This window comes from Taudactylus pleione, unplaced genomic scaffold (genome assembly GCF_031769625.1).
Source record: "Taudactylus pleione unplaced genomic scaffold, aTauple2 ptg001314l, whole genome shotgun sequence".
NCBI classification, from domain to species: Eukaryota; Metazoa; Chordata; class Amphibia; order Anura; family Myobatrachidae; genus Taudactylus; species Taudactylus pleione.
This window is the reverse complement of record NW_028285714.1, coordinates 8,914,104-9,058,282: the sequence shown is the minus strand read 5'-3', so window position 1 is coordinate 9,058,282 and position 144,179 is coordinate 8,914,104.

Here is a 144,179-nt window from a genome sequence, read left to right as displayed (position 1 = left end):
ATAGATATTATCTCTTTATATTTCAATACGTTACACCATATAGGTCTTAAGTAATACTAGTACGTTGAATTTACCAGCAGCAGGTGGCTTTTTAAATCACTTTATATTATTCTACATATGTACACACTCTTTACTTATCTTTCTTTATTTTAATTATATTTCGCCTATACTTTGGACTTAGCTACTAAATTTTAAGTATATTGAAATAAAAGTTATATTTTATTATTGCTCCAGAGAATTAAATACAATATATCCTGACCCTTGAAGTGCACCAGATAAAAATCTTGTATTTTTTCTTCTGTCAGTTCTCATAATACTTACAAGATTATAAGGTAGCACCTTCACATACAATCGTAATGATAAATCAAAAATAAAAAAGTGAAGTTGGAGGGTTCTTATAATTAATTAGAAAAATTCTCAGGAATGGAGATGTATCCATAAACTATTGGTGCGAGACCATCTTTCTTGTTAATTTCATCATCTTCTCCACATTTTGTTGAAGCAACCTCCTACGTCTTTCGCTGACAAGGTTCCCGGCTGCACTAAACACTCTTTCGGAGTACACACTGGAAGTGGTGCAACTCAGGTAAAATAGAGCCAGTTTGTACAGGGACATCCAAATTGCTTCTTTTTCCTGCCAGTACAGGTACGGACTGTCTGACATGCCTACTTGGATGCTGTCACCGATGTAATCCTTTAACAGACAGACGCACGCTTGTCGCTGCTGCTTTAAGGATGCAGGTGCGGCTACAGCCCACACATTTCACAAAGACAGAAAAAAAGAAGAATTTTTTTATTGTTTGTGGAGCGCACTTTGAGGGTTACACCACCCTTTAACAGACAGACGCACGCTTGTCGCTGCTGTTTTGAGGATGCAAGTGCGCTACAGCCGACACAATTCACAAAGACAGAAAAAATATATATTTTCTTTATTGTTTGTGGAGCGTACTTTGAGGGTTACACCACCCTTTAACAGACAGATGCACGCGTGTCACTGCTGCTTTAAGGATGCAGGTGCGGCTACAGCCAAACATTTCACAAAGACAGAAAAAAAAAGAAGAATATTTTTATAGTTTGTGGAGCACACTTTGAGGTTGTCACCACCCTTTAACAGACAGACGCACGCTTGTCGCTGCTGCTTTAAGGATGCAGGTGCGGCTACAGCCCACACAGTTCACAAAGACAGAAAAAAAAAAAAAAATATTTTTATTGTTTGTGGAGCGCACTTTGAGGGTTACACCACCCTTTAACAGACAGACGCACGCTTGTCACTGCTGCTTTGAGGACAGTATCATATGCAGTGACAGTAGACTTGTCAGAAATTGTTGGCATGTCCTTCAGTCCGGACGAGATGTCCAAACCGGCCCTTGACTTATGACACAGGCGCACGCTTGGCGCTGCTAGTGTGTTGATGCACGTGCGGCTACATCGCACACAAGTCACAAACACATAAAAAAAATATTTTTTTAATTTTTTGTAGCACTTTGAGGGTGACACCACCCTTTAACAGACAGACACATGCTTTTCGCTGCTGCTTTGAGGATGCAAGTGTGGCTACAGCCCACACAATTCACAAAGACAGAAAAAAAAGAAGAATATTTTTATTGTTTGTGGAGCACACTTTGAGGGTGTCACAACCCTTTAACAGACAGATGCACGCTTGTTGCTGCTGCTTTAAGGATGCAGGTGCGGCTACAGCCCACACATTTCACAAAGACAGAAAAAAAAAGAAGAATATTTTTATTGTTTGTGGAGCGCACTTTGAGGGTTACACTACCCTTTAACAGACAGACGCATGCTTGTCGCTGCTGCTTTGAGGATGCAGGTGGAATCTAGACGGGATTTTTAACCGGGGACACACTACCTCCATCAATTGTCTAAATCCCACTGCACTAATGGCGGATACCGGACGCACGTCTCACACCAACATAGCAGTCAAGGCCTCAGTTATACATTTTGCTTCAGGATGACTGCTGTCGTCCTTCATCCTCATCGCTAGGGACTGTTGGAGGGTCAATTGTTTAGTAAAAGTAGTGGTGTTCCTACTTCCTCTCTGGGATGATGAACAACTCCCAGCAGCAGCAACAGCACTAGGAGGAAGTGGTTCTTGATCTTTCCCTATTTTATTTTTATCAGAGAAAGTTTAGTCCTCCATTTATGATATTGATATATATGTGCGGCTAAGGCGCACACAAAAACAGAAAATATTTTTTTATTTTTGCTGGAGAGTAGTGCACTTTGTGGGTTACACCACCCTTTAAGAAATGAGCCAGCCGGCTCTTTACTTATGGGACACAGGCGCACGCTTGGAGCTGCTCCTTTGTTGATGCACGTGCAGCCACAGTGCACACAATTCACAAACACAGAAAATATTTTTTTATTTTGTTTGGAGTGTACTTTGGGGGTTACAGCACCCTTTAACGGTCAAGCCAGCCAGCCCTTTACTTATGACACAGGCGTACGCTTGGCACTACATTGTTGATGCACGTGCGGCTACTGCGCACACAATTCACAAACACAGAAAATATTTTTTATTTGGTTTGGAGTGTACTTTGGGGGTTACAGCACACTTTAACGGTCAAGCCAGCTGGCCCTTTACTTATGACACAGGCACACGCTTGGCACTACTTTGTTGATGCACGTGCGGCTACTGCGCACACAATTCACAAACACAGAAAATATTTTTTTATTTGGTTTGGAGAGTACTTTGGGGGTTACAGCACCCTTTAACGGTCAAGCCAGCCTGCCCTTTACTTATGACACAGGCGCACGCTTGGCACTACTTTGTTGATGCACGTGCGGCTACTGCGCACACAATTCACAAACACAGAAAATAATTTTTTTATTTGGTTTGGAGTGTACTTTGGGGGTTACAGCACCCTTTAACGGTCAAGCCACCTGGCCCTTTACTTATGAAACAGGCGCACGCTTGGCACTACTTTGTTGGCGCACATACGGCTACTGCGCACACAATTCACAAACATATAAAATATTTTTTTATTTGGTTTGGAGTGTAGTTTGGGGGTTACAGCACCCTTTAACGGTCAAGCCAGCTGGCCCTTTACTTATGACACAGGCGCACGCTTGGCACTACTTTGTTGATGCACGTGCGGCTACTGCGCAGACAATTCACAAACACAGAAAAACAATATTTTTTTTTGCACTTGGGGGGAGCACCCCTGATGGACAGAGCACCCCCTTGAACAACACTACAGCACCCCTTTAGGACTGGGACACTGCACAGGACTTTGAAGTGGACACAGCCCCTCTGGACAACTGACTGCACAACACAGTCCATCCAGCCCCTATGGACTTTGAAGTAGTGGACACAGCACCTATGGACAACAGCTGCACAGCGCAGCACAACACTACTCTGCACTACACTACACTACACTACACAGCCCAGCCAGCCCTAACTCCCACCCTCCCTCTTCACTGTCCACACCCGAGTAAGAAAATGGCAACGACGCGGGTACCTTATATAGGATCCAAAACCCGCGAGATCCAGAAGGCGGGATGATGACATTTTGCCTCGATTTCAAATCTGAGTCAGGCGGGAAAAGTCGAGCCTGACTCGGATCGGCCTCGGATTGGGGGGGCTCGGGGGGGTTAGGATTTCAGAAATCTGATCCCGCTCACCCCTAGTTTTAGCATACTACATAGTTAATGCATGTCACATTAATACCCTTTTTAACTATCAAATGTATATGGGTGCTAACCTATAGAGAGTAACAACAGATCAATTTATGTAATTATATTTCTATGCAATTGACAGCAGCCTTTATATAGGTGGGAAGATTGCTGGATTCCCATCAACTGAAGAGCACACAACCACAGAATATATATAACATGTGCTAGTCAATATGAAAAAGTATTAAAGTACATCAAAATAAACATGAAAAACAGAAAAAAAAAATAATGTGTGTGTGTATATATATATATATATATATATATATATATAAATATACAGTCAGGTCCATAAATATTGGGACATTGACAGAATTTTCAGATTTTGGCCTCTATTCACCACCACAATGGTTTTGAAATGAAACAAACAAGATGATCTTTAACTGCAGACTTTCAGATTTAATTTGAGGGTAATTACATCCAAATTGGGTGAACGGTGTTGGAATTACAACAGTTTCAATATGTGCCTCCCACTTTTTAAGGGGCCAAAAGTAATGGGACTATCAACTCGAAAGCTATTTCATTGACAGGTGTGGGCTATTCCCTTGTTATTTAGTTATCAATTAAGCAGGTAAAAGGTCTGGAGTTGATTCTAGGTGTGACATTTGCATTTGGAATCAATTGCTGTCAACTCTCAATATGAGATCCAAAGAGCTGTCACTATCAGTGAAGCAAGCCATCATTAGGCTGAAAAATCAAAACAAACCCATCAGAGAGATAGCAAAAACATTAGGTGTGGCCAAATCAACTGTTTGGAACATTCTTAAAAAGAAAGAACGCACTGGAGAGCTCAGTAACACCAAAAGACCCGGAAGACCACGGAAAAGAACTGTGGTAGATGACAAAATAATTATTTCCCTGGTGAAGAAAAACCCCTTCACAACAGTTGGCCAAATCAAGAACACTCTCCAGGAGGTAGATGTATATGTGTCAAAGTCAACAATCAAGAGAAGACTTCACAAGAGTGAATATAGAGGGTTCACCACAAGATGCAAACCATTGGTGAGCCACAAAAACAGGAAGACCAGATTAGAGTTTGCCAAACAACATCTAAAAATACCATTACAGTTCTGGAACAACATCCTATGGACAGATGAGACAAAGATCATCTTGTACCAGAGTAATGGGAAGAGAAGAGAAGGAAAGGAACTGCTCATGATCCAAAACATACCACTTCATCAGTGAAGCATGGTGGTGGTAGTGTCATGGCGTGGGCATGTGTGGCTGCCAATGGAACTGGTTCCCTTGCATTTATTGATGATGTGACTGCTGACAAAAGCAGCAGAATGAATTCTGAAGTGTTTCAGGCAATATTATATGCTCATATTCAGTCAAATGCTTCAGAACTCATTGGACGGCGCTTCACAGTGCAGATGGACAATGACCTGAAGCATACTGCAAAAGCAACCAAAGAGTTTTTAAAGGCCAAAAAGTGGAATGTTATGCAATGGCCAAGTCAATTCCCTAACCTGAATCCGATTGAGCATGCATTTCACTTGATGAAGACAAAACTGAAGGGAAAATGCCCCAAGAACAAGTTGGAACTGAAGACATTTGCAGTAGAGGTCTGGCAGAGCATCACCAGGGATGAAACCCAGCATCTGGTGATGTCTATGCGTTCCAGACTTCAGGCTGTAATTGCCTGTAAAGGATTTGCAACAAAGTATTAAAAAGTGAATGTTAGATTTAGGATTGTTTAGTTTGTCCCATTACTTTTGGCCCCTTAAAAAGTGGGAGGCACATATAGAAACTGTTGTAATTCCTACACCGTTCACCTGATTTGGATGTAATTACCCTCAAATTAAATCTGAAAGTCTGCAGTTAAAGCACATCTTGTTTGTTTCATTTCAAAGCCATTGTGGTGGTGAATAGAGGCCAAAATATGAAAATTCTGTCAATGTCCCAATATTTATGGACCTGACTATATATATTAGATAATACCACAAAACATGTTGGCGGTACTTGAAAAATGGAGTTGAGAACCCCTGTTTTACTTAATATATATATATTTATATATATATATTTATATATATATATACTGTGTGTGTATTTTTATTTATATATATATATATATATATATATATAATTATTAATTACATGATGAACATTGTGTGTGGTGCTGCCCTACTCATTGGTTGTGTTCCTTAACACTATTCACCAGCTGTCTATTGTTCTCTGATATCTCTTGCTTACTGTTCCAATATGACTACATACTAGACCATTGGTTCTCAGGACCTCAAACCATTCATGTTTTCCAGGTCACTTAGCAGGTGTACAGTTGACACATTTTGAAAGATACACAGGTGGAGTTAATTATTTAACTTGTGATTCTGTGTGAAGACCTAAAAAGCATGCACTGTTTGGAGTCCTGAGGGTCAAGTTTGAAACCCTGTGTACTAAACTGGACATAGAGCAGTATAGTTGCAGCAGTGTTTGATGAATTTTAATCTAAATGTCATAATGAAACTTTTGTTTTATATCATGTTCCTTCTAACTATAGTGTAAATTGCTTCAAGCTTGAAAAAACCCACAGTGGTGGATGAAACGTGCCGTTGTCCACCTATCTATTGCACCTTGTTCAAGCCATCCTTTTGTTTGGAACCCTGCAGAGCATAGTCCGCTTTCTGAGCAAGTGGATCTTTTATCCTGCATATTGCCACTTAAGCAATCCTATGCTGTCTGTAATATATGTCGTAACAGATTAACGGCACTTGAACATATCCCAGGACTGATTTATTATTGGACCCTGCCTTGCTCTGACACCACAGAATACCTGCAGTCATTGCAGCTTGTACTACAGTTGCCGCAGTCATAGTGCCTTAAGACTGATCTAGCACACCAGCAGATCCATCCAGCCCTGTCGCAAGAGACTACCAGCATTCAACACAGCTGGTCTATTGCAAGCTGCCATCACAGCGCTGAAGTCCGGACTCAGCACTGTGTGGATAACTACACCCATGGTGAGGCTGCCATAATGCTTCAGGCTTATAATGGAATACCATATTTCGAAAAGATCAGGTAACAATGACCTCTTGTATGTCGCTATTGATACTATTACCAAGACTATATCACTTTGTATCTTTTGAAAGAACTATTGTTACCTTCATCTGCTACCAATATATTTTTAACCCATTTGGGGGTTTGGAAAGACGCTATTTTGAAAAAAGGTTAACACTATTAGTGAGATCATTTTGTCTATTGATGGATAATACCAGAAACATTTACCATCATTACTACTAATTTATTTTTATATTCGGAATACTTTTTATATATTTAATTTATCATTTAATTTTTTATTTTATGTTGTTATATGGATGTGTATATTATTTATGTGGATGTATTGTGTCCTATATATCTTTTTATATCAAATTATCCTATTGAATGTTTTCTAGACCTCATTGGTTGAGTTTCTTTCTAAACACAATTTAAATAAAGGCTGACTATTATATTGTTCTATTCAGTATCATTCATGATTACCAGTGCAGCTAAATTTTAGATGTCATTTATTCTGTTTATTTAGGTGTTTGCAATATACCTAATTTAGCTGCAGCAGGTCTTGTACTCCAGGTGCAACTCAGATGCTAATTTCACATATACTGTTCACAAAAAGGACCAAAAAACAAGTTCATATGAACGTATTTTTTACTTAATTCTGGTACAAAATTAGTATGGTCACTTATGGATTTATTGGACCAGATTCAGAGAAGTACGCTATTGCTGTCACTGCTATGATTTTGTATGCAGAGGATATATGAAAATATGCTAATGCATGCACAGATCCTTTGATAATCATCCTCCTGAGTAGTGCAGAATGGGTGGTTTTGTGCATATGGGATTGCAGATGCAGGCAGCGACACATCCCGAAATGATCTCTTTTCACTCTTGTGTTGTTTGTGGTTCACCCCATTACCTCTCCTAAGTAGCCCTTAACTGACAATCACTTTGCAAATAAAGAATTGCTGCTTGCGACTGTGGTAATGGACTTTCAGACATGACAGATTATCTGTCAAATGGATCGAAATATCCACCAGTTAGATTATAAATTGCAACATTTACATAAGTCATGCATAACCTAATTATACATATAGATGTATCCTCATACACCTTGCATCAATACACCATTCGCACGAGAAGCCTGGCACGAGTGAGACACCCCAAGCAGTGTAGCATAGCTAATTTTTCTTTAAATTTGTGTTTTATTCGCATTGCAGATGCAGAAAAAAATTAAATATTTACATAGTCACAGATGAAGCACAATGGAACTTGACATGAAAAAAAGGCAGCTGCATCATAACACTTCGTATACAGATTCAGACTTCGATTCAGTGTCACATATAAATTTAATCAGTGCAGTCTTGTTAGGCGGTTTTGTCGCATTGCATTGCAACTAAGACACATATTTGAGCAAAAAAAGTTATTTGGCACAAATTAAATCACACGGCACCTGGCACGCCGACTGTTAGCAAACCTGTGGCAATAGTCCATGGTGGCATGCACTGGCTCTTTATATTCTAAAGAGTCCACCTGGAGAGGCAGCCCACCACAGGTCTGCATGAAGAGTTCTTCTCTACAGTCATCTTAGTCTTCAATCACCTGTTTATTTAGCTGAACCTTTTTTTACAGGGCTCAATATACTGTACCTCTTAATTGGCTCAATTCATTTCAATGCAAATTGAATAGCGCCAGGAAGGAGCTCCCTGAGCTATTCAATTCAGTGTGCTGTTATGTCGGAAAATGCCTTTGCTCGCACCTTAAACATGGTGTTTAGTTGCGAGAACTGGCATTCTCCAACTTAAGTGCCTGCCGCAATGAAGAATGCAGAAAACCTCATCATGCCAGTAGATTTGTCATATTTCTGCATGTACCCCTGGAGGGGTGTGAAAAAAAGCCTTCAAGTGTCCATTGCGTTGAATTGAATAGATCTGGGAGCTCCTTCCCAGCGCTATTCAATTTGCATTGAATTGAATTGAGCCCAATGTAGCCATTGGCATTGTCAGCCTGCACCACACTGTTCCATATGTGATTTTCCTGCACTCTACAGTTTGATCAGCCAGTGTAACATAGAGCACATCATAGTGTTATATACTGCAGAGACAATGGCCACATTTCCATTATAATTAAAATGAATATTGTGCCCTGATTAAGTTTTAGTACACTGGCTAGAAGCCTGCTCCTTTGAATCACCCCCCCTACCACCTCCTCCTCTAGCTATGCCTTTGCCTGCATCTCCTCAACACATCTCCTACTCCCATCTCCTCTGTAGGAACACTGAACATGTAAAAGAGAAAAAACAAACACATATATCTAAAAACTACTCTAACACTAAGACAGAAATATTAAAATGACAACTAATAAAAAATAAGACAATATTTATGACTCTAAACAGAGAATAGACCAATTACAGCCAAAAGCACCAACCAAGAAATCCTCCAAAGTATTCCAAAAAATCTCCACAAACTGAAAACTATCTACTCTAGAGGAATCTGTATTGGATGCTGGCAGTCAGGATCCCGGCTGTCAGAATCTTGACACTGGCATCCTGACAGGGCTAGCATACCAACACTTGTTGTTCCATATGCAAACACTTCCCCCCTTCTTCCCTTAACCCTCCCACTTTGGTGTCTAACCCTAACCTCCCCCCTAATGCCTGAACCTAATCTCTCCCTCCCAGCACCCTAAACCTAACCCTCCCCCTAGTGCCTACCCCTAACCCTGAACCCTAACCCTAGCACTCCCCCTCAACCCACTACTTACCTTTGATATTCCAGCGGTCTGGATGTCGGCGCTGGGATTGTGATAGGTGTCGGGATTCCGGCACCGGTAATATCAGTGCCTGCATCGCGGCCGCTGGGAAACTGACTGTATCCCCCTCTAGACTAGTTCAAGCTCTTATAACCTGAAGCCACTACAGTGCACATGTTCATATGGTTTGGGAAAATTTAATAGGTGCTTTATGATGACAAAGTTGCATGTGTCTGCTTTTATCAATAGGAAAATGTTAGTGATTTATATCTCTTTTTGTTGCATTGAGATGTCTGTTTGACAGCTGGATTGATTGTAAAGAGACAATCTGACAGTGTTTTAGACAGAAAAAAATGATGGGTATTGACAGCAATTTGGAGTTGACTCTCAAATATGATGTATAGTACATACTGCTTTTTAAAGCGATGTTGATGTCCATCCATTTGCAGTAGAAGTCAAATACAATTCTTAATAAATTTACCCCTTACCCCTTAGTATGTGTTTTTCTTTGCTAGCCTTCTTTTCCCCACTAATTTTTTCATAGTGTCCTACTTACTGTATACATATGCAACTATATTGACATAACAAAGAGTGGGAACGTATTACTGCTCTTAGAGCCAAAACTAGAACCTTCCATCTTAAGTAGAGCTTCCGGACTCCTTACCTTAGCAGGACATAAATGGAGGCAGAGTTTGCATGTCATAGCCTAAAAGTTTATTGTTTGGATGTGACATCAGAGCCAAGTTCACACTCCTAGTCTAACACATACATATAGGATCAGAAGCCTGCAGTTTCACAAGTCACAAGCTGCTTGATGCTTCTTTTTCATGATGATAACTTGCACTCCATGTGGGGCACCATGGTGACATTTAACAATGGACTAATTCAGAATTGGGGAAAAGAAGGGAGCAAATTTGCACCTTGGCAAAACCTTATTGCAGTACAGGTAGAGCAGTTGTACTGTGACATTTAGAGGTGGGAACAGTGTTCTAGCAGGACACTATATTGCAATATAAAAATAAAGTTTACCGGTATTTATGGGTTACATTCAAAAGCAGCCAGTATTGGCACTGACTGAAATATTAAATTAATTAATTTTCACACATTGCACTGCTACATGGTTTTTACTATGTATAAAGTTGGTCATTTTGTGCTTTGTTGCCAACTATAAATCATCCAGTCAATGTTTTGTGTACCCTGACTGTTCTCTTAATAAAATTAAATTCACTCTATCACTATGATATAACTGCAAGTTCTCCCGTGTGTTTTGCTAAATTATTGAAGGACCCATTTGTGTCATATTTGCCCTAGATCCATTAATGCCTTAAAACATGTATTTTTAAAAATTGTATTGCATGGCACATTAAAAATCATCAATAACAATCAAATAATCACTTTTTATTCCAATATTAAATTTTAGTGTTGCTTAGTCCTACTGGTTTTACGCTAGATTGCCTCTTACAGAAGTTAAAAAAACAAGTTCCGTGTAGGTAACACATTCAGACTTGCTCAGAATTTGTAATCCTAACAATGGTACAATTTATGGAAAAAAGAGTGTGTCTTCTCATTATTCTGAATTCCTAATTAATGCTAATCAAGGTACAATGTGTGTACAGTATATTATTTAAATGTGTTTACACATTTATTAAATTATGTGTCATAGTGAAATATAACAATATGCAAGATAATATCCACATTGTGCATTTTTATTTACAATATCTATTTGGAGGATTTTTCAAGTTTCCTTTTAATGTAATTAGAGAAAATTGAATGTAGAAAATTACGCTAGATGTTTCATATATCTCAACTCTATTGGGCTTTATTGGCAAGCCGTTCTTTGATCTAAATGTGTGCAGAAATGTATTCTTGTTTAGAGAATGCAAATGAAAATTAGACCAAGGGAAATATTTAGAGAGTAGTAAAATCATACACAGTATTAAGTCTAAACAAAACAGAGGTGGAGGGGGCTGTATCAAAATTACAGTTTAATGAATTCCACCCTCAGTGTCAGTTTAGCTTTTGATTTAACTCATTGGTGTAAATACTACTAAGTCACTCTAGAAAAATAATGAATAAAAAATATTCTTAAATAAATCTATTTAATGTAATAATATTTTTTTAAATATAAAAATCAGTTTGAGGATGTTTCTGCAAGCACTTTTTCACTTTTATAGACATATGTTTACTTGTTCACATTTATTTTCAAATTTGTTTCATTTTAATATTTTTTATTTCCCTCCCAGGATTCAGGTGGACTTTATTTATTATTTTAGTTTTACTGTTTTTCTACTTTCCTGAGACCTCTGATTTCTTTGAACATTATGTACCTAAACACAATGAAATTGTTATACTGCTATTTCTCATTCTATGATCTAATTAAACAGTCTTAATAGCAGGAATTATTCATGTAAATTTTTAGTTCATAAATATGTCGGTGTAAAACATTACAAAAATTAATCCTTTTTTTTCAGCAAGTTGTTTTCAAAAGAAGAATTTATATATATATATATATATATATATATATATACATGTATAAAAGTAATTGTGATCTTTATAAAACTGTATCACATATACACAGGTTAAGTGTATGGGTCCGTACATTGCAGTATACACATCTAATGGGCCCTATGATGGGTAAGTCCTAGATAAATTAATTATTGTGTCAGTATTAGAGATGTTAGGGACCCACCTATAAAAGGTTTGCCATTACGTGGCAGGTGGGCAAACATCTTTGGCCAAACATGTACTAAGAATCCTTACATTTAAAACCATGTTAATTATTGCAGTTTACAATAGATTATTTTATCATTAGATTTCTTAGTGCTTATAGTGTGCACCTGCTCCTCCCCCCTTCTTGTATGCTGTAGAACTGCAGGTCTCAGCATGGTAGCACCTATTATCATGTTTAATAGTAGGATGTGCAGTCCAGCCCCTCCTTTTTCCTATGAGTAAAAGCCCTAAGAGTGTGTTTTCTCATTATTCTGAATTCCTAAGTAATGTTAGTCAAGGTACAATTTGTGTATACTATTTAAGTGTGTTTACACATGTATTAAATTCTGTGTCATAGGGATGTACATATATATATATATATGCCTCCACACAGGAATCCGGCACTCACTATAATTAAGTGATTCTTACCCCTTTGCCTTTTGAATCAACAGCACACAGAGTGTGCAACATGTAAGCAGTAAAATCGGTGGCGCTCAGGGATTTTGAAAGAAAAACAGCACACACAAGGTATTCAGTCTGGTCGACGTTTCAATACAGAAGTATTTCCATCAGGACACAATGCAATACAAACAACACCTTAAATAAGTGCACCACACCATCAGCAGTTCCCTGTGCTTCCTGTCCAGTTCCAGCCACAGACACGCTGGAAGGCACTTAATAATGACATCACCAATGTGTACCCATCACCAGGGCAACGGATATATATATATATATATATATATATATATATATATATATATATATATATATATATGGTGAGTGCTGTTTGTATTGCATTATGTAATGATGAAAATACTTCTGTATTGAAACGTCAACCAGACTGAATACCTTGTGTGTGCTGTTTTTCTTTCAAAATCCCTGAGTACCACCGATTTTGCTGCATAAATATATATATATATATATATATGTGTGTGTGTGTGTACTCTGCTAATGCTAGCATAAAGACTTTTATGAGGATATTGAAACAAGATGTATCTATTCTCTCTAAGAAACCTTGTGAGATTCATCCTAATTTATCTCCCACTGAACGATGTGCATTAAAGTAATTGTCGGAGAATTCTGAGATTATTATTCGCCCCGCCGATAAGGGTGGTGGTGTAGTATTGTAGGATTGGTGTGATTATATCAAGGAAATCTATAGGCAATTAAGTGATATCAACACCTATTGTAAGTTACAGGGGGATCCATCCATTATGTTTAAACGGGAACTTACTGAATTATTGACTACCGTCCTTGATATGAAAATTATTGATGAGGAGCTCTTTAAAGCTTTAATTCCGGGAACATCCGATACTCCCATTAATATATACATTACCAAGCATCCATAAGGGTATAATTCTGCCCCCTGGACATCCTGTAATTAGTGCTAGAGGCTCATTGTCTCAACGAGCCTCTATTTTTCTGGACTCACTTTTACAGCCCCTCATCCAAAACCATTCAAATTTCCTATTGGATACATCTATATTTTTAAACAAATTGAATGAGATAGGAACATTACCTGAAGGCGCTTGGATGATATGGTGCCGACGTGGTCAGTTTATATACTATCATACCACATGATGTGGTTTTGAAAGCGTTAAAGGATTTATTGACACAATGTGATCTCTATGATGATTTGTTTGTTGACTTTTGTGTTCAATTGATGAAATTTGTGCTTACCAAAAAATTTCTTTATGTTTAATAATGATTTTTATTTGCAGCTTTCTGGCTGTGCCATGGGTTCTGCCATGGCACCGGCATATGCAAATAATTACATGTTTGGCATTGAAAATTATATTTTCTTCAGCGATTCATCTATTTCATCTGGTATTTTATTTTATACTAGATTTATAGATGATGTGTTTCTGGTTTGGCTTGGTAATGAATCACATTTTTTGGAGATTATTAAACATCATAATGAGACTGATAGCCCAGAGAAACTTACAGTTCAGATAAGCCAAACTAATATAGATTTTCTGGATGTACAAATTACTAATACCAATGGTGTGATTTCCACCTCTGTTTTTGTGAAACCAACAGATCGTAATACTCTGTTGCATAGGACTAGTTGTCATCCTAGAAACTTAAAGTTTGGATTGCCGTATTCCCAGATGTTGAGAGTAATGCATATCAATAATGATTTATCTATGGCAGAAAGTCAGATTGATGCCCTCTTTGACAAATTTGTGTCACGAGGTTATTGCCGCTCTGACCTGTTACATACTATTTTGAAAGTACTGGATATGGATCACTCATTGTTGTTAAAATAGGGAAGTGTACCAACTAGAAGAAAAATTAGGAATGCAATACCCTGGGTTAATCATTTTAATGTCTTGTCATCTGACATCAATAAGATAGCAAAAAAACATTGGTCTATCTTTAAATCTGATAATTCTTTACCATTAACTAAGTTTGACATTATGCCATGCTATACTTGGGGCCGTAATTTACGTGATCATTTAGTTAAAGCAGGTGTGAGTGAAAAAAGATCTGTGAAACATTTTCTGTCGATACAGAAACCAGGATGCTTTAAATGCTCCTGTGTGACTTGTCGCTACCTTATCACTGGAGCTAGTTTTAGTCACCCTCACTCTGGAAAGAAATATGAAATTTTGCACCGTGTAATAGTAATTTTATTATATATCAGATCCTCTGTCCTTGTGGACTGAGTTATATTGACAAGTCACAGTGAAAAATTTAAAGAGAGGATGAGTAAACATAGCTCAAGCATTAGAGCTGCGTTACTAAGTGGCACAAGTGAGCAACCTGTTGCTCGCCACTTTGCTTTATTTAATCATAGTCTTGATAGCTTGCGATATCGTATGATAGATCAAGTCCCTCCACCTATTAGAGGAGAGGATCATAATCGGTTGCTGTTGCAATGTGAGACAATGTGGATCCATCACCTCAATGTATTGGCTCCTAGAGATTTAAATGAGTCTTCCACATTGTCATGTTTTTGATTCTGATGTATATATGTGCATTTATTTGCCATTATTATGATTATTGCTATTATTTATATGCATTGCTATCATGTTTGATGTTTTGCTGCTGTGTTTTGTTTACATCAGCTATCAACTGAGCTATGTACAATTGCATTGTTTTGCAGTGCCAGTCTTTTGTTGTATGTGTTGTCTTGGTGATGGGTTGTGTCACATGTCTGCATTGTCAATGTGATGACGTCATCTATGTTCGCCGCCGGACAAGCAGTGGGTCCTGGACTTTTGGCGAGACTTCACTCAGAGATGATTAGTTATATAAGGTAAGAAATGTATATTTATTTTTTGTAATCCTGAAGATAGTACCAATGTACTGAAATGTTGATTAAAATATTTGACTCGTGTCTTTATTATGGAGAGTGCCGCACCTTGGACTGTGTACACATGAATTTTGTGAGGGCCCCCCTGCTGCTACTTGTGTTTATTATGAGTGCCGGACCATCTGGCTGCTATATACATATTAATATGTATATATATATATATAAATATATATAAATATATATATATATATATATATATATATATATATATATACATATAAAGAGAGTAGTCCAGCACTCTGGTACTGTTATAAAACAACTTTCTCCGGTGCCACATCCAAAGATACTGTATACTGAATAATGGAAAACTGGCAGGCACTCAGAGAACTTGCAAAAATGAAAATGCTCTACAGCAGCTCCATGGTCAATGTTTCGGAGTGACCTCATTTATCAAGACTGGATAACAAAATGCATACAAAACACACATGAAAATGGTCGTCTGACAAATTTGTTAAATGTTTGATCTAAACAATTTGTTCAAACAACAGTTTTTGTCCATATTCCGACATTTGGGAGCAAATTGCTGATCATCAGTTACTCCCATACCTTACCAGATTTTCATTCCAACCAATCAACTATATGAATGGTTGGACAGAAAATCTTTACGTGCGTACCCAGCTTAAGACTTAATTGTGGCATTACATCTCTTAATCTTCTCTGAAGATTAGGAATAGTAAGTTGTGTGCAACTGCTGCTTTACCCAAACTATCGTACGCATTTTCTTAAATACCATTCCCGAAAAAGTGAGTACCTTGGATAGATGATATTACCTGAGTACCAATACACAAATTCCCACACTATTTTCTTGGCAGCAACTGATGCTTTTGTAGCAACAACAAGGTATATCTCGGTCCATCCACTAAAGAAGATGTCCAAGTAAACCAATTTATACTTCAAAATTCTCAATTTAGGGAGTTGAATAAGGTTAACCTGCAGTTTTTGAAAAGGCCCTTCTTTGTGTAGCATAATTGTGAATATAGGGCCTGATTCAGACCCGCTTGCAAGCGCATAGCGCTCGCAAGCAGGTTGATGGTGGGCCAGTGCACACGCAAGCCCCAGAGCAAGTGCAAAAAGCACTAGCTCCAGCACTCGCATCCAAAAGGATCGACAGCTCGCCCCGTTTGGAAGGCGGGGAGGGGGTCTGGCAGGGCAAACGGAGGCATTCCTGCAGGAAAACCTGCCATTTGTTGGTGGCCCTACTGACATCACACATGATGTCAGTAGGTGGACTTCCTGCTCTATTAGAGCAGGAAGTCCACTGGGGCTTGAAGCCAAGAGACCCTACCATAAGGGTCTCATCACAAGCCTGAACGTCACGATGGTTTTGATAGTCATGACCATCACCTGGCCCACAGCTAAGCGAGGGGCCAGGAGGCTGCAACTTAAAAAACAAGTGTCCGCCTAGATTCAGAGCGAGTGCTCGCTTTTTGCGGGTTGCTCTTAATCAGGCCCATAGTTTGAGCAGACCTGCCAGCATTGGCCTTTAAATGGGATGTAGTTAAGAGACTACAGTCTCAATCCCGACAGCATAATCCCAGCAAGGGATTTAACATAGATGTTTATGTTAATCCTGACGTTGGAATGCCGAGGACACTGGACCGATCGTCCTCTCTGCCTCGTAAGTATTCACTTAGCCCGGGGATGAGGAGGTTAGGTTTAGAGACCCCCAGGGGGACTTAGGGTTAGGCACCCCCATGGGGAAGGGTAGGTTTAGGCTAGAGGAAGGGGGCTTAGGGTTAGGCACTAGTGGGGAGGTTAGCGTTAGGCACCCCCCCTGGAGGGTTAGGTTTAGGGTGCAGGTGGGGGGGTTAGGTTTAGGCACCCATGTGAGGGAGGCTAGGGACTAGGGGGGAGGTTAGGGATAGGGGGTGGAGAAGGGGGTGAAGGAGGGTTAGGATTTCGACCCGCTGAGAAGCTGCTGTCAGTATTTGATCTGATGGTTAAACAGCTGCCTGCATTACATACCGATTCACTTTAAACAAGTGTTGCAATGATTACAGTATTTTGAATAAAATGAAAAATTTCTGGGCACACCAATAGGCATGTATTAGATTGATCATACAAATTTTTCATACATGTGTAAAACTGTGAGACAAATATGCTAGTGCAGGTAGCAGGTACATTGGCTCTATTGGTTTGCCTTCTTTACTGCACTAAGGGCCTGATTCAGAGCCGGACGCAATTTGCGCTCGCTCGTTCAGAAAAAGGGGCTGGCTATTTAAATGAACCGTTTGCTCTTTGCGGTCTGTTCATGCCTCTCTGTCTGAACGAGCAAACAAAACATGCGAACGTAATTTTGAAAAAAAAAGCCCCCTGGCTGCTCGCATCATATGTCATGTCCGCTATTTATTAGATTAATCGAGTACATCGAAAGGCGTCTGAACTGCTCGCTATTCTTGTGGTTGGTTTTTCCTACCACAATCATGCGAGCAGTTCTGACTATAAAACAACCAAGTGACGTGGTCAATGACGCAGCTTTGTTAATTATGCACACCCTTAAAAAGCCCATTTTGACCTTTAAGCACGCCTGCTTTCGGATCTCCACTCCCCATTTTCAAGCACCTTCCCCTGTTACCACCCACAAATGCCTCATTCTGTCACTCAAAATAGCAGGCATTTGCTATTTAGCGAGCACACGATTTTCGGCCGCACTGACTGGTTTGCGCATGCGTATTAAAATCCGTACGCATGCGCAGTTGTGCGAAAATCGGTAGGAACGAACGAGCGGCCACTTACGAGCGGCTCTGAATCAGGCCCTAAAGCCCTTGAGTACCTGTGGCACAGCCTACTTTTGCCAATGTGATTGAACAATCATTAGTTAATGTTCATCAGGTATGATAACAACATTGAACATTACAGTTTTATCACAAAGAGTTGTTGGTTTCTCAGCTTCTCTTTTGACACATGATCTTCTCTGTTGTTTACTCTAGTTACTTTATTAAGGTCTGTGGCATGTGCCTTACAATTTATTACAGCTATTCATTTTGGTAGCTGTAATACCTCTAAAGGGCTTTTGACTGATTTGGCATGTGCAATTGGTATATGAAAACAAATGATTTGTGCATATGCACTATAAACCAGAGAGTAAACCAGTAAGACAGTATTTAAAGAATTCCACCTTATTTGTTACCTTATGGTAACCAAGTCTGTATGGTGGATATTGTCCTACAGTGACTCAATCCAGGTTACATGAATTCTAATTGGTTATATCTTACATATGCCTGTAAAAAATAAAATAATACATATCATACTACTGTTTCATTGTGTTAATCATCCAGGTGAACCAAACACAAAGTAATAGTTTGGGTGACCCTTCAACCTTCAGGTGATTAGAGGTACAGTATACTGTATCTCCACCATTCCTTACTCTATATAAAGCACTTCAGAAATAGATGCAGATCTGCCACACCTTTTCTTTTGTTTCTTAATGGTTATTTTTATAGTTATCCCTCTCATTAACCACAGGATAATATGTAAGAAAAATAATAGGCAATAGTGCAAAACCTACAAGCACTTAATATATTTTGAGCTTGTTGTTTTTTTCAAAATTGTAAGTGCCATTTCAAGTTAGGAAGTTTCTGAGCTTCCATAGCACAAAGTATTCATGAATAACACCATTAATGTACTGTCTATCAGTGTAAATGTTTACAATTTTGTATTTGCCTAGCTCATATGATTCAGTGAGTGATAAGAGTTCAAAAAATTGAGTAGAGTGCAGCTGCTGAAATGTATATTTCAGTGTGTGATAATCAGTGACTACTGCATAGCCTTATGTGAGGGCTCCATCTGCTGATCTGCGGTGACAGTTATTATCTACATATAGGGTTAACAATATCTGTAACTGGAGTTTCTGCAAGATCTTGTCTTGGTGAAAAATGTTGTATTGTCTGTTGGCAGGAAAGTCGTGCATGTACTGCATGTGGCACATAAAAGAACAGGAACTGTTCCAGGGCTATATATGCTGATTTCTACACTAGAAGCATCGCTGCTGTTGCTACCAAGCACAACCAGTGTGGTAGTGCTCTTGCTACAGAATCTAGGGGACTGCTTTGGTAAATAATTTGCCTCTGTTGTTCTCCATGTCTTTGTGTGAGAACACCTGCTGCAAAATCCATACATTCATGACAAAACAATGAGAATTGCATTTTGTAGTTAAGTATAGGTAGAGCAGGAGCTGAAGTAAGTGCCTGTTTAAGTTCCTTAAAACATTGTTTAGCATCTGTGCATACTGTTGGTTCTGGAATGGTTTCTGCTGATAATGTATGAAGTGATAATGCTAGAATTGAGTGATTATGAATATAACTCTTGCAGTAAATGATCATTCCTAAGAAAGCACACACTTGTTTCTTACTCTCTGGTATTTAATGTTGAGTAAGACTTGTACAGTATGAGCTCTGTTGTTAAATGCCATAAACCTGGAGTGAGACAATGTCCAAGATATGTGACTTTGGTGGTGTAATATTGCAGATTGTCTTTAGACACTGTATGTCCATTGTATGCAAGGAAGACTAACAGTGCTTACAAGTCATGTATGGATGTTTCTTATGATGATGTGAAAAGCAAGAGATAGTCTACATACTGATTGAGAATACAGAAACATGGAGGTATAAAACTAGTCAAATTGTTATGTAATGTTATACTAAAAATAGTAGGGGAATTGAGAAAAATGCCGAGCATTGATCACTGATGGTGAAGTGTGTGCCAGTGGGAAGAATATGTATGAGAATGGTTGCAGGATAGGGTACTACAGGAAGGAGGGGTTGAGCAACCAAACCAACAGCTCTTTGACCCTGTAAAAATAGCCCTGCCCAGGGAATGGCTATGTAATGCCGGCTGTCGGGATGCCTACAGCTAGAATACAGACAACAGCATCCCGATGGTTGGTATCCTGACAGGGGTTGGGTAAGTATACTTATCCTTCCCCCACAACCCTCTCTTCTTGTAGCATAACCGTTCCCACCCTGCACCCTAACCCTCCCCATTAGTGCCTAAACATAATCTTCCCCCCTTTGGGCCCTTAATCTAACCCTCCCCCTTAGTGCCTAAACCTAAGCCCCACAGTGGTGCCTAACCCTAACCTTCCCCCCTAAGGGTGCCTAACCATAACCCCCCCAGTGGTGCCTAATCCTAATTCTCCCCCCTAGAGGGGCCTAAGCCTAACCTCCCCCCCAAAAACCTAACCCCGCAATGGTCCCTAAACCTACCCCCCCCAGCAGCTAACTCTAAGGTGCCCCGGATTTACCTCATTCTGGCTTGCATACTTTGGTGGCCCGGTGTTTGGATTAAGATAGGTATCGGTATTTTGACACCTATCTTGTCAGGTTTAACCTGTCGGTATTGAGATGGGCGGCATTGCGGCCGCTGGTCTAATAACTACATCCCCTGCCCAGTGCACTTCAGTGATTTGGATTGCCTTTAAAAATTAATGACAACACCCTTATGTAAGCACTCCTGAAGAACCAGGAAATAAACCCTGCCCAGCTTCAGGCTATAATGGGTACTGAAGTAATTTGGGTGGGGTTCTGTTTGATTTCAATGTAGCCTTCACATGCTGAACAGAATGCTTAATATTGTATGTACATCCATAAGGGATGTGGTCCATAGTTTTTTGTGAACGTGTGACAGCATATTTTTTAATTTTGGGGTCTAAATCTTCAAAGATGGGGAATTCTTGGATATATTCAAGAAGTGTGGTGGCTAGGCTAAATAAAATCTTAGCCCCCTTCTCATTTTCCTTAGGTACAGTACCTGCAAGAAAACACCATCAGTTTAGTTTAGTTTACATAGGCGGTTGCTCCCTAATAATAGCACATGGGCATATGCCACTAACAAAAATTAAAGTTCTGTTGTCAAGGCACCTACTGTCACTTGATATGTCTCATGTATTGTAAGCATTTTGTTTGCTACCCCAATCATGGTGACCGTATTTCTAGAAAGGGGATGTGGAGAAACACCCGAGATCTGGTGGCTTTTGTGTCAAGTAGTAAAGGGTATTGAGTTCCTTTTCTATTAAGCTGAATTCTGCGGTCTGTCCTCTCACAAAGGATCATAGGAAAAATAGATGTATCAGATTATTTTCAGTCTGGGTAATCTAAGTCTCTCTCTGGTGGAGGTGATAGAATGCGGATGCATATGCATTGCAGTGCGCAAACTAGCAATTGTGATGGGAACTGCATTTGCAGAGGTTACACAGACCCAGAGCACATTGATTGACAGGAAGTGCCATTTGTGGGTAGTGATGGGGGGAGGTCAGGTGAATGCAGGCATGCCTGTGCGTTGCAACACTATTGTAGGGGTGTGCATAAATAATCCACTGCAATACCATATGCAGCCTGAGGCCTCATAGCATGTGCTGAAGATAGTAATTCTTGAGCGAGGTCTGACCTGCCTTAACTGTGCGTATGGGTCAGATGTTACTCGATGTTACTGATTGTTTCGCTATATTGCCCAAGTATACATGATCTGTATAAGGGGAAGTGTGCATCCATATGTTAGGCTGTGATCGCAATGCGATTTCAAACATTTGCATAACACCACTGATATTAGCAACTGCGGTGCATGCGTTGTGACAGATTAGCGATCCTTGATGAATCAGACCCTCAATGCGGTTCTGTCTGACTTATCTAGGCTTATCATAGTCTTGAGAATAATGCCCCCATAGAGCACAATTGTAGTATGATTTATTTGTTTAGTTTCTGTCCATGGGTGAATCACTTCAGTCATTACATTTATATATTTTTCTGTTGTTTCTGCTGTTCCTATCCTAGTGGTTAATCTGGACATGCATTAATTTTTCAGCTGTTACATTCATTTTTGTTTAAATTCTAGCCTCATGATGCCTAGCCATTTTCATAACCTCATCGAAGGGTTTTAGTTTCCAAGTTCTAAGGGATATTTTAATGGGTTGGGTATGGGATCCTGGTGGTCAGGATGCCACTGGTCAGAATACCAACAGCGGCATCCTGACAGTCAGAATCCTGACATCCTTAGGTAAATAAGGTAAGACTATCCCTTACCACTAACCCTAACCCTCCCTCCCCGGTGCCTAACCCTAACCTCCCCCCTAGTTTCTAACATTAATCTCCCCCTCACTGGTGTGTAACCCTATCCCTGCCTCCTTAATGCCTAACTTTAACCCTCCCTCTTTAGTGCATAACCATAACCTCCCATGTTAGTGCATAACTCTAACCTCCCCCTTGCAGGTGCCTTACCCTAACCCTCCTTGCTTAGTGGCTAACCCTAAACTTCCATGTTAGTGCCTAACCCTAACCTCCCCTGCCTAACCCTAACCCTCCCCCTAACCCCCTAATACTTACCTTTGGGATGCTGGCAGTCAGGATTCTGGTGCTGGGTCCAGATGCTGTCGGGATTTTGTCCCACTTTAACAGTCTCTGATTGTTGACCAGTCAATTCACAAATGCAATGACTGTGTTCTAAAATCTTCTTTCTTAATCCCTTCTTTCACTCCACTCTGTTGATTTTGCTATTTGAGTGAATCACTAGTAATTATAATTTATAGTCTCCATTGTAAGGAAATACTGTATAGTAAACAATTTTGGTCTATTACTCCTTTACAAAATAGTTCCCATTGGGAATTAATGTCTGACCTTGTTATTTTTTTCTGTGGCACCCATCTAATGTGAGTAATTAAAGATGTGGCATCTGCGCTACTAAAGACTGCTGTGACCAATTGCAGCAGGCCTGTGTGCACAGGCTTGTGTTTCACATACACCTTATTCAAATAGTTTACACAGCACTGTGGGTCTGTCTTATTTGGAGGACACTCCTGGATGATAGCACATAACTCTACAGGCATCTATGATGCATACATGGTCCACTCTTTGGGTTTTTCTTGGATCACCTGATGGGTGGGGCACAGTTAAAAATGTAAAAGGGTTCAATAATCCAGCCTGTTATTGTTCCTTGCTTGTCTCATAGGTGCTTTATAACATGTCTTGCAACTGCTGTCTTTACTTCAACACATACCTGTGTTCTGCAGAAAATGTAGCTTGCATTGAATGGCTATGAGTATAAGAATTTACAGTCTTTCTCTTTCTCCTAATACCTAATACATACATTGAGTATATGCCTGTGGGATCTGAATTTGTCTATTCACTATTCACAACAGGTAAGGCAGCTGGAGTTGACATGAGGTGGCAATGATAATGTTAATTACATATAATTTGCAGTTGTCTTGTATGGGATTGATATAGCTAGGGGGGTGGATGGGGATATGAAATACTTTCATAATTGTTTATCTTGTCAAGTACTTTTATACAGTTAAAAGAGGTGTTTGTAAAATATAACATTTACAGTAGAGTAATTATTTTTTTTGAATATGCACATAGTTAACTTACACTACTCGTATTACCCAACTGTTGTGAGCCTAAAAATAACTTTAAAAAAAATGTGAAATCTTTGTTACAGACATGCTGTAAAATGTATTTAATTTTAGGCAAATTGGTGGGTTTAGCATAAATAGTCTTTACTTTACATATATAAAATCCAGAAAGGGTAAATACATTTTTGCAGTAGAGTAATTATTACAGTAGAGTAATTATTGTTTAACCCAGCCATGTAGTTGTCAACAGCTAAATGCCAGTCCCAATCCCAGATAAATGGGGATGGGTGGAGAAAGAAATGGCAAACTACTCCACTATTACTGCCAAAATACTTTATGGATTATAAACAATTGCTTTCGAATATGGTGCTGGAAGGTGGAATGTGCTTTATTGCAGGAGATTTCAATGCAAAAGTAGGCGAAGGAGAAGAGCCATTGGTCATGGGCAAATTCAGATCAGGAGAACAGAATGAGGCAAGGGACTGACTGGTTCAGTTCTGTCAAGAAAATCGGCTACTGATCATGAACACGTGGTTTGAACAGCCTAAATGCCGCTTATACACATGGACATCTCCTAACAGTCAACATCGCAATCAGATCGACTACTTTCTCTGCCAAAAACAATGGAAGAGTTCAATACAAGCAGTAAAAACACTCCCAGGTGCGGATTGTGGCTCTGACCATTAGTTACTCATCGCTAAAGTGAAACTCCAAAATGACGCCTACAATGCAATGTTTTGATACCAACAATATTCCAGCACAATATGGAATAGAGGTAAAAAACCAATTCGAATTGCTGAGTACAACTGGAAAAGACCAGGACGGTAGGTGGGAAGAAATTAAAGCAATCATAATGGATGAATCAAAAAAAATTGTTCCGTACAAAGAACCAGCAAAGAAATCGCAATGGTTATCAGATACGTCGATTGGAATTTCAAGAAAGAGACGAACAGCCAAGGCCTCTGGCACTAGTATCGAATTCAAATTTCTAAATTCGGAATTTCAGAGAGAAGTGAGACGAGATAAGAAACATTACTGGAATGAACAGTGCACAAAATTGGAAGAGTCAAACAAGCAAGGCCACATTTGTGAACTGTTCGCCTTTGTGAAGCAGGCACGAGAACCATTTACATCACGCAAAGCAGCGACCATCAAAGACTGGAATGGTAAAATCCTACTGAATGAAGACCAAATCAAGCACAGGTGGAAGGAATACACAATGGAATTACATACATGCAATCGACCAAATCAGTCCATCGGCCAGGAAAACCCAAGCGAGTATGAACCAGATATTCTAGAGGAGGAGGTTGCCTGGGCTTTAAAACAACTACCAAACAGTAAAGCCCAAGGCGTTGACGGTTTACAAGCCGAATTATTCAAGCTGTTACCTTTCTCAACACTAACAGCACTTTGCCAGCAGATATGGAGAATGAACTCATGGCCCAAAGATTGGACTAGATCAGTCTTTGTCCCGCTTCCAAAAAAGGGTGATGCACTGGAATGTGGCAACTATCGGACTATTGTACTCATATCACACGCAAGCAAAATATTGCTGAAGATTATTCAAAGACGCATGGCCTACTTTGGTAGAGAAGGAGCTCCCAGACATGCAGTCTGGATTTCACAGGGGTCAGGGGACCAGAGATCAAATCACAAACCTGCAATGGATCATGGAAAAGACACGAGAGTATCAAAAGGATGTGTACATTTGCTTCATTGACTACAGCAAAGCATTTGATTGCGTTGATCACGACAAGCTATGAAAATGTTTACGGCACATGGGCATTCCGGAGCACCTGGAGAAACTGATGCGATCGCTCTATATGAGTCAAGAAGCCACAGTCAGGACAGCTTTTGGTAACATGGATTGGTTCAAGATCGGAAAAGGCATTCGACAAGGCTGTATTCCCTCGCCAGCTTTATACAATCTTTGCGCTGAAATGATCATGAGACAATGCAGTTTGGACAAGTCTACAATTGTAAAAATCAGAGGGAGGTACATCAACAATCTACGATATGCCGATGACACGATTCTGCTTGCTGAAAGTAGAAAATACCTAGAATATCTGGTTAGAAGAATTAAAGAAGGCACACCCACTTTCAAGTTTTTGAAAACACCCATTCTGTGTGTACATTTGAGATTTTGGGGAAGTTCCACAAAATGTTTATGTTGGTAACAGATGAGCGGTTTGGTTTTGCCGAAATTAGAACACACTCAAAGTTTGGGGTTCTGAGTCGAACAGAGTCCCAGCTCGAATCACTTTGGGGTCCTGAGAAGAACAGAGTTCTGAATCTGGTCTTCTCGCCAAGTTATCAACTTAGATCTAAAGAATGGATCCCTCCCTAGTGATTTCAGGTGCTGTGAGGTGGTCATAACAATTTGAAGTGACATGATTTTAGCTGTTTTTATAAATTTTTAAAGAAATCCCAAACCAAAGTGCAAATTGAAACTGAACCAGGGTTGTTTTGCCAAAATAAAAATAACTGAGGGTAGTTTACATAGGGGTCCATGCACATCTCTAATAACAGTACAACAATGTCACCTCAAAGTTCTATCTACTTTGACTTTATTAATTGAATCATTTGCATTTTTCTTTTAAAATACTACTTTGTTTACCCTGAATTACAGTATGGCATAAATTACTCATGAAAGTGATGAAACAATAGGTCTGTATTTATTACAAACATGATTTCCTGGGCCTGATTCAGAGGTGGATGCAGTAGTAGTCAGATGCAAGTAGCCAATAATTTCAGTCTGCTCATGCTTCCCGATGATTACAGCTGAAAGACATATAATGAATTTGGACACAGGACCTGAATCAGAGCTGGTCGCTAGGGCACGATCATTTGCAATGCACAGTGCAAGCGGGTAAACACCCATCACAATGAAAACACACCTACCGGACCACTTAACAGAACGACTGACGACTACACATGCAGTAGTCTGATGGATTCAGCCGTCACCCTATGCGGCTATCATGATTACTTGGTAGAGTTGTGTGTTCTCATCTGATCTTTGAATGTACCCTTTGCTTATGATGCGATTGCAGTCAGTGTAAAACCGCCCAATATTTATTTTTTTAATTTACTGATGCTTGAGTTTGCAAATTAACTTCACCCAACTTTGTATGTCTAATTATATTCTCTCTCTCTCTCTCTCTCTCTCTCTCTCTCTCTCTCTCTAAATATTGTGTATTTAGATAGATACATAGATATGGATACACACATATAGATGTATATATAGAAATATCTAGATGTATAAGTATTTAGGACTTTATTCAGAGGCGGCCGTACGGTCTACGACTGCACGGCCGCCTCGATGTTTTGCCAGTGCGTATGCGCACAAGGGAGCCGGCTCCCTCGTGCGCATGCGTGAGACCCGCTACGACCGACAGCACCGGTCGTAGCGGGTCTCTTTCCAAAGGGGGTGAGCTGTCAAAGTTGATTGACAGCTCGCCCCCTTTGGAAGGCGGGCCTGGTGGGGTGGCAGCCCAAATGGAGGCGTTCCCATGGGAACGCCTGACGTTTGGGGGAGGCCCCACTGACATCACTAGTGATGTCAGTGGAGAGCTTCCGGCTCTGACAGAGCCAGAAGCTCTCCGGGGCTAACGACAAGTGAGACCCTACCCTACCCTGGTCTCTGACCATCGCGACCTTCACCCGAGTGGTCGTTAGAGCTGTGGGTGTAAACCCACAGCCTAATGACCGAAACATAGGTGGGCGGTCAGGATGCAAGCTGCCGCCCAGTTTCTGAGCGAACGCTTGCATCCTCCGACCGCCTCTGAATGAGGGCCTTAATATCTACATATATATATATCTTTAATTAAAATTAGCATATATACAGATAGACTTTATTATTATTTAACTAATGGAATATCTTAACATATAATAAAAACACTACCTGTTTTTGTATGTTTTTTGTAAAATTTTTATTTTTCTTTTCTTTTAATTTTTTTAAAGTGCATTTTGAATGCGGGTAATGGCCTCCAGGATTTGTAGCACAGCTTTGCCAATAATCACAATCTCCCTCCTTAGTACATTCCGCACTGGCTCCTCTTGTTAAACTGATGTATATACTTTTAAAAAAATTATTTATTAATTATTTGTTAGTAAATCATAACAGTTTTACATAAAACCCACCCACCATAGCTATGAATATTTTGTGTGTATCCCTTCGCTGGCTAATACTACACAGTGTAGCCCATTGGCTACTGTGGTTAATGCTGCTTTCACATGGCATTATTTGTAGGTTCCTACATTTGATATACATTGCATTATGGCATCTGTGACATATGTAACTTCATTTCCTTAGCCTGGCACTTCTTGGGAGGAAGCAGCCAAATTTGAGCTCCTAGAGGAGTGGTGTGGGGATGCAGCTTCAGGGATGGGTGATGAGGAGTGGGGGGAGGCAGCTTCAGGGGTGGGTGATGAGGAGTGGTGCGTGGAGGCAGCTTCAGGGGTGGGTGATGAGGTGTGGGGGGCAGCTTCAGGGGTGGAGGATGAGGAGTAGGGGGACAGCTTCAGGGATTGGTGGGGAGGATGGTTGGGTGGATGCAGATTCAGGGGTGGTTGGTGAGGATAGTTGGGTGGGTGGGTATTCAGGGGTGGTTAAGGAGGATGTTTGGGTGGATGTAGAATCAGGGGTGGTTGGAGAGGATGGTTTAGGGGAGCCAGCTTCAGGGGTGGGTGGGGAGAATGGTTGGGGGAGGCGGCTTTTAAAAATAGAAAAATAAAATAATAAAATAAAATTTATATGAATTAGTATATATTTCTGAACATTGTTGAAATATATTTCTCCATCATGTTTTTGTGTTTGGTCAACCCCATCTAAATCCTGACTTCAGAATTACACATGATTTTGGAAACATGATATCCTGATCTCCCTGTTTTAGCAGAGCAAAGGCATGAGCAAGGTCCTTTTTTAAAAAACAAATTAAGCCTAAGGATTACATACAGACACCGGTGTTACCCTTTTTACATTAATGCAGAAACACTGTGGAAACTAACCTGACACTAAAATTGTGAGGCATCTTCTACATTTAAACAGATCTAGCAAAAACCATGATGATTAACAAACACACACACACATACACACACACCTAATGTCTACAACAGTTAACCTACTTTTTAAATCACAGTATTTTATTTAGGACTTTTAAATTGTTTGCAGCCATTTTATTAAAAAAATTAGCAGGCACTTGCTATTTTACGAGCGCTCGATTTCCGACCGCACAGACTGGTTGGCGCATGCGCATTATGACAAATACACAAGCGCAGTTGTGCTAACATCGCTCGGAGCGAACGAGCGGCCGCTTACGAGCAGCTCTGAATCAGGCCCACAGTTCATATAGGAGGACCAGAGTCCACCTGCGGATATCCAACCACCTCCTTTTTAGTTGGACCACCATCCTTCGGAATCCCATTCTGCGCAGCCTCCTCCACACTCCGCATATTCCCACATTTTTATGCGGTTAGGCACATGCGGGCCTGCGGGCCCCAGGCGACGGTCCATGACCTCCGTCAGGACGTGAAGCTCATGTCTGCAAAAGCTTGAGGATCTCATGATGGCAATGACAATTATTACAGTGTGCAAACTTTATATCAATTATGGTGCAGTCTGATTGGTTGGCCATTCAAAAATGGTGGATGGACACAGGACAGTTGTTGATTTACTATATCTATATCAACACAACACCTATCATACAGCATGTGACTCACCTAAACCCACAGCTAGGATATGCCTTTGCAGCTCGTAGTACACTCCCAACACTCCGCAGCTCCTTGTCAAATTGAGTTGAATTTGGAGGGCCGGTTTTATATGGTGTGTTGGTATCTTCTGCATTGCTTAGTGCACTGCATATGAGTGGTGCACAGTGGCAGCGGCGTACGCATATGATTATAAATAGCAATGCCTGGATTTTGGAAATTTGCAGTCATGGATTCTAAGGTGGCCAGTGTAGAGGACTGCATGATTGGCATACACGATTTTGAAGACAAATTTGGATTGGGAATAGCATCAGAAATTGAAGTTGTGGACACAGATGTGGATGAGGAAAGTGTGGCTGTGCCATCACCAAATAATCCTCCTCCACCTCCTCTAAACACATTACCTCCAAATGTGGCTGGGCCATCAGATGGCACGATACAAGGTCAAGATATTCCTTGTAGGGTTAAGGATACCCTCATCCAGGAGGTAATAGCCAGATTCACTTTTGGACATAACATTCCAGTTCAACATCGAAAAAAAATATGGGTGAAGATATCCAAGATCATCAATCGAAAGCACTCCACTCATCTTGCTGCTTATTTTGTGCATAAAAAGTAAGTTATTGTACAAACTTTTGAAAAGTGGATAGAAATTGTGGTTGATTTTTCATGTCCCCCCCCAAAAAAAAAAATTTAATTACCAATGTTGAAAGTCCAGTGGTCAATATATCTTTTGTGTTCTATCAAAATGTTTTGGTTTTAAAATAATTGAAGCTACATTTTTCAATAGGTGGGGTGACCTTTGCAGCTCACTCAAAACAAAGCTGAATTTGTGGATCAAACACCTTAATGGACCCGGGGGTCCCCTCCCTGACAGCTTGGCTTTGACCCAAAGGCTACAACTGATGTTGGGGGCCTTAGATTGGAGGTTAGTGTTGGTGGCCAAATTAGACCATCAGGAACCTCCACAAGATGACCAACATGCTGAGTCTGGAAATTATTTGCAAACACCTGTCTCTGTATCTATTTTTGTGTATTCTAAAAAACTAATTTTAATTTCTTCCATTTTAAAGAACCTGGCATGGCTGAAACACTGCAGATGGAAGGGGGGACAGCACAACCTCCATCAATTGTGCCTCCCTCATCCTCCACTGGCACTCTTGCCCAAGTTCTGGATGGGCTTAGGGTGGTAGTGTTAAGGCAAATAGCTGCCATTGATGTCAGGGAGATTAAACAACAACTGACTGGTTTTTGCCCCTGGAAACCCCACAAGGAATATATTGCCATTGTATCATGCCATCTGGTGGTCCAGCCACATTTGGAGGTGATGTGTTTGTAGGAGGTGGAGGAGGATCATCTGGTGGTGGCACAGGCACACTTTCCTCACGCACATCTGTAAGTATGTTCACATCTTCCTTTTCTGATGCTATTCCCATACCAAATTCGCCCAGAAAATCATGTTTTTTTAAATGTTATTACATTTTGTTAACGTTTGGAAAAAAAACGTATTTTCATGAATGAATACAAAAAAAATGATGGCAAAAATGTTTGGATTATGAAATTATAATTTTTTTTTTTTTTAAAGTCAGTCTTTTGTCTTTTTAAAATGCTTTTTTATCCTTCTTCAAAAAAATACAAACCACTAGATCTACTATGGAACTACAAATCCGGCCCTGGCCTGGCACAGTATTGCTAATAATGCATGTATTTACTCTGGAATGGCATGCTGGGATGTGCAGTTCCACACCAGCTTGAAAGGAGTTTAAAAAAATAAATACATTTATATTTTAGATACTACAAAAAACAATTTATTATGTATTTGTTTATAAAAAATAAATAGGGGCAATTGCTAGGAAAGTAAAAGGTTTTGGGGATTGGTATCTGTTAAAATATTACAATCACAAACAAGAAGAGTAACCAGAAAAAAAAAAGAAATGAAAAAAATATGATAATTAACGCATCTACTTTGCAATTATTCAGTGCAAAGAGTAGCACCTGCTACTCTATTATTTGACTGCAGACATCAGCAGAGTACAGAACCATTGCCTGCTCATGCAGTGCTTGTGGTAGACCCTGGGCTCCCGCAAGCACTGCAAGTACTTCCATCAAAATAGATGCAAAATGACATGTACAATGACACTTTCTATTAATTATGGATGCCCTTAAAACTCCATTTTGATGATCAAGCACGCCTGTGTTCGCTCCACCACTCCCCCGTTCATAAGCACATTCCCCTGTAACCACCCACAAATGGCACTATCTGTCACTCAAAGTAGCGGGTAGTCTGAGAACTATGAGCGCACAATTCTCCATAGCTAAGACAGGCTTGCGCATGCACAATGTTACTTATACGCATGCGCACTGAGCAACAATTGCCCCTCAGTGAGCTATTGCGCCCTAGCGACCGTCTCTGAATCAGGTTCACAGTCAGGGGCAATTTATGTGGGCATTCCTGAGTGGGAACAGTTGGTTTGCAGCCAAACACGGTGTGTCACTGTGAGCAACTGTGGTGCCATAGTTACACTGTTTTCAGTGGATATGTTCAGATGTTCATCCTTAGGGCTGGTGCAATGCTTTATGATGTGACACGTTGCCAATGGGGCATCTTGATAAGTGAAAGATTATAGCATGCGAAAGCTGAATAGGATTGAGAATAGATAAGAATCCTGTTTTTTTTGCTGATTGGCTGGCTTACAGCCTTGTTACTAGGCAGATTAGTTTAGGTTTGTGTCAGCTGGTGTGTGGTTTGGCCAATGAGTGGATTAGGGGTGTGTTTATAAGTTCATGTATATAAGTGTGGTTTGGCCTATGCACAGCCTGTTTTACATTTCTGGAGTGCTTCAGTGGCTGAGTATCATTTAATCTGTGTATTTGCTTGTACTTTACACCCCCCACTCACCACCTGTGTCCATTCCCCTTGTTGCACAGGGCTCAACATCACTGATAACCCCTGTGGCCTTGCTCTCTTATGCTGTCCCAGCAGGTGCGGCCACTCCTGCGGCCTCTGCTGGACACTCTGCCATGCATACCAGTGTAGCCACAGTGGCCTCCATTAGCCCCACCTCTTTTGTGGTATGTCATCTGACCAGGTCCCCCATGTGGCCAGCTATCTTTCTGCGCCCTCCCTTGGCAGCCTTTTTGGATCCCATTAATGCATTGGTATACAACACCTGCAGCCAGGCCCCTAGTGTGTCCTCAGCTCCCCTAGCTGCTGGCACCTCATTTATACCTCCCCCTGGTGGGTCTTCTAGGAGCTTCACTCCATTTCCTTTTGCTGTCCCAGTGTTTGCTGCATCCCGGCATCCCTTATAGCTCTTTTTACAATTTTTCACATGTTTCTTCTTGTTCCTATCCCTCTTGACTTCAGGCTTCCTCCTGGTTATCCCTCTGTTTATCCTTCTATTTCAGTTTCTCCTCCTTTATCTGTTTATCAGTCTTTTCCCCCCTTCACCATGTCTCCCCGCAGTTTCCCCTTTTGGCCTCCGGCACCTTTTACTAATTCTGCCACCTGGCTATTTTTCTCCCCACTCCATCTGTCCTGCAGTGTGCACCCACATCTATTTTGGTGGCCCCTCCTTCTCCTTTTCCAATCGCTACTGTGCCCCCCCTGCTCTGCGGCAACTTCCCTTGCAGGCAAACTCTGCTCCTCCAGTGTTTCCCCTAGTACCCCCCCACCTCCACCTTCCCCCACATCTTCCCTGGGTCCCATTTTGGTGTCTCACTCTTTTGTCTTAGTTTCAGATTTGCCATCCCCAGATCTAGTTCATCAGGATCCAACCCCACTGTAGCTTGTGCAGCTGTGGTTACTGAGCATGTCGGGGAGTACCTGGATGTTTGTCCAGTGGGCTCTCCGTGTGAAGCTTCCACCAACACAGTTCCCCAGCCATCAGGTAGTTGTGAGCATGGATTTTCTGATTCATCTTCCTTGTCTGACTCTGGTTCTACCTCTCATTCATCTAGTTCCCCTGGGCACCCACATAATATTGCACAGTTGGTAATTAGCTAGGAATTCTTGGTCCAAGGGTAAGAAAGGGGATATGCCAAGGACTATTCTGCCTGAAGCTGGTGCTGACTCACCAATATGGATGCACTTTGGGAGGATGCTTATTGTGGTTATATAAATGTGGCTCAATGGTATGCTTATCTTTGCAACTTGCTATTTGCAGACTTAGCCAGAGGAACATATGAATGTGATCAAGTATTTTTACTTATTGCATGATATGTTCACCTGGTCAAAAGTGGCTAGGAAGGAGTATGATTTGCAGTTTAGGCACAGACAGGATGGCAAGCAGGTTAGAGGTTAAGGATGTGGAAGTGTGGCTTGAGGTTTTGCTGTAGCGTCAGCCACCTTTGGATTCGGTGCATGCCCACATGTCATCTTTGCCTAAACCCGGTGGGTCGGGCATGTTGAAAGGAAAGTGTTTTGCTTTCAAGGACTCTAGGTACATGACTGGTGCCACCTGTCATTTTCGTCACTCCTGTCACATCTGTAGATGAGAACACCCAGCCAAGGATTGCTGATGTGGTTCCAGGAGTGGAGCAGTTGATCTGGGAGATAGTGCCAAGAGTTTGGTCAAGGCTAAGTTGTCCATTTGTTTGGCTGAACTGTCTTAAGTGTTTAGCAGGGTACCCCGATGAATGAGCCTCTTTCTTTCTTTTACATGCTTTTCAGTTCAGTTTATTTCTCCTTTGTGGGTGGTCCCTAAGAAGGCCCCTGGGAGGTACCACCTCATTCTGCATTTATCCTACCCCCATGACAGTTCTGTTAATTATGGGATTCTTGAGTCAGCTTGCATGGTGGATAATTAGTCATTTGATGAGGCCTTGAAACCTATTCATAGTTTTGGTTCTGGCACTTTGTTAGCAAGGTCAGATGTTGAATCAGCATTCCAGTTGTTGCCTTTACACCTTGATGCCATGTAATATATGGGTTTTTATTTGGGAGGTTTTTTTTGGATAAATGCTTACCTATGGGTTGTGCAGTCTCCTGTGCCTATTTTGAGAAATTTTGTTTTTCTTTTACACTGGTACATTTTTGCTCACATTTGATAGACTGGTATTGTGCATTGTTTGGATGACTATCATTTTATAGGTCCAGGGGGGTTATGTATGTGTGGATCTCTTTTTTTCCGCTATGGCTTTGTTTCAAGTTTTAGGGGTTCCTGTAATGCATGAGAAGACCTAGGGTTCCTCCACATGTTTGTCTTAGTTGGGCATGAGATCAACACGGTTGTGGTTTGCTGTCATTTTTGTGTGAGATGATGGTTAGCTACTTGATCAAATTTCAAACTGTTTGCCGACATATAGCGTTAAACTGTGTACATTGTAATCTATGCTGGGATCATTTAATTTTGATTGCTGTAATACCCTATGGACAGGCCCATTGATTTGCAGATGTTAGGGAGGTTTCTTAGGATTATGGACAGTGTGGTCTCCAGCTCTGTTCTTTTTAACTTTCACTGTTGTGTTTGGGACATTCATACATTTTCTGGGCTGATAAGCAAGGTTTGGCATGGCATGCCAGTTTGTTGCTTTGTTGACAGCATGTATGATGGGTAGGCAAACATGACCTGAAGTGTGCATCTGTGAAAGGCTTATTGGTTGAGTCTTCAACTCAATGGGGTGCATCTGACTGGTTGGTGTTGCATGTTGGTGGCAACCACTTTGGTAATGTGTGAGGCTGTGAGAAATTATGGATGAGGTTTGGTTGTTGTGGCCAAATATGCACATCTGTCTGGTCAGAAATAGTTCCCTGTTTGGTCTGGTGAGGTGCCCATGATAATATGGCCTTGTACAGAGCAAGGAAATAGGTCAATGTGGCATTGAACAAGCATGTGTTGTCATTTGGAGGCATAGCTTTTTGGATTCGGACCTTGCTAAATTTTTTGTCCTGATGGAGTATATCTTAATGCTCTAGGTTTAGGGCTTTTGTTAAGGATTTGTTGTCTTTTTTTGGTCTAGTTTATTTATTTTGTGAGTTTTGGGCCAGTTTCCCTGGGAAGCTGACTATGGTGGGAGAATGCTGCATCTCAGTGGCTTTATGTGGCACAAGAAAATATTGTGAGGGTGCTGGCCCTTGATGTACTGTATATGACAAGTTTTTCCTTTTCTGTGCATGGAGACCTGGGCGTTTCCTGTGCGGAAGTGTTTGGATTATGCCCAGGAGGAAGCAGAGTCCTTTGCAGCATATGCGTGTCTTTAGGGGTACTTTTCAGTTGTTCTCCGAGTCGGTTCGCATCTAGAAAGTGGAACTGAGTTTGCAGTGTCTCTGAGCCACTTCGGTTAGGTTAATTCAGTTAATTGATGAATAAAAGCTGTGACCATTTTAGCCAAGCTTGATTTGTCCGTGTCTTCATTTATTAAATTAAGTTTAGTGTTAATTTAAGATAAGGATGGTTTATGGGTTATTTAGCAATAAACCTATGGAGTTCTTAGTGCTTTATTAGTGAGCATCTTTGTATGAATCCCATCAGCTGCAGCCCCTCCAGTAAAATCCTTCACTTCAGTGAGCCAGTGCCATCTGTGACTGCGATTAGCAGACAGTGGCTTCCAGTGGAAGACACATTTCTGCCGTCCATGCAGTCCTACACGGCCTCTCAGGGCTGCAGTTAATGCCGCTCATGTGCCAGTCCCGGTACATGCCAGATCTATTGTGCAGGTGCTGGAACCTGACCGGTCATGGCCCAACCAGCAGCGGTGTCAGTCTCCCCTCAGGTAAGAGGATAGGAGTATACATCTTTTCAGCCACCACTCATAGTAAATAAAGGCCAGGCTTGGCGAATGCACTACCACACTTGTTAGTTCATCTCCATCTGCTTCTAGCAAATGAAACACTTATGGCATAACCTTTGTGATCTAATAGCTTTCTCAAAGGCAAGTTCCATGTTTGAAAATAGACTTTAAAAGAACACTTTCATTATAAAAATAAATTACAGTTCTTAGTTACATGAATGGTATAACTAAAAAGGGTTACATATTACATAGACAAACAAGAATTTCTATTTTAAAATAAAAAGGTATACACTTATACAGAATTAAATTCAGCTTTTTGTGAGGCAGAGGGGGAACAACAGGAAAATGCAGGTCAAGGCTTCAACTTAGAATTGATCCCCCATGTCTGACACAGAAAAAAAAGAATTCTCATATTGTCCTGAACAAATTAACATGAAACTACTCCATCATTTGGTTGCGTACAGTAATAATCTAATACCATTCTTAGTAGGGGAACAGCTACTAATATGCATTCTAGTACAGTGTTTTTGTGGAGGAACATCATTGAAACAAAGATCAACATCCCATTTTTGTATCGTCTTTTGTGTGTGTACTCAGCATTTTAGAATTTTACTCTTGAACTCTATATGATTGTGATTTCATAGTTTACATCTTTAAAATGTGCATAGTTAATATACAGTAGCATACTGTAGTTTAAGGGACCTACAGTAAAATTTCACCCAAAAGATTTTAAACTGTACATTTAAAAAAAAAATTATAAAATTAAACTAAAAGATACTTTTTTGTGCATCTTGCTCAAAATCAACAAAACAATGTTTATCAAGACTTACTTTATATTATAGAATCTAAAATATGGAAATGTGGCTATTCTGTTTAAGGTTATATAATAATGTAGAATGATTAAAGTTCTCCGTTAAAACTATTGCTGCAATTGTCTGTGATCTCTATGGTATTTGAAGAAACTCTATAAAAAGTCCATAAATATTGATGCACACAGGGTAAAAATCAAAGAAAATACTTTAATGAACTTCCTCATCGCATTTGCAACTTGAAAAGCATAATAAGCCTTGGAATCCCTCTCATACGTGGAGTTGGTCCAGAGACAAAGTGGTGAACTGTGGCTTTTAATGTTCAAGTATCCATTATCTGTTTATTGTTGTGTCACTGGCCTTTCTCTAATTACTTTGAAACTATGTGTATGCTTTCTTTGAAAATTACTGTTTGACTATATGATACAATAAACAAATCTTAAATAGAACAAAGCAACACATAACAAATTATACACAGAACAGCATAATTATTATGTTTGTCGACACTAGCAAGGAAACTCTTATATGTACTGTAATTTTCAAATGATTTGTATATTAGATTGTTTATGCTACTACCTTTTATATTAAATAGCAAATTAGGAATCCATATTTCACACTAAATTTATAATTAGGAACCTATTCTATACTTATTGTGATGCCATGGATCAGAACTAAGATAAGAATGTAAGGACCATCAAAATGTGGTGGTCACCTCTAGCCACCATTTTTCCATAGAGCATGATAGGTGCACCAATTCAGCATAATCTTTACTTAGAGGAACCTCATGGCTACATACAGATAATACCATTAAACCACTTCAAACCTATGAATGATTTAATCTCTGTGGTTCAGCAATTATGATATTTCTTAAAATTATTTGAAAGTGCATGTGTCTCTAATCCCTTCCGGATATTTCGGAGATGCTTTCCTAGACAAACCTTCAAAGATTCATATCACTGATTTTGTACTACACGTGAAAAATCATTTTATCTTGTTTAAATTTCCATTGATAGTGATTTCTTATATTTTACTAATTCCTTTACTTTTAGCATCTCTGCATCCCAGACACATGCCACATCTATAAAACCCACAGGTTTATAGTGGATACAGATTTCATATTCGGAAGTGCACTGCGGACAAGACTATTGCTTAAATTGGCTGCCTTCCTATATATACATTTAGGTTTGTCCAGAATCACATGGCCAATAATTGGGTCTTTTTTTCAAAATAGCCCAATGTTTTCTCAAAGATGTTTCTGTTAATTTATATTGAGAGCTATAAATGGTCATGAAAGGCCCATTCTAAATTGCCAGTGCCTTCCCTTTGTTTATTGGGGTCCTTATTTCTGAACAATTCATCTCAATCTACTTTTTCTACCTCATAGACAACTGTATCTGCCAACATATTATCATAGCCAATAGTAATAAAATTTTGCCCACCAAATTATTCCCAGAGGGCTGAAGATCTCAAAAGCCCCCTCTTTCTCATCATCTAGAGATTAATTTATATATGAGTGGGAAAGCATTATTAGGGAGTGCTCATTCTCACTCATGAATGTAATCATCAAAGATATAAGTGAGGTTTGTACCATGCTATACCCCTATATGTGGTGTATGTACATCAGTCTATTAAAGACTTAGATGGAATATAAGTGAATATCTATTTATTGGTTAAACACACTGTTAACCACAGAATTGTATCACATATATGTAAAAGAAGTAATACACATGATTTGATAATAGACTGTTGAAGTTAAAGTACAATATTACAATCCTGTAGTATATGCACATATAGATGAGGTTGTACATAAAAACAAACAAATCTATTAAATGAAAACTGTTAAGCACAAAAAAGAAAATGAATCACAAATTGTAGGTAGATGTGCACACTGAAATGGACAGAATGCTTATGAATGGTGATGCTATATAGATCAATAGTTCATATAGTCATGTAGGAGAGCAGCATCCCGCTTAACCTGATAGGTCCATTCCATAGAATGCTGGGTACTGGAGGGGTGATGCTGGTAAGCTGAAGGTTGGTAGTCCCGACCACTGGTGGAGGGGGGGGGAAACGGGGGTTTGCTGGATGACAACACTTGTTACCTGTAGACTTGCATTAGTGGAGCTTGTGAGGTGGAGTACTGCTAGTTGCTGGGATGTGCTGGCTTCCCTTGCTAGAGATGCAATTCAAAAGTTTCGCCTGGTGTGGCTAGACCGTTGAGGTTTGGAAAGCTCTTGCTGGGTGCCTGCTGGTTGGATTGGAGCTGCGCAGCATTGCCTGTTTTGGCCTGAGTTGTGATGTTTTCTCTCCTTCCTACTGATGGTGGATCTGTGTGGCAGTATAAGACCGCTGCCTGAAGTGCAGCGGTCTCCTCACTTGCTTCCAGGTAGGTGCCCGGTGGCTGCGGTCATATGACTGAGACTGGATGATCACGTGACACAGGGGTGTTGGCAGTCAGAGGTGCAAGTTTTGCCATAGGGTCTGCTTCAATCCTCTGTGTATCCCAACACGTTCTGGCCTTGCGGCCTTCCTCTGGGGTAGTGTATAGGTGTGTAAGGTTGATTTGCTGGGTTTAAAATCCCCTGATGGGTCCTTTCTCCATTTCTAATTGGAGGTGTATGTGATGGGAAGTTTCTGGATTGGCTGGGTGTTCAGTCAATCATCGGTGTGGTATTCCTATGCTTTTTTAATCAGAATGTCTCTGATTATCGAGTCCGGTGGCCATTTCCAAGAGTTTATCTCTGTCCTGTATTGATCCCAAAAGGGGTCATTCAGCAATTTTGGTGTGGTTTGCAATACTTATTAAACCTGCAGGTTTAATAAGTATTGCAAACCACAGATCAACCATTGTGAGGAAGGAGAGAAAGCATCACGACTCAGCCCACAACAGGTGACACCATGCAGCTCCAATCCAACCAGCAGGCACCCCAGCAAGAACTGTCCAAACCTCAACGGTCTAGCCACACCAGGCGAAGCTTTTGAATTGCATCTCTAGCAAGGGAAGCCAGCACATCCCGGCAACTAGCAGTACTCCACCTCGCAAGCTCCATTAACGCAAGTCTCCAGGTAACAAGTGTTGTCATCCATCAAAACCCACATTCCTGCCCCCCCCTCCTCTATTGGTCGGGACTACCAACCTTCAACTTACCAGCATCACCCCTCCAGTACCCAGCATTGTACTTAATGGATCTATCAGGTTAAGTGGGATGCCGCTCTCCTACATGACTATATGAACTATTGATCTATATAGCATCACCATTCATAAACATTCTGTCCATTTCAGTGTGCACATCTAAATACAAACTGTGATTAATTTTCTTTTTTGTGCTTAACAGTGTTCATTTAATAGATTTGTTTGTTTTTATGTACAACCTCATCTATATGTGCATATGCTACAGGATTGTGATATTGTACTTTAACTTCAACAGTCTCTTATCAAATCATGTGTTTTACTTCTTTTACATATATGTGATACAACTCTGTGATTAACAGTGTGTTTAACCAATAAATAGATTTTCACTTATTTTCCATCTAAGTCTTTACTATACTGATGTACATACACCACATATAGGGGTATAGCGCGGTACAAACCTCACTCCATATTATTAACCAAGAGGTTAGGCACCTCTACCTTACCTGCAGCAAACCCCATTACCCTTATTATTCAGTGTGCAAGGAACCCAGTACCATTTCCATCAAAGATAGAAGGAATGATCTGAAAAAGTTGGAGGGAGAAATAATTAGAAATTTAAAGATGGCCACAACGAGCTAATCACGACTTGCAAAGTAATCTCCCTGCCCCCTCAGCTGGCTCATATAAACCAGCACAAGGCAACAGAATGGCAGTTTGATGGCCGGGAGGCAGCAGAAAAGAGCTGCCAAAAAAAGTAGATGCCGGGGAAGTCCTGGATGGATGGCGCCCTCCAAGTAAAGACCTCATGAAAATCCTGGGGGAGGCGGCAGCCATGTAAAAGAACTTAAGTGAAGGTGAAGGTGCAGGAAAATAAATTTTTAAAACAATCTGTGTTCTTGTTTTATTTTAATATTTATTTTACAGGGGTACTATAAGTACCAGCGGGCCCTTAATCCCCTGCTTGCTAGTACTTATGGTTCTCAAAGTACCAGCATGCAGAAGGGGGGTTTCTGGGACCTGTAGTCCTGCTGCAAAAGACAATATTTTAACTTTCATATACACCACACTACACTATCAACCCAGCAACCACTGGCCAGGAGTGCCAGGGATAGCCACATGCTATAATTCCAGGCCTGGGGTTCCCTGGAGAGGGGATCCTCTTTATGTGGGATCCCCAACTCCCCTGGGTTCCCTGACTTGGGCTGACTAGCAGTCAGGGGTGATGCTTCGGCTGGGGGACATGGTGAATGGGATCCCATGGCTGTGGCATTACCCCACTGCTAGAATTTAAAGGGGGACCCTACACATTTTTTCTCCTGTATTTCCAGAACCAGGACCAGCTCAGAGCCCATTGTTGGTTTTGCTTAATACTGGGAACCCCTATGTCTTTTGTCCCCTGTATTTTGGCAACCTGGACTGGCTATGAGAAACCCGGTGCTGGTTGTGGTTCATACAGGGGACCCCTACATCATTTGTCCACTGTATTTAGCACAACCAGAATTGGGGCTCCAATTTCCAGGGCTAGTTTTTCTTTTGGGGGGGCACAATTTTTTTTTTTACCCAGTTTTTACTTTTTTATAAACACAGAAGCAGAGACAGATCTCACTGATCCTGTCCATACTTCTGTGTTTTATTTATACAAAGATGAAGGCATCATGGATCTTCCTGATCTGAGCCTGCATCTGTCCGCCACTAACGCCCGCTACCTGCAGCCCACACCTCCACTGCCCACACCGCCACTAATGCCCGCACCACCACCACTAATGCCCACTACCTCCCCCAGGTCCTGCAGCCCACACTGCTTCAACTAATGCCCGCTTCTTTCCCTGGGTCGTGGATGCATCTAAGGCCTGCTTCCTTCCCCCGACTCCCACTGCCGCTACTTCCGGCAAAGGACAGCCATCTTGGTGCACCCAAGTTTAGCCATTTTGCATACACCCCTCTGCTGTAGGCACCTACATAGGCTGTGCGACAAGTTGAAGCTTCCTATCTGTATAATGGCGCAATTGTGAGGTAATAGTTTAAAAACTGTAACTTTCTCAATTATCTGAACCCCAAAAGCACCTACATTGGAACAATGTGTACCTATTAAAATAAACACCAAATCTAAATTCGCCCTGTACACTGACTCATCCCTTCCCAAAAATCCACTATAGAGAACAGCACAAAAGTGGTCCTAACTTAGGCCCGCATTCAGAGCCGGACGCTCTGAGCAGAGCGCTCACTCTGAATGAGGGCCATCCTCCATAAAAATGGAGCGTCCTCCTGGACACTCGTATAGCTGTGGGTCACCACCCACAGCACATACGAGCGTGCAGGATGATGGTCGCGATGGTCTTGACCATCGCGACCATCGCCAGTGTGACCAGAAGCCTGTGGTTGGGGTTTTCGACCACAAGCCCTGGAGTGATTTTGGCTCTATCAGAGCCAAAATCACTCCCACTGACATCACTAGTGATGTCAGTGGGGCCGGCTTCTGATGGTAGGCGTTCCCTTGGGTACACCTCTGTCTGGGAGGCACACCCCCGGCACGCCCACCAAAGGGGGCATGCTGTCAATCAACATCGACAGCATGCCCCCTTTGATCAGACACAACGAGCGAAGGAAAGTCCTTCGCTCGTCGCGTCTGGCGCATGCGCACGACGGAGCTCCCTCCATCTTGCGCATGCGCAGTGCACACCATCGACCCACTTGCGAATGGACAGCTGCTTGCGTGTGGGTCTGAATGTGGCCCTTAGAGTGTTAGAAAAAAACAACATTTGGAAATTTAGTTTACTCCCAAATGCTCAATTTTTTATTTTTTCCCCTGAAATTTGGCAGGCAGTACTGAGTGACAATTCTACATGTCCATGCCAAATTTCAGCTTGGTAACTCCAAAAGCTTTTGAGGTGTAGCCCCTTAAACACCCCACTCAGTAGTTGTCTATGGGAGATTGATGTTTTTTTTCGATTCAGCCTTAATATAAGGGTATGACTGTGCCCTTATAATATATATATATATATATATATATATATATATATATATATATACAAAAACATCATATATAAATTATAGCAAATAAAAAAGCATGAATCATAATGAAGCAAATGATATTTCAAAATTTATGTTAAAAGTCCAATACTGATTGTTTGCAATCAAGACAAGAACCAATTCCTTCTGGCTGTCTTGTGTGGCACTTTTCACAGTAGTAAGTCTTTGGTACGATATGGTTGTAAGATCCAAAGTAAATCCAATTGTCGTAGGTTCTTTGAGTCTTCGTTTTATCTTTAAAAGAATAAACATTTCAGTGTAAGTATTTTCTTAATCAGCCAAATTAAACCTTTTACTATCACATAAATGGCTAGCTGCAATAACAGTCCTTTCCAAATTAACTGTAATATTCCCATAAACCAGCCACCCATGCCATTAAACCAGTTTGCTGGATTCAGCCATGAAAACGATCCATCTTCATGATGATCTTTGGCAAATTGATTCTTTAACTCTTTAATTTGGGATAAGTGGTCTTTGATTGCCTCATCAACTTCATACTGTATGTATCATTAATGTAGTTGTAACAGGCTGTTTTTACAATCATACACATACCTCCTTCCTTTGCTGTCAGGTAATCTAAAAGCATTCTGTGAGATTGTAACTCCCTTTTTATTATTTTCAATTCTTGTAAAACAAGATCAAATTATTCATCATACAATTGAGTAATATTGTCTACAATTTAGCCAAACCTATAAATAGTGAGAGTGCTTTTTTATGCAACACCTTTTGACCTATGGTATGTCTATTAGGTCCCTTGGGACAGCTATCCTACTCCTTGGATGTAGCTTCTGTATATCATTAGGTGGGATATAATCTGTATAAAAGGTTGTAGGTATTAACTGGCCTAATGTACAGTTACCATACCCACCATATGGAAGATACTTGTATGCTTTTCATCTACATAGATAATATATATTTCCTGGCAACATGTATGGAATATTATGCACTGCTGCTTGAAAGTTTATCAATGCATTTTTCCCTACTTGTGGGTCTGGGGTTATACCTGTTTGGTCTGGGGATTATTCACATTTGTGAGTTACATTTAGCCAATTCCATCATTCTTGGGATGTCTCTGCTATCTGTATTTCTTATCCCAGTTAGTTGGGAAATGTTCTTACTACCATCATTATCATAATCACAATTAAAAACTTTATAGCCTTGGGTCTGAGCATAGTTTACCTTAGTATGAGCACAATTTAGTTATCCTAGTGGTAAGGGGGTTGTTTTTGAATTTAAATTCTCCATCTATATTACCATTACCCCACGATGTGATTATGTAACTCTTTTAAATTATGGGTGTTTTAAAACAAATGTCCGGATCTCTGTCCATGGCAATCATCATAAGAGGCACATACCTCTGGGCAAATGCCTTACTGAACTGTTTCACTTTCCAAAGTCAAGGGCTAATAATTCAGTCATATTAAGAGGGACTCCTACCCAATTCATGGATGTTGCTTCTATTGGTAAATGTGTGCAAATCCAACAGTTCTTTAGTCCTAGACTTTGGGCTGCTTTGTAATGTGTCTGTACAAAATAATTTGCCCAAGGTTCAGTAAGCTCTACTGTCAGTATTTATCTCACATGTACAATTTTGGCACTCATCATATCTCATAGGATCAATTATCAGTGACCAAATAAAAGTCACAATTACCTCCATTAATATAGCAAAACACATTATGCATCCCCAAAGGCCTTTGTCAGGCTTTGGGCCTAGGAGGTTATATCTGTACATAGTATCAAATGATTACAACATAATGCTTCTTTTGTAACTTTCTTGCAATTGGAAGTGTGAATCCAGGTATCTTTGCCGGACAGCTTCAATGAGGTCACTGAAGTCAACAGGACATGAAATGGACCTCGTGTCTGGGCCCAAGTGATTTCCTGATGTGTTTCTTTACTTTTACCCAGTCCCCAGGTTGTAGTTAATGGGATTCTTCAGTGCTGTTAGGGTCTGGAATAGAAGCAAATACTTTACGATGCATTTTGGTTAGTTCTTGCTGTATATGCCTCACATATTGAGTCAAATCACTATGCTTATGCTGTAACTGTTGTAACATCCTCTTCTAGCAGCTGTACCAAACAGCAACTCATAAGGTGTCAGCCTATGTATCCCGCTAGGAGTGTTCCTGACTGAAAACAAAGCTATGGGTAGACATTCTAAGCATGACTTGCTTGTTTCTGCCATTAATTTTTGTCATTTTAATTTTATGGTATATTAAGTCTCTCTACACATCCAATACTTTGCGGATGGTATGCCATGTAGAAGGCCTGGTAATTTCTTGGTCTGATAGTATATATTATAAGATCTCTCCTGTGAAATGGGTACCTCTGTCACTTTCAATTACTTCAGGTATCCCAAATCTGCATACAACTTCTTGTAAAAGTTTATTTGCAATTGTCTTAGCATTTGCTGCCCTACAAGGCCAGACTTCTGGACAATTTGAGAATAGGTCTGTGCACTCGAGGACATACTCATACTCAGAACACTTACATAACTTGCTGAAATCAATCTGTAATCTCTGGAAGGGATTACATGTGTGGCTTACTTTTAGATGGCATCTTGACCACTTTGCCAGGGTTGTGCAGAGCACAGATTGCACACCCTGCAACATAGGCCTGTGTGGTCTGACTGAAGCCTGGGGATAGCCAGTGCTTCTTGGCTATTCTCACCATGGCATCTCTGGACTGGTGAGTGTTTCCATGAAGTATTTGGGCTAAGATCGGGAACAGTGCACATTGCCATCACGCTGAAGTCGTGCACCTAGTATTTTCCAAGTTTCTACTACTTTCTGTGGAGCCCAAACCTGCAACCTTAAAATAAGGTCCAGGTCCAATGTCTCTGGTTTTATGGCCATCTGTATCAGATTATCAGGTAGGGGTTTTACTGTGGCCTGCTCGTTGGCTTTGGTTTGCTAAAGCATTTCCTTTTGCATCTGGATTATCTTCTCTGGTCTGTGCTTTGACCTTAATTACAGCAAAATTTTTAGGCAATTGAAAGGCAGCATATAATGCACTAATACCTGCATGTTTGATTGGATTGCCTGCAGAGCGAACAAAATCAACCTTTCCATATTTGGCCATAATCATGCACAATACCAAATCCATTTCTAGAGTCTGTTTAAATATTGACTGTCTGTCCCTCAACATAGATACATGCTCTGGCTAATGCTCTAAGCTCTGCTTCCTGAGATGAGCAAGTTGGTGATAAATGTTCCTGTATCAAAATGTCTGTTTCAGTAGTTTCTGCATATCCTGTGTTTGCCTCACCATCAATATAATATCAAGAGCAATCAACATACAGTTGTAAGTCTGCATTAGCAAGTGGGTCTTCCTGTATGTCAGGGGTAGTGGCAGTCTCAAGATTCATTAATTCAACCCAATCATGTGGATAATCCGTGCAGAAAAAGAAAAAGTTGTGGTATTTTCGATTTGTCTTTCTGAACCACACTCTTCCTCTTTATTATACAATGAACTATCTGTTTGTGCTCTCCCCTCTTTTGAATCAAGTGGCAATAGGGTAGCTGGCTTCAAAAGTGTGCTTCTTTTAATGGTCACATTAGAGGGGGTGAGTAAGGCTACATCTTATTAGTGAGTCTAGCAGCTGAGAGATGTATTGTTTGTGCTTGACTGAGTATATCTGTAACTGCATGTGGTACTTGTATAGTCGGTGGGTGACCCAAAGCTATGTTTGTTGCTTTCTATAACATCAGAGCTGCTGCAGCTACTGACTTAACACATGTAGGTGCTACTCTGATCACTGGATCTAATTGCACTGAGTAGCAGCTTAAAGGTTTATGTTTTCCACCATGTTCATGAGTAAGGGCTCCTTGTGCATGTCCTGCTATATCACAGCAAAACAAATTAAAGGGTCTGCTGTAATTGGGGAGACATAATGCTGGTGCTGACAGGATATCTGAGACTACAGAATACATTCACTTGCTCTTGTGTCATTTCTAGGGGACTAGAATTAACATGGCCTTTTAGGGCATCATGTAAAACTTGTAGATTTTTGGAATACATTCCCTACAATAGGTGATTAATACTAGAAATGACCTGAGCTGTTTCAAGGTGCAAGGTGGAGGCATCTCTAAAATTAACCTCCTACTCACTGCTGTTGTGTTTTGCACTAGCAGAGATGCAGTGTCCTAAGAATAGTACATTATTTCTGAGCAAATTGCAATTTCTCTGTGGACACCTTGCATTATTTCATGTGCAGGAATTTCAATAAGGACAAGCTGTCAGTGATGCTTTGATCAAGATCCTTAGAACATAACAATAACATAACAATAGGTCCTCCACATACTGTACAAGTACTTATTTCGGGTTTTAGGGGTGACCTTTCTTTTAGAACCAGAGCAAATGCCTCACTGAATGCTGATGGAGAAGTAGCTTCCCTATGTGGAAGCTTTGTTCAACAGTATTGCTGAGTATTTAAGGTTAAAGCTAGAATTAGCTGGCTTTCCTTTTGATATGAGCACTAAGAGAAAGGCAATAGCCAAATCAGTAACTGTAAATACAGTCGATGTTGGAGGGATTTGATTGAAGAATGTGTGTGGATTGGGCACTATGGGGCTATCAAAAACAATCCTCTTGTTAACTTCTCTAAGGCCATAATTCATTCTATATCTGGGTGGTTCCCCTGACATAATTTTCTTTTTAATTGGAAACAGGGGTGTATTCCATGGAAACATACATGGTTTAAGTACCCCATCTGCAACATAATCCTCAATTTGTTAACCTATGGACTCCAACTGTTCCTTATTTAAAGGATATTGCATCATTTTAACATTTGGTTTCAGAGTAATGCCTATAGGAGTTACAGGCAGCACATACACATCCACCTTACTGCTGGACCAGAAGTCAGATGACAATTCCTGAAGAATATCAGATACCTGTGCTGATATTGGGCCTATTTCTTCCATCTGAACCATCATAAAGGTTTTATATGCTATTTTCTGGGGTTCACTTGCTGCAGTGCTGATACTTATTTTGCCATCCTTAAAAGTGATATATGCCTCTAGTGCTGACAAAAGGTCTGCACCTAATAAGTTTACTGGACAATTTTCTGAGATTAAAAACTGAGAGACAACTAATCCTCCATTAGGAGTGGTCACCCTGGTAATCTTGGATTTCTGAAGGGTTTGGATTGTCACTCCCAACTCTGTGGCTTGTATGCTTTGATTAGAGATCAGGTATGGGGATACCTGATCCTTTCTTAAGACAGTTTTGGTGGCCCCTGTGTCCACTAGACAACTGATAGCAGAGCCCCCCATCAGGGTCAGTGGTAAATTACATTGGGGTCCTGCCTTAGTAGTCTTCATTGGGTAGAGGGACAAAAGAAGCATAAGCCATCTTTCTAAGCTTCCTCTGAGGTATGTCTGTTTTTCCTGTTATTGTATACCTGCTTCTGATTTCCCCCCTTTCTGGGAGGATCCTGTTCAACTACAGTAGCTATACTGTCTGTAGTTTCTGAGACTTTCTTTCTGCCTTCTCTTTCTGAATATGTTCAAAAGCTCTCAATATATTTAGTAGCACATCAGGTGCTAGTGTGCCTGCTTCTGGTCTGCTGTGCTATAATTCTTCCTTAAGGGCTAGTAATAGCCCATTGAAAAGAGCTGGATACAGTCTAAGGGGGGCTTCAACTAAATCATCTTAAGTTGGGAGTGCAGTTGCCACAGGTGCACTCTTGGGTATCTCCTGGTTAGGAGGGACTCATGGGCTTCTGGTTTTTCACATTATGCAAATCCTGGTTTGCCAGTGGAATGCCCTGGGACATGAACACCTCCAATTATATCTGGAAGGTTTTTAATTTTTCAAAACTTCAATCCAATTTTGTGTACTCCTTTTAGTTAACCTGTCTGATCGCCTAGTTGGAAGCTGGCAGGGTTTACAAGTATATGACCAGTGTTGACCACACACTTTAAAAACAGTATCTCCTGCAAGCTTGCACTGACCACATCTGGTGCATTCCCAATTGGGATACCCTTTAAGCTTATTATGGCCCTTCTTTCTAAGTCTTAGTGCTTCTGTTGCAACTGTATTTGGTGTATCTATTGGGGAGGTATCTTCCGTATGCTCCATTTTCATAGAAGACATTAGATCTTCCATCTCATCTAACTCTTTTTCATACTCTAGCATTTCCCCTGTATCAATCCATAAATCCAGTCTCTGGGTCAGTCCTTTGCACATCATATACCCATGATGCTTTAACTGTAAATCATTCAGCTTTACTGAGTCAAGGGTGCCCTCATTAGAGATACCCACTTGCTGAAATAATTTATGCATTCCCTTTAAAGATTCCTCACTGAGAACACACTTCATTATGTCCATGGCTGTCAGAGGGATCTCTACACCAGAGGGATGACTTTCTGTATTCCACATACTTAAGTACCTCTAAGTATGTTTATCCGGATAAATTTGACATTGTGAGGTTGATTTTATTTATCTGATACTACTTCTCACCAGAGTCTATCCAAATGGTGTCTACTCAGAGGAAAATGGCAACCTACAAGGATAGTAACATTGCCTTGGCTACTGAGTAATATTCTACCTGCTCCTTCTCTGTAGATATATACATTTTAAAACCCAATAACTTGTCTGCCTTCTAATACAGCTAAACACAAACACTGATGACAATACATATATTTGGGTTATACTTCTTACTTATGTCTGACTGCAGCTCTGTGAGTTAGCTTGGTGCAATCACAGATTATGTCTCACCAGGGTATGCCTATGTTTATGGGTCTGGGGACAAAATTACAAGCTACTGGGATAAAAAGGTCATCATGTTCTTCCCAGGGTTCTGAAAATAGTGGCACCTGTCCTACAGGACTTATATCATTAAGTAAATATCCTCTAATACCTCCTGGCCTGAACAGAGTTACTGTTGACATACACTTCTAACAGATTTCTATAATAAGTCTAAAATGACTAAATACAAACAGCTAAAGTCACAATGCAGGAAGCCTTAACAAACGCAGTGGGTGGCTTTATACACCATCACTTGATGCAACTGGTCATTGAGGTCAGAATTGTAAGTCTGCTTAGGTTAGGGGTGCCCAGATTCACTTCTGACCGGATAAGCCAGTTTCAGCAGAGTCTAGGTTAGTCTTAACCAGCCAGTTACAAATCAGACACAAATCTTCCTTCTGAAGAAACTTTGCTGTAAAGAGAAACTAGTTAAGGCTGAGGTGGCTATACTGTGTGTTTGCATTTGGAGCAGCTGATATATTACTTTGCCAGCCTTTGCACTCCACATAAAGGCTGAGGTGGTTAAATTGTGCATCTGCTTTGGAGCAGATGAAAAAGAACTTTGCTGGCTACTGCATCTTATTTTGCTCTCAAACAGGACACATCAGTGATGGAACATCCACCCTAATTGCATCTTGCAGCAGCCAGCCACAAGAGGCACATCTCTGGACATATGTGAGTACTCTTTAGCACTGATAAGTGAAGGGAATGTAAATTTGTGGCAGCTAAGGACAAAACTGATGGGGAGAATAGCTGGAAGTGGAGCTGCAGTCAGGTAATTTCTTCTGTCCTATAAGACCAGGAGCACAGCAGCAAGTCACTATACATCTTCCCAAACTCCCATTAGAATATTCAGGGCCAATGCAAGTGCATACCTATAAGGGACATTTGTAGGTTTGCGGGATTATTTTTTCCAGTGATACATTTCCATCAAGTCAGCTGCTCTAATAACAATATTAAATTGGATATTCATCCATGTGAGTTGATTTTGCACAGTTATTGCTGAAAAATATCATGTCTATATTTATGTCCTTTTCATTGAAGGCTTTTTTAACTTTATATTTTACATGTTATGTAATTTTTAATGGATATTAAATTAATTTGTACAAAACCATGAGTTGTATTTAGCTTTTTAGATTTTTAGTATTGGGGCTCCAATTAAATTAGATGTTGTTTGTAGCTGTTTTCAGCTAAAAAATGGAATTGGCAATTTCTCTTGGGAGCAGCCTCAACCGTAAGTGGCACTCTAAATTATTTAATACTCAACTCAGACACACTCTAAAAATGACTCAGATTATTCAGTCACAATTTAATTTGCACTGTAATATGCCTTAGAGACACAAAAAGCACATATATGCAAAGAAAAGAAGGAAGAGAAAAGAGGACGAACTTCAGTAGACTGAGAACTTACGATACCCAGAGTCTTGTCTGGCAGCAGAACATATTGGTAGTCACTAAGAGACAGAATCAAGAGCAGAAGACTACTTACCTAGGATTTGAGAGTCTATGCCTCTATGTCCACTCAATCAAGGCATCTACTCTAAGGCAGGATCTAGAGATCTCAGTGGGACCTCCAAGTCTGATAATGTGAGGAGCTGTTTTAAACCCTCTGTTCCTTGAGTTCAAGCAAGTTGTCAGTCTTCAGATACACTTAAGCATGCATGCATAGCTGTCGGCCAGAGAGCTATAGGAAACAACAAGCTAGTGTATTGCAAAACCACTCTGACATTATTCTGAACATATTCAATACTTTTAAAGGACTCTGATTTACATACAGACAAGAAATCCAGTCTGCACATGTGCAACACATTTTCTAATCTACCTAATTTAAATATCTATGAATATGTATTTAGCATATTCCAAGCATTACATACATTGTCAGTAGATGGCAGTATTGCCTAACTTATTAATACATGAGTATTAGTGTTTACTATCTAAAGATATAAATCTAAATGACATCTCTCAAGAGATTTATTAGTTATGTCTAGTCTTATAGACTATAAATTCTTGGGTATCAGGCACTGTCTGACATCTTACACAACCTGTTCTCTATATAGGTATATAATCTCTTATCTTTCCTGTCGTATAAATCAAACTTGAATACAAAGCATGAATACACTCTACTATAGGCTTAATTGGCTAACATGAGTTATTCTATATGAATACATTCGTAAGACCTAAAAAGCAATGAGGCCCTTCTCAGGCACAATGTCTCACACATAATATACTTTCTTTTTATCATTTGAACACAAAATGGAGTCATGCTTCAAAATGATTCTTCACTTTATCAGTGCCGCCCACTGTTGTTGTTTAGCTTAGTCAGCCAGCTAGCTTAATGCAACCTTTTGGCCTAAACTGGATGAAATCATTATTGTGAGGGGGTCAAAAGTGACTGGAAATTGCTGAAAATAAATGTTATTGAGATTAATAATACTGTAGGAACAAAAACAGGCTCAAATTATGTGATTTCAGCTGTTTTTATGATTTTTTAGAAAAAAATATAGATCCAAAACCAAAACATGCAAGGGTATTTTTGTAAAACCAAATCCAGATCCAAAAACTGTGAAGGAGATACAGATCCAAAACCAAAACACAAGGGCCGGCGCACATCCCTGTAATTATGTGCAAAGTGTGCAGTGCACAGGGCCATCGGGTCCAGGGGGTTTACTGAGAAGCTGCCATTTTTTGTTTGCTGTTATGAGATGCATGAATGAGCCAGCATTAGGAGGGCATGCTAGTTCTACTAGTGCTAGTTGGAGTTCCCAGGGGTGACTCCCAGGTAAGCTGGCTCTCAATTTGGATACATTTATGTACATGCCTTTATCATGAGGCCTTACATTTGACAAAATGTATATGTGTCTTTATTGTGAGGCCTTATGATTGGAATATATTACATTTGGTGTGAGCGTTTGGGCGTAGGGCCATCGAGGCTGCTCTGGCTGGGCCTCCTCAGGGCATCACCACTTAATACACATAGTTACTTTTCACATCACCTTTTATGTTTGTTTTTTATTCATGTAATTTTTCACATATATTTTAACCCCTTTTTCAACACTTATTAACTACTCGCACACATCTATACTTTACACTACACTGTCACTCTTTTTCCATTTTTCATGTGATGCCCTGGGGGGTCCTGGGCTGAATCTGTTTTTGGGGTGCTCTTTGCCCCGGACGTGAACCCCTTAGTGTTAGGGACTGTTAATGACAGAGAAGCTGTATCATGGCCTAGCAGCTTCCCTTGTATTTGCAAATGCATGCAACTAATATCTCTGAATCTCTATTACCATACAGTCTTCATATATTGTTGCAGGTATAATTCAGTGTACTGAGGAACAATAGGGAGTTAACCCCCCCCCCCCTTTTCTACTTGGTATGACCCCTCCCTTTCATGCACCTGAAATGTTATGCCAAATTGATTGAGCAGCTGCCATTTGTTTCCAGGGGGTTCACACCACACATCCTGCACCTATTTCTCCAATTACTTTCTGTCCCTCCTCAAGGCTGACTGCATCTTTTTTCCGGCTTTATCTTAAAAAATATGGTGCCAATGTCATATTTATGTAGTAAATAACCTCAATTATGGCGCTGGTGCAATATTTTTGACGACAATGCAGGAAATATGAGCATGTGCATAGAAACTGTCAGAGTGACAAAAACTTTGTAATAGTCTGCACCAGTGGCGGATCAAGGAAGGGAGCAAAAAGGGCAATAAAACCCCTCCCATAACACTTCTCATCTCCTTACTACCAGCAGCCTCACCAGAGCTATATAGTTGGGCTGGGGAGTGAGGCTGCTGCCCTCTCCCTTTCTGATATTCCACAGCACTGCTATATACCAGCCACCGGTAGTAGACAGGAGAGTAGTGTTATGGGGGAGATTGCTGTGACTGCTTTCTTTGAATTCGCCCCTGAGTCGTGCATGCACAGGCAACATTTTGTTTCCAGGGGGGAAAACCTGATTTACCAATCCCAATCACTTTTTGGTTGGATTATGCAATCTGTGGGACCCCATACATTGCAGATTTGTTTACACAATTATCTGCAAAATGCAGAATTGCCCCAATAAATGTTGATGAATGCGGGCCTACAGAGGCACAGTTAGAGAAAAGTGTCATGATTTATATGTCTGAAAAAGGACACTAAGGCATTTCATTCCACTAAAAAATTTGTGTTCCACCTGTAACTGTTCCTGCAACTAAATTCATACATCTGCTCATTTCCCTTGCTTATTTGAGCCACTTTTTAGAATAGCAATTTAAGTAACTTGCTTTATTCAGAAACAATTAATGACAATAAATTTGGTTTGTTCTGAAAAAAGTTGCATGAACATTTTACTTTAATTTAGTTTGTTTTTAGTCAATCTTAGTAATGGTTTTATTTTCTTGTGTCAATGTTATTGTTTGAATAAAGATTTATAAATATAATATTTCTAGCATAATTCTTAAATCTTTTGCAACTTTCAAAGTAATAATAATGCATTATATATTTTAATAACATTGACAGCCACATGTTTACAGTTAGCTTTATTGAATTAACAGCAATTATGAGGGATTATAGAAAACAATCAATTTTAAAACAGAACAAGTTAGTAAAATGAGCTAGAATGTCAAAGAAACTGTACAATAGGCATGAGTTGTGACAGACTTCTATGATTAACACCAATCATTATTTATTTAGAAGTACACATATCCAGGGATAAATGGATGTTTATTATATAAATTTTATAAATTTGATAATTAGGTTTCTACTATATTTAGATGAATAAATCCTATGAGGCTTTTTTAAACATGGTATTGGGTTCCACAGAAAATAAAATCTATTTTTATATTTATTTTTAAGTAAAAAAATATCAAACCATCTCCTCATCTCCTGCTTTCTGTCCTCGGGCAGTTTTACCTAAATACATGATCACATATTCAGCCAGACTCCCTTTCTTTAAACTTCACAGGAAGTTTAAAGTATTTAAACATCCCTGACCTAGTTTGTTTTATGATGAGCACAATCATCATACTCCTACTGTGTCCTTTTATTAAACACTTAGCACAGCTATAACATTACACTTAAAACATTTAAGATTTGTTATTAGGTATCATAGTTTGTTTGCTATGTGGTCTTATATTTCTGCTATAGTTAAGAAATTCATAGTGCCATTTTCTGCTATGGTCACAAAATTATACTTATGTATTAATCTTTATTTCTAAATAGGAAGAATATTCTGTTGTGCTGTAGAATTGGAACATAACCATAATAAATCAAGACTGGGCATTAAGACAGACAGCAGTAAGAGAGCCTGCTCACAGCATAAATTTAAACTTCAAACCAGAGTTTATTACAATACAGTATTAAATGTGGTCTAGTCAGATTGTAAGGGTAAAAAGTGCTTGGTGAGGTATCTGATACAAACTTTCAAAATAATATGGTAAGTCTTGTAATGAAGTTGGCACTGACATTTATAAATCAACTAAACACCATAGAAATAAGCTTGGTCATGGCAATAATATGACAATGTAAGTGAATTTTTACAAAAAAATTGGGTTGAAAATTCAGTGTGAACTTGAGAAAAAATTTAAATAATAAAAAATACCCAACATAGAGAAAAATATTTTTGCTGAATTCAAAATTAAGGCAGATGCTTTGTTCTCTGTCTTTATTAGGGATACCAAGCATATTGTAAGCATGGAATTCCAAACCGCTGTGGATTATGCATTAATAAGACAAATATAGTAACATATCTGCATGGTCAGAGTCCTGTCTTAATATATTTGAATTCCCCAGTGATCTGGTAATGAACAATATATTGGTGATTGTTCATTATCAGATCAGATCAACTTGCTAGTGTTTTATGAGCAACAGTGTTTTAGCTCAAGGAATCTGAAGGAAAATCAACATCAGGGATGGCAATGATGATTATGATATTGGTGCAAATATACAAAATGGCTAAACAGGCCAGCACCTGCAGCTCAACTGAGTACAGATTGCAACCTGTAGTGCATGCATACAGTATTAACTAAAGCAACCCTGACCAGGAAATCACTTGCAAGTATATCACGGTCTGCATCAGTGATCTGCTCTCCATGAAAAGACTACTGTTCCTGGCTACTGAAAATAATTTTCTGGCTGCCAGAGAGGCTCTGGTTTCTGGAAGTCTAGGACTTGCACACAGTCATCATTGTTTCCAGCTGCTGAAACCCAGGAACCAGATGTTTGGCCACCTACACACTGGAGTGAGTGCAGACTGATATTTGAATACCTGTTTCCTGACCTTGGAGTGTACCCGACCTTCTTCTGTCTTTGTCCATCATATTTGGACATGTGTTACCAGACCTTGGCATTTATCTGACCTGCTATATGTCTGAGGTTGCAATGTGCATTTGCTGTTTGCAATTGTTCATGCATTTAAGATAAACTTGAGACTTCAATGGTGCAAATAACAAAAGAAATTGACTACAGTGTAGTGGAGGAAGGTAATCAGAGCAGAGAAAGATGTCCCAGGAAGAAAAGAGGAACTGCATGGGTTGTGACAGGTGCAGGGTGCTAGAATGAACACTATCCAAATGTTATAGTGTTATAGTCTTCTCAGTCACTAGATTTCATCCCAAACATTTTAGTATGGGATATTTGGAATAAATCTTGAGACATTGTCTATGGGTTGGGTACAGGATACCAGCAATTAGAATCTCGGAGGTGAGAATCCTGATGCTGGCATCCCAACAGGGTTAGTATCCCGACACTTGTCGATCAAAATCTTTCTCCCTAACCCTAGTCCTCACTGCCCGCTAACCCTCTGCCCCCTTGTGCCTAAACCTAACTTCCCCCCACACCCTAAATCTAACCCTTGCCGTTTAGTTTCTAACTCTAACCCTCCCACTACTGTTTATCCCTAACCCTCCCCCTAACCTTATTACTTACCATCAGGATGCCGGTGTTGGGATTCTGATACATGTTGGACATTCTAAGCACAAGCATCCTGACTGCCTGGATTATAACTATATCCTGTTTCTACATGCAACCAATCAGACATCAGTTGAGTGACTTTCTTGTGAATGAATGAGTACTTTATGTATTATTCTAGACTAGTGGGTGAAGCGTGATTAATTGCTTTATATATTTATTCTTTATCTTTATGCACACTTGAATAATACTTAACAACGTGAGAACTAATTATTGTAATGAAAACCGGTGTGCCTTTTAATAGATATTTAAGATAGGTAGCTTATTTGTGCATCTAATTAAATAACTATATTCAGGAAATAAAGCATCAGATGGATAGATTTTGTATTATTTGAAGTCTACACTTTGTAGATGGGTTTCTGGATTTGGAAATAATAACATTAATCTCGAAACTTGGCAAGGGCAAACTTGGAAATTTCTTCTATATTCTCTTTGCAATTTGTGGCTACTGGCCAAATGTAACAGTTTACAATTTGTAGAAGTTGGCACAATTCCAGCAAAATATTCACAAGTGGTAATTAGTTTATAGGCAAAAGTAACTTGGTTTTGCCTTTAAAATAATTGCTGTTTTAAATCTAGTAACTACTGTATTGCACAATAATTTTGCTTGATTCCACAATTGTGGGCTATTACATTTAGCCCTTAGCATGACGAGAACATGCGTGAATTTAACCAACAATTTAATGTGGGGAATCCTGTTAAGGAATCTGCTTTCTAATAACAGATTAATTATTTGCCTACTGGGGAGAGAATATGAACTCTTAGTAAAGTGTACACTTTATACTGTCATCAAATAAAGATGCAAATTATGTGTTATTAAATGCTGTGAACATACAGTCAGGTGCATAAATATTGGGACATTGACAGAATTTTTATATTTTGGCCTCTATTCACCACCACAGTGGCTTTGAAATGAAACAAACAAGATGTGCTTTAACTGCAGACTTTCAGATATAATTTGAGGGTAATTACATCCAAATCAGGTGAACGGTGTAGGAATAACAACAGTTTCTTTATGTGCCTCCCACTTTTTAAGGGGCCAAAAGTAATGGGCCAAACTAAACAAACCTAAATCAAACTTTCACTTTTTAATACTTTGTTGCAAATCCTTTGCAGGCAATTACAGCCTGAAGTCTGGAACGCATAGACTTCACCAGACGCTGGGTTTCATCCCTGGTGATGCTCTGCCAGGCCTCTACTGCAAATGTCTTCAGTTCCTGCTTGTTCTTGGGGCATTTACCATTCAGTTTTGTCTTCATCAAGTGAAATGCATGCTCAATCGAATTCAGGTCAGGGGATTGACTTGGCCATTGCATAACATTCCACTTTTTAGCCTTAAAAAACTCTTTGGTTGCTTTTGCAGTATGCTTCAGGTCATTGTCCATCTGCACTGTGAAGCACCGTCCAATGAGTTCTGAAGCATTTGACTGAATATGAGCATATAATATTGCCCAAAACACTTCAGAATTCATTCTGCTGCTTTTGTCAGCAGTCACATCATCAATAAATACAAGGGAACCAGTTCCATTGACAGCCATACATGCCCACGCCATGACACTACCACCACCATGCTTCACTGATGAGGTGGTATGTTTTGGATCATGAGCAGTTCCTTTCCTTCTCCATACTCTTCTCTTCCCATCACTCTGGTACAAGTTGAACTTTGTCTCATCTGTCCATAGGATGTTGTTCCAGAACTGTAATGGCTTTTTTAGATGTTGTTTGGCAAACTCTAATCTGGTCTTCCTGTTTTTGTGGCTCACCAATGGTTTACATCTTGTGGTGAACCCTCTATAATCACTTTTGTGAAGTCTTCTCTTGATTATTGACTTTGACACATATACATCTACCTCCTGGAGAGTGTTCTTGATTTGGCCAACTGTTGTGAAGGGGTTTTTCTTCACCAGGGAAATAATTCTTCTGTCATCCACCACAGTTGTTTTCCATCGTCTTCCGGGTCTTTTGGTATTGCTGAGCTCTCCGGTGCGTTCTTTCTTTTTAAGAATGTTCCAAACAGTTGATTTGGCCACACCTAATGTTTTCGCTATCTCTCTGATGGGTTTGTTTTGATTTTTCAGCCTAATGATGGCTTGCTTCACTGATAGTGACAGCTCTTTGGATCTCATATTGAGAGTCGATAACAATTGATTCTAAATTCAAATGTCACACCTAGAATCAACTCCAGACCTTTTACTTGCTTAATTGATAATGAAATAACGAGGGAATAGCCCACACCTGTCCATGAAATAGCTTTTGAGTTGATACGTAAGAACTGAAGGATGTCTCTGAGACATCCTTCTTTTCATTGTGCTAGCGGCGGCCATGGGTCTAGCAAACCGCTGCTGTCACTTAGTCATCTTACCCCACACATTACCTCACTATCACTGCCAGTGCAAGGTCTCTGCAGCATCTGCCCGGGTTGTCAGCAGTGCAACACTGACATGCTCTCCTCTGTTTATATGTGTGATTGCTCGCTCCCTGGCCTGCTCTTTCCTTCCCTTAGCTCCTCCTCTTCCTTAGCTGAAGACAAGGAGCAAGCTGGAGGCAGGGGCTGAGCTAAGATCACATCGTTCTACAAAAGGAAAAGCTGTTAGTCTACAAATAGCTGAAGAGGCCTGCCCAGCCAGAGTGAGCATCTCCCTTTTTTAGGCATATGTTCTCTGGAACATATCCTCTGATCTCACTTGTCAGTGAGTGTACTTTCTTTCAGCAGTGGCAGTGTTTAAATACTTCTTGCACCAGTTTTAAATCAGTATGGTTCAGTGATGTACTGCATGTCTTAAATATCTGATAGCACTACCATTATATTAACATTTATGTGATCATAAATTAATATTTATAGTGAGGTTGTGTGTTACAATTATTGTCCCTTACTTGCTATGTACTGTACAATGCCAGTCTTATTCATATAGGGGGAGATGTATGAAGCCCAGAAGCAGTATAAGCGCACATTAGGTGTGCTGATACCGCTTCTCCCTGATGTATGATTGGGGGTCTGGGTGGTAAATGACAGGGGTGCTATGCGCCCCTGTCATTATCGGCATTGCTATCTACAAGATAGCAGCGCTGATAGCCTGGGCCATGTACGAACGATCAGATCGGACCGTTCGGCCCACTGTAGCTGTCATTATCAACAGCAACAGCCTGGGGTGAGCCTATCTCCACAGCAGGGACAGCGATGTGCCTGCTGCGGCGGCTGCTGGCTCCAGGCTGCACATGAGGATTTCGCTATACTTGCGAGATTCTGCGCATGCTCAGTGGAGCTGGCCAGGACAGAGACACAGGGCATCAGCACAGTATGATAGCGGCATGTTAAGTGCCGCTATCATACATCTACCCCATAATATGCATACTGTATACTGAGTTCTAGATTCACCCACTAGTAATCTACCTTCATGATATGCAGCTGTGTTGTCAGTAGTACCTATGTTAACAATGTATCAGCAGGCTACAGCAACTTGTATTGCTGCAGGGGATGTAGAACTTAAATTACAGCATGTCCTGTCTCTTTTCCAACCAGGGTATGGGGTAAATGCGCTGAAAACTCTTTCAAATGATGTTGCTCATAGCAACAAGTGTCTGATGTTTAATAGTGATAAGTCCATTGATTGAGAGTCTCTAATGGTCATATCTCCCACATCCACAACAATCTCAGGGGCTCCATCATTTAATGTAATAGGCAGTATATTTTTGATAATGATATGCCTTTGATGACCTATCATATTATTCCTCTACATTTTATTTGTCCATTCAAACACTTATTACCAGCATTGTAAAGTGAGAGGTGGGGCCCCATGAGCAGTGTCGGACTGGGGCATGAAGAGCCCACCGGGAGAATGCAGTGATAGGGGCCCATACTTAGGGGTGTGGCCAGCCTCCAGAGGGGATCTGGGCCCCTTTAAATACTCCTGTGCAGTATAATTCAAGTGCACACTCTGGAACCTGATCCCTAAAGAATGGGGTGGGCCCTCAGACACTGGGGCTAACCGGGGGTTTCCCCTGTACCCCTGTGGGCCAGTCCGACCCTGCCCATGAGTCACTTAATTGGACGCCTGGACTGCCCACTTCACTTTACAACACCTCCTGGATGTTCTGGGAAAATAGGCAAATATGGACAGTGGCACAAATTAGTGCTCTGCTATGTTAAAACATCCCGGTCCTTCCTTACTCCATCTATTCAGGCAGAAAGAGGCATTATTGCATAGATTCATATGCATGCAACCACAATCCTTGACATGTGCACCGCAAAATCATGCAAGACACTCTACACAAACTGGCTTTGTACTCACTTTGCTTTAAGCCCTTTAAGTAAAATTCACCTGTTTAATCTTAGCCCAGTTTTCTCAATAACTGTCACTGTAACATGCAGTTGTTCATACTGTAAATTCAGCATTGTTTCTATCTGTCTTTACTTTCATAGAGTATACACAATCCCATTGCTATTCATCTACATCTACACACACTCTTATAGCTTAAAATGATTTATTTAAATTTAATTTGTATAAATATAATACAAAGACAGTAAATCTGCCCTACCTCCTAGAGAAAAGCATGTTCAAAGCTGTTTTTTTTGTGAACAAATATATTTTGTTTCTGAAAAACTGGCAGTATTATTACTGTTGTCAAAGTTGAAGCAATAAATATCTATTAAAAATTGATCAAACAGTGATTTGGTTAAATTGCAGCTTTTCTAAGTGTTATGGACAGACTACAATTCACCTGATTTATTAAAGGCAAAACCATTTGGAGATTGCTTTCAAAAAAAGATTTTCAATGGCTGAAATGCCACACATAACTATCCTGATTATTTTACATGTAAAAAATACAAATCCAATGATATACAGTATTAAGCCATTGGTTCTCAAACTCAGTCCATTGGATCCCACACAGGTCACATTTTCCAGTCACCTAACAGGTGCACAGGTGTACTCATTACTCACGGACACACTTTACAAGATCCACAGGTGGAGGTAATTATTTAGCTTGTCATTCTGTAGGGAGACTTGGAAAACATGCACTGTTTTGGATCCTGAGTACTGAGGGCCTGATATAGAGCCGGACGCTCTGACAAGAGCACTCGCTCTGAATCAGGGCCATCCTACCTATTATTGGAGCAGCCTCCAGGCCACTCGCATAGCTGTGGGTGATCACCCACAGCTTATGCGAGTGGCCAAAAAGATGGTCGCGATGGTCAAGACCATCGCAACCATCAGGCTTGCAACAAAACCTTTGCGGTAGGGTCTCGTCTGCCGCAAGCCCGGAGTGCTTTTGGCTCTGTCAGAGCCTAAAGCACTCCCACTGACATCACTAGTGATGTCAATCACCATCGACAACACGCCCTCTTTGGTGTGAGACCCATAGTGACGGCTTGGCTGTTGCTATACGGGTCTTGCGCATGTGCACGATGGAGCTCCCTCCGTCGTGTGCATGTGCACTAGGGCAACATCGACCTGCTTGCGAGCGCTCAGCGCTCGCGAGCAGGTCTGAATCAGGCCCTGAGTTTGAGAACTTGTGTATTAAGCTAATGTTTAACAAAGTGCTATTAAATCTGCTACTACACCTATGGAAAACACACAGAATAACAAAGGTGCCTCTGACAGGCATGTTGTCACACCATTGGCCTATTTAGACACAAGAAACATAACATTTCTACCCATACCTTCTTGCAATAGTGGCTGTGACATTATGGCAGAAATTGTCAATCTGCCGGAAAGACTCATATTGTATTATGTGGAAGGAATATGACATAGAGGGGCAGGACAGAGAAGGAGCTGCATCATCAAAACCACTGTGGCTGTGAGAATGCAGTGTGAGCTGCAAGCTATGGATGGCTCTTTGACACATTCTGAGATTAACCAGATTACATTCTGGAAAATCATGCTTTTTTTGGATTGTATAGTAAATATTAATCACATTGTTTATTTGATTTTTTTTAGAACATTGCCCAGTGATTACTGCTACTTTCACAAGTGAAATGTATTGGAATAATGTGGCCATATGGATGCAACCAGTTCTTAATACACAGGTGAATATCTGCACTTTTTCATGAGCATGCAATGTGGTTAGATTACGTGTAACTCTGAATCAGCTCTTATATTGTCAACTCCACTAAGCCATGCAAACTGACCATACAGAGTGGCGCACTGATATTTTTTTTAGAAGAAACAACAATTTTAAATTTTTATATTGGTATGCCCCAAACAAAAAGATTTTGCTAAAAACATGTTAATGAGAATTATGTATATACTGTCTGACAGACCGCATGTGGGTTGTTTGTTTATACATCAAGTATTTTACAGTGTTTGAAACATTTCTGTTCCCGCAACCATATCAGTGTCAAATACATCATGGCCAGCCATGGTAGGCAGGCTAATAGGCTGTTGTGGATGCAGCCTGGATTGTACAGGTGGCAAATGCTGCTTCTCAAAAAAATCTAAAATGACTTCTGTATTATCCTAGGTCTCAAATGCTGATGTTATGTATGTTATTGTAAAGCATGACAAGTGTGGATATGTGGTAGTCAGTTCTTATAAAAGTAGTAGAAATTGAATTTTACATATTAAACAGGATCTGTTCTGGCTTGTGTCTTCCTGCCAGACTCTGATCCCAAAGCAAGGCAAAATGTAATCTTGCCGGTATTGGATATCGCATGTTTTGTATTGCATATAAAAGTCCCTCCTATGTGTTTGTCATTTTACGCTGGAGATCAAACGGGGAAATAGTGTAGGCAATGCTCTTAGTGAAAGAAAAAGACAAGTTTAGTTAGCTATCTTAGCAATACTTAGTGCATAGTCACACATTGTCCCTTCATATAAGGTAGGGGGCACTGTGGGCCTGATTCAGAGATGGACGCTAATAAGATCGCAGCTGTGATTTCACACAGAGCACAGCTGCAAAATTATGCCAATAGTTCCAAAGTTATCAGAGCATTAGGACGCCCACCACTGCCTTCAAATATGCATATGACATCGCTTACCTTTTTAAATATTGGTAATATCAACACACATTGTGCAGCTCTCATGAAACACAGAGGGCTTTCATGTTGTGTATGTATTAACAATGGCTAAATTCTGCAAACCCATGTAATACAGTTTAAATGGTAAGACACACCTGCATTTTTCTGACCACCGCATGTTACTGCCCCAAATGCTGACTACCTGTCATTCACTTTGCAAATGGATTCTCTGTGCGTGCACAGTGCAGCTACAGTCTATGCATGTGCAATAGCAAAAATTAGCTTGAACTGCATAAAAATCACCATTGTGTCCTTCACTGAATCAGGCCCTGTGTCTGTGTGGAGTGGACTCAGGGAGGGAGCTGTTTTCAAGGCGTAAGCAGGAGCAGTGGAGACTTTGTGCCTTCTACTGTTTGTGGTGGTTACTAGTGGTCACTTAAAAAAAATGTGAAAAAAAAAAGTGTTTACTGTGAACTTTAGATGGGGCAGGCCCGTGATACAAAACTAATGTTCAGTAGGTTCAGGAAAGTTTGGATGCCAGGAGCAAATACAGAGAGATACACATAGCAGTTCAATATCAGAGGCAGGCAAGGACACTATAACCAGAATGAAATTGATGTCATCCCTGCCTTTTACCTGAATAAGCACCAAGTAGCAACCCCCTAATAATGGAAGGCATATGAGTATGATTACACCACAGCTGTCCAGCTGAGAGAAGAAGAAATCAGGAGAGATGAGGCAGCCTGGCTGTTAGGCAACATCCAAAACCAAAAGAAAGTGTGGCATCATGCAATGTCCTGGTCACCTAATGGCCACAGGGACCAGAAGTCAGTGTGGCATGTCATGGCATCTCAGTCACCTAGCATTGGCCAGGACACAACGGGCAGTGTGAGCCAGCATGGTGGCTCATAACATTAGCAGAGGATAATAATAGATACCTGAGCACAATTCTATTCATGAGTATATGACATTTTGACTAGATTTTGTCTTGCCAGATGGCTTAGTGATCTGGCTATCAAACTCCCCCTCTGTTTCTGCTAACTGCTGCCTAAGGGAATGCCAACCTCCTCATCACTCCTATCACTATCCTTGCCCACTCTCTTCCCTTCAGCCATCCTTATACAAACAAAGAAATACAAGAAAATATATAGGTAGCCTTGTCCTGTTACCTATCATAAGGACCTCTGTTTTTCAGTCACAACCAACTGGCACTCATCAACTCCTGGAGCTCAGCTAGGCAGCCATTTAGGGTTATTAATGGGGTTCAAACCTGGAGCAAATGACAGGTACAGATGTGTATCATCTGCATAGAAGTGGTAGACAAGGCCATGACTTATGCTTGGGGGCTCAGAATTACAAAACACTGAACAAGTGCAGAATTTTTGTGTTGTCCTGAATAGTGGCTTGACACTTAAATATCAGGTATCAGCCACTATCAAATCATCATTCTTTCATCTGAGGAACAGAATCAAGCATTTAATTCCCTCAGAAGATCTGCCTATTGTCATATATGCATTTATATCATCACGCCTAGACTACAGCAATGCCCTATATCTTGGTCTCCCAGCAAAAGAATTGCACAGCTTGCAGATGGTACAAAATGCAGCTGCCAGGCTATTAACCAACCAACCCCCATCCAGCCACATAACATCTGTTCTCTACTCCCTTCACTAGTTGCCTGTCAGCTGGCAAATTGTTTTCAAGATTGGCTTACTAATTTTCAAAGTCCTACATGACCAGTTCCCAAGGTACCTGAAGCAGCTTATGATTCCTTACTGTCCCATTTGATTAGTGCAATCCATTGATAATTATTAACAGTACCTAGAATCTCCCGTAATTCATCTGATGGTTGAGCTATCAGCTTTGTGGCTCCAACTCTATGGAACTCACTTCCCCGCACAGTTCGAGAGGCCTCCACTCTAGAGTTCTTCAAAAATAGACTCAAGACTCATCTATTCCCCCAAGCATTTCTCTAATGTCCAGTTTTAAGCTTTTTTTGGATTTTGTGCTGTAAAGGCAAATGTAAAGCACTTTGAGTCATTTTAGGAGAAAAGCACTATATAAATAACATTATTATTATTATTATTATTATTATTATTATTATTATTATTATTATTATTATTATTATTATTATTATTATTATTATTATTATCATTATTATCATTATTATTATTATTAGTAGTAGTAGTAGTAGTAGTAGTAGTAGTAGTAGTATATATAGAGCACAAACAGCACCAGCAGTTACACTTACACAACACTTAGACAATGCAGAGAACAATTAAAATAAAAAAAATATATATAATGGACTCTAAATTGTAAATAGACAAAACAATAACTAGACAAAACAGAGGAACTAATCAAGTCAGCTGCAATCACTGTACTATTCTGATCTCTTGTTTCTTTCCTCTCTCTGCAACCACCAACTTTTGCATGTACTATCAACTAATAGAAGGCAGTAGGCAGCCATATATCATACAGTGGAGGAAGAGATTGTACATGTTTTAAGTGATTTTAAAGCAGTCAATCAGTTAAAATGCAAAACTACCACTTGTGGAAAATGTAGTCCTTTTTATTTTCAGCTCTAAGGGCCTGATTCAGAGCCGGACGCTCTGAATCAGGGCCCTCCACCATGAAAATGGAGCGGCCTCCTGGCTGCTCGCATAGCTGTGGGTGACCACCCACAGCATATGCGAGCGGCCAAAAAGATGGTCGCGATGGTCTTGACCATCGCGACCATCGGACTTGCGACGGAGACCCTGTGGTAGGGTCTCCCTGCCACAAACCCTAGAGTGATTTTGGATCTATTAGAGCCAAAATCACTCCCACTGACATCACTAGTCACTAGTGATGTCAGTGGGGCCGGCTTCAGACGGTAGGCGTTCCCATGGGAACGCCTCCGTCTGTCCGCCACACCCCCGGCACAACCACCAAAGGGGGCTTGCTGTCAATCAACATCGACAGCATGCCCCCTTTGGTGCGAGACCCTGAGCGATGGAAAGCCCATCGCTCCCCGGGTCTCGCGCATGTGCACGACGGAGCTCCCTCCATCGTGCGCATGCGCAGTGGGGAACATCGACCCACTTGCGAGCATACTGCCGCTCGCGAGTGGGTCTGAATGACCCCCTAAGTCATTGGAAGGAGATTTTAGGCCAGTTGGGTACTCTTGACTTTTATGTTGCCTATTGTTCTTATATCTAATGTACTGAAAGTGTTTTAAAACTTTTTTTTTTCAAAATAATAAAGCAAAATTGCACTAGATCTTTTTCTAATCTTCATTTTAAAATTCCCATCTGTATTTTGAGACATAATGATACAATATTGATGTCAAATGGAGGCGGTCACCATTTGAAAATTGATGTGTCTGAAAACTTTGTTTTGGAAGTAAGAAGTAAACTGTTTCAAATTATTATATTGGACCACACATGATTTTAATTTAGCATCAAGTTTTTATTTTAAATTAACATGTACATAGATTTTGTTGTTTATAATTATCATCAGCTCTGTGCATTCCTTACTTGTGTGGTTTAACTTACATATATACATATACTGATAACTAGTAATATATGGTGATATACATGTCCCTCAATACTTGAAACCTATGTGTACCCAAGTTGTGACATTGGCTGCTGCCATTAAATAAGGCATGAGAAGTAAAATGCATAACTGAGTTTCTGACAACAATGACACTATCCTTGGTGTGATAACATGGTAGTGTTCTTTAATCTCCAACTGTTATATTTCTAAGAATATGATTATGTGGAAAGTATGGTGCAGAGCTGTTCTAAAAGCAATTATTGGAACTATCCTGTAGCAGGCAGGAAATCCTAGGTCCAGGATTTGTGATGGGGTTTATCTTGATGTGGTGGATGGGCATGCATTTTTGGACAAACATACTAAAAACCTCATTTATACTCTTTGTTAATTGTATAGTTTATCTTAAATGTTTAGATTATCAGTATTTTTAGTGTTTAGAGTTTGCTCCTACATTTTCTTTTTCTTTTTATTATTCCAATTATTGCAACTGTCCTGCTCCAGGATCTTAAGTCCACACATCATTTCATGCAATAATTGGTAATTTCAAATTTCACCAACGAATTATTGGGACTTCTACAAATCATTTTATCTTATATTGTGCAGTCAGTTTTATTCATACAGTATGTTAAACAAATAAAGCAGTATTTGCATCTGCATACATTTGATAGAGTTATCTGATGTATATATTTAATAGGGTTGCATGATTTTATTTAGGAACTAGAACTATTTTACATATTAGAATTGCTTACTATGTGATGCACAATATTAAAGTAATCAATATGTTTTTAACATCATTTTATATTATAGTGTTAATGTTGTACTTTTTAAATTGCTATATATAGCAAGATTGACCAAATGTTTTGTATACAAAGCAAATGCAATAGGGATTGTCTGATAAACATTTCTAAAAAATGTCATGCTCTGATGAGTACATCATAGGATAAGCATGAAGAGAAATACTATACTTCTCAGCACAAGTGTTTTTTAGTTTTTATTTTAACATGTAGTGTAGTTTATGGCTCATCTGAAGCTATTTCCTCTCTATCTTACATTAGGATATGTGGATGACCTGTTATCTTCTACATTTTTCTGTATGAATGATAGCATCTTTAAAAATCAATAGGCATCTGCCTTTTGAAAGAAACAGACTATATTATTTATAATTGGGCTTGCCTTGCTTTCTAGTGCATATCAGCTCTCATTTTAAAGAAGAACCTTTCTTGTGTTCCACTCATTTTCAATTGCTACATAAAATACAACTGGCATTCACCACAGTACCATTATATCACATAAACACTCAGAATCAGAGCTTTTGTTATTTATTGGCATACGGATAGGTCCCAGCATGACCTAGGCCTTTGAGTGGCTTGTTAATATTTCACAAGTCATTCCGCAGCATCTCATTATCACCCAGTCTTGATGACCTAACTCATCTTGTGTATACACACTTCTCATAAATAATGAAATAGCTTTGGGAGCTCCAAGACAAACTTTTGGCCCTTTCAGTAAATTGTATATTTGGTTTTAAAAGCATAAAAGATATTGGCTGACTGTTCATATCCATCAATAGCAGTAAATAGGAATTATTTATACTTTCTATTTTTTTAATGGCGAGCAATGTAACAGACAGTTGTTCATGCTAAGTGCTGGTTCTTTGCTTGATATCAATAACTAATAATGCTCTTTCCTATAAAGAATTTATGAGTCATTCCCTTTTCCTGACCCCCTACTAAGTGTGTTTCATTTTCACCATACAATAAAGCTTAAAATATATTTTTTTATGTAACGACAATATACATATTGTTATCACATAGCAGATTATATTTTTGGAATTCTGCACTTTTTATAAATCCCAATATTTGTTGCATTACAGTCATGCACTGAAAATATAAATAAAAATAGGAAATATAGTGCACATTTTCTGAAATCAATAAACAATTAAATATGTCCCAAAATGTTCAAAAGAGGGCCATCATGCCCTGATGTAAAGCAATCCATAAATAAATAAATAAAATGTTAACATTAACAGCATGAAAGTAAATGGTTCATAAATGATAACTTTTTTCTAGTTTTCACTTTCCACAATAATTACCAAACCCATTCATATATATATTTAAACCTTAAAATAAATTTAGAACTCCTAAAATAAATATAAAATGCTAAAAGTTTTTGTAAACAGTAAAGTTGCATACACACTCAACGATTTTTTGAATGATTGTCGATAACGATATCGTTCTATCATTGAAAAATGTGTTCACTTTCTGAGTTAAAACGATTATCATTCATGCGCGTTCACGTTTGTAGTTTATAGTTCAGTTAGACTGACCAACTCAATGATTTTCAGTAAGGGAATATGCAAAAATCGATTGTAGTTCAAAAAAAATCGTTGATTACATTTGGTAAATGAATGATATTATTAAATGATTTTCGTTCATTTTTTCAAGGGAAAAATGAACAAAAATCGTTTACTAAAATCGTTAATTTATAAAATTGTTGTGTGTATGCACCTTTATCAATACTACTAGCCAAACAATTAATTTTTACTTACTTTCCAAATGGTATTATTGGTGGTGATTAAATGAAACCAATTGACCTGGACAGACAATTTAACTGCAACACTCATACAACCATATGTAAGGGACACTAGCACCAGGACTATAATCATGCAAATCCCCATGTCCTGATTTAGTAAGGGCAGAGCCGAATATAAGTCTAACCCTGAACATTCTATCACTCTGACCTGTGTACTATTCACTTATCTTTACTGTCATCACCTTTGGTAAATACAGAGGGTCACAGGTCCCCAAACACTATATCACAAGTGAAACAAACTGCCACCTAGTTAGTTTGGCTTTCCCCTGCTTCTGGCAATAAATACCAGTTCTAGCATAACCTTCACAAAGCAATGCTTCCTCAAAGACTGGGTTATGGTGCATATATGAAATAGACTAATAAATTAATACTTTATTTACAAAATAATACAATGCTTAGTTGCAGAAATTCTATAAAGAAAAGGGAAACAGATTACATTGACAAACATTTGTTCTAATTACAAATAAAAACAAAAAACACAGCATATAATATGCAGCCTATTCTACCCAAGAGGATAGGCAGGAAATGCATGTAAATGATTCATCTTAGAATTGATTCCCCAAAGTGTGACATATAACAAGATTCCCATATATTTTATGAGCTGCTCCCACCCCATAAATTATGTCATGACCAAGCCTATGATGACTGATTGACCAATTATTTAAATAAGGCTCTATTTAAAAACTGCATTATCATTTTTAACTTATGTACACATTACTGTACATCATTTTACCTGTGTAATAAGTTCAAAAAATGTGGTATAATCACACTAAGCACTATAAAAGTGTCAAACAAATGTAACCTATCACACTGTTATGTGTGATAGGTTAGATACCTTATTTCTCCTAGCCCATGCATCCTAGTGAATTCCCTAATCATACCTAAACTTTCTACTGACTTCTGGTATATTTTTAGGATCTTAGGAACTCCTAAATATTGTACAAATATACATTTTACATCAAAACCAGATAACAGATGGTGAAGTTTTGATTATTTTTGATGTCTGAATACCTTTGTAGTCATATGGCTGAGTGTGTACCTCTTCCATTTTTAGGAGTCAAGCAGGCAGCCTTTCCACATTTTATTCCAGACTAGATTAAAGGTTTTGTTTATCCATGTCATGTCCAGGTAATTGCAGTTTCTTGCTTACAGGATTTCACAAATGAATGTACAATACTTTTCTATGAATTCTAGAAAGCCCTATCCTTAGGTAAATTTACCCATAGCAACCAATCAGATTCTACTTAACATTTGACTAGCACCTTCTAGAAGATATAGCTAACATCTTATTGGTTGCTATGGGTAACATCTCCACTTCTAAAAACTCTCACATGAGTAAATGTACCCCCAGTCTCTTGAGTGGAAATAACATTGTATTAATATGTGTGTAGCAACATCAAAAGAAAAACAATTTTTTACATGTTGTAATATACCTCTGATATCGTCTTCATGTAACACAATCTTATTCTTCAATGAATATCCATGTTTGAGTACAGATGTTCAAATCAAACAGACTGGGGTACTGGGGGCTGATACAGAGGTGGGTGCTAGAGGCACAGCTGATGTGTCTTTGTATGCAGCAACATTGCAAAATTATGCAAATGCCACAGGAGGCATCTTAAGTAAAAAAAAAAACCTCACTGTTGACTTCTGTGATCCACTGCTGCATTAAAAGACACAGCATCAGATCATCTGCTTGAACATCGGATATCTTAGAATCCCTTGGGTTACTTAGGATATCTAGTGAAATCATGCTGCCAAAACCAGTAAAGCTGTGTCCAAGGACACAGCCACTGACTTCGTTATGCCCAGATAATGTGGCCAACACACCCCCATTTTGTGGTGCACCACCCCCAAAAGCAAGCAGCATGTCAATCATGCTACAGCTTTTGAGGCACTGTGAGCAATAGCTCAGGACCAGATATGCACATGTGCAGTGCGTCTTGTGTACATGCTCAGATCTGTAAACATTGGCAGATTGTATGAAAATCAGGGATGTGTAGGCTCGGATTAGTTCAGATTTTCCCACCAAATTCTGATTTTTCCAGCCAAAAATCGGGTCTTAGAAAGAGGCTAAATGTCATCTTTCATGAGCAAACATCATCATTCCTGGACAAAAGTCCATGAAAGATGATGTTTGCCCATGAAAGATGATGTTTAGCCTCTATCTGAAACCCAATTTTTGGAGGGAAAAATCCGGATTTGGCGGGAAAATCTGAACTAATCCGAGCCTGCACATCCCTAATGAAAATCAATTTATAATCCACCTCTTAATCAGCCCCAAAGTTGTCTGTGCATACAGTATGCATGAATAGCTTTAAAACTTTGACTTTCAGGATGCCCTGAGGACACAGTTTGGTAAACTCTGCTTTACTGTAAGGAATAAACATAACTGATAATGGTTGAAATACTGGGAAATAAATATTCACTAGTCTATTTACTTCACCCTACGCAAGCTCTTAAGATCAGAGCATGAAACAGGCCAATATATTTATGATAGTGTTGCACATAAAAGAATATTCCTTGTTGCAACTGTCACTTAATGGTAAGTTATAGAAAATTGTGTTATATGTTCTTCTGAAATGGTCTTCTATCCTGGGATTTAGATGCTGATTGTAATGCACTAGACAGTTAAATAAGTCTTAATTATTTATTACATTTTACTTTCTCTTGTCAGACAAATTCCAGTCTACATAGTTAATGTTTTCTACTACTAAATTATTATATGCACAATCTCAATGTTCAGCACTCTTATTTTATTGAGTTAAATAGTTCACTTTTCTCTCTTAAATATAAGTAACACAAGGGGTCTGATTCAGAGCTGGATACAGACATGGCTGAGTCTTTATGCTAATTCAGTGACCTGTGCATACTTAGATACCCATGTCAGAACTTGAGGGTTTTCTGGACTCTAAACAGGACCCAAGGACTGGTTGTGGCTGGAGGAAATATGAAATAAACTGGGAGGCTTAATGGAGTTTATCTTCAAATGTAAATTTGCTCAGGTCTGTATGCTAGAATGTATTAACAGGAACCTAGGAGTGCATGTTATTAGTTAGACAGCCAGGGGCTGGTGATATAAATAGCAGGAACATGGGAATGCAGAGTAACTTATGATTTTCATTGGAGGTTACAGCTAATTTATAGAATGCTGGAGGTACAGGTGAATACAGCTGAGAGGTATAGACATGGCAGACTCACACAGCAGCACGTGTCTGTAGAGAGTACCAGCTAAGGTTACTAATGCTGGAATGTTTGTAGCAGTAGATAGTACTCTGGAATCTGCAGGGCTGTCCAGCTAATTTGACTAAAGCTGGAGTGTGTGCAGTAGCAGATAGTACTCTGGCATCTGAGGTGAGCGCCCAGTTATGGTAACTAGCTCTGAGAGCACCACAGCAATGGACAGAGCTCTCTGGATACAGAGGTGAGCACCCTACTCAGTTAACTGGCACTGATAGTAACAGCATTAGATAGAGCTCTCTGGATACAGGAATGAAGCAACACAGGAACAGGTAGTACTCTGTGGAAAACAGGAAGACAGGCTTCCATAGAAGTTGTTCTGGCAAGGAGCAGTGGTCAGGGATAGATTCATATAGGGCAATCTAGCATTTGATAGGTTGTTGAAATCATGTGCAAAAGAACTGATACAGTATTTGTTGGGAAGTGATCAGCTGTGAGGAACAAAGATGACAGCACCCATGCTCTGGCGGCAATGGGATACAAATGTGCCATCAGGCAGTTTCTGGTGGCAGCATGGAGTGGACACATCCAAGCAAATTGGAGAGCAAATTTAATGCTGGATGGTGGCAACTCAAAGTAAGATAGTGGAGAATTCTGCATGTGACAGCCCACTTGTAGCAGCACTAATTAGTCCTGATGCTTCTTTAGATGCACCATCAATCTATGCAGGTGCAATTTCTCCATTTGAACTTGGTGTCCTGTGTCAGAGCTACTGCATTATTACATGCCCACATCACACTTTTGTCTCCCTAACCACCTGCCATGAACTCAGACTTAAATCCAATACTCTTGCATCCAAATTTGTTTTGCATCTCCCATTAGGTGCATACAAAGTGAAACTCAGATGCATGTACAGACTTAAAACATTGGCCAACTGCATGTGGCATAGACACTGCATCCACCTCTGTATCATGCCCATGAACTCAAACACATGTTCATTAATTTTAATTAACTCCACATATAAATGTGGAGAGAGCAGTTCACATAGTTATTTTCTATAACAAGGCAGTTAGCTTCAATGACATAACCTATTTATAATTCTCATCGGTACAGCATTGCAAATACAGAGTACAATCTTACTGTCAACCAATACTTCTTTCTCTTTAATCTTGAGTTAACACGTATCTTTAATTAAATACTGTATTTTAAATAAGTAATTACTGTGCTTTTGGTGATAGCATCCAGTAAGGTTTAGATACATCCAATGATCTCTTTACCCAATAGCAATACTGTTTGTGTCAATTTTCTCTGCTGACCTGTGTCATCGAAACTCAGTGATCACATACCTTCATTAAATTTGTCTTGGTGCTTGAGCCATTACTCTAACTCTCAGATGTCTTCTTTATGTTATGTATACTTGCCCCTGAGTGCCTGTTACCCAACATCATCTGTTTCTAACAGCTAACGGACTGGTCATCTGACCCTATCATTCTGTTAAAATGGGTCCAAGCCAATAGTTTAATGCATTGCATTTACTCTAAGGATAAAATGCTATACCATTGCCAGGATAATAATGTGCCGCGGCTACACCAATATTGTTTCTATTGCCTGTCATAGTGATTTAATATTAAAATACAATTTTTCACGAGATTGCTGCTTTAAATGACATGTTCTTGGGTATAAATATATTGATCTGTATTATATTGATCTGTGGTTAAGGATGGCCATGTATGCAACATTATTTTACAATATGTTGTGGCTTTCTTGCTTTCTGTACAATTAGATACATTTGCAATTAAGATGCAGAGATTGCAATTGCTTTTATTGGGAAACAATCAAATGATGCTGTTCAATAGCTTCACAAATGATAACATCCTTAGGGGAAGGTGTATCAAACCCTTGCTTGAGATTAAATGGAGAAGATGACCAAGGCCAACTAATCAGTTTCTGACATTTTTTTAACTGCCCTAGATAAATGAAAGCTAGAAGCTGATTGATTGAAATTGGCAACTTCTCCAATTTATCTCTCTCAAAGGTTTCAAACATTTCTCCTTCAGACTTTTGTCACATAATTAAATCACAGTTTCAAGTTAAATGTAACCACTTCAGATTAAAAAAAATCATGAAAGGTGGAGAATTTTAATCAGTTGATTTACTTTCAGTATTCCAGTGTTACACATTTTGTTTTTCTTACAGTTTGATTGGAAATGATTGGATCACAATATCAGATTTTAAAATGTCTTTAAAACTGTATCTATTAAATTACTTATGTTGCAGTAGAGGTAACAGACAATCTACTCATTTCAATATGGAACATAATTTAAAATGTTATACTATAAATCATATTTAAGATAACCTAGCTTGGGTCAAAATTTATGTTGTATTGAACTGCATTGTTTTCTTTTTCTTTTTGTGGTCTCAGTATTTTTACTGAACACTACACAGACTGGTTCAATTTATCAAGCAATGGAAAGCGTCACTTTCTTCTCCAGTTAATGCCATCTTGAGATAACATTGCCTATTACTGGTAATGAGTAACTCCTGAAGATGGAGAGCTTTCACTGGATCCACATGTGTGAGATGACTCCCCCCTTACCAGTTGCAATAGGCTGATTTTAAGCGGAAGAAAACTGCAGCATAGGAGTACAGTTTTCTCACCCCATTTTAATAAAAATGGGTGCAACTGCATTATTTATTGGTGTGCTTTGTTCCCACAAAACCCCCATTGATAAATAGACCCATTGGAACTACAGTACTTATAATTGAGAATATTGTTTTGTTGATAAATGCAATGCATGAAAGAAGTAGGTAATAAAAAGAAATTACAAAAACAGAAGAGAATAGAAATTACATCAATAAAGAAGAGACCTGTAGAATAATATTCACTGTAACAATATAGCTTTGATTTGGTATCTGCATGAATCTTGTTATGAGACTCAAGTATTTACTTGTATATTCATTTCTCAGCATGTAATCTGTATATTGAAATCCCAGGAATAACGTGAGTTTTCTAGGGTTCTAGTCTGAAATAAATGATCATCCTGCAGAATATTATAGTTAAGCTTGCATATGTATAGACAAATCAAATTTTCAGGTTATACTGTATAGAAAGTCTGGTTGACTACTCCCCCTATTCCAATCCCATAATGTCTTGCCAAACATTTTACCCATGAGCATAAAGAAAGCAATAGTGTGAATATTAGTCATTCTTTTAATAAAACATTAGTTTAAAGAGACTTTGCATTGTCCTTTGGTTAATTTCAATAAACCCAACAGCAAGTTAAATGTTTTATTTAAACAGGCACTGCATTGTATTACTTTTTACTATCATTTACATGCAATAATCATCAACACTTACAAATGGAATCGGTATGAATTATGAATCCCAACAGCGGCTGCCCGACATGGGTGAAAATCCCAATCGTCCCAGGTAAGTATTGACTAACCTAACCTCCCCCCTAACCCTACTTAGGGGTGTCTAACCCTAACCTTCCCCCCAGTGCTTAACCCTAATCCCACCTCTAAGTGCCTAAACTTAACCCCCCCTTCCCCACCACCTAAACATAAGTCCCCCGGGGGGTGCCTAACCCTAAGTCCCCCATGGGAGCGCTAACTTCAATTGGGATGCCGGGCGCCGGTCTCCCAGCATCAGTAAAATGACAGGCATCTAGATTTAGATGCCTATCATTTAACCCTTGCCGGGATAAATCAGTTGGGAAGCCGGCCGTTGGTATTATGTCTGCCGGCTTCCTGACTGCATACCTTACAAATGTATATTGTAAACCCAGTTATTGGGGCAACAATATTAAAAACATAATGGATAGCCCCTGATGTAGAAAATAAAGTAGAGCCCTCATCCCTGCATGTGTTTTTCAATACATCTGGGCAAACCTTAAATTATAAGTTTAGATAAGAGGTTATATTTGGCCTGATAATTAATAAATAAGCCCCTAAGTGACACTGCAGAACACATTCCCCATTTTCACAATGGGTACTGTATTCTACTATAGTTTTGTTTCACTTTTGGAGCTTTGCACATTAGCTAGTGGCATCTTAAAAAAGACATTAGTCACTTTGAACCTATACACAGTGGGCATCACTGCCAGAAAGGAATATTGTGATCCATCACAGGCAGCATCCATTGTACTTACTGGCTAGTTTTTTGCCAAATGACACAGCTCATGGCTGCAAATGCTCAGCCTCAGAACATTAAGTAAAATGATAGCTGTAATCTTCAATGGGTCAGGATCCCATTACAATTTCTATTCAGGGAATATTTTTTTATAGTCAGGAGCAAAAAAAATTTGCTTTTGTTTGTATATGTATATATATATATATATATATATATATATATATACACACATATAAAAAAAGATTTAGTAATTCTAAAAGAACATTTTAATTATAGTCAAAATAGGTCCTAGGCTATTATATGCTGCTATGTATAGGCTATGTATATTCTTAGTTACTGTGCTTTTCATTGCTACAAAACCCTGCCTAAACTGAATTTATTTTTAGATTAACCAGAAATGCTGTCTATTTGCACATATACATATGGATGCAACACGATTATCACAGTATTAGTAATTGTGTAACACCCCCTGCCCCCACCCACTGCAAAGCTGAACAATGGTAGAAATGTCTTAATTTGGTGTATATAACTTTTCAAAGCTTTTGGTTCTCCAGTGAGAATATTCAGTTACTGTAAATGTGTGTTTGTTTAGTTTAATGTGCATTATAAACCATATTAATTTAAACTGGATTACCCAAAAACGTAAACACATTTCTTCATTCATAAATGGCTTTGCATACACATGTTTTGTTTTTCAATCAAAGAGAAGGTAATGGCTGGTGATAGTAGTGAATAGGGACTATTAAAATGATTCTTTGGGATCTGGGGGTCTGTTTATTAATCTGCGATCAGCCAAATCCCAGGAGAAAACCACAGTTTTCTTTAAGAGTCACTATTGTAGCACTTTCTCAAATGTATTAGAGTCAATGCCAGAGAAATAAAGATTAACCTTAACCTACATACCAGCACATAACGCTGTCCCCATAAATCTCTATGGTGACAGCAATATTAGTTAATTCGTCAAGAAGTGAAAGCAAAGATTAACTGACCTTTCACATAGGACCCACAATATAGAGAACTGCCAGGTCACATACTGTAGCTACAGTATACACATCCCCTGTTGTAAGCTGCAGCGGAAGCAAGGAAGGGAATAATAACTTCCTCCTTCTGGCAGCAGTAACAGACTTTGGTAAATGTCAGCAGTAATACATTATGTATCCCTGCATATTGCAGCAATACATAAAGGTACTAGCCACCAGGAGTAATTAGGTCCCACAGTTTTCACAAATTTCAGAGTTTTGTGGCTGGTAAATTGGTTTGCAAATAATCAGCTGGACAGTATGTGAAAGTCTTTAAACAGAAATCAATGTATATTTTATTTTATTATCTTAGCTTACCCTTCAATAACCTCCTTCCAATTGATATCATTTACCATTTCAGTGGAAAGAATTTGGGATTTCATACTCTGCTCTTAGCTATTTAATGCCATGGAAGTTTTATCACATAACTGGAAAATTTGTCCCTCCCCTCAAAAAAAAAGTTATGTGAAAACATTGTTTTTATACTGTATATATTTTTAACTTGTAACCATTTGAGAGTTGGATAAAAAAAGAATCCAGGGTTTCAGTATGCTTTCATTGCCCATGCAAAGTGTATGGTAGCTAGCTTTTGGGGATCTAATGTAGAATTGTATTAATACAGTATGGGAGAAATGCTTTAGAAATGTAATTGGTATTTAGGCAACATGGATGCTGGTGTACTCTAGCTCAGCATACATCCCACAACAGCATTCTAAACTGTTTGTTTTTGTTCTTACTTAGTAAATATTGTGCTGTGATTTGATGGACTTGACAATCTTTGTAGAATTATTTTACTTATCTCTAACTACTGTATAATAAAGGCATGCTCCAGTGTACAGTATTGTGCAGACCAATATAAGTGATATTTCAAGACAGACTTCCTGGGGTGTTTTGATCTCTATTTTGAAGGCAGGATAGTTCCCTGACTTTATCATGAAGCCTAAATACCAAACTCAACTGTCTGCAATTACTCTTAGATTGGTATTAGGTTCAAGTAATTCCCTTTACATATAAGTATAACTTGTCTCATAAATTTTAGTACAGGTTGAGACTCCCATATCCAAATATTCCAAAATATGGAATATTCTGAAATACGGAATATTTTTAGCATGACTGAGATAGTGAAACCTTTTGCTCTTTGATGGTACAATGTATACAAACTTTGTTTAAAGCACAAAATTATTAAAATTATTGTATAAAATTTCCTTCAGGCTGTGTGTATAAGGTGTATATGAAACTTAAATGAATTTCAAGTATGTACACAAGCTTTGTTTGAGCCACAAAAATTATTGAAAATATTGTATAAAATCACCTGCAGGCTGTGCGTATAAGGTGTATATAAAACATAAATGCATTCTGTGTTTAGATTTGGGTTCCATTCCCAAGATATTTCATTATGGTATACAAATATTCCAAAATACAGAATATTCCGATATCCAAAATACCCCTGGTCCCAAGCATTTTGGATATGGGAGACTCAACCTGTATTTGGATCCAGCCTTTACACCAAATAATTTTTACATGGTGGTGAAACTTTAGTAAAGTTTTGTCTTAAATGCAAACAAAATTCACATTGGTCTTCATTTGCTAATTCTAGATTATAAGTATTGCCACTCATCAGCTGCCTTAATATTCTCAGGTTTGCAGGAGTTTCTAGTGAGATCATTGTTTTCACTCCCAGGCAAGCATTGGCTCCCCAGCTTTATTCTTCTTGCTTTGCCCTTTTCTTCATAATCTTTTTTGCAGGCTACTGTCAGCCAGACAATTATTTTTAGCTGTGGTTTTTCTATAATAGAAAATCGTTTATTTTCTTGATGATTTTCTTATCAAGTTTCCTACTGCTAACCATTGCTTATGTATGAGCATGAATCTGTAATTTTTTGGTTAGACAAAGTTGAATGCAAATCCGATGTTATAAGGAAAATGTGTATATTTGGCCGTATGAGGAATTCAATGCATGTATGAATACATGCTACCCTTTTTATTTGCTTGGTTTAATAGTTTTCATTATTAGTGTACACCAGCACCAGCCCTATTTTTAATGCAAAAGATCCATCTGAAAACGAACACTCTTCTCTTATGCTGCATAGCCCATAAATCCAAGATCTACATGTTAATGCCTCAATACCACCTAGTTATACCATATCAACCACAAGTGGAGATGCAGCAGAGTTGTGTATGACTCAGCATCACCCATAGGTTGTGCTTGTACAGCACGAAAACTTGTATGATCCATGTGCAAAACTGACTTTCATTCAATGTTGTGCCAGCCCCAGTGCGAACTAAAATAGCTGCAAGTTGGTGGTTGGATCAGGTAATCTGTGTATATCTAGCATGAATGGACTGGGGCTTTAAATCAGCCCTAGTATGTCCTTTATGTGCATGCCTTAGACACATGTGCTCATGTAAAAGGCAAGGCGCCTTATGGGTCATGGTTAAATCTCACAGGGGTGTGCCATTGGTCACAGGGGCTTTGCCCAGCAGTACACTTACGTCTCTTAGTATCCCAGCTGAGCAGAGTGCCAGGAGGTGGAGCTACTTTGCTTGGATGGCCGGTCCACCATGACTGATCACATCTAATCTATATATCTATTGCACCTCAAGTTTAAGTAACAGAGTACCTAGACCTCCACCCGTTGTCAATACAGGGATGTGATCAATCATCCTATATTTCAAGTTTAACAAATTGTGTCATGCTTAATCGAAGTTGTGGGCTATCGGTTGTTCAATAGCGTGGCTATCAAGGACAGCACGTATCGCAGAAAAGTGGACAGTCATTCATTCTTTGAATTTTCTTTAGTTTTTCCAATATAGGAAAAACCACATTGGCAGGAAATTTTATAGACAATCAATGATCTATTACAGGTAAGGTGATGATGGATATACTATAGTACTTCTTGCCAGAATGAGGATGGTAGAAAACATTACCTGCGATCTGGAACCTAAATGTCAAACAGGAACATTTAAAACTGCCTAGTTTTTCTTATCTAGAAAATGTTTAAGAGATTTCTCATTGCAACTGGTTATAGTATATTTGTTAATGCAAGGATGGCTCTCAGATTCCCCCCTCTTGAAAAACAGGATCCGGTCTAAAGATGTACAGTAAAAAAGTAGACAATATCTTGACATCAAATAGGTCAACAGGGACAAAAGGTTGACACATTAAAGGTAGACATGTAAGATGGTCGACATGTACAAATGGTCATCAGGGTGAATTGGTTGACAAAAATGGTTGACATATGATTTTTCTGCTTTTTTTAGGGTTAGGCACTTACCCCAATGGTTAGGGTTAGGCACTTACCCCAGGGTTTAGCATTAGGCACCAGGAGGAAGGGTTAGGGTTAGGCACTGTGGAAAACTAATTTACAAGAAACATTCTATTTTACATAATTCCATATTAACATGTGCTTTATAATGAATACAGTTAATGAAATTCAATATGGCCTTTGCACAGCCATTTTGCTTTGTACACATTTAAATGAAGAAATGAGTTGAGATTACTTTAAGGGCAACTCCCTATGAAGTTGTTTATCTGAAAAAGTGTACAAGTGCATGACCATTTATGTATAATTCTGGGCAAGTGAAAGATTTGCACCAAATATAGTGATGCCAAACAATGAGCATCTCAAGAAGGAAACTCTTTCTATTTGACTGCAAAGCAGAGAGAGAGACCATAAGAATAAACTATGTCTAAGCTGATGAACGTTAATTTTAAATATGCTTGCATAATGTGGAATAATGTAGGATGTTCCAGGAGCATGATATAAATGATGTAAGTGGGTGTATTAACTTAATAGAGTAAATAGGAAGGTATACAACCTCTGTACTGTAATCAATCATTGTTATTCTTGCATTATAACCCTGGGGGATGTTTGCTCAAAGTTAAGGGCTAGATCTATTTATTTAATTAATTAATAAAATGACAAATTCTTAAGTATACTGGATTGGAATCTATTACTTTATGCAACAATGAAACATCTGGTAAAAATTTGTATTAGACAGCACTTAGGGTTAGGGTCAGCCACTAGAAGGGATGATTAGGATCAGGCACCTATCCCGACGGTTAGGTTTAGGCACCAGGAGGGAGGGTTAGTCACCAAGGGAAGAGTTAGGGTTTGGTTGAAGATTAGGGTTAGAAAAAAAAACATGTGTTAACAATTCACATGTCGACCTTCATACATGTCGACCTTTAGTATGTTGACATTTTGTCCTGTCAACCTTTTGTCCCTGTTCACTGTCTAACATCTGGTGTTTACCTAGACAATGTCTACCTTTTTCCTGTAGATCTTCAATCCACATCCTGAATAACATGACATAAGAAAAAGGGTAGGGGGGTTGATCTGCACATCCTAATTTAAACACTATAAGAGGTGGTACCTTGCTGAGATCTGTACTTCTATAGCAGAAATAGAAGGGGGGGAAGCAGATGCCCACTCTAAGCACTAATAACACTGAATATCACAATATATATAATAAACTATCAATAAACATGGTTTAAAACCATTCTTATATATATATATATATATATATATATATATATATAAAAGATATTCTGTGCTCCTAGTGCTTAGAGTGTGCATGTACTTTCCACCCTAAAATGACATAAGCTCAGTCTGGATTAAATTGTTATATATCCATTTTAATTATAGTCCAAAGATTTTTTTTAGAAACTTTATTAATAATGGGTGATAGTACATTAAATTGATTAACCCATGTTAGTTTTAATGGGCTGTCACTTTTCACTTTTTTTAGTCAAAACATTATTATGATCCATTTTCAGAAAGCTGGATTCAGTGTACAAAAATTATTAAGGTTGTAGACATGGGGAGAGGGGCCCTAGATTGCACACCCTAAGCACAATGTGAGGTGCTACCTGCTGAGACTTGTAGTGCTGCAAACAGAAAATGAAACAAATGCAGATGTACACTCTAACCATGCTGAACCTAATAATAATACTGCTTAATTGCATCCAAGAGGTTCTTAGCATAATGATGGCCTTAATAATGGTCCTGCCAACCATATCCAGGTGACCTCTATCAGGCAAGGCCCTAACACTCCTATGGAACAAATACACAGGGCATGGGAGCCCCCAGGACAACCCAGCAGAACCGCCTAATGGCATCACACTAGTGTGAGCTTTAAAGTGGAGGTTAAAGAATAATACAGAAATACCTATGTGTTAAGTCCTATATAAGTAGGAGGTTATAATTAAAAGTGGATAAAGTGCTACATATATAAAACACAAGCTAAAGAAGTGAAAAAGTCCAGCCACACCCGCTCAGAGAGCCCCGCACCCCAATACCAGTCCCAAAATGGACACACAGCATATATATGGGGCCCTAGATTGCACACCCTAAGCACAATGTGAGGTGATACCTGCTGATAATTGTAGTTCTGCAAGCAGAAAATGAAACAAATGCAGGTGCACACTCTAACCATGCTGAACCTAACAATAAAAATACTGATAAATTGCATCTAAGAGGTTCTTAGCATAATAATGTCCATATTTATGGGCCTGCCCACCATATCCAGGTGACCTCCATCAGGCAGGTCCCTAACATTCCTATGGAACATATACATGGGGCATGGGACCCCCCAGGCCAACCCAGCAGAGCTGCCCCATGGCATCACGTTAACATTCACACCCTTTTTTAACGCTATGATATTGTTGTTGATTCAGAACACAGCTTTTTATGGGGTGCACCACTAGCCCAACCGGTATCCTTAAGTCTTAATATGTCTCACTGTCTGGTTGGGTCATTGTTGCACCTCATATTATTCATATTCACATGCTTTCCTGAAATCTTGACTATTTTTTCAGTTTTCACTGTATCCAATTCCATTATTTAATGTCATTATAGATATGTTACTAAGTGTTCATAATTTGTTGAGAGATAATTTGTATTTATTCTGAGTTATAAATTATTATATAAATATTTTTTCAGCAATTTGTCCATCCAGTGAGTAATATATATTTTAGGACCAATACAATTCATATTGAATTTTACACAACAAAAGAGGTATATACCATTTTCTTCATATTTAATTTATTTATTTTAATTTATATATTTAATTTATTATAAAATTTTATTTTGGCGCACTCTATATAAATATTAATATTACTTCTCTAAGTATGCATTTGCTATATGGTAGGCACCACTTCATGCGAGTGCTGTAACCCATGAGGATATAAAATTGCATCATTAACTAATAAATTCTTATTTTGATTTATTAATTCACTTATTAATTTACTGTTTAATTCATTACTCTGTAAAATGACAGAAGTTTGATTTAATTCATTTGCTGATTTATAATATATATACAGTCAGGTGCATAAATATTGGGACATTGAGAGAATTTTCATATTTTGGCCTCTATTTACCACCACAATGGCTTTGAAATGAAACAAACAAGATGTGCTTCAACTGCAGACTTTCAGATTTAATTTGAGGGTAATTACATCCAAATCCGTTGAACGGTGTAGGAATTACTACGGTTTCTATATGTGCCTCCCACTTTTAAAGGGGCCAAAAGTAATGGGACTATCAACTCAAAAGCTATTTCATGGACAGGTGTGGGCTATTCCCTTGTTATTTCATTATCAATTAAGTAGGTAAAAGGTCTGGAGTAGATCCTAGGTGTGACATTTGCATTTGGAATCAGTTGCTGTTGACTCTCAATATGAGATCCAAAGAGCTATCACTATCAGTGAAGCAAGCCATCATTAGGCTGAAAAATCAAAACAAACCCATCAGAGCGATAGCAAAAACATTAGGTGTGGCCAAATCAACTGTTTGGAACATTCTTAAAAAGAAAGAACGCACCGCAGAGATCAGCAACACCAAAAGACCCGGAAGACCACGGAAAACAACTGTGGTGGATGACAGAAGAATTATTTCCCTGGTGAAGAAAAGCCCCTTCACAACAGTTGGCCAAATCAAGAACACTCTCCAGGTGGTAGGTTTATGTGTCAAAGTCAACAATCAAGAGAAGACTTCACAAAAGTGAATACTGAGGGTTCACCACAAGATGTAAACCATTGTTGAGCCTCAAAAACAGGAAGACCAGATTAGTTTGCCAAAAAACATCTAAAAAACACATTACAGTTCTGGAACAATATCCTATGGACAGATGAGACAAAGATCAACTTGTACCAGAGTGAAGGGAAGAGAAGAGTATGGAGAAGGAAAGGAACTGCTCATGATCCAAAACATACCACCTCATCAGTGAAGCATGGTGGTGGTAGTGTCATGGTGTGGGCATGTATGGCTGCCAATGGAACTGGTTCCCTTGTATTTATTGATGATGTGACTGCTGACAAAAGCAGCAGAATGAATTCTGAAGTGTTTTGGGCAATACTATATGCTCATATTCAGTCAAATGCTTCAGAACTCATTGGACGGCGCTTCACAGTGCAGATGGACAATGACCCGAAGCATACTGCAAAAGCAACCAAAGAGTTTTTTAAGGCTAAAAAGTGGAATGTTATGCAATGGCCAAGTCAATCCCCTGACCTGAATCCGATTGAGCATGCATTTCACTTGATGAAGACAAAACTGAAGGGAAAATGTCCCAAGAACAAGCAGGAACTGAAGACATTTGCAGTAGAGGCCTGGCAGAGCATCACCAGGGATGAAACCCAGCATCTGGTGATGTCTATGCGTTCCAGACTTCAGGCTGTAATTGCCTGCAAAGGATTTGCAACAAAGTATTAAAAAGTGAAAGTTTGATTTAGGATTGTTTAGTTTGTCCCATTACTTTTGGCCCCTTAAAAAGTGGGATGCACATATAGAAACCGTTGTAATTCCTACACCGTTCACCTGATTTGGATGTAATTACCCTCAAATTAAATCTGAAAGTCTGCAGTTAAAGCACATCTTGTTTATTTCATTTCAAAGCCATTGGGGTGGTGAATAGAGGCCAAAATCAGAAAATTCTGTCAATGTCCCAATATTTATGCACCTGACTGTATATATATATATATACACACATTAATTCTTTATCAGATTAAAATTCAGATTCGTCTAGCACAATTCTAAGTGTGCTCCAAACAGAAGATCATATGTATTTATTAAAAATTCAAAACAGAAGAGTTTCCATCTGAACCAAGTTATCCAATCATCCGAGGGTATATCTAGGAGGTCTTTTAGAGTGAGACACATTGCCTCTGAGGAAACGGCCAGTCATCACAAGGCCAAGAAACATGTTAGGATTCTCACCAAGACCAATGCCGCTTTGCTGTGACACCAGTATTTATCTGAGAATACTGTGGTCCCATTTCTATTATACACAAACATGGCTTGACCAGCACTGCCACAGCACTTCAATAAAAGCTGCAAGTACATCTATTCCGGACACAGCAGATGTACTGTCAGACAAAACTGTCTAAACTTAGCGGCTACGGACACCCACAATCCCTGCCACAGCAATTACACAACATTCATTCTTTTCTCCCAGCCTAGACCAGCTGAAATTAGGCAGTGTGCTGATATACAGTGACTACCCAAACCAATTAGTCACATAATCCAGTGTGTAAGAACTTCCCTAATTTGTGCTATATCACCTAAAGATTTTAACTGGATGTCAATTAATATGAAAAACTATTCTAACTAAATACGGCACTTCTTTGAACTATGCATACCAACAGGATTAACAAAATCTCTTGTGCTTATTTGTCTGTGTATTCCATATATACAAGTCAAATATTGCATCTTATGTATATGTTACAATTGTATTCTTGTGTTTGGTTCTTTTTACCACATACTAAGAACCTTTATGCCAGATTGTAGTGTTTAGTGCATATTAGACCTATTTTGGTCATATATTTTTAATATATTTCATTAAAGATCTTTTTTCTAATTCATCTTACTACAATTTTAGTTTGATATTCATTTAGTTTTCATCAGCGCTCCCTGTTTTTCTTTTCTTTGACCACATGTTCTGCCTCTTATTTGCCTCTTATGTTAAATCACCTACCAGTGCAGTGTCTTATGTAAGAATAGTTGCCCCTAAATGGCCATTATTTCATATAATGTGTTTGATTGATGAGGTATCAGTTTCACTGGCTGTACTATTATACTCTTGAGAGGACTTTGTGTCGACCATGGATTTGGGGTATCTTTGGTCCCTAAAAAAATGGACGTCTGTTTTCCTTTCTTCCATTGCCTGATAGCCATTGGTAAACTTTGTGATGTTCATATTCAAGTTCATATTCAAGTTCCACTTTATTAAGTTTTTCTTTTTTAAATTTAATGAGGTTCCTCTTATATAGTGAAATGATTACATGTATGTAACAAATCAATGTCCTTATCTGCTTAGATGTTTGGCATGTGTATTGTTTCAAAATAACTAATTTTATATTTAATCACAGTGAATTCCTTGCTAGATTGCTCTATGACTAGCAGAATTAGGATACTGGATCGCTATATTAAATAAATGTTCCTATCAGGGCTGCCATCAGGGGGGACTGCCAGATCTGGAGTCCTGGGCACAGGCAGAGAGGGGGCCCACCCGCTCATGGATGGACCTACCAGTAATATAGCAGGTGCCCCTTGAGTATAATGGGCCAGTCGGTATCCAGCGCATAGAGGATTAATATCACTGCAGAATCAATCCGCACTGCAGCACTGTGCAGCAATGACAGTGACTGTGTACTAGCTGCCTTGCTTCCTGTTGACTGTTGGCTGGCAGCTGGCCCCTCCCCTGGACCAGTCACCTGACAAAGAGAAGAGAGCACAGAGCAGCCAGCCAGGTCAGCCCACACATGCTGAGCAGCAGCAGCACATTCCTGTCTACAGCATCACAGACTCCTCCCCAGGCAGCAGTGAGGGCCCCAAGCAGCAAACTTTTACAGAGGTAAATGGGGAGTGGGGAGGGGAAGGGGGCACCACTGACAGACAGAAGGGGAGGGGTGTTACTGGCATATGTGTTGGGGTAGCACTGACAGAAGGGGGTGTTAATGACGTGTGAATGAGGGGGGGTGGCACTGACAGACAGAAGGGGGGTGTTAATTACGTGTGAGTGTGGGGTGGGTGGCACTGACAGACAGAAGGGGGGTGTTACTGACATGTGTGAGTGTGGGGGGGTGACACTAACAGACAGAATGGGTGTTACTGTCATGCGATTGTGGGGGTGGCACTGACATACAGAAGGGGGTGTTGCTGACATGTGAGTCTTGGGGTTGGCACTGACAGACAGAAGGGAATGTGGGAGGATTGCTTAGAAAGAGGGGGAATGTCTGGGGGTGTCACTGAGACAGGGAGGAATTTGTGGGGATCATTAATAGAGATAAATGGGGGAGTACTGAGGGAGTGAAATGTGGGGGATTATGTCTGCCTGGTACAATAAAGTTTTTTTTTAAATTGAGGCAAGGCACATCATGCGTGCTGCACCACTGACAGAGGAACCAGCCACAGCGCAAAGAGGAGCAGCCAGAAGACACAGGAGAGAAGGTAAATGTCTGTAGGCTTTAGGGGACAGAAGGGGTGTTGGTGAGGGAGACACTGTGGGGCCAGAGTTGCAGAAACATGGGGGGCTACATATTTTATCAGTCCTGGGCCCCATGATTTCTGGTGGCAGCCTGGGATCCAATGCTTGGAAAGGTGGGCTCATATCTGCCAATTGTAGGAAAATTACTATTATTTGAAACACCCTCAAGATTTTTTTAGATTTAAAATAATTACTTAAAGATATTCCATGGTGGAAGTCCACCTCTTTTTTTTATTTATTTTTATATATACAGTACAATATTGGGGCATGTGCAGATATTCAGATTGTTGGCATCTTTGTCATTTATGAGAGATGACAATGATATTAGCAGACACATTATATTTGTGTCTGCTGGGACAGAACTTTTTAGCTTTCTCTGATTTGGTTGATTTATTATATAATATTGCAGTATTTAGAATGCAATATAAGGTAAAAACACAGATAATTATCTACAGACTGTCAGATTGATTATTAACTAGACCCCCTAGATTTTATGCTAGATGTAGCCATTATGTACACTGAGTGTACAATGTGAGGAATACAAGAAACTGTCTTAGTAAATATACTGAAAACAAAATAGCTGTGGATTTACAGCACTCATTGTTCATAGTGAAAAACAAACTTTGATTTCAATTTTTCATAACATTTTGGGCCAAAAACAAGTATTTTTATAGCATGTGGCTTTTGTAATGAAATCCAATTCTTTTGAATCTGAAATAATTCAAATTATTACAAAAGGCTAGTTATATGGTAATGGATCATTACTAGAAACAACATTAAAAAATAATTAATATTAAATAGTTACAACAGATTTGCCTCATTTTTACTATTAAACTACTTTGCTACTTGTCCATAATCCATAACATATAAGGATATATACTGTATTTCATATAATTGTGTTTAGCTTTGGAGCATAAGGGAAAATACTAATTATATACACAGTACAAATTGTTTTATATTCTTTTTGTACTAAACAGGTTGCCATAGTGAACACTAACTCAGATACAGAGTATCAAACATTAAACTATGCATCATGCTATGTCATTACTGCAAGTGCTAGATTCTGAATATTGTTCTCTAAAGCTGAATGCTAATGAGACCTTAAATATGGTGAGTTCAATTCTTTACAAACAACTAAAGAGGCTATAATAAGTAACATTTTAATGGATGTTCTATGAAATACCATCATCACCATACTACAGTAGATAATGACTAAAACATTACAGTAGTTCTGATCTAAACAGCATTTATTCATATGCATGATGTATTCTAAAATATTTGTTGATGTGATTTATATTATATGGTTATGTAATAGTCTTGCAACTATTAGGTTAGAAGACCAGTATATTCTCACTTGAAAGTACTCTCCCTAATTAGAAAAGGACACCACACACTACCATAACAAAAATGTCAAACACTCCCAACCAAAAAAACTGGACAAAGTATCAGTGAGTGTAAAAATGTCACATAATAATATTAATAATAATAATAATAATAAATAATCTAGAAATGAATTAAATAATGTTCTGTTCAGTGGACATGTTATGGGAGTGGCATGGGCATGTCAATGTAAGTGGGTGCATTCTCAGACACACAACTGTTGGCATAGGTGGCCTTAATCAGATGGAGAAACTGCACCTGCCATAGAGCTGGTGCAGGTTTCAGTGACTGGTCCTAATAAGTAATATATCCGATGGTGCAGAGAGGAGACTATTATTTGATATACATTACACCAAGTGGGGTCCAGTAAACAGATTATCTACATCTTTGTAGAGTACTTCCTTGAGGAAAGTGTTAGTAATACCATCTATAGTGGAATACTCAATAAATTCTGTTTTCTCTATCATAATCGGATTTTGAACTGCTGTTCCAGTTTTACACTATGTATTTTTATTTTGTTATATTTCATATGGCATCTTTACCATAAATTGTCACAAGGAGCTGAGGGCCTGAAGTTTTAATCTGCACTTGCAATTTAGATGCACTGCATATGCGTTCATATGGTTACCAATGGGGGAGCACAGATCAAAACTGGATTTAAATATATGCAATTCTGATAGGCATTCATAAGTGGTGCCTGGGGGGTGGCTATCATCAGCTGGTGTGTCAAGGATGTGACGGTGTCAGGTACTATGTTGCAAATTGCAGTTCCACTGCACTGATAGCCATGTACAAGCAGACATTGAGAGCAACCATAGGGTTGCTCTAATGTCCGGTGGTAGGGTCGATGTCCAGTTGATGGTGTGACTATTTGCACACTGCAGTGAATTGCAGATGCAGTCAGTGGCGTTCTCATTAGGAAGCTCATAAATTTGCAGAAGCAGCTGTGACAGAAGTCACAGCCACTACTGCATTAGCGCACACCTCTGAGTTAAGCCTCAAGAGTGAAAATAATTTGCTTCACCCTACATAATATATTTTTTATTTTGTTTCTTCTAAATTGGGGTTACAGGGTGGGGAACACTGAAGAAGGGGTGCTAAAGCTTGACTACGCCTGTGTTGTTGAGGAATGACCTACAACAGGTATTAGGCAGTTAATTTCTAGCCGTATAGTATCCAGCTTTGTGAACCAAAGGTATAAAGGGACGCCAGTATAAAGGAGCCTTGATGATTGGCCTGGCGCTTATTCATATATTTGCAAATGTATGTAACTAATACCTCTGAATCTATATTATCATGTAGGATTTAAGTATTGTTTTTGCTGCAGTGTGCTGGGGGGCAAATCTCTTTTTCCTGTGTTCAGTGTAAACTCCGCCCTTTACAAGCACCTGTGTTATGCAATAAAACTGATTTGATCAACTACCATATTTTTTTGTAGCTTTGTGAACCAGCAAGGACCATTTTTTTACAATCAATTTAAGTGACAGCAGCTGGGTCTGCTAGTGTCCAGAAATACCTGTCCAAACCTGTATCGTTCAGCAATGTTTGTACCCCTTCTACAATTGTCATGTTGGCCCTCTCACTGACTCTATTTTGTTCAGGAATGTAAGCAGTGGTTTAATGTTGTTGGGCACCACTATTTTTAAGAAATGCTTATTGATTCCTATTGTCATACTCTCCACCATTGTCAGATCTCAGGACTGTTAACTTGAAACTTGTTTGGGTCTCCACCAGGCTCTTGTACTCAATTATTTGATCAATGATTACACTTTTTTTTATAAAGATCTATTTATTTTGGATTTTCAAAAATCAAGTGACAGAAAAAATGTAAAATTTTACAGGCAGATATCAATAACAGTAAATCACAATGTGCAATAGTTATACAAAGGTAACATGGAAAAAGCAAACTGGTGTGTAGATTCAGCCACTAAACATACATTAGGGAAGTAGAAATATAGTCCCAGTTTGAATAATAATTGTATAACACTACAAAAATAGCCCATGAACAATATTATAATATCTAAACAAAAGTAAAACAATATATGGATATCTGGATCAAAACACAAAGATAACAGTAAACAATACAAATGTTAGAACAAAAAGGAGAGGAGGTGGAGGAGTAAGAAAGAAAGGCAGCGTTGCAGTAGAATCAATGAAGAGAGAATATGTGGTCAATATCAGGGTGATGTACAGAGCATGCCCCCTGAGCATACATACTATATATATGAACATCCAGGTTTACAATTGATCAAAAGGATATACAATACATAAGAATTTCCATATCATTCAAGATAACTGTCTGCGTAAATACCATGAGCTAGTCTCAAACACCTTCAAAATCTGATCTTGAGTAGGGGAGTCAAGTGATTCAATATATGCACCCCAGTTTTTATAAAAGGATGTAACCCCTGCTTCCAGCGCAGGGAAAACTGCTTGCCTATCATAATATAGGGTCTGGAGCATAATAGACTTAACCGTTCCCAAAAAGGGAGGGGAGGGGGAGGTCCCAGCACATAAAATGAAATTTTTTAGCTACAGTGACAATGACAGTCAGTAATGGGACTATGAGAGATTTATCAGGGCCCAAATCCCAGTTTGTGAAATTAGCAGATAATAAGGCCAGCAGATTACTATAAAGTTTTAGGTGAAGAATAGAGTTAATAAAAATCATTACCTTACCCCAGAACTTTGAGATCTTAGGGCATGTCCAAAAATTATGAAAAAACATAGCCTGCGGGTGTCTGCATTTTAAGCAATCACCCGTCTCCCCTTGCACCATAAAGCTCCTGCGAGCCTGCGATATATATGCTCTATTAATAGTTTTAATGTAAACCTCTTGTAGCCAGGAACTGCGCAAACATTTAAGAGTAGCATCATAAGTATGCAACAACATCCACGGAAGTGACATTAGTCAGGTCTCTGCTCCATGATAAAAATTTATGTTTCCCTACCTTGTCATGCAAACTCCCCACCAGAACTGTGGTAACATACTTAGTCTTATAGGGGTGTATCACGAGAAAGGATAGGAGGCTGTGCAGAGGATCAACTGGATTGGAGGAATAAACTGAGAATTTAAGAGAACGAGCATAATGAGTGGCTTGAAGGTACATGTAGAATTGTCTGTGTGAATATGGGCATCAGTATGGAGGGTAAAGAAATGGAGAATAACTCCACCTGGGTCGAAAATGTCCTTATTTAAGGCAATACCCTTCTGTTTCCACTGGCAAAAGCCAAAGTTATCTATTCCTGGTGGGAACATAGGATTACCAGTAAAAGGGATATACTTTGAGGTGGTATAGGGTCTAGATAGTTTGGTGCAAATAGCTCTCCAGGCCAAATAGGTATCATGAAATAAGACATTATGAAATATGTGAGTTGGGATAGATTTTCTAGGAGTATGCAACAAAGCAGCAGCTGAGTAAGGTTAAAACATAGCTACTTCAGTAGGCGCATGGGTATATGTTTCCCTGTTCAACAACTAATCACCAATATACCTAAAATGCATCACCCTAGTAAATGTGAGTATATCGGGGAGCCCCAACCCTCCATGAGACCTAGGAAGTAGTAACTTGTTCATTGCCAACCGGGGTCTGCCATCTCTCCACAGAAATTTGGTAAAGAGCTTGGTGCAGATTTTTATGTCTGCTAGTGATATGCTAATCGGGAGCATTTGTTTGGAGTAGGATAATTTGGGAAAAGCTACACTTTTAAGTAATGCGATTCTACCAAGTAGGGACAGGGGTAGCATCTTCCAGGTATCCAGAAATTTAGGCAGTTGGGCAATAATAAGAGAATAATTAAGACGATATAGGTAGAAGGTAACCACAGGAATGTTAATACCTAAGTATTTGAAATGTGAGGCTATAACATGAAAATGTTGATAGGCAGGATCCCTCAAATCCACTGCTGTGATATTCACAAGAGGCATCAATTCTGATTTATGTAAATTGATTTTATACCCTGCAAATGATCCAAACTTGGATAACAGAGAAATAACACTTGGTATAGATGAAGCGGGGTTGGAAACAAACAGGAGCATGTCGTCTGCAAATAGTGACAATTTAAGCTCGGCCAAACCAATACATATACCTGTAAAGCTATGTGACTGACATAGTTCTACAGCCAAGGGTTCCAGGGCTATCGCAAATAAAAGGGGAGACATAGGACAACCCTGACGAGTGCCTCTGTATACATAGAAAGGAGCAGATAGGAAGCCATTGCTGGATACCTGGGTGGAAAGGGCAGTGTATAAAGCTTTCAATAAGGAAATAAATTTAGTAGGAAAACCACATTTCATTAAGTATAGTACAGGTGATCCCTGGTGACTAAGTCAAGTGCTTTCTCTGCATCCATGGAAATAATAACCTGTGGGCGAGACGAGACCACAGTCGACTGCAGCACAGAAACCACTTTGCGAATATTTACAGTGGAGTGGCAACCGCAGACAAATCCAGTCTGATCTGAACCAATAACATCGGGTAATAAAAGTTTCATCCTATTAAAGATAATTTTCATTTATAGTCCACATCTAGCATGGATATAGGCCTATAGGAAGCAGGCAGTGTAACATCTCTACCAAGCTTGGGCAGAACCCAAAGTATAGCAGAGTTAAAATGTAAAGGTATAGAGGCTTCAGAAAGAATAGCATTATAAAATGATACCAAGGGAGAGCATATATGGGAGGAATGGATTTTAAAGAATTAACCTGAGTATCCATCTGGGCCAGGAGCTTTAAATGCCTTTAAACATGTAATACCATTGGAAACCTCATCCTGGGTGATGGGAACAATAAAGGATTCTGCTTGCTCAGGGGAGAGGGTGGGCAAGACCAGTTTATCCCAGTAGTCCTGCTTCTGAGCATGATCTATGACAGGATCAGAATATAAATCAGTATAAAATGCCCCAAAGAAATTAACAATGTCCTTCCCCTTTCTGGAATGTGTCATGAGTAAGGTAATAGAAGAGGGGATGGATTGGGTACGCTGCAGATTAGACAGCAGCCTCCCTGACTTATTGCTATGTTTATAACAGTGGCAGCAATTTCAAAATGTCTGGCGAACAGCAGCCTGATCCAGAACCCCACTGAACTGTGCCATAGCTTGTGTGTAAGCCTCACGTGTGGTGGGATTACAATCAAGTTTGAATACTCTGAATGATTCAGTCAGTTCTGTCTGGGCCTTTAAGTACAATTTGGAATAATCTTCCCTATATTTAGATATGTAGGTGATTATTATAAGAACAGATTTGGTGGTTTGCCAGTATATATATGATCGTCATTATTCGTTGCATATTCACACCACTTTGCTTCCAGCATATTAGGAAATGTAACTGAGCTGGCTAGGTAAGATGGAAATCTCCAAGGTTTCTAGGATCCCGTATCTAAGGAGTCAGTGTGAACCAAATCAGTGCATGATCGGATAATCCGATGGGCTCTATACCTGCATCATTAACTCTGGAAAGCAAAGAGTCTGAAAGTAATGTGTAGTTTATACCGGACAGTGTGGCATGGGCAGCGGACAAAAAAGCTAATTCTCTATCGGTAGGGTGGAGTACTTGCCACTTGTCTATCAGGCATAATTCTGATGCCAGGGAAGGGAGGCCTAGGGACAGGGCAGTATAGTGTCTAGAAGGAGGCTGCTGTCTATCCATGTAAGTGGAGAAAACCATGTTAAAGGCTCCACTAAAAATAAGTGAGGAGTCCATATAAAGGTAAAATTTACCCAATAGAACCTGAAAAAAACATATGAAGTACTGATTGGGAGCGTACAAATTACATATCGCAAACCTCTCGCCTGCTATACTAATATCAGTGATTGTATATCTCCCTGATGGGTGTGAGTAGGAGAAGTGAATTTGTGGGGCCAATTGTTTCTAATAAGGGTAACCACACCACATTTCTTAGAGTTATAAGAAGCCGAGGCTAATGCATATAATCCCATGGTTTTAAGTTTTACAATTTCAGGAGGCAGTAAATGAATTTCTTGTAACATAACCACATCAATATGCAATTTACGAATATATGCCAAAAGACGTTTATGTTTTATGGGGGAGTTAATTCCCCCCACATTCCAGGAACAAAATTTGAGATTAGTCATAATCCAATTTTAAGCATAGAAAAAGACAAGGGACAATGTAAATAATACATGAAAATATGTACCCAAGGTTCATACAGCCACAGGCTATGAAACATGACATATTGCTGATAAGATAACCATTTGTAAATAGTAAAAACTCTAGAGACTATGCAATGCTGCTGGGATGGGGAAAGGCAGTACAAAGTAATAATGAAAAGAAAAGTAAAAAAAAAAACATACATGGAGAAAAACATTAAAAAAAACCAGGGCAAGGAACATGAGACCTTGCAAGCCATCAGACCGGAAATCAGGACTTCCCGATGTATATAAGGAATATGTCAGTAAACACTAATAGGAGAACAGTGAATAAGGCTCCAGGAAGCTGCAGCTAAATCTGAGCAGTTCACACATATGCATAAACATAGACCAGCCATCAACATAGGGGTGGAACAATGTGCAAACATATTACAGTTTATGTTTAATAAAGTGTGCAAGTCTCATCCATGCTGCATCATCAATAAGTGTCATGGAGTACATGATCCCACAGATTAAATCCACTTCCATTAGCTCCCATGAATATGTGCACTAGTGTCAGTGATTGCTCAGCTCTGGTCACTGACCTTTGGAATGGATAGAATGCCTGTTTCCCCATCATGCAATTCTCACATACTGGTCATCTAACAATTTTTGGACACTGTAATTTCACAGATGACCTAATGCTGTGCCATAGGCCCTCATTCAGACCCGGACGCAAGTGGCCATTCGTACGTTCGGCATACGTACCGAAATATGTTAATTTAAGCGCTCGCTCGTAATTTCGAACGCAGCTAAACTTCCTCCCCAAAGTCTACCGACCCCTCCTCTAGCTAACGAGCATGCCAAATAGCGAGTGTACATCCCCAATGTGGCTTGCAGGGAACGCACGCACAAGTACAAACCGGAAGTGGGCCTGTCAGATTCCGATTACCTGCTTGTTTATTCTTCCTACCTCCCTCAATCGTATCATGCCAATCAATATATAAATTAGCTTAATTGCTCGTCACAAGTTTTTTATTTTTATTTTGACATGCAATAAACTTTACTCTTGTCCGTGTTTGTGTTTACCCACAGAATACGTACGGCTTAAACATTCGCTTTTATTTGTCAAAATACATGTTTGAGGCACTTATCCATTTGTTTTTACCCACGCATATTTTACTGGGTTCATTTCTTTATTTAAAATAGCTTACGCATGTCACTGCATCTAGCCTATCATAACTCTCAATAGATTTGTGGCCCTGTCGAACACATGACTCATACACTAACCAATAGAATTGGTCCTGTTAATTACCCAAATACATTAGCCAATCAAAATTATTTTCTGGTCTTTATTAAAATTGTTTTATTAAAAAGACACCATTGCCATCATGAGAGCCTCGGCATTCACCAGGTGCGAGCTCATGGTATTAACCGAGGTGATGGACAGGCAGATCACCAGCCAGCCTCCCCCCATCACCAATTGGGAAAAGCGTTCCGCATATGCGGAGGTACGTGGCCGCCTGCGTTCCTTCGGCTCACGCCGCCAGATCGGCCAGCTGGAGCGCAGGTGGTCCGACCTGCAATGGCTGACGCCCCGCTTGCTGGCATGCTTTCGCATGCAGATAGCGGAAAGTACGTTTATTTGACTTTGTTTTTCATGTTTATCTTTGTGGCCCTAACTGCGTGTGCATGTTTTCATGTATGGCCTATTTATTCTTTGTACTCATATCTGCATGTGCATGTTTTCATGTATGGCATGTTTATTCTTTGTACTCATATCTGCATGTGCATGTTTTCATGTATGGCCTGTTTATTCTTTGTACTCATATCTGCATGTGCATGTTTTCATGTATGGCCTGTTTATTCTTTGTACTCATATCTGCATGTGCATGTTTTCATTTTTTGGGGTTCAACAATTAGCGTTTAACAAGGTGATGTTCTAAACTAACCTCAATTTGTTTTCCATCATTTAGGGGCAGAGCGAAGACTACGGCATCATCGCCGTCAAAGACGGCGCTCTCCAACCCCCAGCCAAACATCCTCTCCCCAAAATACACTAAATTCCCCCTCCTCCCCAGCCTGCCCAGACCCTGTCGCACATCCCTCTGTGCTACTTCCCCTCCATCCCAATTCCCCCTCCCCTCCAACCACCCCTCTCGTGACTACCCCCTCGCCGGAATCCGTCATCACCCCTCCCACCTCGTTGGGGAATTTGGCCACCTCCGTGGAGGACGAGGGAGTTAGTTCTGGGCCAGCCGTCAATCTGAATGGTATGTTTCCCTTTTATCCTTTTTTGTGGTTTCAAATGTTTTGATCTAATCCTGTGTCTGTGCCTTTTCCTTTTTTTGGTTTGTCAAAAGTTTTGGTATATCTCTGTTTGTCTTTACCTTTTACTGCTGATTTCCCCATACACATATCCCACATGGCAAAACAGTCATTTTTTTTTATTTGTTTTTTTTTGGTGTTCATTTTTGTGGCCTTTGGTTTTTTTGGTTAAATGTGCTTTTGGTCACACTATTGTCATTAATGGATAGCTCTGTTTTGCTTGTTTTTTCTGGGTGTTTCTTAAATTATGTATTAAGCCCCACACTTTTCTAACCCACAGAGGACCAGAGGCGTTTGGCGGACCTAGCCGGGTGCGTCCACGTGATGCGGGGCCACATGATCGGCCTGCTGGTTGTCCTTGATCATATGGCAGGGATCCTGCGTACATAATTTTTTTTTTTTAGAGCCAAATTATTTTTCAGAATAAAAAAGTTAAATTTATAGTTCAGTCTCATTCCTTGTCTCCAAATCTTAGATTGTTTACACTTCCATAAGTAGACTCTTGCAGCAAGTATTTGAAACTAATGTCACTAAGATTGTGTGTTGTAGATTTTTAGAAAACAGGCACATGAAACAGCTAACAGTAACAATCGGCTTGGGGCATTTTTTGTTTTTACATTTTTTCAATTAGTACATTTTACATGTTCCAATTTTGGGGGCAACCTGCTTAGCCCGAGATTCCAAAGCATACTGATTCTACATAATACTTTTTGGTGTTGGTTTTCACCCAGAAAGCATATTTAAATTTTGAGCAAATTGCGACATTACAGGATTAACCCTTAAGCAATTTTAACGTGGGTGAACCTGGTTACACTTGCTTGTAATGTTCAAAAAAATTTGCGAAATACACATTCTCAAAAAATTTATTCAACACATAACTAAAAAACCAAAGTGTTGGCTCACAAACAATACACACAGTGATAACAAAATGTACAACCCATCAAACACCTTAAGAAAAAAGTAAAGAAAAATCAAGAACTGGTTGACGAATGTGCATGCCAACATGATTCCACAAATGTGGCGTTGCAATATTGGGTCCAGAATATATATCCAATGTGTCCCCATGAAGGTTTGTTTTGGGTAGCAGGAAGTAGTCATCATTTCAGTCCAAAAGATTATGAAATCAAACAGAAGATGGGAAATAATAAACAAATTAATTAGATGGTCCTCCAAAATCCTTACCACATTGTGTCAAAGAACTTCTTTTGTGCCAATAATTACCTAAAATATCTGGCCACCACATCATCGTGTATGGCCCCCCACATACTGACCTCCGACCAACCTCGGGGGGGCCATCCTCTGGCTGCATTGGGACACCACTCCTTATGGCGATGTTGTGAAATATCCCACACAGGACCACAATTTTCGAAACCATATCCGGCAAATACATGAGCTCGCCACCAGAGCGGTGGAGGCATCTGAATCAGCCTTTTAAAAGGCCAATACAGCACTCCACCACTTGCCTGGTGGCTGTAAGTGTGGAATTAAAATCACTTTGTGGCCCTGGTGTGGGAGCCAAATAAGGAGTGAGCAGCCAGGCGTGCAAGGGTAGCCACTGTCTCCTGTGAAAAAGAAGTGACAACATCAGGATCACTGTGTATCAAGCTTAACATTGTTATGTACTAAAGGTCTCCACTTACCCAGAAGCCACGCATCACCAGCTTGTAGGTTGTCTAATTTTTGCAATATCCCTGATTGCCAGATGACGAATGAGTCATGTGCACTCCCGGGTAATTTTGCATTCAGGGACAGGATCTGGAGGGAGGCATCACATACCACCATTACATTCAGGGAGTGATATTGTTTGCGGTTCCTAAAAATGGCCTCCAGCCATGCTGGAGGCTGAAGTGGTATGTGAGTACCATCCACAACCCCTATGATGTGTGGGAAGCCAGCTATATGGTAAAAATTGCCCTTGGCCACACTAAGGGCACCCATATCCAAAGGCATTTGAATAAAATGATGGAGGTGCTTGAAAAGGGCCTCCATCACTGCCCTCAGGATCCTGGAAAAGGAGGATTGGGAGAGTCCCGCAACTATTCCCACCGTGGTTTGAAATGATCCTGAGGCACAGAAATGTAACACCGCCATAAATTGCGTAAGTGGTGGTATTGCTGTAGGACTGTCAATTTGCCGCTCAAGATCACTCTCTATTAATGAGAGAGTGTATTTGTTGATTTTGGGGCGGAAGACGGTAGCGTCTTAACACCTCATCATTGGGCATTCCAAAAAGGGTGACACGTGTTCGATATATCTGGGGCCTTGCACACCTACGATGCCTACGCCTGGGACGAGATTGAGGTTGGTCGGCCTCCGGGAGCATGGCCACAACAATCCGACCAAGATCAACCTGAAATGGCAAGAATTGAATGTAAGGTTTTTTGGCCCCCCAAAAATTGAAAAAATACTTATCTTTATGATACAATCCAATGATGCTTACATGCCGGGGTATTGTCATGATTTATCAAGCCTAAAATTAAAAGAAAAAAAACTATGCAAAAATTTAGGGTGGCCATTTAGGATTCTAAATTTGATACAATACAAAACATAAAAGGGGATAAACACACATTTCGCCAAAGAGCAAAATGACAGTGCGCAGACTACCACAATTTGGGCACCAAATTATAAAAAAATTGCTAACGGTAAATCTCAACCAATTTAACTACAGAAAATAACCAGCCAAAAATGTGCTAATTAGTTCGCAATTACAATACAGAAAATAACCAGACAAAAATGCGCTAATTAGTTCGCAATTACAATACAGAAAATAACCAGACAAAAATGCGCTAATTAGTTCGCAATTACAATACAGAAAATAACCATACGAAAATGCGCTAATTAGTTCGCAATTACAATACAGAAAATAACCAGACAAAAATGCGGAAATTAGTTCAGACATTTAATAATCACAAAACCAAAGGGAAAAACTGTAAGGTTAAACAAAGTTGCGTAAAAAAAAATGAACATTTAATAAACAAGTGAAAAAACAAACTTACCAATAGAGGATTTATAAGTCACCGGATAAAAAGCCAAAAGAAACCTACCAAAGGAGAATTGTTAAAAAATTAGATAACAAAATTTTACAAAAAGAAGGATACACAAAGTGAACAAAAGGAAGACGGCCAAAAACTTACCAAAAAAAGACACGACAAATAAAAGAACCACACCAAAAAAAAGCGAGCGGAAACAAACTCCAAAAAAACACACAGAAAAAAATGCCAAACACCTCCAAATACAATTCCCGCCAACAATCCACTCCGACCAACGCAACCTCCAACAACCAACACCTGCCACCTCGACTCAAGATGCCCAAAGCCATAAATAGTGTTTATTTTCCCGCTCAAATTAAGGAGGGATCATAGGAACGCACAATCATTGATGCGGACGAAAAATAAGGACGCATGTATAAATACGTCACGACCCAAAAAAAAACGTTCTGGTGTATTTCTTGTCTGGCTGTAAGAAATGGCTACAGACCAGGCAAACAATGGCCAAGAGGCGGCTGGTAAGTTTTTCAGGCATTTCCAAACAAGGATTATTTTGAAACATAATATAGTGAAAGTTTGCAAGCTGAAATTTCTCAACGTTTAAAAAAATAGGTGAGGAGGATGACATGGAAGAGGCTGCTGGGCCCAGTATTCCGGGCAAAGCAGGGAAAAAGAAAAGGCAGCCACAATTCACAAGAAAGGAGATGGAGGTTTTATTTCAGAAGTGTGTGGACATCCTGCCACAGGCAGACAGGAATATGGGCGTAAGCCAGAAGTGGAAAATGTGGGAGGAGATAGCCAGTGCTGTCAATAGGGTGGGTGATTATGTCCGTCTAGCCCGGGATGTCAAACGGCGGTAAGTAAAACCTTGACCACCCTAAAACAAAAAAAAAACAAAATGCAGGAATAATGGTTACTTTTTCACCCACAGATGGCAAGACTTCAAATATCACCTGAAACAAAAAATGGCGGACAGGGCTAGGCATGCAAGGGGGACAGGTGGGGGTCCCACCCCTGTGTCATTGGAGTTTAATGATTTGGAAGAGCTGGCACAGGGGTGTGTGCAGGCTGTGGAGGTGTTTGGCATGTCCAACATGGATACGGACATGCCAGACTTTGCGGCTCCTCATGTTGTCCCAGGTAAATGTTGTGATGTAACTAACTCTGAAATGTTATTGTGACAATACGTAGATTGTAATGTTCCTCTTTTCTCTTTTTTCTCACAGAGACACAGGCGGATGAGTCTGCTCCAGAGGGGAGCCTTGGCCGCAGAATTTCTGCTGGCTCTGCAGGGGAGGAACCAGTACATCCGGCTGAGGACCCTGCAGAAGCCAGTACTGGGCAATCCCCCTCGCAGGCAGTGGCACTCCTCACAGAACTCAATTTTAAATCGGATTCCCATATGGAGATTCTGTAGAGGATGGACGCCAGTCTGCTATGGGTGGCTGAGGCCCTGGAGCAAAATGCGGTGGCCAATGTGACCATTGGTCAGGCCCTGGCTGAAAATACCAGGGCCAACATCCGAATCGCCAATGCCCTGGAGCAGCTCGTTTGCCAGCACATGGTGGAGCCGATCTCCCTTCCTGCCGGAACATCTGGATCCTCCATCTCTGGCACAACAACAGCCATTCCTCCAAATGTGCCTAGCCCTGTGCCTAGTCCAGAGGCCACAACATCTGCCTCTGGACAGGCCAGCCAGAGGACATCCCGGAGCTGGTCTGGCGCCCACCCTACCCCAGCCAAACGGGGAAAGAAACGATGACAGCACTGGCAACTTTGCCCACACACCTTCTGTGCTTGCCCCATATTCCTTTCTGGCCAAAACTTCCCTCTCCTTTCTTGTGAATTGTTTTTTTATTTTTATTCGATTGTGTACAAAAATTTCATTTCTTTGGAAAAAATGTGTCCAATATTAGTGGGTAACAAGGACCTCAAAAATGTACATGACAATGCACATGATTTGTGTAAAAATGTGTTTGGAAAATGAAACATACAAATTGTTCACAACTGTATTGTGACATTATTTGACAATTGTTTAAAGTTAATTCTGGCACACAAGGTAAAAACGAATTTGGAGTTTGGGACTTGCAAAAAATCAAGGGTTAAAAAAAACTGTTACTTTAAAAAACACTTTGGAATAAATGAATTTAAAAAAAACAAAAAAAGCCAAAAGGTTACAATACACACAAAGATGAATACAATCTTGTTACAAAATGCAAAAATACTAACCAAATTGTAAAATACATTACTACCCAAAAACGCTAATTGATTGTGTTATCCAGAAATTAGCAGCCGACATTTTCAGCTGCGTACGGTTTTGTGCTATTACAAAGTGAAACCCAAAAAAAAAAACAAGCTGGTTTTCAATCCAAAGTTGATTGTTTATCTGACAAGCCGTGATAAATCAATGAAACATCGTGGATGCCCAGGCAAAAGGACAAGGCAATCGCCATTGTGGTCGAGTAATCCAGACCCTAAGCTGTGCGAGCAGTTTGAACGGAAAGAGGATCAGCCCGTGACGTATGAGTTGGTATGAACACATTGGACGTTCGCTTGAGATAATTTATATATGCCCCAAAAACGCCTCGCCATGCCTGCGTTTTTCCATCTCCTCCCCCGTGACCGCCCAAAAACGGCCTGTTCTGTCAATCACATTTGACATGTCACTTCCTGTTCGCAATTTGCCGAACGAGTGAAAAAAAGATCGCAATATGCCGTACGCACATGCGCAGTGTTACACTGACGCATGCGCGGTTTCTCAACATCAGAACGCAACGAGCGTACTGCTGTTAACGAGCGGCTCTGAATGAGGGCCATAATTCCATAGACTGGAATACATCAGTGGCTGCCATTGCACAAAACAGTTTTGTTTCTAGGACATAAAATTGTTAGCATTGTGTCGCAGTGGCTATCACAGTCCTTCTTTTATTCTGTACAATACATCACCATTTTGCAAATTGGACTATGAAACCCTTATTCTTCAAAACACTAATAACTATCAGATTAGTTTCTAATTCTAATACTTACTGTAAAACACATCTCATGTTGGCAACTACTATATCATCTCAGTTTTTTAAGTCAGCAGTGACTGGACCAAATAACTGTCACAGGGTCACATTATACTTGAACTAAAATGTACTGCAGGTGAAGTACCTTATGGCTCCTGTGTCCATATACCAGTAGTCCTTGCTATGAGTTTTGTCAACATTCAGATCTATCATTTCATTTGTCACAACTCCATGAATCATTACTTTTATGTTCTGCACTCTGAAGCCTTGTGTTCCATTTTATTTGAGACACTTCAATTTTTGTTTCTTTGGCTTTGTACTTTTATTGAATTAAGCAGAACTCTTTATCTTCCACAATTGCAGCAGATTGGCCTAGAAAATTTCTTATGTCAACTTACGCAGTACAGATCGAGTCTCCCATATCCAAAATGCTTGGGACCAGGGGTATTTTGGATATTGGAATATTCCGTATTTTGGAATAATTGCATACTATAATGAAATATTTTAGGAATGGGACCCAAATCTAAACACAGAATGTATTTACCGTATGTATTATATACTATACACCTTATACACACAGCCTGCAGGTAATTTTATACAAATATTTTCAATAATTTTGTTGTTCAAACAAAGTTAGTGTACATACATGAAATTAATTTATTTTTCTTATACACAAATCTGAATGTCATTTTATACCATATCTGTAATATTTGTGTGCCTAAAACAAAGTTTGTGTACATAGAATCATCAAAAATCAAAGGTTTCACTATCTCAGTCATGCTAAAAATATTCTGTATTTCGGAATATTCTGTATTTCGGAACATTTGGATATGAGAGGCTCAACCTGTATGGCCAGTGAACCTCATTGCTGCCCACTGAGACTAATTGAAGTTAGTTAATAGAATAATGACAACAGTTTGCCTATATATGCATTCATGTCCTTATATTCCATTATGTGGGTCCATAAAAAGTTTTCCTCAGGTCTATTCTTCTAATCAGATCTTTATCTTCATAACATGACACAGATTATAGAATAAGCATGTACTTGCACAACCAAACTATCCACAGGAGACTCCTCTGTCTACTCCAGTGGCCATAACTCATCCATTTGCCCCTCTTTGGATAGGTTGAGGTAAAACATAGAATATAGGAATACATTACCTATATAGGTCAATGTAGTGACTCTCGGCTACGTCTACTGAAGTAATTTTGAGATCAAGAAGAGGTCTATATAGTAATTTTATTGGTTTAAACTCAAAAATATAGACTATACTAGCACTTTAGTACATACAAATATCTGCTGCTAACCCTCATGTACTGTCTATGGGGATTTAATTTGCATATGACCTTTGTGTTAAATTAAACTTTTCCAATTTAATTTATAATTAAGCCCCATAGGTACAATGGCATTAAATCTAAAAATCTAACTTGGTCCCACTTTAAATTACTGGCCTGCTGGTTCATCAACCTGGATTAATTCAGGGACATGATCAATTATACACTATTTTAATGTTAAATGGGTAAAGCGTGCTTCCTTAAAATGGAATGCCCATGGTTATATATTTTATTAGTCAAATAAACCACCATTTTTTACTTAATATGTTGTTTGCATATACTGTATGTGCTGTGCATATTTGTGTTTTACATTGTCTATCTGTTTTAATTGTTCTGTATTTCTTTGTATGTACTGCAAGATCCAGGTCACCATGAATATCAAATTGTATTGAAGGGGCATAATCTAGCATCATCCCCTTGTGGGATGCATAGAGAGTATGACAATTACACATCTTGTTTGGGCTGGAATATACAGGACATATTGGACTAGTTGGATGCTGTTTGAGTTTTTTCAAGTAAACCATACAGTTATAAAACATCTTTGTTTAAAGCCTTCTTAAAGTGTTCGAACACAACTTAAAGATTATGTCTTGCTAAGAGTAAAACGCATAGGATTTTAAGAGCTGTTAGTGGCACCTTTTGTGAACCCACATCTCCAATCTAAAGGTATGAGGATATTTGATTTTTACCCCCAATGTGTGGATCCTAACAGCATGTTAAGACATTGTAACCCCAAAAGAATACATAGAAAAGCTCAGACATTTAATGAAACATTACTAGGACATCTTAATTTGCTGGACACTGAATAGAGAGCACAAGAAAATTGGACAATTGGCACATCTGTTTTAAGTCCAGAATTGAAAGCTTCACTTTTGCAAAGAAATCTGTTGGTTTATGAATTGTATGATTGTCCACATTTTTAATTTATACATATTATATGGAGTGATTTAATCTTGAGCACCCTTACAGTAGATCCAGGTCAGGTATTATATGTACAAGTCTGAGCAACAGGTTTAATTGTAAGCACCTGTCAGTGGCTGACAGACACAAAGAACAAGGTTCCTGATGCTTGACTAGCCAGCCAGGCAAATTGGCTGGGGGTTTGGGCTGTGCTAGGCACCATAGGTAATATGTACCAACTTTGCTAAGAAGATTGTAACCTGTTATGCTATAACCAGTTAAGCTGTTCGAAGTTGTTGTTAACTGCCTGTAATATCTGACCTGTGAAACCTGTATTGTTCTGTTCAACCTACCTGTGGTGGAGAATAAAAGTGAGTTGGATTGTACCCTGTCTTTATGATCTTTGTCACTATATATATAAATATTTACTGTATATATACATATATAATATGTATGTTCATGTATATATATATATATATATATATATATATATATATATATATATGTGTGTGTATATATATATATATATATATATTTGGAAGAAGACACCAGCATAAGTCATATGATAGTTTGTGGTCAGGGACTTTTTTCAGGAAATTGGATAGTATCCATTTATGGAGTTTTTTGTTTATATTTTTTATCGTGTAGTAATGAGATTAAACAACTAACATGACTGGTGTATATCAAAACTTTGATTGCCATGTTTTAAACAAATCTGGTATATAAAGTTGATGACCTGTTTTCAATTAGCTTGCAATTTTTTTTCTTCCTCTACATGGACAAGCATCATACATCTTGAGAAGACTTCATTGTGTACCTAATTTCTACATTAACATTTTATGGACGTCGCACCAAGATCAGCCCACCATTGAAACACAAAGAGGGGTATTCAATATGAAACGTTAACTTCACTGTCAAAGTTAACATTTCATATCGGAGTTTTCACCTGCATTAAAGTATCGGGCGCGGTCCCGCTTATCTACGTATTCAGAATTAAAATTAACGAATACGGGAAACTCCGAAGTTGGATTTGCGTAAAGATACGATTTTTTCCTTAAAAAAATTGTAAGACCCTCCTAAAGTTGTAAAAACATGGGGGATCACTATGGGTACCCCCGTTTTAGCCTTTAATTGGAAGTCGGGGATTTACATAGCCGCAGCAGGTGTTTTTTTTCCGACATTGAAGAAGTGATGCAGAAGAGCACTTAGGTTATTTTTTTCATTTTTTAGGTGGTCCCATCAAATTTGGGGTACATGAAAATGGGTACTAGCATATTTTTATGTCCCTAAAGTAAGTTTTTAAAAATTCTGCATTTGTGCACCTGCCGCTATAATTCTATTCTTCAAAACACCTGCCACATACTTGCAGAATAGCCCTGAACCCATTTCCCTATTCTTAAACAATTTTTTCCCATTTTTTTTTCACCCCAGTTTTCAAATAAATTTTTTGGGGTGTCTTTTTTTTGACACAGTTCTTTTTTAAATGACATTCCCAGGGGTGCAGGCTATTTTTTTTTAAGCATGCACCCCTAAACCCCAATTCTGCACTTTTTTCCGACACCTATTCAATGCTGAAAAGTTATCCCCGTTTTTTATCAAAGACTTTTCAAAACTGCGACAAGTCTTTGAAATTGAATACGGTGTAAAAGTAAAACCTGCGATAATGACATCATACCTCCGATATTAACGCAAAAACGATGTTATCGCTCCCATATTGAATACCCCTGAAAGAATGAAGGAGAACTAATGCTGCATACACATGGAACAACCTGAACAACCATAGATATTGTTGATATATTTCCCTCCACCTTTCTGTAGTGCAGGTCAAATGATTTAGGTTGTATACGTTGAAAGATATCTAAGACAGATATCTATGATTTATATTTCAGTGAAGCTATCTTTTTATAGGCAAATCTTTTCAAAATCAGCCAAGTTGGCCTGCATGCATGAAATACCATATCGTCAGTGGCTGGGTGGCAACTTTCAGACATGGCCCCTCCTAGTCTACACACACACACACACAGTATATATATTTTTTACTCACACACATACACATAAGCTCCCCGACCCACATTGTGCTTTCATATCCCACAGTGCTCCCTACATCTAACACAATACTCCCTCATGCCTCATCCCACAATATGCTCTCCTAACACCCCCTGTGTATATCCATGGTCTGAGCTCCCCCAACGTCTTGCTTAGCTCCATGGTCTCAGCTCCCCCCTCTTGAGTATCTCAATGATCTCAGCCCCCCTTTCTGTATTTTCCCATGGTCCCAGCTACCCCCCACCCCCCTCTGTGTATCTCCATGGTCAACTCCCATCTTTTGTCTCACTAGGCCTCCCCCAGCTCCACCAACCCTCCATAGGGCCTCCCTTAGTTCATTCCCCTTCTCCCCAGCAGCCACTTACCTCTCCTTACTTGATCTCTGCAATCTGTTGTGCACTGGCAATGGCTCCTCCTCTGTTCTTCTGTGGCAGCGAGCAGGTGTCATGATGTCACGTGCGCTAAGCCAAAAACAAAACAATAAAAACTTTTTATTGCGCTGGGACATCACGTGCCAGTGACCCGGCATCAAACTCATGTCAGCATGCACCTGCTGACTACTACAGAAGCACAGGCACAGGGGGCAACAAACTACTGGCCAGGGACAAGGAGCATCTGTTCTTCATGCAGCTGTGCCATGTTCAAGCAGATTGCTGCTGCTGGCAGCCCTGAAACAGCATATTTGTACCGGCCCGGGGGGCAGATGGCACCCTGCCCCCCAGTCCAGTCCGCCCCTGGATATCATTATTGTTCATGCAGGAATGCACATCGTTGGTCATTGTCAGGTTGGTCAGGTTGGTCACTGCAAAAAAGTGAATGATATGAACAATAATGATATGAACAATGTTGTTCAAATCACTCATAAATGTCGTACCATGTGTACTCACCATTAGAGCTGGGGTATTGAATGATCTGTGGCCATAAAGTAAGAGCTTATTTTTCTTACTCTACTCCATGTACTCAGTCTCAGGTTATCTGCCTTTGTGTGTCATTGCTGACTTGTTCTTGTTAAAATCTTCATAAAGAACGTAAATATACAATTAATTTTAAATTTATTTTGAGTTCTGTTATTATTGATATGTTACTTTTAGTGTTTTTAAAATTTTAAGTTTATTTTTGTTTGGATATTTTGTGTGCCATAATTTGCTAAATTAAGATTATTTTCTGTGAGAGCTTGTGTGTTTGATTGGCCAAGCCTTGATGTTGGCTAATGTCTTCACATGTTGTAATGGAGATGCTATGGTTAAACCCTCATAACCTGGATAATGTCAGGGATACTTCCTACTGTGACAAAGCACCTTATAAACTTGAAGGTAAAATTTAGTAGAGCATGGAAAACATGTTTGCAATGGACCATTTAACCTGATGAGGTTATAAGGTTTCCCAAAAGGGGGAGTCATTTTCCTTTGACAGGGGAGATACCCTATTACCTTTTGTATTGGATACTGAAAGCTGGGCTATAAAATAAAGATTAGCCTTTACAATGGAACTATGAATATCCTTAGTGGGTTAATGTTATGTAGTTTAGAATAATTAGAATCTCTAATGTCAGAAATCCCGTACAGCAGTCCAGCAAGTGTTATGTATCAGAAATATGAATGTGTAACTGTGACATTTTTTTGGAGTTGGCATTCAAATAACATTATATACCATTGTTAGGAACTTTTGATACAGATAAATGGAAAGGATTATGATATAAATTAAGGAAAAGGCCTAATGATTGGAAAGCATATACATTATGGTTAGAAGCATCTGGTTGTTTTTCCCCCTCCAGCCAATGTAGCACAGACTATTCTTGTTAAAATGGGTTGGGTACGCAATCCAACAGTCAGAATCCCAACTGGATTAGTTAAGTATCGTAACCCTAACCCCTAACCTCCTAACCCTAACCCACCTTTCCTGCAGCCTAACCCTTACCTTCCCCTCCAGCAGCCTAACCCTCCCTTCTGCTTCCTAACCCTAATTCTCCCCCCTGCAGCCTAAACCTAACCTTCCCTATGCAGCCTAACCCTAACTCTCCCCTCCAGCAGCCTAACCCTAACACTCTCTTTAGTACCTAGCCATAACCCCTAACTCTAAAGCTAACCCTCCCCCTAACTCTAAATATTACTGTCGGGATGTCAGCAGTCGAGATTCTTGAGTCAGGATTTCAACTGCTGTCATGTTTCCATTTCAGGTATTCTGACCAACATCTTGGCTGCTGGGGTGTCGACTACATCCCATTAAATATTCTTCCAGCCATAGTGGCATTACTGTAGCTAACAAAAGGAAACCAAGTGCACCTAGGGAAGACAGAATAAAGAAAAGAGAACAAATATTTAATTCTAAAATGCAATTGTATAAAACATATCAGGAAGATGAAAAATGGATTTAACTATTACATCACAAATCTCATATATCTTTGTTATTAGGCAAGGATATTGATAAAATAGTAAATAAGGCTCATGTACTTCTAATACTCTTACCCACACTTATGACACAACATATAATGATGGTGGCGGTGGAAATTTAGATCAATATTGCTTAGAGAGCAATTTGAACAGTTAATTGGTATCACATAAATAAAAATGTACTAAAATATGAACAAATTATGTCATGATAACACAGCAAACATCAGTTTCACTGTACAAGCTCCTTTGAGAGTGGTAAAGTACACTCACCTACATATACTGATATGGTACAATTGTGTACTGGTTTACTAACCTCTGAAAAGTAATTTATAAGACACTTATTACAGTGGTAGGTTGGGAACATCCGCATTTTAATCCACCAAAAGATACAGATGAACTTGCCTTAGATAAAGAAAGTATACAGTTGATGAAAGCATTCACAATTTAATTTCCATAACATCCTAATTGGGAAAAATAATGATGATTAAACAGGGACCCCATTTTTATTAAGGGAATAGTGTGTAAGGTTTTGAATGGAGTTACAAAACTATGAAGGTATTGAAATGATATTTGAAAAAACATATCTCTTTTCGAATGCTGTCCAGTGCTTTTGTTGAAGGTCTGAAACCATAAAATCTTGGGTGACTATTAATGATCCCTTTCGGCATACAAAAGACCCAGGGGATCTAGCATCTTTTGCAGTACAGTACATCAAGAGGATAATTAGGTAACCAAGAAATTACTAACAGAAACAATACTCCTGATCCTACAAGTTAGATCAGTTCAAGCCACTTGTTATATGGTTGAGTAACAGAAAAATGAAAATGCTATTATAAATCACAAATTATTTGATACAGTTGTCAGGGGAAAGGACACTTTGCTATGGAATTTAAACACCCATAGAAACCCAGTCAATTCCATTCTAGGACACTAGAGAAATGAAAAAGATTTTCAAAGATAGTATAAAGCAGTCCCCTTTAACACTATGACATTAATATGTTGTGATCCTAAGGAACCAACTACTGATTTGATAATTGGACATTTTAAACATTAATTTCATATTGATATGGGGGTTCCTTGAAAACTTATAATAGACAAAATGATTGTACCTACAACTGAAAATCGGTAAAGATAACAATCAGTCGACTAACCAATGAGCACTCATACCAATTAGCTGCAGATGCCTTGGTAATTTGTTAGGAAGAGATTCATTGTGTAAACTTGTGTGTACTATATTCTGCTCTCTAGATGGGGTATATTTCTGAATGCCATATTTAACCCAGTACTTGGTCACTAATGCATTGCTTAGTGATCCACCCAGCCCAGATGTTTTGAATCTTAATAAAAACCTTCTATAGAAGTATCAAAAATGTTGTCAACAATACCTGACATATTGTGGAAAACAGAGCGTAATAATGTTAGAGAGATTCTACATAATACACCAGTTTGTGTAAAATTAATTACCAGTAGTCCACAATATCCCGTAAAACCAGAAGCAACAAATACGTGTTTCCAGGATATCAGGAACTAGTCCTTCAAGGGGTATTGGTTTAAACATAAAGTTAAGCAAATACACTCATATTTCCTGTATGCTAGATCAGTTGGAGGAGCTTTAGACTAGTTCAGAGGTTCCCAAACGCAGTCCTGAAGGCTCCTCAACAGTTCATGTTGTAGAGATATCCGAGGTAGAGCACAGGGGACTTATTTTGTACATCAGTCAATTTGATTTAACCACCTGTGCTCAACAATGGATATCTCTAAAACCTGAACTGTTGGGGAGCCTTGAGGACCGCATTTGGGAACCTCTGGGCTTGAGAGTAATTAATACAAGTTGAGCCATTGCATCCTGTAGTATTAAATCCTACCTCTTTTTTAAATTATATCCCATCAGACAGTACACATTTTTCAGTAACTGACTTGTGTTCTGCATTCTTTTCAATTCCAATACATCCAGATAGTCAATATATTTTTGCATTGACTTATGTTGGCACACAATACACCTGGACTAGGAAACTGCCGGGCTTTGTAGATACTCCAACAATCGTCAGTCAAACCCTGGTTGAAATCTTACAATCGCTTGTTTTTTTTTAAGGTGGTACTACATTAATTCAGTATGTAGATGATATGCTACTATGCTCATCAAATTTTGAAACATCAGTAAGGGCTAAAACAGAACTATTGATGTCACTTGCAGAAAATGGACACAAAGTACTCAAAGACAAAGTTCAACTCTGTCAGAAATATGTTTCTTATATAGGCCATTGTTTATTTGAAGGCTTGAGACATCTATCTATATTGCAGTGATTCATGAGATCAGAGAATCCATTGAAAACCATGGAAAACTAAGTCACCCACTCAAGAGAAATATCAATATACTGTATACCAGAACATGAGAATAATGAAAAATATATAAAGATCCATAAAGTTACCTAGTCACTATATTGTAAATGTCAATTGCCATCCGCAGCTGCTCGTGAGGAAATTAGCATGGCAGAACATAAAAAGTTGGAATGAGTCTTTGGCAAATCAGAGATGTGTAACTTGATTCAAACCTTCATGGGGCATTGCAAGGCAAAGTAGAATCCACCTTCAAAAAGTTCCTTACAAATCCTAGAGAAGTCTCATTGTTGCATGGCAACTTTGTAGGAGATGTCCTAGCAAATAAGTAGCTTTGCACCATGGCAATTGAGCTACAGTTTGCGGAAGGCATTGAGAGGATGTACCTTTTTAGTGTAGTTGTGGACAATTTAGAATGACCAGCCTGGGTGCATGCTGATCTGTGCGGATCTCCGGGCCTACTCTATGAACATGCTCAATGAGAATGTGGTGCTTTGTCATATCAGTGCCCAACTTGGAAGGTAGCCATTGTGAGACTAGGCCCATCAACTCTTTGGCTTTCAAGGTCTCAGGAAGGCCAACAATCCAAAAACTGTTTGCCTGTTTTTGTTCTCCAGGTCTTCAAGCTTGTCTTGAATTGCAGCAATAGTCAATTTGAGTTTCTTGATCCCGGCTTTAGACTCTGTAAGCTCATCTTCTATAGTAGAAATTATTTGTTCAGCCCCCATGAGGAGCCAGGATTTTTGTAATAATTGGGTCAAGGCAGAGTCCACGGGCGGTTTCAACTCTGCAAGGCTGCCAGCTCTGAAATCTGCTGCCCTCTTTGCAGCAAGTGCAAACTGTAGTAGGAGAAATCTTCAGTTGTATCAGTCATCTCACCCCTGGGTGCGGATGTGGACTAGCATGGAGATTCAGATGGGACAGGTTTCTCCTTTGGTCTAGTCACAGCAGCCCCTCTTGTGCCCCGATGCTATTTCGCAATAAACTTCTCCTTTTGCACAGGAGGCACAAAGGGGTTATCAACTGGTGGTATTAAAGGTAATAGCAAAGACTTTGTAATGCCGAAAGAAAGTCAGTGTGGACATGATTGTAAAACTCTGCAGAAGGGATGGGAGTAAAGCAGGATACGGTCAGTATATATCCTGTGTGGGAAAGTTTGTCTTTCTCAGAGGCTGAAAGGGCAGCACATTCACTAATTAGCCTGTCTGCGGTAATAGTTGGGAGAGAGAGTAAAGCAGCGGGCACTTCAGTACCACAGCCGAAGGAGCCACAACAATTATGCCCAGTGTACAGTAGGTACTCATTGCACATGCAGCTATTTAATGGATGCAAGCTGTGAAGAAGGAGGTAGTCATAGTGTGCAGGCACCTTGCGGATGGTGTCTGATGAGAATTGGCAGCAGCTCCAGTGCTGTGCAGGAGACAGGAAAGGGGCAGGAAGATGGTAGCTGCAGCCCTCAGTGAGCACTGGGATCCTGAGCAACCATCTACAAGTCTCTGAGCACTACACAGGCTCAAGTGTAGCAGTAGAATGGCGCAAATTTAGCATATTTAGGAGGAAAAGTGAGTAGCAGAAGCAGATAGCATGTGGATGGCAGCCATATGGCCAGGGTGTGTGCAGCCACTGCTGCAGGGGGGATTTTTGTGTTATTTTGTATCTGGTGTCAAAAGGGGTGAAGGGAGCCTGCACTGTGATTGGCCACTTACCTGCACTTATCCTCGAGTCACATACCACATAGTGAAAATGGGACTTCACCACACCCAGTGTGTGATGTTTTTCTCTGGGTCACTGGGGAAGTGCAGAGGAGCACAAATAAAAGTGACCATGTTATCAACCCACCCACTGGAAGTCCAACGTAAATAGGTTTTCAAGACCACATTTGACTCTGAAGGTAAACTATGTATATTTAAAGCAAGATTAGTGGCAATAAGCTAGTCTCAAAAATATAGTGAAGATTATGATGCCATGTTTGTACTAATTGCTTAATAGAGTACATTTAGATCCTTGATCGCCATAGCTGCTTTAAGAAGTTTACAAGTGAGACATTATGACATCAAAACTGCTTTTCTTAATGGTGTTATAAAAGAAGAATGATACTTGACACAGTCTGATGGTTATGCCAAAAACTGCCAAAAACTACTGTTTGCAAAATTCAAAAAACTGTCTGTGGTTGTAAGCAATCAGTAAGCATGGAATTGTAAAATTAACAAAGTTTTATTGGAACAAGGCTTCATAAGCAGTAAAGATGATTCATTCCTATACTCATAATAAATGATCCTCTGTCTTTCCTTACCTCTGGTTACCACATCTCCCTCCAGAATTCAAGATTTCTAGCCTGCTGCCTACCATTTTTGGAACAATCTCCCTCATTCCGTTATACTATTTCCCAGCCTGCAATGATTTAAAGTTGGGACTGAAAACCCACATGTTCATAAAAGCATATCCATCCACCACTTAACCATGTCAACTCATAGGCTACCTGTCACAATGCACTGGACACCGGATGTTACTTACTGGGTCCACAGCACTGGGGTCCCAGGAGGCAGCAAGCAGCAGGCGTGAAGTCCCTGGCATCTGTTCCTGGTGTCTCTGCTCCTGGCTCCTCTCTATGGCCGGACATGCCTGCAAAGTGAAGGTGGCCACAGCTCTCCTAGGGGTATGTGTGCCGCGTGCAAGGAAATTTAAAGTGATAGGTGCACCAAAAATTACGTGATTTGAACTCCTCCCTATTAGAGACAGGTGCCAGAGTATAGGCTCCATTACCTTCGGAGATAGGATGCAGCTGCACAGGTGAAGGGTGAACACATCGGGAATAATCCAGGCACCTATAACTGGGAGGTATCTGGGGTAATTTTTACCCATATGCTTTAGTGGGTGTGAGAAATCTACACCCCCCATTTTCTGGTACACTGCTCTATTTTAATATGGTGGTTTTATATTTGTTTGTGTGTAAAACATTAAACTTTACTTCCCTATATACGATTTTTGTATATATGTTTTTTTTCTATATACCCTTATGGAGGAGAAGCCATCCTAGGATAAAAAGTGTTTTATGATCAGGAAAATCCTTTGATTGGAAGTGGCTAAGTGAAAAGAAACATCCTTGTATCCAGAGTAATCCATTTGGAACAGTTTTCTAAGTGGCTGATTTCTATACCCCGGAGGGTGCACACAGAATGCAAGTACTTTGTGTATATATGATTTTTGGAGGCTTGGAGACCACCTCAGCGTATTTGGAGGATGCTCTTTTGTATTGAAGCGTTTGTATCCCTATTTTGTTCTTTATTTCAGTTGCCATGACCAGGGGTTTAGTGTGTAGCCATGGTGCCCAGAGCATGTGTGTGCTACTGTGTCCCCATCCCCCAAGTGTGCCAGGTAGGGGGTGTGTCCAGCATGTAGGGGCAAATAAAAATAAATATTATGAGCAGTATTAAACTGGGACATGGAGGGCAAGATATGTTCCAACCCACTAAAGTAATTCCACCAATTAAAAATAAACCATATAGTGGTGCCCACAATTCATGTTATTCCACACAGTAGTGCCCCTTATTCACATTGAGCCACACAGTAGTGTTGCTTATTCATGTTACACAACTATTGTGCCCTTTATTCACATTATATTACAAAATAATGGCCACAATGCACGTTATGCCACACATTCGTGCCCAGTAATTTTCGTTATGCCACAATTTTGGCTACTTTTTCATAATATGCTACCCAGTATTCCCCACAGTTCATATTATGCCACAGTAATGTCCATAGTTCAAATTATGCCAAATGAGTGCCCCTTATTCACATTATGCCTAACAATGCTGCCCCTTATTTAAGTTATGCCACAGTAGTGTCCCTTTTACACAATATGCCACAGAAGTACCTGTTATACAAATGACATAGTAGTGCCCTTATTGGTATTTGGTGTCAGATCAGTCAAGTGTGACCTCACCAGACTCCCCACCAAGGGTTCTCCCAGTCATGGGTGCCACAACCCAGGATCTTAGCAGCAGCACTCAGCTCAGACCTCCCGTCAGGAGCAGGGAGACATGTTCTCTCCTCTATGCAAACCAGGTCAGCTGACATCATGGCCAGGGTGGAAGATGAGACCCACATCAGAGGTGGAAAATAGGAGAAGCTGGGGGTTATGATGGGAGGGAACAGCCTCTTCCTCTGTCATTGTTATTGCCCATTGCTCCTCCCTTCTATTCAGTACCAGAGCCAGGTTAGGATCCTACAGGGCCCAACACAAAATACTGCCTGGGAGATCCGTATTAATAAATACATATAGTGTATACATTTCTCACACAGCTCTCCCCACTCACTCAGATCTTCCCCCTTACACATATATCCTCCCTTCAAACACACACAATGATCCCCCCTCATTCAGACACTGCCACAGCTCTCCCCATTATGCAGCTCACCACCCCTTACAGAGTTCTCCCTACTCTCTCAGCCTCCCCTCACACACACAGAATTCCCCCCTCACTAGGAACTTCTCCTCATTCAAATCCCCCTTCACACACCCACACACTTCTCCCCCTCACAAAGATATCCCCTGCTCACACAGACCAACCTCTGCACATACTCATATACACACACAGCTCTTCCACATCCACAAATATCCCCTTCCTTCACACACACATATTCCCTATTAATCAGATCTCCTTCCCATCTCCTTATTGTTGCAGGGCATTGAAGATCAGCCACTCAACTGGGGGGATATCACCTGCTGATGAGCAGAGCCTAAAGCACATAAAGAGATCAGTGCATTTATACTGGTGTGCGCAGAGCCACAAGCACTGCTTCATCCACACCATGCGCCTTGTCAGAAGGCTCTGATCTCTTTGTGTGTTTTATGCTCAGCTCAGCAGGTGCTCTGCCCTTTGTCAGATGGCTGATCTCCAAGGCATTAGCAGGTGCTCCACTGGAGCCTCCCTCGCTATGCCCCTGGCCATGACTCATCTTTATAGATGAATGAGTAAACTTTGTCAAAGAGATTAAAAAGCAATTAAGAGACTGACCTTAAACATACACAGGACTTGAACTAGATATTAACAGGAAAATTTTAATTTGAATTGGAAGGATATATAAATGCAGATTTGGCAGGTGATTACAGGGGTCACAAGTCAACAAGTGGCTACATGTTTAAACTTGGGAACAGTCCAATTTCCTGGTCCAGAAAAAGGCAAATGTCAGTTGCTTTATTAACAAAAGTTGAGTAAAGGTTACAGTGTGTCAGCTTCTAAAGGATTTTGGAGAGTCAGAAGCTCAACCAACAGCATTGTTTGAGGACAAACTATCAACTAAGTAAAATAGAAATTCTAGAACCAAACATGTTGATGTGACGCATCATTACCTTTGTGATCTAGTGGAGCAAGATGTGACATGCATAGAATTCATTTTAAATTGCACACTCTTGGCAAATCTTGCCTGTACCAGACTTACAAATATTTTATTGCATGCCCACAAACAATAACACAACTAAAAAACACAATTTAAACACATTTAATTTGTGTGATATGTTGTTCTTGAAAGAGCCACATTCTGTATCTAATTTTTACAAGGAATCACTAGACAAACAGGAATTTTTTTGAAATAGGGAGATATAACAAAATGCATTATCCAATGTCAGATCATTTATTACCAATGAAAACAATTTTACTGTTTTCAGTACATTAAGTATTTGTATTGATTTTTTCTCTTTTTTTACCCTCTGGATAAAATTTCTATTTTTTATATGTCATTGTTTCCTAAGAACTGGAAATTGATTTGCCATAGGCACTGGATTTTTAATTAGCTAGTTGCTTACTGTGTGCCATGCACAATCTTAACGTCTGTTTATTTTGTCTCTCTGTTTTAAAGAACTCATTCTGCAAATACAAATGTTACCTATTACTCATTTTGTAAATATTAAATCACAATTGATATGACATTGAATGAACAGTTAATTTGTGTATTTAAAAAAAAGTACAAGCAATTAATATTTTATTCCAGGATTATCTGACAGGGGAGTGCTAATTTGAAGTCTGAGGGGCACTGTTAACTGTCTGAACATAGTAGAACTGAATGTACATCTATTTGCACCACATACAAATTATACTAAATTTATAAATATATTTTGAGCTGAGGGTACCCAAAGTGACTTGCAGTTGGATTTGTGGATCATTAGAGATCACAAGTCACCTATGCCTGCTTAGAGGAGCATAACATTTTGACTTCTATGTATTTATTTTATGAACCTATCTATATATGTTACATTTTTAGGAATGTTCAAAAATATACATATTTTGCAAGAGGACTCTAGGAGTACTTTGAGGGGAAAGGGGAACTTTGGGGGATTGAAGAAAGCTGTCATCTAACAGAAACAATGGGAAGGAGAATCTTTAAAGTTCAGTAAACCAGCCAGGGGGACCAATTCAAAGTAATCTTTACAGGAAAATCATGAATTATACTGGTGATGTGTTCTATTGTGTGAAGGGGTTGGGTACAGGATTATGGCACTCAGGATCCTGGCTGTCACTATCATGATGCTGTCTTCCTGACAGGGTTAGGATACTTACCCCTACCCCTCCATCCCTCCCTCCCCAAAGCCTAACCCTAACATTCCCCCCAGTAGCCTAACCCTAACCCTCCCATTGCAGCCTAACCCTTCCCCTGGTGCCTCACCCTAACCCCTAATTATAACTTTCTCCCTAACCCCAATACTTACCATCGGGATGCTGGTGGTTGGGATGCCAGTGCCGGGATTGTGACTGGTGACCGGCACCGTCATTCTGAGCCCCTGCATCCCGACCACCAGGGTCTCATCTGTATCCCATGTGTACTGTACTGTACATATTTTGTGATTAATGGAGGCTCTGTGTTTTTTAAACAAGACACAATCTCACTCTTTACCACATTCTAGTAATGGCAGTCTCTGATTAGGTTTGATTTACCCAGGCTTGTATGTAATGCAGTGGGTAAAACAGTGAGTTAGGATCTTGAATGTCAGTATCTTGAGTGCAAACAAGTTTGTCCACAAGAGTACAAATTTTGAACATTTCCTATATATGTGTTGCAGTTTAAAAACTTCTATCTTGATTTTTAGTTTACTGTCAGGGGCACTTTAAGAGTGGAGGTGGCCCGTGCACAGACACTGCAGTTGTTAGGAGACTTTAGAGTTAGAATCTAATGCACATGCACAGGTCTCCAGGAAATAACCCCCCTGCCATATTGCCAGTGATTTTTGCAGTGCATATGGGGAGCACCAGAGAGGTGAGTATAATATATGGGTGCAGGATGTGAAGTGTGCGTCCCCTAGACCTAGAGGTCCCCATGTGCACTGCACACTCTGTACCTTGAGAGCTTTACTTTAACTATGGAGCGACATAGTAATGTGACTGCATTGGTTTATGGAGCAACAGTGATATGTTTTTCTTTTCTACTTAGGAAATACAACATCAATACTGGAAGTTGTGAATAACAAACTACATTAGAATTTTCTGTGGTACAAGGTCCCATGCCACCATTTAAAGTTAATATTCATTAGCCTTTAATATGCCATAAATATAGTATTTGCTCTGTGGAAGCTATCTCATGTAGAATGTTTTGAAATACATATAGTATAAAGGACATTTTTTTAATTGTTAGTATTCTTTATGCAAATGTATGTTTGTAGTTTTTATATGTTCTAATATTGTGTTAGTTATATAGCGTGTGTCTCTTAAACTGCACACAGCTCTTACACAAATATTTATGGTGGTTTGTATAAGGTATAATAAGGGTGCCATTTCAGTTCAGGTAGTAGACCACCTAGACAAACCATGCTTTCTCTCTAATGCTTATACTGTAGCTCACTGAAACCTCTTACATTAAAACTTGGTTTTGTTTATTTTGGTGACTAGAATAGTGCACTACTATAACTATATTGTATACCCATTTATCCACAAGCTAAATCATACTACAGCCATGGATAAACATTTTGAGAATGACACAAGTATTGGTTTTCACAAAGTTTGCTGCTTCAGTGTTTTTAGGTCTTTTTTTCAGATGTTACTATGGTGTACTGAATTAAAAATACAAGCATTTCATAAGTGTCAAAGGCTTTTATTGACAATTACATTAAGTAATTACATTAAGTTTATGCAAAGAGTCAATATTTGCAGTGTTGAGCCTTCATTTTCAAGACCTCTACAATTCACCCTGGCATGCTGTCAATCAACTTCTGGGCCACATACTGACTAATAGTTGCCCGTTCTTTGTCAGAATTTGTTGGTTTTTGTTTGTCCAACCTTTTCTTGAGGATTGACCACAAATTCTCAATATGATTAAGGTCTGGGGAGTGTCCTGGCCATGGACCCAAAATTTTGATGTTTTATTCCCTGAGCCACTTAGTTATCACTTTTGCCTTATGGCAAGGTGCTCCATCATGCTGGAAAAGGCATTGTTTGTCACTAAACTGTTCTTGGATGGTTGGGAGAAGTTGCTCTTGGAGGATGTTTTGTTACCATTTTTTACTTATGGCTGATATCTTAGGCAAACTTGAAAGTGAGATTTTGGGTCCATGACCAAGAAACTCCCCAGACCTTAATCCCATTGAGAACTTGTGGTCAATCCTCAAGAGGCTGGTGGAAAAACAATAACCCACAAATTCTGACAAACTCCAAGCATTGGTTAGGCAAGAATGGGCAGCCATCAGTCAGTATGTGGCCCAGAAGTTGATTGACAGCATACCAGGGCGAATTGCAGAGGTCTTGAAAAAGAAGGGTCAACACTACAAATATTGGCTCTTTACGTAAAGTTAATGTAATTGTCAATAAAAGCCTTTGACTCTTATGAAATGCTTGTAATTTTACTTCAGAATACCATAGTAACATCTGACAAAATGGTCTTAAAACACTGAAGCAGCAATCTTTGCGAAAACCAATATTTGTGTCATTCTCGAAACGTTTGGCCACGGCTGTACAATTAAAAAAATTATGTTTTCATTGCAAAAGTATAATATTTGTATTATTTGTATTTATTTCTGGAGGAGAGTTTGGGTGAAAGATTTTTTCCATATCCTTTTTATATTAGAATATGACAAATAGCTGGCTATAATTCCATTATAAGAAAAAAAGGTTCCCTGCACAGGCAGGCCAAGTGGACTAAATAGATTATGATATGAATTGATAATAAAACATCAATTTTATTACTATACTTATTAAAATATTTGTGTCATGTAGCACTGTATGACGAAACAACACATATGACAAAAAACACTGAACATACAATAGTCTAAAATTATTATAAATCCTGACTGAAGAAACACAAGTAGATTTTTGTAATCTTCCCCAGTTCCCTTTCCCTCCCTCTTTTTTCAATTTATAATTCCATTATAACTATTCAATACATTAATGTCTCTACTATATGCTGAGCTAATATTCAATGTTATGGAGTTGGTATAATATATTTATCATTCAATATAGCAAGTGATACAATAATTAGGTAAACTGCATGCAATAATCCAGGCAAATAAGTTTTTTATATGATATGTTTGATTATATTTTATCTTGGGTGATACATTGCAAATATATTATGACTTTGTGCAAATATTTAGGAACTATTTTACAGTGTAGTATTCTAGAGCACTTGTCATTCTCTGTTCTGGAGTTTTAACTTATTATTATCATCACCAGTTTTAGTATTAAAAAATTGCACTTTGCATGCTATATAGAGACAGGGATGCCATACACTTTCCATTTAGTAAGATATTGTAGTCTACTTCTATGTATTGTAAACAACAATATTTTTTTCCCCTTCAAAATTGAGTTGTGGAGACAGAGTCCAGTTTTAAAGTGGAAAAGAGTTCTTTAGGAATTTAGTAAACAATTAAGTAGTTCAACATTGTCTTCAGCCAGAACATTGTGATTAAATCTACAGTGTCTGACTGGGGCTTGTTTATAATAATATTGGTCTTCTTTCAAAGTTTCATTTAGCCTCTCTAATGTTTCATGGAAAGAAGTGATTCTATCATCTAAACCTGTAGTTAGTGTGAAACTGTGGAATTTGCATCAACTGGAATCCTAAATTGAGATAAAGGGACTTTGGGAAATTAAGATGAGTTTAGAGTTGGTACAGGTGATTTAGTAGTAGATAAAAGGTAAATGGAATAATCTTAAAATCAACTGGGGAAACATCATAAATATTGTTCACAAGTCTCATTAGATCTTTCTGTTTGCCCATTTTAGCTGTTGATAAAAAGAAGACAGTTTACTATTCACTCCAGCAGTGGTGTAGAAATAATTTAGTACTTGAGGTGATTTAAACTCCTAGATATAAAACTACATTAACCACTTAACTGGCTAATATGTTTTTGAAAAATCTCCCCAAAATTGTAAGTTTTTTAAATGATAAAACTGGCGTTTCCACAATAAGCTGTGGCTAGAGGTTGAGGTGATTGCCACTGACAAGATGCAGTGGCTGCCGGCGGTCTTTCACGGCTACTCTGTCAGATTATTCCACTTGGTATTAAAGCGGCAATCACCTCAACCTCTAGCCGTGGCTTATTGTGGGGATAGAGTACCAGCAGGAACAGACTTCGGCGTGGCCACGCCACCTACAGCGGTTCATATACTGCAAATGTTTTGTGTACACACAAGAAACACCAACCTATAAGGACAAAGGTAACTCATTTATCATTATAAATTCTCTGGTTGCACCCCGCAACACTGGGACGCCAGTGTACATGTGTGTTAATTGAAGGCTGTGCAACCTTTTCATCGGCTCACGGCTATTGCAAAGTAAGGATTCTGATTTGATTCATGGTCCATTGAAGTGACACTCCATGTGTTAAAGGATACATTGCAGCAGAGTAATCCTTCCATTTGACTTGGAACTCAAATTGATCAAATAGATTTTATGTTCTTAATTTCAAGCTGCTACATTTTAGGTGCATATATATGCAATCCTTATATGCTGCTATTTATATGTTTAAATTGTTTTTAGAATCTACCATATTACCTGCTTGTGTTTTGATTATTCAACCATTAAATAGTATTTTCAAAATAAAGCCTCCTGTTCATTAATAGAGAGCAAACATCTTTATACTGACTTTTTATATCTACTATTTGTCTACACATTCAAGGAGAGTTTGAACTCCACTGTGAAATTTTATCCATCCGGTCTGTGAGTCTGATCATCATGTAGGATGGAGAGAGGGCTTGGTTTATATGGGAGTCCCTGCAGCACATGATGTTTAGCCCTGTTTCCTGTAGAAAACTGATGTACTATATGCGAGCAGTACTCACAGTCCAGCAGCAGTAGTAGAATTGTTACAATTTCACAGTGGAGCTGAAACTCTCATTGAATACAGTTACTTGACTTGCATACAAATAGTGAGTACATTCTCCAGCAGAAGCTCCCCACTGTTTCTACCCTTTACTATAATGCTATGTAAGGTATTACTATATCCAGCAGCCTCTGGTGGTTCAAAATAAACATCTTACAGGAGGATTGATATTACTGTGTATTTACCATTAACACTTATATGGTCAGAGACAGTTCTTTTCTATTTTGCCTGATAATATCCAGATAAAGTACATTCCTACTTATGCTGTTAGGAGATCAAGTATTCATCGTTGCTCTATGTATGTTGTGTACACATTTGTATTATGAATTTATTTAGCTGATCTCTTATGGATATTTTCCATATATATGTTGATTTGGATAGCCTTTTAGAATAAATATTTTTATTGATATTGTGTAGAATCTCTATGCTTTATAGTGCCAGGCAATTTTTCATATTTCTGTATCTTGTTGTGAGGATTCCCCACTTGTCTTTGGCTGCTGGTTAATATTCCACACAATACCTTCAGGTGTTCCAGATCAGTGCCAGAGATTTAACTTTGTATCTCCCACAGTGTACCTCCATCCAGCTCTGAAAGTGTGCCATAGCCAGCCAGCTCCCACAGTGTTTATGCAACCCCCACACTTACCCCACCACATAACTTCTCTACTATCTTTAAGCTTGTGGTGCAATAAACAAAAAATCTTTTTTTACATTGGCCACCACCAGTTCAATAAAGCTACAGACCAAGAGGACTCCACATATGGCCCCAGACCCTTTCTGTCTCTCCAGCTCACTGTATGTATCCAATCACAGAGTCCCTTCAGTCTCCAGTGTTTCATCAGCCCCCAAAGTTTATCCATCCCCCATGGTGTCTCTCCAGCCAGCCTCCAGTGTGTTTCTCTAGCCAGCCCACAAAGTGTTCCTCCAGTCAGCCCCCACTGTGTCCTGCACCAAGCCCCCATAGTGTCTCTCCATCCTGCCCCCAGAGTGTTCCTCCAGCCAGTCCCCATTGTGTCCATGCTGCCAGCCCCTATAGTGTCTCTCCATCCAGTCCCCACAATGTTCATCCAGCAAGCCCCCACATTATCCCTACAACAAGCCAGCTCCAACAGTGTCCCTCCAACCATCCAACTCTAACAGTGTCCCTCAGCCAGTCCCCACTCAGTCCCTGCAGCCAGCCCCTATAGTGTCCTTCCAGCCAGCCCCCAGAGTGTTCCTCCAGCCAGTACCCACAGTGTCTATCCAACCTCTACAGTATATCTCCAGCCAGCCCCCACAGTGTTCCTCCAGCCAACCCCCACATGCTCCATCCAGCCAGTCCCCACTGTGTCCCTGCAGCCAGCCCCCATAGTGTCTCCCCAGCCAGCCCCCATAATGTTCATCCAGCCAGCCCCCACAATGTACCTCCAACAAGCCAGCTCCAGCATTGTCCCTCCAACTAGCCAACTCCCACAGTGTCCCTCAGCCAGCCCCCACTGTGTTTCTCTAGCCCGCCCCCACTCAGTCCCTACAGTCAGACCCCATAGTGTCTCTCCAGCTAACCCTCTCAATGTTCCTCCATACAACCCCTACAGTGTCCCTCCAGCCAGCTCATATTGTTTTTACAACCAGCCAACTCCCACAGTGTCTCTTCAGCCATCCCCCACTATGTTTCTCTAGCCAGCTCCCACTGTGTCCCTGCAGCAAGCCCTCATAGAGTCCCTGCAGACATCCCCCAGAGTGTTCCTCCAGCCAGAACTCACAGTTTCTCTCTAGTCAGCCCCAAAAATGCCCCTCCAGCCAGTCCCCACTGTGTCTCTGCATCCAGCTCTCATAGTGTCTCTCCATCCAGCCCCCATAATGATCCTCCATCCAGTCCCTACATTGTTTTGCCAGCCAGCTCCCACATTGTCCCTCCAACCAGCCAACATCCACAGTGCCCCTCCGCCAGCCAGCTCCCACAGTGTGCCACACCCAGTCATTTCCCACAGTATACCTCCAACCAGCTCCCACAGTGTCTCTGCAGCCCCACACTTACTCCACTTTGTGATTCCCCTGCTTTCTTTTAGTGGTGCAGTGCAAAAAACAAGAAAACAAAAATTACACTGGCCACTACCATTGCAATAAAGCAGTCAAATATAGTTTTATCTATGGGCCCCGCTGGGGCTCCCTAGAACCTTGGGCCACGTACAACTGTGATATATAAAACACAATGTAGTCACCAGAGCGCACAAAAAACAAGAACGTAGAGTTAGAATAGTAAATGCTGCCACTATATACTCATATACAATGTGACAAAAACTTCAGCAAAAAGTGTGTAATAAGAGTCTCTGTGGACTATCTCTGTAGTCACAATAGGAGGGTTGCTTCGTTATGTTCAGAAAACTTTTTTCATGAAGGTCTCCTTAATCCCATGTCACTCACGTGCACATAAAAGAAAGGAAAAAGAAAGGGACCTTCCTGGTGTATTACCATTTATTAACGTAAAACATGTGGTTTGTGGTATATTGGACGGACGAGCCGCTGCCTAAAAGACAGATGGTCAGAACACCTCAGAAATATCAAAAAGGGCTTTGAAAACCACTCTTTATCTGCTCATTTTAAAGAAATGCATAACAACTCAATTGGAAATATTAAACAAATGATTGGAATTAGGCAGGTGTGTAACCATTGGAGAAAGAAAGATCAGGAAGCACGTTTGGCTCAGGTAGAAATGAAATATATATTTGATTTTAATACTCTCAAACCCAATGGTCTTAACACAGACTTTGAGCTAAAATGGTTTTTATGACAAATGTATTTTTATTGTCATTATCCTTTTTTAATTTACTAGTTTTAATTTTTTAGGATTTTATATTCTTAAAAAAAAAAAATTTTTTTGCATTTATTTTCCATGATCCAAGATGGCGGAAAGGGCCTCTTTTCACACGAAGCTTTTAGCTATTCACAAATGGCTTTTCTTTTTGTGCACACAGCCCTGATAACACTTATATGCTACTAGTATTGAACCTTTTATTGGGGGTAGTAGCGGGAATCAAGTCCTTTAATGTGATGCGCATTTACCTTTTATGATACCAGAAGTGACGTTTGCGTGTCACTCCGGACCGGATGTAATAAGGTTCACTACACACCCGCCTCACATGGACAGGAAGTGACGCGTGCGTGTCATCACTTACCGGTAGCTAGCCACTTCCGCGTTCCGTTTTAGCGTTATACATTGCCTCAAAGTTTTAATTATGTTTATTGTTCTCTATGCACATATTTATAAGGTCTTTTATGTATTTTACTATTTTCCAATATTATTTGTGTACATTTTGATTAATGTTGAATCAACCAATGAGATCTCTAGGGAGGGTATATATATGGACTTCACTCCACCATTCTTTACACCTTGAAAAAGACTGAAATTACAGTTGAAACGCGTTGGTGTTCCAGTTCAAGGTCTGATCCAGGAAGTGAAGCTCTTTTCAAAGACACTGCAGATCGTTTTGGGACTCTTTGTTCCTGTTTCTCGGGAAGGACCCCTATAGCGCTTTTGGTGTACTTTGTCTACACCCCCACTTTCCGGTACGCCTTGATTTTTATCAAAATACGGTGGATTTTATATGTCTTGCATTTACATGTTTTACGTTAATAAATGGTAATACACCAGGAAGGTCCCTTTCTTTTTCCTTTCTTTTATGTGCACGTGAGTGACATGGGATTAAGGAGACCTTCATGAAAAAAGTTTTCTGAACATAACGAAGCAACCCTCCTATTGTGACTACGGAGATAGTCCACAAAGACTCTTATTACACACTTTTTGCTGAAGTTTTTGTCACATTGTATATGAGAATATAGTGGCAGCATTTACTATTCTAACTCTACGTCCTTGTTTTTTGTGCGCTCTGGTGACTACATTGTGTTTTATATATCTCTTTTGGGGTAATATTAGGGATTACCTTTTGCCATCAGTAGCTGCCTACTGTGAAGCGCAGATCCATATATTTTTATTGCACGTACAACTGTGCCCTAATTGCCCCCCTTCCCCCCCAGCCAGGCTTGCCTTTTTTCTGCATGCAGTTCTCAGTGGATCAATGCAAGTCAGCTTTAATTGCCACAACATTTCTTGTATTTGTCTAAATGCTCAATATAATCTGAATGCACAGTTGTACACATCTATGCAGCCAGACCAGCCCTATACATACATTTACATTCATAGCCATCATAACTATCAGAGCACGCTTGCACCAGTCCTATCCTTTGTGCAAAAGATACATTTGAAAACACATATACACAAATTTAGATAGCCTGCAATTCTTTTTATGCCCTTACTGAACTTTTTATGTGTGAATGCCATGTTACAGCCTAGTTCTGCCTACTGAATGCAGAGGCAAGTAAAATGTGTAAGGCTCTGCTATGCTTACACTTAGGGCCTGATTCAGAGTTGGGAATAGAGGGCCTGATTCAGAGCCGCTCGCAAAAAGTGAGTGCTCTCTCTGAATCAGGGCGGCCACTTGGTTTGAAAAAACCTGGCCTCCTGGCCGCTTGCTAAGCTGTGGGTGACAACCCACAGCTATAGAAAGCGACCAGGTGATGGTATTAATCTGTTTACTTGGTTATAATTATCAGTATTATAATGTAACAGTTTCCATTTATAATGCCTTTATAGATAACTGCACATTACTAATTTATATGTTCTGCTTTTTAAAATGATTACTCTAAAGCTGGCCATCCACTATACAATTTTCTGTCAGATATCTGTCCAACCTGGCTGGTTGGAATGAAAACCTGGTAATGTATGGGAGCAAATGATAGTCGATCATATGGTTTTAAACACTGAAAAAAGAACAAAAAAATATTTCAAATTGGGTACATTTGTGTGTCTGAACAACCAGTGTTGCCAATTTTCCAGTGTTTTAAGCAAATGGACGATTGTCATTTGCTCCCATACCTTACCAGGTTTTCATTCCAACCAGCCAGATTGGACTGATATCTGACTGAAAATTGTATAGTGGATGCCCAGTGCAAACTTAGTCAAGTTTTTCTATTCAAACTTTCTGCAATTAATGCTGTATTTTTTCAGAATCAAGCCAATGAACTGAGATTACACTGAAAATGTCAGTACCTGTATCTAAATTCTGAACCAATTTTAGTAAAATGAGTTTTTCTGATATTCAAGGAAAGGCAGTATTATATCATTCACTTCATGTATAACAATGCACTTTTACATAAGTATGTGTATTTCCAGTGTGAGCTTGGTGTCATTGAAATGGGTGTTTTGTTCCTAAACTGTTGGTATCATTAAAGTAAAACTAACACAGATTTGAAAGAGAGAGACAGATCTAACTGTACTACAAAAAGCATGATTTACTGCAGCAACATATTTCATTTCAAATAGGGAAAAAATACAACTAGGATATGAATTTTTACTATGCCCTTCTATAATCAGCATACATTGTATACATGTGCATAGATTTCTGGCAAAGCAAACTTTATAAATCTGACTTGAGCAACTACATTGTTGGAATTCTACTCACTGGTATGCTGCATGTATAACCATTTATCACAAATTCTGATTTCTATTTGTTATCATGCAGATTGCATCCTCTTTTTTATGTATCTAAACTGCAGGAAAACCATTTGAAGATGACTGTCTATGTGAAAAGACATTTTAGATTGTAGCATGTTTAATGATTTTTACTTGGTTTTGTTCCCAGATTCTAAGAAATATTAAGTTCCTTGTAGACAGTTACATCTTATTTCATTTGTCTTGAATGGCATTTACTGTATGTTATTATTTTAGGAGACCAAGACTCTGCATGCACTAAACAAAGGTTATCATCATCATGCTGAGATTTCCTGTTTTAAAATTCTGTCACCTGACATCTCCATCTCTTCCGAGTGGTAGGGAGTCTAATAACAGAATACAGAGCTCATGTAAGACCAGGCATATCTGTACTTGTTTTTAATCAGTTCTGGAATCACTGTAATAAGTGTTGCTATTGTTGCAACATTTCCGGGGATTTCTGATGTTTCATCTTGCAGCGACTTTATATTTTTATTAATATATAGCCTTAAACTAATACTTTGAAAAAAGTAAATACATTGTTTAACCATTGAATTGGAAAATAATGTTCCCAAAAACCGTGCAGACTTTTTTTATTTAATTAAGTTAAAAGTATACTGTATTGCTAGAAATGTTTTAATATATCTATCTATCTATCTATCTATCTATCTATCTATCTATCTATCTATCTATCTATCTATCTATCTCTCTCTCTATATATATATATATATATATAATTTCCATAAGCCAGCACTCCAATTACAGGAAACAATGTCCGCGGTGCTCCACTTGAGAGAGAAGTAAAAAGGCAGGGTAAGTGGCACACCGTCGGGCTTGAAATAAATGTAAGACAGCGATATTCCTTGTCAATGTTTCGGAGTATTAATCCGTCATCAGGACAATCAAATAGGCAAATGAAAACAATGTGCATTTAAATACATAAAGCGCACTTACCAACAGAAATCAAAAGCGACTGCAGCCACCGCCGAACCACGAGCCCGACCTCTTCCGGTCTGAGCCACATCTGGTGACACATCCATGACGTGGCAGCCAAAGTCCACAGACCAGAAGTGTAGTCATGGCAACGTGTACACAGCGGCAGTCGTCGCTAGGGAGAGTTTTTATTTTCTTTATATTGATATATTTTATTATTTGGATGTATTTTTTAGATGTAGATTGTTTTTTGGGTACATTTGATATTAGTTTGTTTATGTAGATTTATGGGTTTATTTATTAATATTATATAAGATTGTATGTATTTTGTACATGGCACCTTGTCTAGGTCACTTACCCTGAGGACAGAATAATTGTGTATTCTAGGTTATCGCAATCGTTTTAAATGCTCTATTGCCTTATTGCTTTAGGACATCCCCACGGTATCCCTGTTGATCCCTATGGACCCTGAAGAAGAAGATTTGAGTTATGGTAGACTTACCTAGAGAACTCTTTTTCTTTGAGGTTTATGAACTACAACTACATACATTACAAGGCTTCTTGAAAACTAATACACACTGCTGTGAAGTACAATCTACATACTAATTGTTATCAGGAATAATACGGCTCTTGAAGTCTGTTCTCCACCTGGTAAAATACAAACTACAGAATTATATAACCCTGTGTTACCTTATCAAGAAGTATAAATAATGACTATTTACTGGGTACCCTAAAACACTTATTGAGTCAGAAGATGCAAGCAGTAATGTACCCTTAAGCTGATAAGATTCTTTAGTAGAATCATACATCAATTAACTCCTTTTATGAAGGTTAAATAAAATTTTCTGTGCAACAGCACACATCCATATATCTTATACAATCTAATGGGAATCAAGTTACAGCACATGCATTTGGGAGACAAATGTCTCAATATACCACAGTAAGCAGATATGATGTTTCTGATTAGGAAATGTTGATAGAATGTAACATGCTAACAGGGAACCTCTATAGCTATAAATGATCTGCCTAGCATACCCTGTTCCTTGGAGTCAATCTGTGTAGTACTGGAACTGCAGATACAGTATGTGGGAATGTGGATCTGAGTGCATATATAATACTACCACATAATTAGATACATACTTTGATAACCTTTTAATCCTTACCATCATTGGAGACTCAAATTCTCAACAGATATATTTGCCTACTAATAGCTGTGATATACATACTTTTGAGTGCACGCTGACATTAAGTATATCAATACAGAGGGAAATGATTAATTGCTTGGGACCTGCCTATAGCAACTTCTGCTGATAATGATGAAATAGCTAATGTACAGTATGTATGTTCATATATATATATATATATATATATATATATATACACCCTCATACAATTTATTTTGATATACCCTAAGAAATTTTAGGCACTGAAATATTATTTATTGAGGGTAACCTAACTGTCGCATGTTATCAAAAATCACATACTGGGTACAATATTTAATAAAACAAATTTCATCCAGTTATGTTTATCTATTACAAACGTGCTGGCCATTAAAATTACCTACACATGGATCCATTTTGAGAGTCATAAATACTTGTAATATTATTTAACAAATTATTATAAGATAGCTGCACACATTGTGTCAGTGTTTATTTTTAATATATCACTTTTCTAGCTTTGCTTTCACTATTTCTGAATTTTTCTGTTTAATTTTTAAATATTTCACTCAACATGGTTTTTAAAATGAACTATTAATAAAGGTTAAATTTTATTTGAATTACTTTTTATTTGTGTGTGATTGCAAGACAATCTTCTTTTTCCTTTATTTTGAGTGCATGTATATGGTTTTCCATATTGCCTGTGGCAGCACCCCCACATAGTAAGTTTTGATTGGAATATATTGAATCGGGGATTATTGACTTATTATTTGCTAGTGCAGTGGTTCCCTTTCCCCTCTTCCTTGATTTAAAACAGTTTCCTCGTCAATTCGCATTGTGACTAAGATGCATTTTTGGGCATAAAAAATGCAAAAAAAGATACTCGGTACAAGCAGAATTGCATGGGACCTGGCTCACAGAGAGGGGCTGTTTGTCATGATTGCAGCATCAATGTATGAGGACACATCTGAAGGAAATAAATAACCAATACACTGCTATAAATTTGTCTAAATTAACTATAGCTGCTTCTTATGGTAGTTAATTCCACTTCACTTCACTTTTTCACTATAATAGCTTTAGCATATTTCTTATATGAAGAGGTAATACACAAGGCAATTCATATGTAGAATTATAACTTTACTGCAGTTTCTACAGTCCATAACACCATCTCTCACACATATCTTAGCAGTTGCAACAAATAGCTGAGTTGGTGGTACACACTTAGTTTCTTTACTGGTTAGCATTATTTTACAAGCTTAGGCTTGAGGATGATACAATACAGTCTGTTAAAGTTGTGATGAATAGCTGTTTATGAGCCACCTGTCTCATATGGTGATTTAAGTTTGTTATCCACATACCGAACACCAATGAATTCTGATATGTCTTTATTATGGTAAACTCCTATGTTATAGTTCACTGTCAAGCTGATACAGATAATATTATAGGCATTTTTGTACAGTAGTTCTAGTTTTCATAAATCACTTTTATTAGCCCTGGGGTTTCTGGCTCTATATTAGTTTTATCAGTGAGGTAAGCAGTTATCTTGAATTGCAGAGTGATGATAGTATGTTGAAAATACCCTTCCTATGAGAGTTCTGTTCATTGGGCTTAAGCCCTTTTAGTCTCACTTTCTAATGTGTAATAGGGTTGCTTGTATAGCCTTAGCATTACTCTCCTAGAAAATATCTGGACTGTCTCTAGCTCCTGGACTTAGTCTAGATATACAATAGCAACTGTATCATGTATATTCTTTGTGTATGTTTGCGCTAAAAGACAAGCCTGTGCTGTGTGTTGCATCAGAGGGTCACCTCACTTTTTTATGTACCTCAGGGCTTCCCTTTCCCTCTGGTTGAAATGTCTGCCCCACTGCATGGACTTGCTGTCAGCTGCCACATCTACTTACAAAACTCTCTGCAGTGTATCCCAGACAGAGCCCTCAGATGTCCAATATGGGCTGGTACACTGTACTGGCACTCTCTCTGGGTGTCCTCAGGGCCACTGCCTTAGGTAAGATCTCGGCAGCAGTTGCTGCTTGTCAGATGCTCCCAGCTCTTACTGACTCCACATGCACAGCCTGCAGCATTTACCCTGACCAGTCCCAGTCAGCCAGAACCATCTGGGACCTTCTGGCCCACACCACCAAATATATATAAGTACACATATTTATAACATATTTGTGGTAGATGTTTTTTGAGGATTTCTCTCTGAGGAAACAGGTGGGATAATTACTCAGCCAGTAAATAGATTAACTCACTTGTACATAATTAAATAAATCGACAAAACATGACAGTTGAGAACCACTGGCCTTGACATAATTCTGTTGTGTATTTGTCACTGAATTATGGTATTAGATTGTGCATTTAACAATGTTACACTATCAAGACACATCTTCTGCAGTGCAAAATATGTGTGCTATTGTTTTTTTCAGGCATAAACCTGGTGCATATGCTACTGTTGTGGACCTGAGCACATCTCAAAGAGACATGCAGTTGTGTTATTCACCCACTTTTGGCACTTTTTCTTTAAACTCAAACAATTCTAAATGAGTCCACAGTATTATTAAGCTGTGTCTCAATTTATGCACTGATCCAAGGGGTTGGGTATGCGATCCCACCGGTCGGGGGGTCTGTGGTAAGAATACCGACAGAGGCATCCCAACAGTCAGAACCCCAATGCCCAAAGGTAAGTATACTAACACTAACTGCTAACCCTAATCCACTTTTCCCTCAGCCTAACTGCAACCCTTCCCCTCACAGCCTATCATATCACCCCCCGCACAGCCTAACCCTAAGCCTAAACCTAACCCTTCCCCTATCCCTAATATTTATCTTTAGGATGTTGATAGTCAGGATTCTGGGGCCGGTATTCTGAATGCTGGTATAGTCTATGCCAGGTTGTTAACTACATCCCAATCAAAGCTGTATTCAACCTGTGGAAAACTTGTTCCTGTAAAGACTGGTCTGCAGCCTGCTCTATAGATGCAATAAGCCCTAGCTCTTGAAACTGCTTGTACAGTAGTTATTATGAAAATTTGTAACCTTGATGTTCATCAAACCAATACTGAAGTTGCAGGAGCGAGATGAGCAGTTATTGAGTCCCCAGCAGATAAGGACCACTAATCAATCAAGTAGGGTTATCTTCCTCCTTGGCCCTAGAAGTCTATATAATGGCAACCAGAGTTAGGATAGTAGCTAGCACAATTCAGCAGTATATGCTTAAATGTCTAATAATATACATTTGCTAAACATCTTCCTTTACATTTATTGCCGAATTTAACTTGTGTTTTTCCTATTACCTTTTAGTGCTGCATTTTGTATTGATGCATATTATTATTTGAGAAATGTTTGGAAATATGTGTATTGATATATTCTCAAACTCTGTATTCAGCAACTTCAGGTTTTTTAGTGCTCTTTGTTATTCTTCAACACAGAGCAAATGGAATTTCATATCTTATACTATTATTCTTTACATGATTACTATCTGTGCTATGAATATTGATAGGATGTTGTCTAAACATGGTAGAAGAAAACTTTATAGTTTTCATGTGTTGGTTTACCACAGATGACAACCATTGCCAAAATACAAGTTCACTGGATTACTGTACTTGTTTCATGGGTTGTGCCTTAAATGTGGCAACTTCAAGAAGCTGTCTCAGGTAAAAGGATTTTGGAGGCCACAATGTTTAAAGGATTTATTTTATTTTTAAAGATGGAACTTTCTTTCTATAATATTTTATAGGTTTTACTGCTCATAGATGTTATATTGAAGGAGATGATTACTTGACTTTTTCATAATTTACTATATTATCATACAAATGTCTAAATATTTTTTGTAAGGAATGAGAAGTGCAGAATATTAGATGTGGCTTCAAGCAGAAAAATAACTATTCCCATGGAATCGGTATGATTTACTGCTGAACGCAAGTCCAGTGGTTGGAATCCCAACAGTGGCTGCCCGATATGAGTGAAAATGCTGATCGTCCCTAAGGTAAGTATAGATTAACCTAATTCCCACCCCTAACACTCCCATAGGGGTGCCTAAGTCTAACCTTCCCCCAAGTGCCTAACCCTAATCCTCCATCTAAGTGCATAAACCTAAGTGCATAAACCCCCAACCCCTTCCTCGCCGCCTAAACCTAAGTCACCCGGGGGGGTGCCTAACCGTAAGGCCCCCTGGGGGTTCCTAACCCTAAGTCCCCCCTGGGAGCCCTAAACCTAACCCTCCCCCCCCACGGCTGTCCACGCCTGGTGCCCGGCATCCCTTCGATCGGGATGCCAGGCGCCAGTCTCTCGGCGTCAGTAAAATGACAGGGGTCTAGATTTAGATGCCTGTCATTTAACGCTCGCCGGGATAAAGCAGTTGGGAAGCCGGCTGCCGGGATTAGGTCTACCGGCTTCCTGACTGCATACCATTCCCACTGCTTGAACAGGATTTAAATCTACTACATACATAATGAGATAGAATATTGAGCATATTTTTAAGTACTATTTGCAGGGTATCATCCACAATCAACAGGTAGCTAATTCCATTTGAATATGGCATTGGCTATTGTAACCTATGGGCTACAGATCACATAATGTTTCATCCAGGTCCTGAAAGTAAACTGAACTGCTTTATTTTTACACATTACAGGGAACAGGGGATTGGGTACAGATCTTAATGGTCAGGATGCCGAAGGTCAGAATACCAACAGCGGCATCCCAATGATTTTTGGTAAGTATTTTAACACTTACCCTATCGCTCCTAACCCACCCTTCCACAGCCTAACCCTAACCCACCACTACAGCATCCTAATCCTAACCATCCTGTTCCTCCCCCTAACTCCTGAAGCCTAACCCTAACCCTCCCCCTAGTGCCTAACCCAAATCCTAATCCTAACCCTAATACTTACCTTCAGGATTTGTCGGGATTGTGATCATCTGGATGCTGCTGTCGGTATTGTGACCACAGGCATCCTGACCATTGGGATCCTGACTACATCTTTGGACAGGCACCTATGGGATACTTAGGAAGAAATTATAATTATCTTGCTAAATTCTGATAATTAATAAATATGCTCCTTTGACTCACCAAGTTTTTACTGCAAAGGCTGACAAATCTCAGCTCTCATGTCTGTGTTGTTGGTGCACTGCTACAATCTATTAACTAAAGTCTTCCCATATTGTATATCCCTAAATGGCTGGTGTTATCCAATTGTGGCTTTGGAAAGGGATTAAGAGGAGAAGGTTCAGCATAGCAATTATCAGGTATTGATTTCAAGTTTAAGGTTTCATTGAATAGATGATTGCATATATAAGAAGTATGACATTCCTTGTGTTTACTTAGAAGTTAATCTTTGCTTTGTTTTTACTCCAGATTATAATTCTTTTTTAATATTTAATGATTTGGATTTCTTTTTTGCTATTGATTTTATTGTGGTATGTCTACTTGTATGATTTAAATTCTCAGTGGTCTCCCACTGTGATCTTAGCATTGAAAGAGGACTTCCTAATAGGAGTTGTGTAAAATTGGATCCCCACACATTGAAAATAACCATTATGCACCCACAGTGGCTCTTAAATCTGTTGCCTTTTTTATACTCTATTTGTATTTGCCAGACAGCAAAAACTATTAAATTGGAGCATCTTCTCTTAATGCAACCACTATTTATTGTTGGAACATGTGTAATAAGTAGAATATATACTAGCTACCCTTATCTTCCATTTTTATATGTGCTTTTTAGCTTATCTTTTTATATTTTATTTTTCTTTGACATAGTCAATGTTATTGATTTTCTTGTCATCTATTTTGCAATATTGCAATTCTTTGTATAAAATAATAGAATTACTCAGCATCAACAATAAAAGCCACGCACTAGAAATTTTGTATTGATCATTCAAAGGCAATTTGTATGATCATAATAAAAAACAATGAATAAACTTTGTACATCAGCAGACCACATCTTCTACAGTAATAGTCTTATCTCAGCCAGGATATCCTTAATTTTTTATTAATTGAAAATCACATTATAAACTCATGATATTAAGTGACAATTCAGTGACTTAGTGTGATTGTATTATATTGCAAATATTCTACTAGGCACCAAGGACCAAAGAGGCGTGATATAAGTTTTGGGCAAATTATTCACCTTCTCGAACTGTAAGTTCTGTGATAAGAAGGGGCATCTGGGTATGCAATATAGCATTTATTAAGGTAAGAAGGCTAGATCAAAAGGTGTACTAGATATAGATAAATAATGGTTAAGCACATCTGGAACACTATAATTAATGCCAGTCCTGAGTAGGTCTAAACATGGGGTTGTGGTCATATTCCATTGAAGGCCATATTCAAAACCTGAGAATTGCCACACCATTATAAGGGTTTGATTACATCCATTAGCATGCTAAGGTACTTTTTACCTGCTAACTTACTTTCTCTTTAACCCTGCTAATGGTTCTTAGATTCTCAACTGCATAATTCAATGTTTCCCCTCTCAAAACAATCATAAAAATAAATAATATTTAGGCATTTACCTAAAAATAACTATCACCATATTTTCTCAATAAAATTCCCTCAATTACTTTACCATGCTGATTTAGATTCTTGGAACTCCCTTCAAATGTCCTGTATTGGCTGTATTACAGTAGTCAAGATAAATGAACTCTTAGCTTGCTTTACTTTGCTTAATTTCCACTCCTCCAGACCTCTGAAAGCCTTCAAAAATGTATACCTTAGAGGAACAGAAAATATTCTACCAAAGGCCAGGGTTCCTTTTTAAATGTGGTTCTTAATCCACATTGTTCTGCCATCAAATAACCCCCCGCCACACACACGCACACACACCATGAATAGGCCTTAGTGAAAGATTTTGAGTACAGAAGACTGGAGGGAAATTAGGCAATATATTACCTGCAGTTCTATCTCTGTTAGAAAAAAAATTGAATGTTTATTTATTCCTGCTTGTTGTTAGCATGTTCCCTCCAAATTGCATAAATCCTATACCCCATAATCCAGTGGTTGATGGAGAGACTATGTTGTGATATGTGTTTGATAGAATGTACAGTAGTCCACCTTCTGTCTACCTTTTTAAGCCTAGAGATTCCTCTATCTTGCAGATTCCTCCCCCTGCCACTGAACATCTCTGCTGTATTGCTTTGGCAACAATAAGTCAGATCACAACTAGTTGGTATCAAACATTACCCCCATCCTTGCAAACTGTCCTGCACTGGGTCTGGCATGTTTATTAGATGTGATATATGACAAGCATTTTGTGTAAACATTTTATTAGGCTTTGCTTGAATATCACATTTCAATGCCATTTATTGTTCTCCCTCTAGTCTTCTCACACTTTATGATCAGCCTATCTGGTACTCTTCTCCTTTTTTATTCTTATTTGCTCTCCTTTTATTATGTTGCCTCTTCTACTGTTAGCCACACTGCTCATAATCTTTCTTCTACTTCTTTCTCTTTGTGAGGTATCTTGAATACTTTGGTGTCTAAACATTATCACTTAATTTCTACAAAAGCCAGTGAAAATTAACATTGGGGCTATTAATTCTAAAGGTAACACAAGAGATATCAACTGCTTACCTTTAAGCCCCTGTGCTGTGCCCATACACTAGTATTGAGACCTAAATTCATCAAGCTATAAAAATACTAAATTTTTAGAGCTTGACTATGGGAACCTTTGCCATCTTCAGATGCTGTTTGTTCCTACACCCTGCTGCTTCCCCATGGTAAGGAGTCCCGGGTTGCAAAGTGGGATCCTGTCGGATTCCTCCGCCCCTGTTTGGCTTCTTCTATTAGATGCTGGGGCTTTGTACACAGGCATGAACCCCAGTTCACACAGATGCACCAGCACTGCTGAGTTAAGCTGGCCACACACTAGACCAGCTTTCATCCAACCATCCAACTAGTTGATTGGTTATAATGAAAATTTGGTAACGTATGTGAGTAAATGATGATCCTAAATGCGAGAAAACAGATGAAAATGGTTGTTCAGACAAGTTTGTTAAATGTTTGATCTAAACAATTTGTTCAAACAACAGTTTTTGTTCATTTTCCGGCGTTTGGGACTAAATTGCTGATTGTCATTTGCTTTCATACCTTACCAGATTTTCATTTCAACCAATCAACTAGTTGGCTGGTTGGATGTAAGTTGGTCTACTCTGTGGCCAGCTTCAGACAAGGCAGTGCAAAGTTTCACTGCTGCAGAAAGTGCAGTAAAGATCATAGGGATAGCTGATCTATATATTAGCTGTCTCTCAACTGGAGCAATTTTGAATTGCTTCACTGATTTTGTATCCACCACTGATACTCACAGCAATTTCTGATATGTAAATCAGGGGCCACCAACTAAGCAACCCAGACATTCGAATTTTGACCCAGATGCAACTGCCATTTGGCACTCTTGTGTCTATAATGCAGAACACTTATTTATAACTTAGTGGAAACACCTGGCTTATTTAACAAGCAATACTATGTATTATTGTTATTATATTGTTACTAAATAACGGAACCATGCAACAGGTTTTACTTTACACTATTCTTTTTGGTTTTGCTTTTTCATAAAACATATGACTCAAGATAATGTGTACTCTCTGCATTATGAACAGCATTGAATGTGTCTTTGTAATATAGTGTTTTCAACATGACTTATGCCCTTGTTTTTCAGTGTGCTTGTTTGTTCTTTATTCATCCATGTTACATGCTGTTATATCTAGTCTCTTATACCCATCAACCAATCAGATATATACATCACTCCTAATTGGCTGCATACCTATACATTAAGCTCACAGTAGCATAATTCTGTTATTGCCTTGAATTAAGAAAGATGGAAGCATTCATAGAGTATAGAAATCAGAATAAACAAAGAACTAAGAATAATTCTCCTTAGTTTTGATCGTTTTGTGTATTAGAACTGAGTATAGCATGGTTATTCTGTTTTATGCACAGGAACAGACAAATCACAGGTGCACAACTCCAAATTACTGATAATATATAAATGCAATAAAATTTTGCAATCAATAGAGGTTTTTAGCATAATCAGGGCCAAGATTATGGGCCTACCCACCATATCCAGGTAACCTCTTTAGGGTAGGTCCCTAACATACTAGGGTTAAAATCCAGAGAGCAGGACACCCCTAAATCGGTGCAGCCGAGCCACCCCAGGGCATCGCCATAATGAGAAAAGTGAAATGTGAAGTAAGAAAGGTAAGAGCAGCTGTGGCTGCATGGAAAGGTGAAAATACAAATATAATAAAACAAACAGTAAAGTGTTAAAATTGTGCAAAAAAGAAATAATGTGTTATAATGCAATGCCCTGAAGCAGACCAACCAAAGCAATCCAGGGGATCCACGGCCCAAAAATCAACCCAAAATTGCACTACAATATATAACTTGTAGGACTTACCTAAAATTGTGCCTATTACTAGTGTGCATAACAATACCAGACTCCATGCTTTTAAAGCAATAAGGAAGGGGTGCTAGTCCAGGCTGAAGGCGTCTCCTTTCCTTCAGGTGTGCAATAAAGCACATTAAATGGAGTGTATAGGAAAGATTCCTGGACTGCACACCCTGAATATACTGTATATAATGGGAGGTGCTACCTGTTAAAACTTCTTGCAGGCACAGGAACAGACAAATCACAGGTGCACAACTCCAAAGTACTGATTATATTTAAATACATTATGCAATAAAATTTTGCAATCAATAGAGGTTTTTAGCATAATCATGGCCAAGGTTATGGGCCTACCCACCATATCCAGGTAACCTCTTTAGGGTTTTATATCTGATAATTATAATGTAGCAGTTGTGGTGCTCAACATAAATATAATGTCATATTTTCATCACAAATATGCATTGGTGTGAAATCCCTCACTATGGTACCTGAAGGTAAAAGAGACAATAACATAGTCCAATAGATTACAATAGTGCATAGTAATCCAATGTAATCACTGGAGACATGCTCACCCAGTGCTGTCAAGGGTCAAACTTTATACAGTATTGGTAACACATCTATACACTTGATACAACCTGACTGAGCAAAAACATTGTACATTTATGTGTTTGGATCCAACTACATTGATATGGAAGATATAGCTCATTGTATACATTTATTTTAATTAGCAATGTACAGTAGCACATGTATTGTATACTATTTATATGGCATTGCAAATAATGCATAAAGGTAGTGCCATTTTTTAGGCATTTTGTTTCTGTAAAATTATGAAGCAAGAAATATTATGTAAATTAACAGAGGGTCATCATCATGTGTGTGTGTGTTCTGGATTAAATAACATATGGTGCATTGATGAAAAATTGCAGTTGTTTGGGAAGTAAAAAAAGTCAGGATGGGGAAAGAAATATTGATCACCAACAGAGAAATGTGACCATGAATATTCAAATATTTTGCTGATTATCCATAATAGATACCTTGGACTATATTTAGAGTTCAATATATGCCCATTTGCATAGTTTATCTTTAAAAAATCTCGCCTTTATGTGCTTAGAAATGAAGCATATGCAAATGAAGCTGTGCAGAGCTATTTGCAATTTGGGTGCATAATGTAGATCTTTACACCCAGAGAGATGGAACTGGGTGGGGAGAGGCATTCTCATGTACTTATTATATATTATGGCAAAGTGGGTACTTTGCCACATTCTGATATCGAGAACAGGATTTGCTTCCTAGGACAAGGAGCAGAAAGGGTTCAGAATCCTCCTGTCTTCTACAGTAAATGTCTTCCACACAGCTGCACTACCCGGGTGTGATTGATTTGGTGTGTGAAGGTATAAAAGATTGTGGGATCCAGTGGGCAAGGCTACTAATGCTGACTCAGCCAGACAATAAAGAGGGCTGGTTTGGTGTGGTGTGGTGTGCTGAGCTTATCTTGTGTGTTTTCACAATGTGTACCATGTGTACACATATATGGTTGATGCAAAGACATGTGCTTTTCAACTGCATCTCCACTTCTGAATGAAAGGGACTAAGTGCTGATGGATTTGTGAGCTATGTAGAGTTGGATGGAAGGTTAAATATGCCTATTTAACAATGTTTTAATTGCACTAAGTATATCTTGGTGCAAGGGTGTCCTATTACAATAATGGCTTTTAAACTAAGCATGGAGATATAGGCAGGGACAGTTTAACAATGATGTGGATGGAGCTATGGCTCCAGGCCTCCATATAAAAATAGACCCAACATCAGCATGATGATGACCAGCTGCCCAGCTGGCCACACAGTCAGACATAAATTATACATATTAAGAATGTTCTAGATTTCTTACAACATTTTTCTATTTTTACATTTTTATCAGTAGGGCTGATAATGTTTGGGGTATGCACACTGACATGGCTGTGGCTAAGCCTGCACTGCACTTGCCACACCCTCAAAGCACTGGTCACACCTCCCCCTTTCTCATTGTAGGCTCTTTAATATTTTAAGCTGCAGGCCCATGTGGCCCTTAATCAGGTACTGTATAAGGGTGTCCCACCTGCAATGATATGCAGAACTCTGGGTAAATGTATGTATTTAGCATTGCACACATAATATGAGAGCAATTGATGCCAACTTGTATGCAGTTCTGCATCAGGCACAGAGTGTGTATTGCTCTGATACAGTGAAAACAATTAAATTAGATACATTTATGCACTCAGCTAACTTTTAGA